Raw genomic sequence first — 144,179 nt, 5'->3', positions numbered from 1 at the left:
GATCTGAATTATGATGTTTCCAGTGGTCACTTTGCCCAGACCAAATCAATAGGAAACACAGGACCTGGGGATGTAGGCGTCGGAGGCCTTACTGTGGTTCACACTGGGAAGGCTTTGGCTACAGACTCAGTGCTGGGTAGGCGCAGCAGGCTCTGAAATCTTCATGTCATCCGGAGTCCAGTGTCAGAAGATGAGGGGCCTGTGGTCCAGAAACACACAGTGCTATCAGCCATCTAGGATTCCAGAGCCCGGTTAAGAATCAAGTCATTTCCCTCATTTTGCCATCTTGTCAGACCTGGGTTTATAGGTCTCCGAGTAGGCTCACGTGTGAATTCTTTCTTGCACACACAGCATGAATTAACCAAGCTGGGGAAACACCAGGTGGAGGAGGCACAGTGTCTATCCCTGGGAGGCTGGACGTTCATGAGACGTCCACGAGCAAACCCTGGGATCCCAACGAACCAGCAGCTGCCGTGTTGAGGCTATGTGGAGTCGGGAGGGAGAAGAAGAGAAGTTGTGTTTAGGAAGGCATTGTTTTCTGACACAGGACGTAGGAGCAAAGGTGGCCAACAGCACCCAGCACGTGTGATGTGCTGCTGTCAGGGCACCCCTACTTGGTACGGAAGGGTGTAACTGTCAGGATGAGGCTGTGTACCCCATGTGCCTTGCTAGGAAGCTGACAATTTTATCGTAGGAGCTGGGGAGTTCCTAAAGTGTTTAGAAGTGGGGAATGATACAACCGACTTTGCAGGTTCTAAAGATGATTCTGGATATGCCTTGCTTTTCTCCCCTTGCTACAACAAGCCCAATTGGTCTAAGTGGAAAAGAAAGAATCCCCATCTCACTTCATTCAGGGACTAAACAGAAAACAACTCTGAAAAGCCGAAGGATAAACAACCCCTGGCTTAATCTCCAGCCGAGCCATCTCCAACACACTCAGTCTGGGAGGATTTGTGGTTACACCGTTGCTTTACTGAGAAATATTTATTACAAGCTACAGAACTATGTGTCAGCCAGCTGTCTCCTTAAATTCAAAAAACTGTTCAGTTGCACTGAAATGGTTAACTTCTGAGGTTGTTTCTGCTTTTCTTTCAACGGCATAGTTTATTGGATCTTTTATTGGGTGTAAGAGACAGTCAGCCCTCCATTGCTATGGTTCCACAATCATGGATTCAACCAACTGCAGATCAAAACTGTCCTAAAAATAAAATTGTGGGACTGGCACTGTGGTGCAGTAGGCTAAGCCTCTGTCTGTGGCACCAGCATCCCACATGGTGCTGGTTCGTGTCCTGGCTGCTCCTATTCTGATCCATCTTCCACTGCTATGGCCTGGAAAAGCAGTGGAAGATGGCCCAAGTCCTCGGGCCCCTGCACCCACATGGGAGACCCAGAAGAGGCTCCTGGCTCCTGGCTTAGGATTGGCCCAACTCCAGCTGTTGTGGCCGTTTGGGGAGTGAACCAGCGGATGGAAGACCTCTCTCTGCCTCTCCCTCTCTCTGTCTGTAGCTCTGCCTCTCAAACAAGTAAATAAATACAATCTGTAAAAGAAATAAAGTTGCATCTGTACTGAAATGCAGAGCCTTTTTTTTTTTCTTGTCATTATCCCCTAAATAATATAACTACTATTGACATAGCGTGTGCATTGCTTGGGTATTATAAGTAATCCAGAGATGATTTAAAGCATATAGGTGGATGTTTAGGCTCTCTGCATATGCTATACCATTTTATATAAGGAAAATGAGCACTCATGGGTTTTGGTTCCTGGAGTGATTGTGTCCTGGGACCTGGCCCCCCACAGGCACGGAGGGACAATGGTACTCATGATCTTAGGGGTCAAGTGGTCCTAAGCCTAAATCCCTGCTCTTCTAAGCAGAAAAGAAAGTTATAGGGCATTGGTCTCTTGTCATTGGTGTCCTGGGAGGATGCAATCCAGTGATGCTTCAAACAATAGGGCGCTTAGTAGGCAGACCAACAGCGTGGGCTTCTACCTCTACATATGCAGACCTAGAAGAGAGAGGTATCCTTTATGAGTGCATAGGTGGAATGCAGGGCACAGAACAACTTCACTGATCCACTTCACCAGTGGACTCGGGTAACAGGCATTCTTGGAAATACTGCTTGGTTAGCAGCCGGGACCAGGGGCCAAAGTTAAGTAAGGACCCGGATTTTGCAACACTTCTCAAGGAAGGCCACTGGGAGTTGAAAGGGAATTCTAAGTGGAAAGAAAGGAAGGGATTAACCCATTAGTTTTTTTTTTTTAAGGAAGGGATTAACCCATTAGGTTTTTCTTTGTTTTACACTAATTAATTTCAGGGGCAGGCATTTGGGTCAGTGGTTAAGATGCCACTCGGGGTGCCTGTACCCCCTACTGGAGTGCTGGGGTTCAAGTGTCGACTCTGCTCTCCAATTCAGCTTCCTACTAATGTCTACCTTGGGAAGCAAATGTTGGTCCCGAGTCCTTGGGTCCCTGCCGTCCACATGGGAGACCTGGATTGAGTTCCTGGCTCCCAGCGTCTGCCTGGTCTTGGGGGGTGATCTATGGGATGCGAGATCTTTGTCTCTGTCTTTCTTTTCTTTTTTAAAGATTTATTTATTTGTCTATTGGCCATTTGGATTTCCTCTTTTGAAAAATGTCTATTGAGGTCCTTGGGCCACCTCTTAAGTGGGTTGTTTGTTTTGTTGTTGTGGAGTTTCTTGATCTCTTTGTAGATTCTGGTTATTAATTCTTCATCAGTTGCATAATTTGCAAACATTTTTTTCCCATTCCGTCGGTTGCCTCTTCACTCTCCTGACTGTTTCTTTTGCAGTACAGAAACTTCTCAATTTGATGCAATCCCAATTGTTAATTTTGGCTTTGACTGCCTGTGCCTCCGGGGTCTTTTCCAAGAAGTCCTTGCCTGTGCCTATATCTTGCAGGGTTTCTCCTATGTTCTCTAATAATATGATAGTGTCGGGTCGTAGATTTAGATCTTTAATCCACGTTGAGTGGATTTCTGTGTAAGGTGTAAGGTAGGAGTCTTGCTTCATGCTTCTGCACGTGGAAATCCAGTTTTCCCAGCACCATTTATTGAATAGACTGTCCTTACTCCAGGGATTGATTTTAGCTCCTTGAGCAAATATAAGTTGACTGTAGATGTTTGAATTGATTTCTGGTGTTTCTATTCTGTTCCATTGGTCTATCCATCTGTTTCTGTACCAGTACCATGCTGTTTTGATTACAACTGCCCTGTAGTATGTCCTGAAATCTGGTATTGTGAAGCCTCCAGCTTTGTTTTTGTTGTACGAGAGTGCTTTAGCTATTCAAGGTCTCCTGTGTATCTGTATGAATTTCAGCATCATTTTCTCCAGATCTGAGAAGAACGTCTTTGGTATTTATTTATTTGAAAGTCAGAGTTACACAGAGAGAGAAGGAGAGGCAGAGAGAGGTAGAGAGAGAGAGGTCTTCCATTTGCTGGTTCACTCCCCAATTGGCCACAACTGCCGGATCTGTGCCGAACCAAAACCAGGAGCCAGGAGCCTCTTCTGGGTCTCTCACACGGGTGCAGGGGCCCAAAGACTTGGGCCATCTTCCACTGCTTTCCCAGGCCATAGCAGAGAGCTGGATTGGAAGTGGAGCAGCTGGGACTCGAATTGGAACCCATAAGGGATGCTGGCACTGCAGGCGGCAGCTTAACTTGCTGCGCCAGAGCGCTGGCCCCTGTCTTTCTCTCTCTCATTTTCTGTGCCTTGAAGTTTAAAGGTAACTAATGATTTCAGCTAGGTAGTTTTACTAATTTGAGGTTGATAGAATAATTTAAACTTTTTTTCAAAAGGGCCTTCTTAGCAGGGAGAACTGTAGCGCCTGGTTTAATAAAGCAAACTAGAAAGTTGGTATTCAAATTTAGCATGTGAATAATTTATCCGAGGTGATTGGAAATCACTTTTTTTCTTAACTGCTTTGAAAATGCCTTCCGTCACTTCTCGGCCTTTTGCCCAAGATCAAGTGTAAAATGCCTTCCAAAGCATTATCTATATTATTAATTTATTCAAGTCACCCTTTCCTCCCTGAACTGTAGACCACGGTATGAGAGCAGCTGCTGCTTAAATGTCCACAGGTCCCCCAGGGAGGTCCACCCTGACGACGCTACAGGAGATTTAGGGCTCAAGGACCCTGGTCACGTCACTGGCAGCCTATTCACCAGACAGAGAAGATAAGACAGATCCCCGATCAGTCGGGAGTCTTGGAAAATACGTCCGGAGGACCTCTTTGTGTCCTCTTGAAATATGGAGTGTTACACATCACACGTGCTGCTGTAGCCTAGGTCCCTGGGCTGAGGTTTTTTTTTTATTTTTATTTATTTTTTTTTTTGCCTGACAAAGAGGTCAGAAAGGAAAAAAAAAATCCTCTGATGAAAAAGGAGTGTGTACACATATAAAGAGAATAACATTTGGGATCCGTGGCCCGCCTTGAGATACAGGATGCGACAGTTGAGTCATTAACGGAAAGTCTGCGTAAGTTCAGGAATTATCACACTTTCCAGAAATGCCGAGGGAAAGCCCCCAGTCCATGTCCCATGCCGGCTCCGTCCTGTGCATTCCGACTGCTTCTCCGAGGCCCTCAAAGGCAGCCCAGCGACACAACTCATACAACGGTCACAGTCACCAACGCGACGCCGGCGCCAGCAAGCTTTAGTTTGTTAGGAAAAAAATAGTACTTTCCATGTATGTTTAAATAGTACAGACACATAATATTAAAAAAACAGAAGCTCAGAGCATGTAATCTGACGCTAAGCCTTTGCAAAATAGGCAGAGATTCAAATATTTTTCTCTGCTAAAAGAGTTTAAAATGCATTTCCAAGGGTGACTTGGCCGGAGAGGCTACCACTTGGGATTGGAGAATCAAGAAGTTTGATTCGAGGATGATCTGTGTTTCTGAGCAGGAACCACAAGAGGCTCCTAGGATTGGCTGAGATCCAAAAGGAAAGTTGGCCCTGCAGTTGAACTTTTGAAACTGTGTGTGTGTGTGTGTGTGTGTGTGTAGCAAGGGATGGTGGTGGCAGGGGGAAGCATTTATTTTTAATTTTTTAAAAATTGATTTGGAAGGCAGAGAGATAGATAGAGACTGCCCATTCATTTGTTCACTGCCCAGTTGCTCCCAACAGCTCCAACCGGGCCAAGTTGAAGTTAGGAGCCGGAAGCTCCACCTGGGCCTTCCACTCAACTCCTTGAGTCATCACCGGCTGCCTCCCCGGACAGGCATGAGCAGCAAGCTAGACTCAAGTTCAAGATGTTGCCAGGACTGCATTCCTTCCGGACGGTCTGGGGGAGAATCAGCGTCTGGGCTCCTTTAGGCTACTGGCAAAATTCAGTTCTGTGTGGTCGGAGGCCTGAGGTCCTCATCTGCTTTCTGTGTGTCAGCTGGAGCTACCCGGAGCTCCCAGACATACATCTGTTCCTGGCACACGGTTCCGCCGGCTCAGAAGCAGACACGGTGCCAGTGTGCTCATACTCCCCGTCTCCTCTGCCTCTGCTCTTAACCACCCCATGATTATCCAGGATAATTTCTCCCCTATTTTAAGCTGGGCTGATTATCAACCTTAATTGACTCACATAATCACAGGTGTAACCCAAGGGAGTGGATGTCATGGGGGGCCACAGTCGTGCCTAGCACCGTGTTCTTGTCATAAGCCAGTGGGAGAGTAGAATTGAGAGCAGTTGCCGACTGAATTTAAACCATGTCTTTCACTGAACATGCGCCAGGGCCCAAATATGACTTAAGTTGGGAAACATAAGGTAAGTTAGAACCCATCAGTTTCTTAACATCTCAGTCTAGTGGAAAAGCTAGGCATCTTTTTTTTTTTTAAGATTTATTTTATTTATTTGAAAGTCAGAGTTACACACAGAGGGAAGGAGAGGCAGAGAGAGAGAGAGAGAGAGAGGTCTTCCATCTGCTGGTTCACTCCCCAACTGGCTGCAACCGCTGGAGCTGTGCCGGTCCGAAACCAGGAGCCAGGAGCTTCTTCTGGGTCTCCCACGCAGGTGCAGGGGCCCAAGCACTTGGGCCATCTTCTACTGCTTTCCCAGGCCATAGCAGAGAGCTGGAATAGAAGTGGAGCAGCCGGGACTCGAACTGGTGCCCATATGGGATGCTGGCACTGCAGGCAGCAGCCTTACCTGCTACACCACAGCACTGGCCCCAGGACAGGCATCTTTTAAAGATAGTTACCATATAGGGAGTTATATGGAATGTTGATAGGCAACATGAACAGTTTTGCAATTTTATTTTGATAGGGTCCTTCACCTCTTGAATTTCACTACTTGGCATATAGTGATAACCATAAAAAAAATTCAAGCAAGGCATGGGCCAAGATTTGCAAGAAATGAGATGAAGTCTAAAGAAAGCCATTCTCAATTGCTCCCCCTTTAATTTTTGTTTGTTGCCATCTACTTGAAATGCAAAGAGAGAGAGAGAGAGAGGGAGAGAGAGAGAGAGAGAGAGAGAGAGGTACTTCATTTGCTGGTTCACTCCCCAAATGCCCTCCACAACTAGGGATGGACCAGGTTGAAGCCAGGAACCCAGAACTCCATCCAGGTCTCCCTTGGCTACGGATAGCAGTGGCCGGTACCTGAGCCATTGTCCACAGCCTTCTGGGGTGCATTAGCAAGAAGTCAAATTGGAAGCAAAGAGTATCCAGGACTTGAACTATCACTTCAACATGAGATGCAGGTGTTCCAAAAGGTGGTTTAACCCACTATGCCACAATGCCTGCCCCTCAACCACATCAGCCCCCAGTCTTGGCAACATTCCAGTCCGGCATTTTGAGGCTCACTGGGTGCATTCCCAGCCCTCATGTAGCCTCCTCCGCTCTCCAGCCTCACTGGTCCCTGCTCCCCTTTTCTCAATGGCACACCTGATAGGAATGAGGATGAGAGGGCATTTGTGTCTTCTTGCAATCTTAGTGTCCACATCCCAGCCCCAACACAGGGTCACAGACAGTGAAGTCATCCAGTAAAAGTGTAGCACATCTTTTTCAAACTGCAGAGAAAATAAGTAGTCCTTGGTTTTAGGGATCTGCAGTGGGTAGACAGGAAATGGCATTTGCTACCCGAGTCTGTTCGTCTTTTTCCAGACAGAGGAGTTAAGTAAGTGTCTATGTGGTAAGGCTGATTTGGGCTTCAGAGGATTAGGGAAGAGAAATGACAGCTGAAGGAAACTCCCCATACTTCAAATGAGAACATAGGTGAATGAATGCTATGCAGAAATGTTAAGTAACATTATTATCCCCAAATCGTGAGTAGTGGGTAAGGCCCTTATCACACACTAGAAAACCAGGCGTGTAAGGCAGCCACGGCCAACATGCGGGTCTAGACTGATCCTGTGTTCATCTCCTTGCCCCGTTCCTCGCTGTCCTTGCTCAGATTTGAGTATTCTGGGGGTAGCCAGAGATTCCCACACTCAGCAAGAGGAGAAATGACAAGACACAAAGGCCTCCCAAAACCTTCAGGTTAGGTGAACAACCAAGTCTTAAGTCAATAGGAATTTGCTGCCAATCATGGAGGGTGGCGCCCGGAGACTCAGTAGCAAATGTATTCCTGTGACCCTGGATTTTATAAAATTGCAACCTCAGCCTTTCCTGCCCGCATCTCAGCAGATCTGCCTGTGTGCGGTGGGCAGAAACATGGCTCCCCAAAGTCGTTCACACCCTCATCTCTAGAACTTGTGCATGTCTTAGGCTACCCAGTAAAGGGGGTAGTAACCTACCGCCCCTCTACCACCCCCAGCACTGGGCTGTCAACTTCTTCATGTGTTCTAGTACGGGGCTCTGCCAGTTACCTGCATTTGCAATCCAGGGCGAGTTTACTAAAGGCAATCTAGTTAGTTTTAGTGTTTTATAGCAAGTAGTGTTTTCATTAATTTCAGGGCAAAAAAATTCTCAAGGGTGGATTAGTTTGGCTCATTCTTCCAGTGCTTCCAGACCCTTCACCTACACTATCCCAAGAAATCCTGGCATCGGTGCGTCCAATAAGGAATTTCTTTTTATTTATTTATTTATTTTTTATTTTTTTACAGGCAGAGTGGACAGTGAGAGAGAGAGAGAGAAAGGTCTTCCTTTGCCGTTGGTTCACCCTCCAATGGCCGCCGCAGCCGGCGCACCGCGCTGATCCGATGGCAGGAGCCAGGTGCTTCTCCTGGTCTCCCATGGGGTGCAGGGCCCAAGCACCTGGGCCATCCTCCACTGCACTCCCTGGCCACAGCAGAGAGCTGGCCTGGAAGAGGTGCAACCGGGAAAGAATCCAGCGCCCCGACCGGGACTGGAACCCCGTGTGCCGGCGCCGCAGGCGGAGGATTAGCCTAGTGAGCCGCGGCGTGGGCCCCAATAAGGAATTTCTAAGCCTAGTGACGTCTCCGATTCTGATCAGCTAAATCGTTACTTCCTTAAGAAGTTCTGGAAGTCTAACTTCAAGAGATAAGGAGAGAATTTCCCAGGGGGTGCAAATCAACCTGACACACTTTACAACGTGGCGGGTGATGAGCTTATACAGCAAAGTTTGGTGAGCTAACAGCATTTTCATATGCTCAGGGCCCAGCAGTAAAGAAATCGCTGTGCACCTTATTAGAGGAACGTTGTGTAAGCTCTGGCATCAGCTATCACATAAGCTGGTATTGCACAATGCGCTTTTTCACTGTTACGTTTGGCTTCATGAGCGACATATCTTTTCGCTCATATCGCATGCCGACGGTTTGGGGGGGCAACTTTTTTTGGAAAAGCGCTACCTTGCAAGCTCACCCTTGAGCTGGCTTGTGAGCAGGGCCAGCAGTTTACAGATGCGGGAACAAGGGCAGAAAGCCCGGCTCACAAAAGGCGCCCCCGCCGGGTGGGGGGGGGGGTCCCGAGCAGCGAGGGAGCCTTGCACCTTTTCCATCACCGCCTGTGCGTCTTGGCAATACAATGTAGTGAATGAGCAGCCATAGAAGGGCAGGCGGGCGGCGCGGCTGGGCGCTTGACATGGCCCTGTGTAGACGTGATGGATGTGACGAAACCCTACCCTTCCCAGGAGGGTCAGGTGGCACTAGCCAGACAAAGAGGTCAAGCAATTTGAAAAGAGCTTTCCTTTCCTTTTCTTTTTCTTTTTTAAAAATATTCCATTTGTGCCAAAAAATTACAGTATCCAGCCGTTCCCCATTAAGTTGGAAGTCCCTACAAAGCAGGAAAAAAAAAAATGAAACCAATGTGAAACCCAGATTGGAAATCTTTTCGGAGCAGAGCCACACGTTACAATGGCGCAAACCTTTCTGTAAAAAAAAAAAAAGTCACTAGGCAAGGCTTCCTCTCCCGAGGCTGAGCATCGCACATCTGCTTTCGGGATTAGAGGGCCACACCACGCAAGCTGTACAAATACAAAGTCTCCCGAAGCTCTCTCGTGCAGGCTGTGGATTGAAAGCAGGGGCCCGGAGGATGCTGCTTCTGCGCCTGCCCAAGCCTCTGGAGAAAAGAAACAGAGCTCTCAGCTCCTGGCCCCTCCAGCCACACAACCTCGAAAATGACCCTTCCGGCTTGTTCACCGCCTCCCTGTCTTTTTTTTTTTTTTTACACCTCTGAGCACTGATTCTAATTGGATCTGGATTTATTTGTGCTTTTGATAAAATACACACCGCGACTCCTTCCTTGCCTTTTCCCAACCCTCCCCCCCCCCCAGCCCAGGCCCCAAGGAGTTCTAGAAATATCTATAAATTTGCTTAATTGCCAGACAGGTTTTCCACTTGTAAGCAACTGGCTTCCCTTCGCCGTAATGTCAGAGCGTGACCTATGACATCAGGGGGCTGGGATCTGATGACTACCAAATGTGAAAGAGGCTTGAGTCACTTAGCTGCACCCGGAGGCCCGGCATTGGATGCCTGGCCCCCGAGCAAATCAGCTTCTGAGGCCGGATCTAGATGCATTGAAATGTGCTTAGAGGCAAAACAGTGGCAGCTGACCCCCCCACCCCACCCCGCTGCACACCAGGCGGCCTGCTGAGTTTCACCTTGTTGCGCGCCCACAAACAGCGGGAACGATTTTGCCCATCTTGTTTGTCAAAGAGAAAGGGACACAGAGAAATGAAAATAGATGGACAATCTAAAAGCAGGAAGTGGCAAACCCAGGATGGCAAACCCAGGCCACTTCCCTCTGAAGCTTTACCTGCCCACAAAGCCTCGTATTTATTTCCAGTGGAAACTTCTAGAAAGATACTTCGGTGTGGTTGCAGAGGCATACTGTTGGGGGAGAAGATGAGGCCATGGGGATGATTCGGGTCACTGACAGGCCCCCACAGCACCCGCAGTCACCGAGTTGTTCATATGGCTATACCCGTATAGTTTGTTTTAAGTAAGCAAGAATTCACGTTGTCACAGGTTTATAGGAAAACATCAGAAACCGCAGAGCAGTTTGATGGGTGGTAGAACCGCCAATCCACCTTGACAACGTAGGGCAGGTGCTCAGAGGAATGAAGACCTTCTTCCAACCTGCTCCCAATCTTCTTTGTCCCAGCAGCTTGGTGGCTCAGTGTTGGGCTTCTCATGTGAGACACTCAATTGTGTACACTGTCACAAACACACAGGGTGGTAACATGCAAAGGCCATGGCTGTGGCATGCACATACCTGGTTTCAACTCGCCATGCCATATTAATGTGCTGTGTGACCTCAGGCTGGCTACCTGACCTCTCTGGGTCCAACTGTGTAGACGCCATGGCTCCAAGCTTTATAGAGACCAGGCAAATAACACAATGTCTGCTTGTACTAGGTGTCTTTACAAAAAACAAAAACAAAAACACACGACTTTTTCTTTTCCCTTCTCTTTTGCTTTTTCAGAGATGTTCTGACACCAAGGGGTACCCCCCTTTCTTGTAAGCTTCCTATTTTTTTAAAATTTTTTGTCAGGCAGAGTGGACAGTGAGAGAGAGAGAGAGAGAGAAAGGTCTTCCTTTTCTGTTGGTTCACCTCACAATGGCCGCTGCGGCCGGCACACCGCGCTGATCCAAAGCCAGGAGCTTCCCCTGGTTTCCTATGCGGGTGCAGGGCCCAAGCGCTTGGGCCATCCTCCACTGCACTCCCTGGCCACAGCAGAGAGCTGGCCTGGAAGAGGGGCAACCGGGACAGAATCCGGCGCCCCGACTGGGACTAGAACCCACTGGGACTAGAACCCAGTGTGCCGGCACTGCAGGAGGAGGATTAGCCTATTGAGCCACGGCGCCAGCCAAGGCTCCCATATTTTAAGAGTGGTTTCCTTCAGTGATTTCACTGAAATTTGAAAGTTTGTATTCCACATGTAAGCTGTGTAGTGCTACACATATGGATCTATGTCTCTAAGCCTCTATTTTCATCTATGAATGAATGCTAATAACTGTGATGAATTTCCTTTCTAAGCAAATAGCCACTTCCTGCCCTCTCTGCAAGTAAGACCAGGATTTGGGGGGGGGGAGGGTCCAGGAAACAGCAGAGACCCCTCAATCTCAGGGAAAATTTAAGTCCAGGTGATCTATCATGCTGAGAATAATCCTCTTGTCTTTTACCAGTGAGTATTCATAGGTGAGAATAATTAATAACTACTTCTAGCCAAAGAAATAGAAGTGGAAGTCTTCAAATGGAGCCACAAGAGGAGAAGGTGTTTCCTTTGAAAACCTGGGTATTTGGGGGTGGGCTTGAAACTAAGGAATTGGCAGCCATCTTGAATCTGTGGGGCATGTGTGATTTGGCAGCCATCTTGAATCTGTGGGGCATGAGTGATTTGGCAGCCATCTTGAGTCTGTGAGGCATGAGCGCACCATGAAAGCCAGGGTGGAACAGTGGAAGGTGGAGACCACTGATGGAACCCAGGTCCTTGACGACCACTGGTTTTTCTGAGTGGATCCTTAGCTGTCCGTCTACATACTTCTTCTGAAGTGCAATCATTAATGCTTGTACGACTGCAGTCAGAAACCCTTTTACCTGCAACCAAGTGTCTTGCTGACTGGTTTTATGATACCTGCTTCTCAAACTGTTGCCCAAATCAGGGATCACAGCTGTGCAGACCTAGCAAGGTAGGGTAGCCACACACCTCCTCTTAATCCGGAGGCTCTGTAGGAAGCTCTGGGGTTCTGACAGAGTCTTCCTTGAAGCGCTTGTTAAAGTTGCTATGCAGGAAATGACAGCATCAACTCATCCCTACCCAGAGTCCTGAAATCCCATCCCAGTGAGATTCCATGACGCCTTATCAATAGAAATTTGATCATAAAATTGATTGATGGATTTAGCTCAGATGAAAACCAGTGGTGGTAGGCAGTTCTCAGACCAAACACTGGGTGATTTGACAGACAATGTTCCAAGCCGGTCTCGTCTCCTCTTGTAACTCTGAGACTATCTGGCTTATCTTTGTGGTCTGAGCTGAATTTCAACTGTGTCAGTGTCACCGATTGTTTGGGTGGACAATTTGAATGGAACAACAGATAGAAATGGAGAACTGCCATTTGGTTGATTATTGGAGAATGACAAGTTGTCTAGAAAGTAGGAAAGACTAAAAATATGAGCTGTGAGTAAAAGTGATTTATTCATGAATCCAACCAATATGTCAGGCATATCAGTCAGCAGTCTGTCATGGTGGGGCTTAGAGGCAACCCCATGGAGAAAGACCCATTAACAAGTGTATGTCAGAAACTATTATAATCAAAAAAAGTAGAATGATAACAATGATGATGAAATCAGTACAAATATTGCTATTACTGCTACTACTGACTACCAGTAACTGAGTAGTCCCCACGCTCCAGGTACTGTCCTAAATATTTTACCTGCACTGTCTCTTTTTTTTTTTTTATTTTATTTTTTTGACAGGCAGAGTGGACAGTGAGAGAGAGGGACAGAGAGAAAGGTCTTCCTTTGCCGTTGGTTCACCCTCCAATGGCCGCCGTGGCCGGTGCGCTGCGGCCGGCGCAGCGCACTGATCCAATGGCAGGAGCCAGGTGCTCCTCCTGGTCTCCCATGGGGTGCAGGGCCCAAGCACTTGGGTCATCCTCCACTGCACTCCCGGGCCACAGCAGAGAGCTGGCCTGGAAGAGGGGCAACCGGGACAGAATCTGGCGCCCTGACCGGGACTAGAACCCGGTGTGCCAGTGCCGCAAGGCGGAGGATTAGCCTAGTGAGCCGTGGCGCCGGCCCTGCACTGTCTCTTTAAAACAATTCCTTGTGGCTAGCCCCACCATGATGCCCATTTCCAAGATGAACACACTGAAACACGAATGTGCACACTCTAGTTTGCAGAGGAGCAAGGATTCGCACCCAGGTCTTCCCTAATTGCAAAGCTCGCTAGCCTAATAAACAGAGCATGGCAGAACTCTGAACAGGGTCAAAGGAAGATTGGCAAGAAGGAAGCAGTCAGTGCTAGCAGCGGTGCTCCGGAGGGGTGGGAATGGCACTGGGAGTGGGGCTGGGAGGAGTGGGGAGAGGTGACCCCTGGGAAGTGCCTTTTCCTGAACAAAAACTTCGTAGCAGCAATCATGCGGTGGGCAGGTCTTCGGCCCACTATGTAAAATGCAGCAGGCTGAGGCAGGGCAGTGGCGTCTGACTTGGCCCAGTGCCCCAGGAACGCTGCAAGTCCCAGTGTAATTGGGACTTCAGGGACCCGGGGAACCAATGAGAGCTATTTGTTTTGCCAACGCACTTGACATCTTATGAATAAAAGGTTTTCAATGACTACAAAATATTGTGATTGTCTGCATTAGACCAGGGAGATATTATATTCAAAGAGAAGGGGAGCGGTATGACTATATTTATTTTGCATACGAAAGTGGCTGTTCATGCCAAAGACAATGCAGGCTAGTAGGAAGCTACTTAGGTAGTGTCTGTACCAGAACAGCAGAACGTGTGACACAGAGATGTAGTGGCTCTAATTCATGCCACCCAGATCCACCCACAACCAAATCTGATCTGTGGGACCTGCCTCATGCAGCCCCGGCCTTGAGCTATGACCTTGGCCCCCGTGCTATAATTTTTAGCAGTCCACTTGCTCCAGGGGATTGTGCCCTCTGATTCCAAAAATCAAGTATTGTAACCTTGCTAAGGTTTGGCCAACAATGAAGATGTAAGATAAGTTAAAATTTAGCTGACTTTTGGATTCCAGTATCAAATTTTGATAGTATTAATTTTAATAATTTGAATAATTACTTGGTAAAGTAATTTTTTTTACTAAATGAGGTCTTGAATTTAAATGCTTTTTTGGTCCTTTAAAAATATATCTGCTTTATTTGAGGATGTGATGAACCAAACTCAAACTGATTTGCAACTGTTAAACTCCTCATAAAATAATTTAAGATCATCTATCTCACAATTGAATGTTTTTATGTTATAAATTGATTTCAGCAAGTTTTATTTTTTTAGAAATTTTTGATTTAATAAATATAAATTTCATAGGAACAGCTTTTGGAATATAGCAGTTCTTCCCCCCTTATCCGTCCTCCCAACCCACTTCTATCCCACCCCCTATTCCTCTCCCATCCCATTCTTCATTTAGATTCATTTATAATTAACTTTATATACAGAAGACCAACTCTATAATAAGTAAAGATTTCAACAGTTTGCACCCACACAGACACACAAAGTATAAAGTACTGTTTGAATACTAGTTTTACCGTTAATTCTCTTCATAAAACTCATTAAGGATAGAGGTCCTACATGGGGAGCAAGTGCACAGTGACTCCTGTTGTTGATTTAACAATTGACACTCTTATTTATGACATCAGTGATCACCCCAGGCTCTTGCCATAAGCTGCCAAGGCTATGGAACCTCTTGAGTCCACAAAGTCTGACATTATTTAGACAGGGCTATAATCAAAGTGGAAGTTCTCTCCTCCCTTCAGAGAAAGGTACCTCCTTCTATGATGGCCCCTTCTTTCCACTGGGGTCTCACAGATCTTTCATTTAGGTCATTTTTTGCCACAGTGTCTTAGATTTCCATGCCTGAAATACTCTCATGGGCTTTTTAGCCAGATCCAAATGCCCTAAGGGCTGATTCTGAGGCCAGAGTGCTGTTTCGGGTGTTTATCATTCCATGAGTCTGCTGTGTGGTCTACAGTAAGTTGTAGAACTGATAGACTCTCATACTGCATTTGGTGTACAAGTACACTGATTAGTTCTTACAATTTAGGTTTTTTTTGAAAATTTGGGAAGCAGAGAGAAAAAAAGCAATCCTGTGTGCTGGTTTACTCTCTAAAGGTTGGGCCAGGCCAATGGCAGGAGACTGTGAGTGACAGGGGCCCAACCACTTGAGTCATCACCTGCTGTCTCTCTGTCTCTCCCTCTCCATTTCTGTAACTCTGCTTCTCAGATAAATGAATAAATCTTCACAAAAAAAAAAAAAAGAAAAGAAAAGAAAAGAAAAACAAACATGCGGTTGAATTGTGTAGATTGGCTCCCTCTGATGATTTTGTTCATTCTTTTGTTTTTCTAATGGAGCATTTAATCCATTTGCATTTATTTATTTTCCTAAGAGCTATCTATAACATTCCTGTATGATACACTTTGCCATCAATATGAACAAAAATACATGGGGCAGGCTGCTCAGAAGCACAAAGAGGTTTATTTAGTTCACAGTTTTGGATGCTGAAAGTCTACACAGCACAGTACAGGCTCTGGAGAGGGCCCCTTGGAGAACAGTAGGAGTCTGTGTGGGGAAAGCATCACATCTGGAAACCGGAAGGTGAGAGAGCCGGGGAATGCCACACTCCAGCTCTTATCACAGTCCGCTCCGGAGAACTAAGCAGGGTCCCACGAGAAATATCTTACCTCTTGTGGAGGGCACACCCAAGTTGACCTAAGGACTTCCCACCAGGCCCTGCCTCTTAAAGGTTCCACCACATTCCAGTCTTGACACCCTGGGACCAAGTTCTCACCGGAGGTGTTTTGGGGGACCATCCATGTCTGAATCGTAACATTACTTTCTGTGTATCTTCTGTTTTTCACTACATTTCCTTCCTTTAGCCTGTCCACTGATTCAAATCCTGATCCCTCCCCAAAGCCAGCGCTATAGTCGATTTTTAAAGGCTTGTCTTTATTTTTAACTTGATGACAATTGCAGTTTTAATTAACTAAAAGATTTTCATCTGGGGAGTGAACCAGAGGATGATTCACTCAAATAGCAGTTAGGTTTACCTAAACATGCACCTGTAGTATTGCCATTATTAAAATTGGAAGGGAGTTCAGCATTGTAGTCTAGTGGGTTAAGTTACCAGCCTGCAACATTGGCATCCCACGTTGGACTTCCAATCCAGCTCCCTGCTAATGTGCCTGAGAAAACAGCAGAGGATGGCCCAGGTGCTTGGGGCCCTGCACCCATGTGGGAGGCCTGAATGATGATCCTGGCTCCTTCGTTGAGGCCATTTGGGGTGTGAATCAGTGGATGGAAGGCCTCTCTCTGTCTCTTCTTCTCTCTCCTCTCTCTGTAAGTCTGACTTTCAAATAAATAAATCTTTTAAAAAAAAAACCTATAAGGAGCACCTGTTTTCAATTCTTTTGGAAATCAACATAGAAGTAGAGTTGCTGGATCATATAGTAATTCTCTATTTACTCCTTTGAGCCACCAAGTTGAACTCCTACCAGCAGTATATGAGAAATCACTCTCTCTCCACCCTCACTAGCACTTGTTAAGAATTCTTTGTGTATTCGGGACACTGGACATTACCAGATACACTCCCTGCAAACATTTTCTCCCATGCTATTGCTTCTCTTTTTACTCTCTGCTTCTTTTTAACATTTTATTTATTGTAGTTTCAGAGAGACCGGGACAGGCAGAGATCTCCTATCTGTTGGTTCATTCCTCAAATACTCATATCAGCCAGCGCTGAGCCAGACCAAAGCCAGGAGCCAGAAAATCAATCCAGATAGCCCATGAGGTTGACAGGGACCTAAATACTTGAGCCATCACCTGCCGCCTCTTTGGGCACACATTAGTAAGAAGCTGGGACTGAGATGTGGAGGCAATGCTGGTATGGATGTAGGCCTCTCTAATGGAGCTTCACCAGTAGGCCAGAAGCCCACCTCTGTTTTTATATTTTTAGTTAGGTCCAGTTCATCTAGCTTTTCCTTGTGCTTTTGGTGTAAAATCTAAGAGCCCATGGGTAAATCCCAGATACCCATGTTTTCATCTAAGAAACAGTCTCCAACAAATACACATACGTGTTCACTGTGGCACCGTTCACAAGAGACAAAGGGCAGAAGCAGCCCAACTGTACATCAATGACAAACGCACGAACAAAACGCGGTGTGTCCACACCATGCAGTGCCACGCAGCCACCAGCATCGTAGGAGATCGATCCTTGCTGCATCGTAGTTGAAACTTGGAATCATGCTAAGTGACGGCAGCCAGATGCAAAAGGTGCAGTGTGACCCCAATTTTGTGAAATGTAGGGAATAAGTCCATTTATAGAGCCAGAAGCCAGACTGGTGGTTCCCAGGGGCTGGGAGAACTGGGGAGAGGACGGATGGCTTGGTGTGCACAGGGTTTCCTCCTGGGGTGATGAATGGGTTTTGGAACTAGTTGAAAGTGATGGCTGCATGCCATTGTGAATTTACTAAATCTCTCCAAATTGTGCACTTTAAAATGATTGCTTTTAAGTCTTATGAATTTCACCTAAAAAAAGATTGTAAAGGCCAAAATAGAATCCTTTCATTTCAACCCTGTAAGATAATAAATATAAATTGCTTTTAACACTTCCCTATCTGAACTCTTTCTTTCTAATTTTCCCTGACTACTTCGGATTTTAAAATACAGATTGTTACTTTTTAATATTATGTCTTCCATTTCAAGATGTATTCTTTTTTTTTTTTTTTTTTTTTTTGACAGACAGAGTGGACAGTGAGAGAGAGAGAGAGACAGAGAGAAAGGTCTTCCTTTGCCGTTGGTTCACCCTCCAATGGCCACTGCGGCCATTGCACTGCAGCTGGCGCACCGCGCTGATCCGATGGCAGGAGCCAGGTGCTTCTTCTCCTGGTCTCCCATGGGGTGCAGGGCCCAAGCATTTGGGCCATCCTCCACTGCCTTCCTGACCACAGCAGAAAGCTGGCCTGGAAGAGGGGCAACCGGGACAGAATCCAGTGCTCTGACCGGGACTAGAACCTGGTGTGCCGGCGCCACAAGGCAGAGGATTAGCCTAGTGAGCCCCAGCGCCAGCCTTCAAGATGTATTCTTGATGTTTGTGTTATTCTTCCTGTCTGCATTAACAACTACACACGCTTGGTGAAGTGTTCTAATTTTGTTTCTCAATCCGAAGAAAACACGATGTCTTCCCTGTTCTGAATGTGTGACGGCATTTCTTTGAGCATCTTTGAAGGAAGGGCATTTGCACAAGATTCTCTCTGAAACCTTCCACTCTTGAGGATGACTTTCTGCTGCTTTCCCTTATGGTTTATTACATTAAGAAAAAAAAGACTCCTAGAACACCCAGAAAGATGGAGTAGATATATTTTTTCCATGCTGCATCTGCCAAAAAAAAAAAAAAAAAAAAGAAAAGAAAAGAAAAAGAAAAGAAAGAAAAGAAACCCACAAAGAAACCAAAAAAAAAAAAAAAACCAAGTGAACCAAATAAAAACCTCAGACACTGAGATCCTATGTATATTTATGTATATATTTATAGATATTTTCAAGGCAGACGTACAAAGAGAGAGAGAGAGAGAGAGAGCGCAAGCTTATCTCATCAGCTGGTCCACTACCTCCTAAATATCTGCAATGGCCAGGACCTGGCTGGGCTAAAGCCAGGAGCCAGGAACTCAATACAAGCCTCCCACATACGTGGCAGGGCCCCAGCTGTTTCCTACATCATCTGCTGCCTCATAGGATATGCATTGGCAATGAGCTGGAGCTGCAACTGGAGCCCAGGCTCTGCTTAGGACACAACTGTCTCAACTGTCGATTAAATGACCAGGGGCAAACACCCACTCTTACAGACATAGATTTTAATGAAATATTTTTTAAAAAATGAAATTGATGCAAAAATGCATGATAGATAAAACATAAAAAATTAAAATGAAGACAGGATAAGTGGAAGATGAGATGAGTGAGACAAGTATAGTATCACGCCCCTCCCTGAATTAGGAATTTTGATATTTTCCCCAGCATGGATTGTAATTCATTGATTTTTCTTTCTTTTTTTTTTTTAAATCTGCTTAAGGGGCTGGTATTGTGATGAGAGTAAGGCTGCTGCCTGCTATGCCGGCTTCCTATATGGGCACCAATTTGTGTCCTGGCTGTTCTCCTTACAAACCAGCTACCTGCTAAGGGTTTGGGCAAAGCAGCAGAAGATGGTCCAAATGTTTGGGCCCCTGCTACCCATGTGGGAGACCAGAAAGAAGATCCTGGCTCCTGGCTTCAGCCTGGCTCAGCCTTGGTCACTGCAGTCATTTGGGGAGTGAACTAGTGGATGAAAGATTCTTTCTCTGTCTTTCTCTCTCTGTGTCTCCACCCCGCCTCCCTCTTTGTAACTCTTTCAAATAAAATGAAATAAATCTTTAAAAGAAATCCACTTACATGTTGCTACCCTTGATTGCTGAATTTTCTGATGTTTTCTCATGTTTTACAGCTAAGAGCCTTATGATTTATTCTTCTTCCTCATGTCCTCTCCACATTTTTGCTCTGATGTGGCAGTGATCAAATCTGGCTTCATTTAGGAATATATATCATTAGATACATTTAATTCAGGACCCTATCCTCCGATCCATTAAGCCAGAAGCTTGGGCATCAGCGTTTTCCTAGGAGACCTTACTGTGCAGCAAGATTGGAAACAGCAGGCAGCGATCAAGAGCATTGGCACGCGGTGAACATTGCTTTGGGATGAGCTGATACACAGGGTCCCAGCCCATAGCATGATCTTTTTTTTTTTTTTAGATTTTATTTATTTATTTGACAGGTAGAATTATAGACAGTGAGAGAGAGACAGAGAGAAAGGTCTTCCTTCCGTTGGTTCAACCCCCAAATGGCCACCACAGCTGGAACTACGCCGATCCGAAGCCAGGAGCCAAGTGCTTCCTCCTGGTCTCTCATGGGGGTGCAGGGGCCCAAGCACTTAGGCCATCCTCCACTGCTCTCCCGGGCCATAGCAGAGAGCTGGAGTGGAAGAGGAGCAACCGGGACTAGAACCCGGCGCCCATATGGGATGCTGGCACTTCAGGTGGCGGATCAACCAAGTGAGCCATGGTGCCGACCCCACCCATAGCATGATATTGAAAATGCAGGGAAAAGGCCCCCTACATCCCAGGTGCAGCACCGGGATCTTAGCCAACAGAAGTGCCTGCTGTTGTGCCAGAGCTGGTGCTGAGGGTGCACAAAGGGGTAAATAGCCTCTCAGACTGAGATTCGTGGAGGAGGATCTTTGGCCAGCCTGATATCCTCTCTGAATTATGAGTGTTTATGCAAGATGTGTCTCAGCATCCATCCTTGGTTAGTTGTCTCTTCTTACAGTCAGTGATCATGTTTATTCAATGAACACAAATACTCTTGGAATTCAGTAAATGTTTGTGATGCCTTTGATTATTTTTCTCTCCCTCTCCTTTGTTTTCTCCTTCTGGTATTATCTGTAGCTCTCTTTTCTACTGGATGTATATGGCTCTTGTCTTCTGATTTCTTGGAGAATGTTCGAATTCTTTTTAATGTAAAAATGTGTGTGCCTGGTTTCACAAATCAAAAGCTACTAGCTTTTGGGAAAAATGACAGTGTCCCATGCACTATCTGGTTTTTAAAGGTCTGTCTATCTATCATCTATCTATTTCTCTCTCTCTCTCTCTCTCTGTCTCAAAGGCAGAATCAGAGAGAGGGAGAGAGAGCGTCCACCTGCTGGTTCACTGGGCCAGGTTGATATCAAAAGCCCGAAACTCCATCCACATCTCTCATGCGGGTGGAGGGAACCCAAGCGCTTGGGCCATCTGCTACTGCTCTCCCAGGTGCATTTAAAGGGAGCTGGATTGGAAGCAGAGCAATGAGGACTCAAACCAGAGGCTTTGGTACGGGATGCTGATTTTGGCTGCAGCTGCTTGACCAGCCACAATGCTGCCTCTGAAACTACCTGCTTTGATTCTTTTCAGAAGCTGCTTTAAACATCATCTTTCCTCTAGTATTCCCTTCATATTTCCAAAGCATGAACGGAGAATTTTTATGGTTTCTGTTCATCTTTGAATTCTAAATACACTCACAGTGTTTAATGTTAACTAAATACAAGTGTTGAATTTCTTGCTGTTAATCTTGGCAATGATTTCTTGGCTAGAGTGCTAAAAACATAGACAACAAAAGGCAAACACAGACAATGGGATTACATCAAGCTAAAGGGTTCTGCCTATCAAAGGAAGCAATCAATAAAATGAAAAGCCAAACTGGATGGAAAATGAAGTTAGAAAGAGAAGTTGCATAGGATGTAGCAATCCCGTTACTGGGTATTTACCAAAAAGATGCAAAGTCATTGTATCACAGAGTTACCTGCTCCATCACGTCTATTGCAGCACTGCGCACAACAGCTAAGAAATGGAATCAGCCAAGATGTACATCATCACAGGGATATAGAAAATGTGGTATATGTGCACAGTGGATTATTATTTAGCTATAAAAAAGAAATCCCATCTTTTTAAAAAATATTTCTATTATTTATTTATTTGAAAGGTAGAGTTAGAGTCGGGGCAAGGCAGAGAGAGAGAGAGCTTCCATCTGCTGGTTCACTCCCCTAAATGGCCACAATGACCAGAGCTGGACCAGATGGAAGTCAGGAGTGAGGAGTCTCCTCCAGGTCTCCCACGTGGGTGCAGAGGCCCAGGGACTTGGGCCATCCTTCACTGCTTTCCCAGGTGCATTAACAGGGAGCTGGATTGGAAGTAGAGCAACTGGGACTCAAACCAGTGCTGATATGGGATGCTGGCATCACAGGCGGTGGGTTACCCCACTATGCCACAATGCCAGCCCCAGTCCTGTCATTTGCAACAAAATGGATGGAACCAGAGAACACTCTGTCGCATGAAATAAGCCAGCCACAGAGAACAAATACTGCATGTTATCCCTCTAACAAGGAAGCTAAAAATACAATCTGAATGCAGTCTAAGGATGGATCTTCAGTGTCTTGGGGGATTCCTATTTATTTATTTATTTATTTATTTGACAGGCAGAGTGGACAGTGAGAGAGAGAGCGACAGAGAGAAAGGTCTTCCTTTTCTGTTGGTTCATCCTCCAATGGCCGCTCCGGTGGTGTGCTGCAGCCGGCGCACCACGCTGATCTGAAGCCAGGAGCCAGGTGCTTCTCCTGATCTCCCATGCAGGTGCAGTGCCCAAGCACCTGGGCCATCCTCCACTGCACTCCCTGGCCACAGCAGAGAGCTGGCCTGTAAGAGGGGCAACCAGGACAGAATCCGGCGCCCCGACCGGGACTAGAACCCGGTGTGCCAGTGCCGCTAGGTGGAGGATTAGCCTAGTGAGCCGTGGTGCCAGCCTTGGGATTTTCCATAAACACTCAGATCATTGTAGGGAATCTGGAGCCTCAGAGAGTCTGCTGGGAATGGGGATGTCCGTAGGAGATCATAGCAGATTGTCTTCGGAGCGGCATCCACCGAGCCATCCTCTGAGAGACCCATTGTTCAGAACAGCCTTTTCTCCAACACGGAACTGGAGCCAGCTGCTGTCTGGGACACACCTTGTATGTCACCTTATGATCTCTGTTTGAAGGCCAAGTGTATGTGAAGAGGGGTGACAGATGCTGAACCTGGGCTACGCACAGGATGGAACTTATTGAATGAATGAAGAGCAGTTGACTTGAAAATTGGACAAATGGATTGAATCTCCTCTCTCTCTCTCTCTCTCTCTCTCTCTTTCTCTCTCCCCCTCTCCCTCCCTCTCTCCCTCTCCTTCTCTCCCTCTCTCTCTTTTTCAATAGATTAAAAAAAAATAAATATTCAGGGCCTTATCCAATCAGTGCCTCTGTGTCTGAGAAGGATACACTTGAGATAGGGCAGCTAACTGAGATTTGAGTAGGATGAAATTTTTACCCAAGTAATTGTGGCATTTAATTGGGATAGCAGAAAAGGGCTCCAAGTAAGGAGGCATTTTAGTCCTGACACATTTTCCTTATAGTAACCAAATGATGCAAAGTGATGATTTTTCCCCCCCTAAAGCTTTTGGTGGTTCCCAAGCTTGGCTGCACTGTAAAATTACCCAGGGGAGAATTTACAAGCCAAAAAAATACCAACACAGATTCTACCCAACAGATTCTAATTTAGTTGGTATGGGGTGTGGCCCGAGCCTTGGGATTTTTGGAAGCATCGGAGGCCACCCCGCAGTGCCAAGTTTGAGAAGTACTGCAAAGCAGCCCCTCCCCCATCCCACTCTGCCGAGGCACCGGCTGGTTGCCTGTTTTACACGCATATGTTTGCTGAACGTAAACACAGCCTGCGCACTGTTGCGCCCAGGAACCCAGGGTGGCATGTGCACAATCTTTGGAAAAGTCAGAATTTGTAAACTGATAACACATAGAATCCCATGGCCTCCATATGGTTCCTGTTACCCTGAGGGGAACTATACACATTTGCCTTGCTCCGGGATGGAAAGATAAATAACAGATGTGGATAATTTTTATCAGACTTGTACTAAACAATAATAGAAAAATAAGAAATGAAAGGAGGAAGCAGGAGACACAAAACTCACGACCATAAAGCTCAAACCAATGGTTATTGTAGGGGCTATCTTTGAGTTTTTAAAGTACAACTGTGTAACAGGTCAGAAATAACTTACAGTTTTGCAGTTCCAGGAACCATCGTCCCCAGAGTGACAAGGAATAACAGTACAATATCGATGCTGAGAGAGCAAGCTGCACCAGTGTTTTGATCGCAGAGATGAGTTCAGAACCACGTGTGATGCTCTATGTGTGGGCACCGTTTTCAGCGCTATGCACCATCGCACGTAATCCACATGGCAATGCTGGGATGAATGCTGGGATTATTCGTGGTTGACGGAGGCAGAAAGGGAGAGCCAGAGAATTTCAGTCATTTGTTCTAGGGTGTTTCTGAGGATGATGTGGTAGATTCACTAACGGAGCCCAAGCAGCCCAGTTTCAGATGTCGGGGCAAAGAGATTCTTGAGGCGTAGGCGACAACCTCTTCACGGAAGGAGGACAGGGTCTTCTGCAGGGGGGATGCTGAGGGCTTGCAGCCGAAGGAACTCAGTGATCACTTCTGAGAGCAGAGAAGTAATAAGAAGATATTAATACCGCTTGTTGATGTGTACTAAGTTCTGCTTTCTTTGTAAAACCATGGAGTTGAGTATTTGCAACAGAGACCATATGGCCCTTGGTAGAAAATACTTGATATCCTTGCGTTAGCTACTTCTTTTATTTTTTTTCTTTCTTGTAAGATTTATGTATTTATTTGGAAGGTAGAGTTACAGAGATAGAAGGAGAGAGATCTTTCACTCCCCAAATGGCCACAATGGCCGAGGCTGGAGCAAGCTGAAGTCAGGAGGCAGGATCTTCATCTGGGTTCCCCATGTGGGTGGCAGGGGCCCAAGGACTTGAGCCGTTGTCTGCTGCTTTCCCAGGCTCATTAGCAGGGAGCTGGACTGAAAGTGGAGCAGCCAGGACTTGAACCAGTGCCCTTATAGGATAGAGTATCACCAGCAGGGGCTAAACCTGCTGTGCCACAGCGCCAGTCCAGCCTTAGATACCTCTTGTGGCTTCCCTTCTTTTTCTGTCTCCAGGAACACTTCCCTGAATTCTGTGCCAATCTTTCCTTTAATAAAAAGAATGATTGGTTTGGTTTTGCTTTTCTGACTTTACCAACAATGAAGTCATAGGGATGGCATCTTTGGCAATTTGTTCTTCTCTCTTAATATTATGTGTGTGAGGGGGCTGCCACTGTGGCTTAATGGGTAAAGCCACTGCCAGCAGAGCTGGCATCCCATATGGGTGCCAGTTGGAGTCCCAGCTGCTCCACTTCCAGTTCAGCTCTCTGCTAAGACCTTGGGCCGCTGTACCCACGTGGGAGACCTAGAGGAAGCTCCTGGCTCCCGGATTCAGATCAGCCCACCTCCGGCCATTGCGACCAATTGGAGAGTGAATCAGGAAATGGAAGACCTCTCTCTCTCTCTCTCTCTGCCTCTGCCCCTCTGTAACTCTGCCTTTTAAATAAATAAATCTTTAAAAAAAATATCATGTGTGTGAGATTCACTCATTTGGTGTGTGTGACTAAACGGCATTAGAGTAAAGCTACCATAAACATTCCAAATATGGCTTCTGGTGCCCATGTATGAGAAACCATTTGGGATAAATACATACTTATTGGATTTGATGGATCGTTGAGTTTAAGTAAACACACACATACCCTTGGTGCGTGCCCTATTGGAGCTATTTTTCAGTGTGGTTGAACCCATTATATCAGCGCACGCCACGTGTGAGAGCTCCTCTTGCTCTTCCTTCTTGTCAACACTTGCCCTTGTCTGAGGTTTCCAGTGTGGACCTATCTAGTGCGCAAATGCTCTCTCATAGTAGATTTTGTGCTTGTTTTCCTTCGTCATGAGATCAGGCACTTCCTGTTTACTTGTGCCCACCCCGTTCTCTATGACGTGCTTGGTTATGTCTTCTCTCAGTTTTTAACTTTTGCCTGTTTTCAGATTGATAAAATTCATTTTATACTCTGGATATCTTTGCCAGTAACGTGCATGGGGGCTGGCGCTGTGGTGTAGCAGGTAAAGCTGCCGCCTGCAGTGCCGGCATCCCATATGGGCGCCGGTTCGAGTCCAGGCTGCTCCACGTTCCATCCGGCTCTCTGCTATGGCCTGGGAAAACAGTGGAAGATGGCCCAAGTCATTGGGCCCCTGCACCTGCATGGGCTCCTGGCTTCAGTTCTGCACAACTCCGATCATTGTGACCAACTGGGGGGTGAATCAGCAGATGGAAGACCCCTCTGTGTGTGTGTGTGTGTGTGTGTGTCTCCTTCTCTCTATCTCTCTGTGTAACTCTGACTTTCAAATAAATTAATTAATTAATAAACCCTTTTAAAAATGTGTGATATGCGTCTTCTTTTTTTGACATTATTTTCATGTTTTATGGCTACTTTTTTGATTAACAGACCTAAAAATAGTACATATAATATATTCATTTTTTTCTATATGGCTTGGAAAATTTACATTTTTTTGAGAAATCGGTTTGTACTCTCTATATTGTCTTCTAAAATGATCACAATTTTGCCTTTCAGAATTAGACTTTGATATATCTTTTGTGTATGTTGTGAGGCTGAATTAATTGAACTTTTTCCATATGAATAGAAATAATGGTATTCACATTACTTATTGAAAAGCCCATCATATCCTTCAGTGAATCGCAATGCTGACTCTGTCATAAATCAAATTTTCATACATGCATTGATCACCCAGTGTCTTAATTATATAATCATGCAGTAATTCTTGGTATCTGGGTAGGTAAGTACTTACTCTCCTCACAGTTTGTCTTTTCATTCAGGGGTATTTTGGATGCCCTTACTTATTTGTACTTCCACAAAATTTTTTTTTTTCTTTTTTTTTGACAGGCAGAGTGGACAGTGAGAGAGAGACAGAGAGAAAGGTCTTCCTTTGCCGTTGGTTCACCCTCCAGTGGCCGCCGTGGCCGGCACGCTGCGGCCGGTGCACTGCGCTGATCTGATGGCGGGAGCCAGGTGCTTCTCCTGGTCTCCCATGGGGTGCAGGGCCCAAGCACCTGGGCCATCCTCCACTGCCTTCCCGGGCCACAGCAGAGAGCTGGCCTGGAAGAGGGGCAACCGGGACAGAATCCGGCGCCCTGACCGGGACTAGAACCCGGTGTGCCGGCGCCGCAAGGCGAAGGATTAGCCTACTGAGCCACGACGCCGGCCCACAAAATTTTTTTAACTTTGTCATGTGCTTAAAAACGGGAGGTTATGCAGCTTTCTAAAGATTTACTTGGGGAGGGAGGGGGGGAGAGAGAGAGAAAGAGAGAGGGGAGAGAGAGAGAGAGATTGATTTTCCACCAGCTGGTTCACTCAGCAAATGGCCACTATGGTCACAGCTTGGCAAGGCTGAAGCCAGGAGCCAGGAGCCAGGAGCCAGGAGCCAGGAGCCAGGAACTCAATCCAGGTCTCCCATGTAGGCCATTTTCCTCTGCTTTCCCCAACGCATTAGCAGGGGGCTGGATCAGAAAGGGAGAAGCCGGGACTCAAACCGGAAGTCATGTGACGTCACAGTTGGCAGTTTAACTCACTGCACCACAGCACCAGCCCCAGGTTATGCATTTTTGGTCCTTAGATCACTTTCGGTAATATTTGCAGTCTTTTCTTGTAGTAAATCTTTTAATCAATCAATAGGATATATTTTTCAAGAATTTATATCTCTTTCAATAACATTCTGTAATTGTAACCAAAGAGGTCTTACATATCTTTTGATCAGATTTATCCATAAGCATTTGATATTTTTGTGCTATTATAAATGAGAGTTTAAAAATATACTTTGCTTCATGTCTATGGGAATATAATAGATTTTTTTCAATATAGTCACATTCAACAACCTAGTTCAATTTTTCTAGCGTGCTGAGAATTTGTCTCTCAATTCTGTTGGATTTTTTAAATGAAATCATCTTGTCTCTCACCAGAGTGAGCTTTGCTTCTTCCTTCACAGTCTTAGAAAGTGTCATTTCTTTTCTTGTTCTTGTGCTCTGTATAAGCCCCAGTATTTGCAGTGTTCTGGTCTTGGTCTTTGATCTTGCTGCCGGCATTCATAATTGAATATGATCCTAAGTGTTCCATGGACACTCCTTATCAGGTCAAGACATTTGCCTCTGTCTCTCGTTTAAGAGATTTTATTGTAAATGGATATTCAACTTTATCACCTCTATTCTATTGCATCTCTAATCAGATAATCATTTTCCATGTATTTTAGTATGAAGATTTATTGTTTTAATATTTTAAAAATAATGCTATTGAGACATAATTTATATACAATAAAACTCTCTTTAAAAATACAGTTTAATGACTTTGGTAAAAGTAGGCAAACGACACAACAGACAGGTTATAGGACTCCTCCATCACCTCCAAACATTTCCCATTTTCCTTTCCAGTAAATGCTCTTGCCCATCTTGGACCAGTTAACCCCTGTTAGGCTCCCAGTTACTGTAACTTTTCCTGTCCTTTGATTTGTTTGCATGTTAAGCCAGCCTTGCATATCTGAGTGAACTTGGTCATGATATCTTTTATAAATATTCTTAGATGTAGTATGGTTGGTCCACAACTTTGCTTTCTTGTGTTGTCTCTGCCTGAGTGGCAGAAGGATTATACAATGGTTAAAAAACAAATTGGGGAAAGTTGCTCTTTTTTTTTTTTACAGACTGGAATAAATTTATGTATTACTGGAATTACTTCTTCCAATATTTGGTTAAATTCACTATAGAATCATTTAATTCTAGACACTGTTGGAGGAAGGTTTTAAAATTCAGATTCAATTTCTTTTAATAGTTCTATTTCTGTAAGGAGAGTTTATTTTTTTTCTAGAAATTTTATTTGCATTTTCAAATTTGTTTCAAAGTTGTTCAACTCATTTTTTGTTATTTAAATGTGTGTCACTTTTCTCTCCTGATATTCCTATGTTGTTGTGTTGTTTAGTTTTTGTTTTTGTTTTTTGACAGGCAGAGTTAGACAGACAGAGAGAGACAGAGAGAAAGGTCTTCCTTCCTTTGATTCACCCCCCCAAATGGCCACTGCAGCCAGCGCGCTGTGCCGATCCGAAGCCAGGAGCCAAGTGCTTCCTCCTGGTCTCCCATGCAGGTGCAGGGCCCAAGGACCTGGGCCATCCTCCACTGCCTCCCTGGGCCACAGCAGAGAGCTGGACTGGAAGAGCAACTGGGACAGAACTGGTGCCCCAACCGGGACTAGAACCCGGGGTGCCGGAGCCGCAGGCAGAGGATTAGCCTAGTGAGCCGCAACGCCAGCCCTCCTATGTGTTTTTGATTCCACTGTGATCAGTGATAGCATGGTTTGCATGATTTGCACCCTGTTAAGCTGAGACTAGTTCCACGGTCTATGATGAAGCCTATCTTGAGCCCTACACAGTTATAAAGAATGTATTTTCTGCTGTGTTGAGTGGAGAAATCTATGAACTAGGTCAAGTTGGTTGGGAATGTTATTCAAGTCTTTTTATATCATTACTGATTTTCTGGCTATTCTTTGGTTAGTGAAACAGAAGAATTGATGTCTCCATATATACTTGTAAATTTCTCCATTTCTATTTGCGATTATTTTTAATGTACACATGATACATCTTTTTCCATTTTTTGTTAAATAATACATTCTTTATATTTATACTAAATGCAAAGGGATTATATTAAGTGCTATATCTTGCATGTAGAAATATAATTGGATTTTGCCTTATTTATCTAATCTGATAATCTTTGCTTTATAATTAGGATATTTACCCCATTTACATTTAGATGTGATTATTAATATGGACTATGTTAAAATCTGCCACCAAGGTATTTCATTTCTATTGGTTCTGCATTTTAAAAATATCTATCTTTTTGGAGTTGCTGTTGTGGCATAGTGGGCTAAGCCTTCGCTTAACACTGGTATCTTATATAAGGGCTGGCTTGAGTCCTGGCTTCTCCACATCTGATCCAGCTCCCTGCTAATGAGCTTGGGAAGCCAGTAGAAGATAGTCCAAGTACTTGGGCCCCTGCCACCAATATGAGCGATCCAGATGGAGTTTGGCTCCTGGCTTGAGTCTGGACCAGCCCCAGCCATTGTGGCCTTTTGGGAATGAACCAGTAGATAGAAGACATCTCTTTCTTTGTGTGTCTCTGCATTTTCCACACTGTCACTCTGTCTTTCAAATAAATCTTTTTTTTAAAGCCTCTCTTTTTCATTCTTTTGTCCTGATGTCTTTTTTCCATTTGAACTTTTGCTAGTCTATTAGCTTTGCTTTGCTAGTTTCTTGGTAGCTTTAGGGTTTGTGACTTACATTTTTACTTAATCATAGTCTACCTTCCAGTGGTATTAAATTACATATAGTACTCATATCAGAACTTTAACGTAGTAGACTTTTGTCCCCACCCCCCCAATACTGCTATTCTTGCAAACATTTTGCTTCTATTCATGTTATAAGTCCTTCATGTTTAAACTGTTGTTTAAACAATGAGATTTAATAATAAGTAACAAGAAAAAAATTATAAATTAATCACATAGTTACAATTCATAGGGATCCTCCTTCCTTTGTGTAGTCCTACATTCTCATCTGTATCCATTTTCCTTCTGCCTACAGGTTCTGCAATGAACTTTTTCATGTGTTGGATATTTGAAAAACCCTTCGTTTTCTTTATTTTTGAAAATATTTTTGTTAAGTATGGAATTCCAAGTTGACTTTTTTCTTTTTTAAAGATGTTGCTCCATTGCCTTCTTGCTATCAATATTTCCAGTAAAAAGATCTTTAAGATTTTTTCTTTTTTGAGTAATTTTATTATAAAATATGTTGGTATCATTTTATTTATGTTTCTTCCCTTCCAGTTGCATTGCGACTCTCAGATCTGTGCATTTTTTTTTTGATGTATTTGGAAACCTTCTTGTCTCTCCCCTTCCATATTCCTTCTTTCGAAGATCTTGATTTTGAGTGCATTGGGCTACTTGATGTATGCCGTGATCTCACCGTTTACTGATGGGATTTGTTGTTTTTGTTACTCTTGCTTTGCTTTGAGTCTTTGTCTTCTGTGTTTTACTTCATGTATGTCCCAAATTCATAGTTTTTGTTATTTTGTTGTGTCCCAAATTCACCATTCTGCCCATTTCCAATGCCTGATTATTCTGTTTTTGCGATATTGAGTCATTTGGTTGCTTGACTTTTCTCCTCATTATGATTTACATTTTCCTGCCTAGTAATTTTTGATTGAATACCAGACACTGTAGATTTTACATGGCTGGCGCTGAGTACTTTTTGCCTTCTTTTATATATGCTTGAGCTATTTTCCAGGATATTGCTGTGTTTCTTGGAGATGTTTTGATCTCTTTTGCTCTTGACTTTAAGATTTTTTTAGGAAGGACCAGAGAGCAGTGTTGTGTGCTAATTATCCTCACTAGCATGATAAGATCCTTCTGAATGCCAATGCTGGATGAATTATGATTATTTTCCCGATTGGTGGTGGAAACAGGCACCATTGTCAGTTTTGTGTGAGCGCCAGGCGGCTATGCCCTCTGAATCTTTTGGGAAGTTCTTTCCCCTCTGTGGGAGGTTTTCTGGCATATATGCACTGACCACTGCTGTGTTGAAGACATGAAAGGAAACCTCTCCAGATCTCTGGATCTGAAATAGAGCAGCTGGGACTCAAACCTGCACCCATATGGGATGCCAGCACTGCAGGCGGCGGCTTTACCCACCACAGTGCTGGCCCTAAGTCCAAAATACTGAAAACTTTTGTTGCATTTAATTTTTTCTGTTCTGGTTGTTTGTCATCTCAGGTGTTTGTTGCAGTTTGATCTTGAATTCACTCTGATACTCCCTCTTGGCTGAGACTGACACTCCATGCCTCCTTCCCCACCTCCTAGAACAAAATAATTTTCTCTCCGAGCACACTGCTCTTGTCTGGCCAACAGACCCTCCTTCAGCCGTGTTGCAGGAGAATCTGCCTGCACACACCTCTTTCCTCGCTCGAGTTCAGCGGGGACCCAGGGACCCGTGTCTGCAGCTCCCACGGCCTTCTGAACACGGGAGCTGCTGAAACATTGGTCCACGTGTGTCTGGGTGTTTCTTCCAAAGCAAGCCCCCTGCTGAGAAATAGAAACTGATTTTTGCTCAGCGCTGATTTTCCCATTCAGCAGCTTCCTTTCTTATACACCCCGGTCTTTAGAGAATGAAGGACAAGTGTCCATCACTCCCTGGCATTGGTACTGTCCATTTCCGTTTATTTTCAGGCGTGTCCATTCCATGTGTGAGTTCCCGCAGCGGGAGGGGCTAACGCCTCATGAGCAGTGGAGTTTGGCAGTTGACGGCAATACAGGTTCATCAGTCTGGTGGCCATGTGCTCCGCGAATGTTGGCAGTGTGACCAAGAAAGCAGAAATGCAAACCCAGGCCCATTACCCCCAAATTGCTGCTTTTTGCAGCACACTGGGGGAATTGCTGAATGTCAGCTGTTCCCCCAAATATTTAGGGAGGGACTGAGGCCAGCAAATTCTCTGGCCAGCTCCAAATCCATCTCCTTGAGTTTCAGAGATGTGGACCCTGATCTAAGGCTTTTCTGTTGCTGTGTGTGTGTGTGTGTGTGTGTGTGCATGCGCGCACGCGTGCACGTGCAAGGTGGGGGAGAGGGAGAGAGAGCGAGAGCAGAGGGGGCCCTCATAAGTACAGGCATGTGTGCAAATCCATCATGTCAAAGGCAGCACTTGCTCTTCAAGCCTCGTTAGAATAACCACATCACACAATGGTTGCTTTTTAAACAAACAGATGAAGCAAACCGGCCGATCAGGCACTTACAGGATGTGCCAGGCCAAATTCAATGCGAGGAGAGGCTCTGGATCGCAGACAAGCGCCCTTCTATGCGAGCTGACTTGGGAGAAGATATCATCTATCCTGTGCACAAGCTGCAAAATTGCATCTCATTCCTGACTCCTGCAAAATAATGGCTTTCTCCTCCCATGGTTTGCAGAACACATGGGGAGGAAATAGGATCTCTGAGCTAACTGGCCCAGAAATTCTAACCAGATGATGGAAAAACGTTTTGTCAAAGTAAGAGTTCCTGGAATTCTTAAGAGCCCCGCATAGCTTAATATACAGCTTTCTCCAGATAGCAGCCAGACTGGGGCAGTAAGATGACCCACAGTTACCCCAGTACCATGTCACCAGCTCTTACATTTCGAGGTACACAGAGTGGATTCCAAAATAAAACATTCCTTCTTAGTCGCCCGCTTCTCTTTTGGAAGAGGACAAAAGATTGCCCCCATCCCTCCAGCAAAGCCGTACATGACACAATTGCATCACGTTTCCAGCTTAAAGAAAACAAAAGAAAAAAACAAGGAAGAAAAAGTGAAAAAGTGTGGTTCAAAGAAGTCTATTAAAGCTACTGTTGATTTGAGGTGTTGGCTGGTCCGCTAGCTCCCTAAGTAACCGACTTCCTGGGTTTGTGCTTAGGATGTTTGCTTCCACACAGGCACTCCATTCAGTCCAGGGAGACACTCAAAGCTCTGAGGCTCACCACAGGTTGATCCTTTTGGTCAAGACCCTGGGGAGGGGAGCAGAGGGCTTTCCCTGAAAAACTTCCTGGGTGTCTCAGGACCAATGCAGGGATGATTTTTCCAGCATCCCAAGGAGCAAAGGCACCTGTTTTCCTACCTTGTATAGTTTACCCAGTTTTACAAATCTTTCTCCTGATCTCCTGAACGTTATGACCTGATGTCCAAACTTCGAGCCAGCTGGAGATGCTGGAGATGGAGCCTGATATTTCATGATGATCTATTCTTCGGCTACAAAGAGCAGTCATTTCACCGTCTTCCCCTAGTGAAAGCAAGAAGGTGATTTTATAATAAGACTAATTTACATTAAAGTGAGAATGACTGATACCATTTTGAGGGGTCTCACTTCAGTAATTTGGTTATATTTTAGGAATATTTATTTGAGTATTTTATTTCTTCTTTTTAAAAAAACATTTGTTTATTTATTTGAAAGTTAGAGTTACACAGAGAAAAGAGAGAGAGAGAGAGAGAGAGAGAGAGAGAGGTCTTCCATCTGATGGATCACTTCCCAGTTGGCTGCAATGGCCAGAGCTGCGCTGATCTGAAACCAGGAGCCAAGAGCCAGGAGCTTCTTCCGGATCTCCCACGAGGGTGCAGGAGTCCAAGGACCTAGGCCATCTTCCACTGCTTTCCCAGGCCATAGCAGAGAGTCGGATTGGAAGTGGAGCAGCCAGGACTCAAACTGGCGCCCATGGGCATATGGGATGCTGGTGCTTCAGGCCAGGGTGTTAACCTACTGCACCACAGCGTTGTGCTTTCTGTCCCTGTATCTCCAGGTTACAATACTATAAAATTTTCCCAAGGGATAAATCCTTTTTGGTATCATTCAAAGGACTTTTGACAGATAAGAAAGCTCTCTCCAAAATCCCCAGAGCATACCTTGTTGGGACTTGGTTACTCCAACAGTTCTCTCCCTATTCCTATATGTAAGCCAGAATCAAGGGACGAAAGCATTCCAGAAGAAAGAATGTCTTCTTTGCATGTAGTGCAGGGGACCAGTAGTGGCAGCTTGCTCTAAAGAATAAAATGAGCAAGTGCATAATAAGTTCCCACAGAATCCGTTCTGTGCTTTGTCAAAGGTTTGCCCAGTTTCTACCCTTTGACGCTGTATCTGTGAAGTGAAGACAGGAGGGGCTTGAGACAGCTGTTAAACCAGGAAGGGACCTTCGGGGCACTCTTGTAGCTCATGTAGAAGTGGATCTGCAGAAGGCAGAGGTCGAGGTCAGGGTAAGATGAGCCCCTGAAACCTGGAAGCAGTGGACAAGATAGCACGGGTTAGGGTTCAACACCAGCCAGATGCATCTAACTTTCTTGCAGGAAAACTCATTTATCTTGACCTAAGGCAGGAAGTGAACAGCCACCAAGATGGAAATGATCTTCCACATTTGAAGAGAGAAAGTCAATGGACTCCAGGTGCCTGGAGCGTAAATATTTCCAGAGCACTCCTGGCAGTTTGATGGAGCTCATGGGTGCAGATGGAACCGCGTTCTTCCTCCGCCTTTCCCTGGATGGCCGGCAAATCCCGGCGCAGGTTGTCATTCTGGTTAGACTCTGATGAGAATCATAGAAGAAGGATTAGAATCAGGGGGAAAGGAGAGCTATCTAGTTTCCAAGAACATTTTAAGCTGGTAGAATGGATGCCTTCAGCAAGGACCACAGATGGGGCGCGAATAGCACACAGCCTCAGAGTTCCCACTAGAAAGGCTAGGGCAGGGAAATCCAGCTCTGAATTTCCAGCCTTGCTTTTGGCTATTTCAAAAGACCTGCATCCGATGTCCCGTCACAACTGATCACACTCACGTTCCCTGCAAAAACCGTTGATGCATCACATACCGTGATCCTGTGCTCCCTGGCTCCCAGGAGAATTCTTCCTTTCAAAGGAAGGAAGTCACTAATGGAAATCTCTTTAGCTTTATGGGATAACAGATAGACTGCAGTTGTTCTTTCTGGAAGAATTTGCTTGAAGTCGTATCACTTAAAGAGTGTCTATAAAGAGCAATTACACATTGCAACTTGAGGTTTTTTTTTTGCAATAAGCTACAAATATGATGAGTTGTCAGTACCGTGCATATGTCCTGTCTTTCTCAGACCTATGAAATCTCCCTCCCAGGCCATCTGGCGTACACATTAAACCTTTAAGTGGATTTGCACTCACCACGCCGGGCCTTCACCCACACTCTTTCACGCCAGGAATTGTATTCTAGCATCGTTTGGCCCACCCCTTCTCCCTCTTCGTTCATATTTCTCGTAGCACCAAGATGCCCCTGAATCAGAAAAACTTCTCTTCCTTGATATTGTTTTTTCTCACTTAGAACCTCTACATATGAAATCAATCAGGCATCCAAATAGCTGTGTGTGTACTTTATCTGCATGGTTACTCGGGGCTCTCGGGTACTGTGTGCACGAATGGTTACGTGTTCACTGTAGAGTTACTCTCTTCTAGACCTTTTGTCAGTGGCATCCACTTTCTATTTCGTGGTGGAAATTAGATTCTTTAGCTGGTAGTTTACAAAATAGCTGTAGAGGAATACGCCCTGAGCTGCAGATAAGATATTGGAGCTCACATATTTATCTACATACACAAAACCCATATATTTAAATAAATACAAACAAATGTACATGGATGTGTAAATATATAGGAATACTCACGTATGCATGTATAAATTATATTCACACACATATATATCTGTTTTAATATCATCCTTTGTTTTTTATTTTGTATGTATTTCAAGATTTTTTGCATAGTGGTCCCTAGATACAATTCATGTTTGGAACGGTTTTGGTTGGGCTGCCTACTCCACCTTTGGCCAAGTGCTACCTGACAATGAAACTTTTAAAGATGCTTTGAGAAATTGCCATCGAATTATAATATGGTCAACTATACTGCTTTTAATAAATAAGAAATAACTTGCAACAGTTCCCCTTTGGCAAGCTCTTCCTTGAATCATTTCAGAGAAGTAAATAAGGAGAACAAAAGGTTTCCCTTGCTAGCTCAGTGCCTTAAAAATGAAGAGGCGGTGATAGTTAGGAGATAAATGGACAGAGCACTTCCCTCTGCTCCGGTTAGGTCTTCACTCACTGTACCACTGGAGTTCTATAGCTGGTATGGAACATCTTCAGTAGCCTCCCCTTAGACCGTGTGGGGGTAAGAAGGATGTGTTGGCTGGCACCGTGGCTTAATAGGCTAATCCTCCACCTGTGGTGCCAGCACACTGGGTTCTAGTCCTGGTCGGGGCGCCAGATTCTGTCCCGGTTGCTCCTCTTCCAGTCCAGCTTTCTGCTGTGGCCCGGGAGTGCAGTGGAGGATGGCCCAAGTCCTTGGGCCCTGCACCCACATGGGAGACCAGGGGAAGCACCTGGCTCCTGGCTTCAGATCAGCACGGTGTGCTGGCCGCAGTGCACTGGGCACTGCCGCCATTGGGGGGTGAACCAATGGAAAAGGAAGACCTTTCTCTCTGTCGCTCTCTCACTGTCCACTCTGCCTGTCAAAAAAAAAAAAAAAAAAAAAAAAAAGGATGTGTTCACACTGGTGACAGCTGCAGTAGAGCCCAGTACCAGAGTAGTGTATGGAAAGGTTGGGTAGAGGCGCAATGCATGCCTGGTCACAGTCCTCTCTTGGCCTGCATGACCCAACACCCAGGTGTGTCTGATTGAAACCAAATGAGTCTCGGTTGTGGGTAAGCAGCCAGCAGGATGCAAAGTTAGAGGGAGGCCAGGAAGGAGGCTCCCAGTTGGCCCTGAGCCCTCCTACAGAGACACGTCTACTGAAGACAGTGAACGTGGCAGTGAGACTTGCGTTTCCTAAGGCAAGCGGATGGTCTAGACCAAGCCAGGCTCCTTTTGCGTGGGAGCCTCTGCTTCCCTCCTTGTGGGATTTGCTACGTTAAGCTGCCCTGGCCCCAGTCTTCCTAACTTCACGAGCAACAAAGACAACAGTCTCCAAAAAGGAGGTTTTTAAGCCAAGATGAAAATCCTAGGATCTGTCTGTGAATTGATGGTTAGTAAAGGGGGCTGAGGACAAGAATGTAGGCAGGTCCTTAGAGGCAAGAGGGGTGATGATTTGGATGGAGGCTTGGTGTCACCACATAAACCTAGATAAAAAGGCCAAGAGGAAACAATGTAAACATGTCAACAGTGTGGTGAGATAATAGCTGATTACATTTTTTTCTCTGTAGCCTAAAATACAGATTTTCCACGATGAGCATGTATCTTTTAAGCCAGAAAAAAAAATAGATAATGCTAAAATATGCACCAAAAAACCCGTATACAGTAAAATACTTTGCAATAAGGATGCACTCATGTATTGGAACTCTAAACAAATCAAGGTTACCAGCAATCACCACAGGTAATTTTATTCCAATTCCAACTGTGAGACCTATTACTATCTCATTTTCAGATGCCCGCAGAATGGAGCCCGGGCCACACTGCGTGCAGGCAGAAGGGAAGACGGCTTTTGTTTGCTCTGGATCAGATGCTTTCTCTCTCTTTGACCAAGATTGCATTTCCAGAATCTCTGCTTCTCCGCTTCTCCTGTCTTTTAGTTTTCCATGGTTGCAATCTCCTGTAATTGCGGGAAAAAAAAAAAAAAGATTTTTCCTGGAGCAGCCTCTCTGAGATTAGTCCACTTGAAGCCAACCTGAGTATCCCCGAGGGGGTGCCGATAATCTTCTCTGCAGGAAAACAAGAATTTCGGATGTTCAGCTCTGCTCTAAGACTCAAAACAGCCGGCAGATGTATGCCTGGGGTTTACAGACGTGGCAGCATTTGAATTCTCTGTCACCAGTACTTAATACCTGTCTAATGCTTTGCATTTTGCTCCCTTATGCCTAAATATTCCTGAGAGTAATTAAAAGTGGTTATGAATCCTGCAGAGCACTTCCAAATACCTAATTCTAATGAGTCAGTCCCTTGCTTGGATAAACAAATACCAAAGGCTTTATTTTTGAAAAGCATCATCTTTACATTGCACGCCCTTGTCCTTGAACTGTATGAATTCACACCATTTTATGACTGTTTATTCCTCAATCCGATGAAGGTGCGTGGTAGCTCGGTGATGACCTATCTATTTAAGAAAAAGAGCTGATTTCCATTTTGTTAACATTTTAACTCTAATCTATGCTTCATGCTAAATATTTAATAAATACGGTCTTTGTTAATGGCCATTTCCTTCCTCCCTCCCTCCCTTCCTTCCTTCCTTCCTTCCTTCCTTCTAAGCCCTCTGAATTACATACAAAAGGAATGAAGAGACAACAATTATTTAAAAGCTTCTGTCTGGGAAAACGTAAGTTCTACTGCGTGAAGATAAATAAATAAGCAAAAAGCAAAACATGTAGTATTTTAGCTTCTATGGAGAGACAGAGAGAGAGGAGAGAGAAAGAAAGAGAGAGAGAAGAGAGAGAGAGGGGAGAGAGAGCAGACTGTAGTTTCAGAGCTGGGTGGTCTGGGCCAGTCTCACTGAGAAGATGACTTTCAGAGACTTGCGGAGCAATGTGGCACAGCCCAGCAAGGGAAGTGACCCTGGAGCCAGGGTCTTGGGGAGGGGGCAGGAAAGGAGACGTTGTTCAAGGAACAGCAGTGTAGCTGAAGGAGAGACAGGGAGGGGGCGTGAGAGGGTGAGGTCAGAGAGATCACGGGGTGGGCAGGTGCAGATGAGGTGGCGTTTCTGGGGACCGTGAGGGAAGCAGGCATTGTTCTAGGACTCTAAAGGCAGAAGTGGCATGACCTGTGTTGAAAGGCTCATTCTGGCTGCCATGCTGGGACCAGGTTGAGATCGGGCACCGGGAGACACAGGAGGCCATGTAGGAAGCCACGGTAGGACTTCTGACTTAAGGTGTTTAGAGAGAAGGTGGTGGGACTTTGGATGGACTCTGAGGCTCCACCCTACAAACATAGTCTGCTGAGGGGTTGGAGGGGGTGTGAGAGGAAGGGCGGGACAAAGAAGAGAGAGCTGGGTTTGTCTTTGGTTCTGGGAGTCAGGAGTGAGTTTCTAGAAGCCAATGATCAGTGTCTTGTGTTCTTTAGACTTCACAGAATGAAGAAACAGAGTAAAAATTATGTTTACACATAAAACAGGTTGAACAGTCTCATTTACCTGTGATAGTGCAGGGAGTTCTGGCTGTGCCACCCCACAGGGCTGCCTCAAGCCTTTGGGGCCAGCCAGCCACGGCTCTGCTTCCTCTGCTGGGTTGGTGCGGGGAGGCAGAGGTTTCTGGGTGCCCACCCGTTCCCCAGCAGGGTCTCAGTGAGGCCTGTGGGTGGCCATGGGGATGGGTGACTTCTTACCTGTTCTGGATATTATTTTATCCCTTGAACTCCTTGTGGATCCAGGTATTTTTCCAACCACACAGGAGACTGAGAAAAGGGTGGAGGTGGAGGGAAGAGTTCAAGTCTCACTCATGGTTGAACAATCTTGCTCTGTGCTATGATGAGGCAGACTTAGTCTACAGGACATAGGAGAGATATTTTTGAATTTTCTTATAGGGGTCAGGTCCAAAACAAAAATGCATAGGTGGCCAGGCAAAGGCAGTGGAGAGTAAGTGATGTTGACCATGACAACCCCAAGTCACGAGGCTGCAGCTACATGGAAATGTAGGTTCAGTAAACAAACGTGTGTGTGAGTCAGTTGCAGTCAAGACCCTGCTCCTTGGCCCCTGGCCTGGGCCATCAGGGCAGTCCCATTCCCTGGGTCCTCTTTTAAAAGCTCCTCAAGGCTCCTTATTCTTCTGACTCTGCCACTGTCCCCTTCTCAGAGCCGTCTCTTGAACCCATTCATGGCTGGCAGTCCCCACATCTCACTTGATAAGACACCTTGATTCTTGCCGTATCCCTCCAGAAGTACTCAACTCCCAGTTCCCATGTCTTGCCAAAAACACTGTCACGCATGCCTAGAAGTGCTTGTTTATCAGAGCCATGCAATTCACACATCGTACACTTCTGCACTTACTTACAAAAGTTTATCGGCGAACATGGCCCACAGTAGGCAGCAAAGGAGTCTGTGGCAGGCCGACACTTGACACCCACGGGATTCTTCATTTTTTGCCAGACAGCTGGGCAGAGGTAGTGTCTTGTTTTTCTTTCTCTCTGCTTTCCTAGCTGTTGGTGGAGCTGAGTTATCTCTCCAGGTGAAGTGGGTCAAACCACTACTTGGGACATCCAGGCGTCATATTGGAGCGCCTGGTTCAAGCCCTGGCCACTCCACGTCTGGTCCAGCTTCCAGCAAACGTGCCTGAGAGTCCGCGGGTGATGGCCAAATGCTTGACTCCTTGCCACCCCTGTAGGAGACCCAGTGGAGCTCTTGGCTCCTGACTTCAGCCTGACCCAGCTCTGGCTTTTATGAGCATTTGTTGAGTGAACCAGTGGTTAGAAGATCCCTCTCTGTCTCTCCCTTTCTGTGACACCATGTCACTCAAATCTATATATTAAAATAGGTCTTTAAAAAAAAAAAAAACAAAGACAATTCTTTGAATACATAGAAGGATATCAAAAGTATTGAGACAAAAGCATCATAAAATTTTGATTGGAAAGTGAGCTTGTGTGTCTTGCAAGAAAAGGGGGGACCTACCAGGGGAGCATTTTTATTCCAATTCTTTTTTTTTTAAGTGCATTTATTTGTTTTAAACTACTGACACCTGTAAGGGTCCAAAGGCAAAGTCCTCGAGTTCGTGGTCCACACAAACACTGTCTCAATCCTGTGGGAAACGCATCTGTATTTTAAGAGCATATGTTGGCTTCTTGCCCAGTGTAAGGGAGTAGCTCAATGGCCTTGGGACGTGGGCTGAGGACAAGGCAGGGAGCGATCCCCTGGGATATGTGTGAGCTTAAGAGCTCTGGCTTCAGTGCTTGCAAGGTCTGGCTGCTCTGCAGTGCACCCCTGCCTCTTTTTTTTTTTTTTTTTTTTTGACAGGCACAGTGGACAGAGAGAGAGACACAGAGAGAAAGGTCTTCCTTTTCTGTTGGTTCACCCTCCAATGGCCGCCGCGGCCAGTGCGCTGCGGCGGGCACACTGCGCTGATCCGATTGCAGGAGCCAGGTACTTCTCCTGGTCTCCCATGCGGGTGCAGGGCCCAAGCACTTGGGCCATCCTCCACTGCACTCCTGGGCCACAGCAGAGAGCTGGCCTGGAAGAGGGGCAACCGGGACAGAATCCAGTGCCCCGACCGGGACTAGAACCCAGGATGCCAGCGCCGCAGGCGGAAAATTAGCCTAGTGAGTTGCAGCACTGGCCACCCCAGGCTCTTAACCTCCTTACTCCACCCAGTAGGAAATCCAACCAAATACAGAAAGGCAGGTAGGTGAGTGACATCCGCAGCGGAACAGAGCATCTGGGCTTGTCAGAAGGAAAGGTGTGGGGAAGCTCCGAGGGTATTGAGGGGATCTACCAACTGCAGACCAGGAGCCAGTGACCGAGGCCTCTGTCCCGTGGTGAACCCCGCAACTTCCTACCATTCTTCCCCCACGGTGTGAGTGCATCCTCCAAGAGGTAGGATCCTTGGTGACTAAGGAAGCCCATTTGTTCCTTCTCATTAACATATTCCCAATTCTTTTGAGGGATCTAAATGCGAGTGAAATTTTCTGTGTTTGCAAAGCCGTTTAAAACCTTCTCTTATGCTGCTGAGTTAAATGTAATCCCCTAATTTATGTTTATTATCTCCTGGAAGGCTGAGTTTAATGGCTCTTTCAGAATGTGGAAAAAGCCTTTAGAAGGATTCTTTTGGAAATTCTTGGGTTAAAGTGGTGTTCTCTTTCTGTGTAGTTCACTATTCCTGGGTGCTTTTTGGAAGTTGACTCAAGTTGCTAAGTCCAGATACACCTCCTTCACCCATTTGCTGTGCCCTCAAGACACCCTCAAGGGTAAAGCCAGTGGATCCTCCCTACCTGCCAGTTTCACCTACCGCCAATGAAAAATATTTGGAGAGAGCGTCAGGCTTCAGCCTCGTGGTTAGGATGTCTCAGTCCCACACCAGAGGACCTAGGTTCAATCCCTGACTCTGCCTCTGGACTCCAGCTTCCTGCTAGTGCACACCCTGGGAGGCAGCAAGTGATGGCCCAAGTAGTTGGGTCCCTGCCACCCACATGGGGGATCTGAATTGAGTTTCCACTTCCTGGCTTCCACCTGGCCCAGTCCCGGCTATTGCATATATTGATTGAGGGAGTGAACCAGCACATGAAAGATTCTCTCTCTCTCTCTCTCTCTCTCTCTCCCCCTCTTTCTCCCTGTCCAATAAAATACAAATAAATTTCAACATAAAAATTTTTCAGAAAAGAAAATCGCAACGGCACAAAACATACACAAACTGTTCTTTCCGGCACACGCTCTGTAAGATTCTCATGCTTCCTAGTTTGGGATTTTGGATGCTCTAGAGATAAAAATGCAGTCTCAAATCCCTTAGAGCAAATGACCCAGATTAGAGGGCAACAGGGGGAGGGAGACAGGAAAGGACAGAAAGAAAGTATGCGGCCTGTCTCTAGTATGTCCGTTTTAAGCCCAAATCATTAATCATTTCTCGAAATGTTCCTTTGGGTGGGTGGGTGGATGCGGGGTATACTTATTCTTTTTTTTTTTTTTTTAAGATTTTATTTGTTTACTTGAAAGTCAGAGCTACAGAGAGGCAGAGGCAGAGGGAGAGGTCTTCTATCTGCTGCAACGGCTGGAGCTGCGCCGATCCAAAACCAGGAGCCAGGAGAGTCTTCTGGGTCTCCCATGTGGTTGCAGGGGTCCAAACACTTGGGCCATCTTCTACTGTTTTCCCAGACCATAGCAAAGAGCTGGATCGGAAATGGAGCAGCCAGGACTCGAACCGGCACCCATATGGGATGCCGGCACTGCAGGTGGCAGCTTTACCTGCTATACCACAGTGCCAGCCCCATTTACTAATTTTTTGAATAATTCTTCCTTTGGTGTCCTTCAAATCCTATTGCTGGCTCATCACTCCCTGGCACAGAGGGAGGCACCGAGTTCCATGCTCTGTGCAGACGACAAAGGCGACGCTGCCACGTACCTGCATGTCAACTCTGCATTTCGCTTCTACCTTCATTCACGGCTCATAACAGCCATAGAAAATGAGCCCGGGGAAGCTCGCTGCACGTTACAATAGCCAGCAGTAAAGCTCAGCATACCGGGAGCAGATGATTCCTCTAACACCAAATTTTATATTTTTAGTTGAGGGCTCCCACAACCCAATGGATTCAGCGGCTGCGCATCCTCCAGGCATTCCCGCAAAGCAACTTGGCGCTGAGCCGCAGCGCGTCGCTGTCTGTTCTTTGCAGCCCGTGCTCCTGGAGGTGTTTTTTTGTTGAACTGCTCCAAGAGAAAACAAAACTCTGCAGGGCTAGCAAACAAAGGCCCCTTGCTGGAGGCTTTGCTGCAAGGCCATTCTAGCGGTGTCTAGTTTCAGGCTAGAACACTGAGATCATAATTTCAGGCCATCAATGGTTCCCCCAGATGTCTCTGGTCAAGTTAATCGCAGTTTGCCTGAAAGCTGAGTTTTCAGGTGATCCATCATGGTGTAATTGTAAATCAAGAGCGCCTTCCTCGCTGAAGGTTGGCAGCTTTGAGCTCAACCTGAGACTGAGGAGACGGCTCGGGGCCTCTCTCGTGCTCAGTTGTTTAACTGAAGCCCGCAAGGACTCTCCCACAAGCGCTGGAGAAAGCTCCATCACGCGGGAGTGGATGGGCGGCTGGGGTGCAGGAGCACCTGGTGTTTTTTGAGGACTAAGTGAGGCCGGGCCTGGCCATGGGACCCCCTGCTGGCTGCAGGTTTTAATCCTGATGTAAGCAAAGAGGTGGTGGGAGCCCAGGTGGACCCTGCAGCCCTGCCCGCTGTGGTCCTGCCCACCTGGCCCCATTGGGCAGCCCAGCCTGTGAGGCCCAAACACTTCTCACTTTCCCTGCTTCTGTGCACCACCCAAATCCCTTTTATTTTATTTTATTTTTTTGTGCACTGCCTTAACCTCTTGTTGCACTTTCCAAACCCCCTTCTGTGCACCACCTCAATACTCCCTTCCAAGTAGCAGAAAACGGCAACTTCCATGACTTTGCAGCTCAGAGCGGGTGCCAGCTAAACGCACCCTGCACGGCTGGCTACAGGCTGCATCCCTCGGACGGTGCGTGTATTCCCTAAGGTCACAAAACCACGTCACTCTCTGCTAGGGAGGAAACGGCAGTGGTCTTCACATCACCGGAGAGTATCGCAGTGAAGACAGTGAACTCTGCGAGCGAAATGATGTTTTCTCTCCATCTTATCCGTGAATACTTGAAACTCTGGAGCTCCCGCGGAACTCCGTGTCAATTCCAAATCCCACCTCGCGCCTCCCTTTTTTCCCCTTCTGTCTGCAGCAGTTTGCCAGTGGAAGTCCCCTCTGCACATGCTCTCCTCCCTGGAAAAGGAAACATTTCTGCTCAGCATCCCACCCACATCCACTCTGTGGAGGGAAGGCAGGCAACACATCTCCTCCTGGCTCTGGCCTTGCCAGGCATCATTAATTGATCGCTGCACACAGACTCACCAGTCAACCACTACAGTCTATGAGATCAGATGTGCCAAATAAAACGGAGTTTTCACCAGATGCCTAGGGAGATGCAAATATCAATGGCACACTTGAGAGTTATCTTTTTAAATGAATGTTCTGGTCACTGCTGTCCCTGGTATAGTTCCTCTTTTCTGAATCTGCTTTTTAAATTTCTTGAGTAGTTGAGTCAAACGACTACAAATGGTCACACTTAAGAGAGTTCAGGGGTGGCGTGGGGACCCAGCTACCCACCCCTGGGTCTCAAGGAACCCCTACTTCTCAGTCCTTGTTCTTTCAGTTAAGCCTCTATTGTTTGGTGACTATTGAAAATATATTCCAATGAGAGAGCATTTTTTATGCACAAAAAAGCAGGGTCTTTCTCCAAACCATACAGGTACTGCTTTGAAATAATGCCTCCCGATTCAGCGCCCTTTTACTGCTCATCAACTCAGAAATCAGGGGCACTTCAACTGAGCATTTTCTTGATGTGATGATTTGGATGCTGGTCCATTGGGAAATGCGGTGGAAAACCGTCTCATCTTGATACTGAGTTGGAGATATCAATAGGTCAGTGTTCTCATAGACAGAGATGTCTTCTGGGATAGTGTGTGTGTGTGCGTGTGTCTGTGTGTGTGCCCGTGGCTCACACAACTGTTGAGAGAGTAGGCAGGGGGGTTGGATGCACTGAGGGGTGAGGGGAGTGGCCTGCTGTCTGTGTGTCCTTCCTGTCACCCTTCCCCCTAATTTCAAAAGAACACTGTTGGAGGCCGAGGGCTAAGGGGAGCTCTATTCCTTATCATCTACCTCTAGCCGGAGTGGAGCAGACACCAAGTTGGCTACTGTCCCTGATTCAGGCTTTCTCTCACAGCATCAACAGAAAGTGAGGAAGTAGCTAAATGCAAGAATGTCTCACATTGAAGCTTGCTAGGGTGTTTTTGTCTCTTCTTCTTGTCTCTGCAAAACAACAGCTACCCTCTCTTAATGCAAACACTTAACAGCCTAGGAGTAGAAAGGGATTCCATCAATCTAACAAAAGCCACCTGTGGAAAACCCACAGCTGACCTCACGCTCAGCACTTTCTTCCTAAGATGAAGGAGACAAGGATCTCTACTCTTTGACACTTCTTTCTTTTTCTTAAAGATTTATTTATTTATTTGAAAGTCAGAGTTACACAGAAAGAGGAGAGGCAGAGAGAGAGAAGTCTTCTGTCTGATGGTCATTCCCCAGATGGCCGCAATGGTGGGAGCTGTGCCCATCCAAAGCCAGGAGCCAGGAGCTTCTTCCAGTTCTCCCACATGGGTGCAGGGGCCCAAGGACTTGGACCATCTTCCACTGCTTTCCCAGACCATAGCAGAAAGCTGGATCGGAAGAGGAGCAGCTGCGACTTGAACTGGCGCCCATTTGGAATGCTGGCACTTCAGGCCAGGGTGTTAACCCACTACGCCACAGCGCCAGCCCCTCTTTGACACTTCTGTTCAAGGTTGTACTGGAAACTCCATCCAGAGTTGGTAGGAAATGAAAAGAAATGAAAGATAGCTATATAGAAATGGAAGACGTAAAACCACATAGAGTCCAAGATTATATAATCTTACATATATAAAATCGTAAGGAGTCCACTGAAACACTACCAGGACCAGTAAAAGTTTTCAACATGGTTGAAGGATAGATCAGTATACAGAAACCAATTTTATTTCTATACAGTAACAAGGAAAATCCAAAAGTGAAATTATGAAAACAATTTTATTTACAATTTTTTTTGAAAAGCAAAATGTGTAGTAAGAAATTGAACCAAGGAGGTGAAAGACTCATACAATAAAAACTACAAAACATCATCAAGATAAATTAAAGAACCTTAAAAAGAGTTCTTGCTGAGGTTTCTTAGGTACGGATGATTGATTGAAACACTGGTCACCCCGTTGAACTCATTTCCCAGCCTCCCTTCCTTCCTCAAAGTCAGTTATCACATAGCATAGAGTCCCAGCCCTCTAGCCATATTAATGGTCTTTCTGTCTGGCCAGCTCCATCCTGAGTCATTCCTTTACCATCAACTGTCTAAGACCTTACCTTGGGCCATCTCCTTAGCATAACCTATCAGGTGTGGTCCAAGGGCCCACGATGAGTAACCAAGACATTTCTATTGCTTAAGAAATTCCAAGGGCTGGAGTTGCTGCTGTGGTACAGTGGGTTAAAGCCATGGTCTGCAGCTCTGGCATTCTATATGGTTGCCAGTTCAAGTCCCTGCTGCTCCACTTCTGATCCAACTCCCTGTTACTGCGCCTCGGAAAGCAGCAGAAGATGGCCCAAGTGCTTGGGCCCCTGCACCCACATGGGGGACCAGGAGGAAGCTCCTGGCTCCTGGCATTGGCCTGGCCCAGCCCCAGCATTTGTAGCCATTTGGGGAGTGAATCAGCAGATGGAAGATCTCTCTCTCTCTCTCTCTCTCTCTCTGTGTGTGTGTGTGTGTAATGCTGCCTTTCAAATAAATAAATAATTCTTCAAAAAATATTTGAAGGGCACAGAGGTTTTCTACAAGGAACTGAGGACACATGAACTCTTTCTCTTTGATTTTTTAATTAAAAAGTCAGCACACACATAAAAATTGTACATATCAATAGGTCATCATGTGAAGATTCTATTCATGTAGCCGTGTGTGTGCTGACTTCTACAACAGTCTGCCTTCAGTAATGGTCATGTGAATGTAAGAGCCGTACCACTGCCTCTGGTCACTTCTCCGACAGGGACACTGGGAGTGGGAATGGTTTTGGGAACTGGATGATGAAGAAGAGGAAGAGGAGGAGGAGGAAGAAGAAGAAGAGGAAGAGCATCAAAATCCTATAGTACATACATTATCTACAGTCACCCTACCATGCACTAGAACCCAGAACATCTTAATGCTATCTAAATATAACCTAGCAATTGTTAATCAACCTTTCCTCATCTCTTTCTCACCCCTTCTTTCTGCAGCCTCTAGTAAACACCCTTATAGTTTTAACTTCCATGAGATCACCTCTTTTTCTGGACCTAAGAAATGGGTATGCTTGATATAGAACACCCCCAAAACTCACTGGAGGAGTTACTGTAGAATCCCCAGAACTGGGTGTGTCTTTCCAGCCTGCAAAAAGCCAATCACTGACACTGGAGAGGTGAATGAAAGGAGGTATTTACTGGAAAATGCAGAGCAAGGAACTGGGCTATTAATTAATTAAGCTGCTGTTTAATTCCCAGGCTCCCTGGGGAGCTGGGTGTAAAGTTGGGATGAGAGGTTCATGTTCAGTTTGTGTCCCAGTTGCTGCTTGGTTTGCCACACTCATGACCTTCCTTCGATTGCTCAGTGATACTGTGTCCTTTGGGGAATTTTGTGATTGCAAAGTGGGCTTCAGTGAGTCTGGGGGCTACGTGCAGGTGGTGGTTACTTTTTACCCTGGACTTGGAGTTCCTGGAAAAGAAACGACTGGAGTCAAAACTGCACATCAAGATGTCAACCGTGGCCAGCGCTGCGGCTCAATAGGCTAATCCTCCGCCTGCGGCGCTGGCACCCTGAGTTCTAGTGCCGGTCGGGGCGCCGGATTCTGTCCCGGTTGCTCCTCTTCCAGTCCAGCTCTCTGCTGTGGCCCAAGTGCTTGGGCCCTGCACCCGCATGGGAGACCAGGAGAAGCACCTGGCTCCTAGCTTCGGATCAGCGCAGTGCACAGGCTACAGCGGCCACTGGGGGGTGAACCAATGGAAAAAGGAAGACCTTTCTCTCTCTCTCTCTCTCTCTCTCTCTCTCTCTGTCCACTCTGCCTGTCCAAAAAAAAAAAAAAAAAAAAAAAGATGTCAACCATTGGAGAAACAGATGACCTCATGAGCCAGCTGATTGAACCCTGGAGGGTCAGCTGCACCACTCCCTCCATTCATTGAGTTAATTTTAGCAAGTGGTTGATTTGTGCTCATAAAAGCAGGGCAAGGGAAATGTCAGCTAAAGAAGAGAGCCTGGGAGACGGGGACAGGGAGATGTCTACAATCTTCCTGCAAAGCATCAGGGGCTTGGTTTCAAAAACCATGGGCTACTTCTCTTCCTGTGCTCTGCTTATGTCACTTAATTCGACGACCTCCATCTTCCTCTACTTTCTTTATTATACAGAAAGGCAAAAAACACATAATATTCAAAACAAGGTTGAAAGAGAAGAACAAAGTTAAATGACCCACCATTCTTATTTTCAAAACTTACCTTAAAACTACGATAATCCAAACAAATGGGATACTGACTTGATAGATGTAGAATAATATTGAAAACCCAGGAATAAAAAATACCTTACATCTATGGTCAATTGATTTTCTGCCAAGATTGTCAAGGTAATTCAGGAGAGATATAATAGCCTTTCAACAAATGATGCTGGGACAACTGAAAAATCCACATGGAAAAGAATGAGGGTGGGCTCCCACTTCATGCCAGGTAAAACTTTAACTAAATCTAAGAAGTAGAATTAAAACATTTAGAAAGAAACATAGGGACCAATTTGTGTGACTTTCCATTAAGCAAGAGTTTCCAAGGTATGACACCAAAAGGAAAAGTTAAAATGAGAACCTGAAGCCAATCAAAAAAAAAATAAAAAACACCACAACACCCCAAAGTTCAAACAAGAGCGTCAAGGAAGTGAAAAGGAAGTGGCAATATACCTGAGCATCATATACCTGATGAGAGAGAAAGAGGCTTGAATGCACAATGCAGAAATAACCCTTGCCATCGGACAATAGAAAGACAAAGAACCCAACTGTAAAATTAACAAAGGCGGGGCAGGCATTGGGTGCAGTAGTTAATTTGCCACTCATGATGTCTGCATCCCAGATTGGAGTGCCTCGGTTTGAATCCTGGCTCTTACACTTCTTTAGTTTTTTTTTTTTTTAAGATTTTATTTATTTATTTGAGAGGTAGAGTTACAGACAGTGAGAGGGAGAGACAGAGAGAAAGGTCTTTCATCTGTTAGTTCACTCCCCAATGGCTGTAATGGTCAGAGCTGTACTGATCTGAAACCAGGAGCCAGGAGCTTCTTCTGGGTCTCCCACGCAGGTGCAGGGGCCCAAGGCCTTGGGCCATCTTCTACTGCTTTCCCAGGCCATAGCAGAGAACTGGATTGGAAGTGGAGCAGCCGAGACGCAAACCGGCACCCATATTGGGATGCTGGCGCTGCAGGCAGAGGATTAGCCTACTGCACCACAGCACCGGCCCCTTCCACTTCTAATCCAGCATTCTGCTAATGGGCCTCCTGGGAGGCAACAGTGATGTCTCAAGTGCCTGGGTCCCTGCACCCATGGGAGAGACCTGGATGGAGCTCCTGGCTCTCCTGCCTTCAACCCAGCCCTGGCTGCTGCAGACATTTGCGAAGTAAACCAACTAACCCAGCTGATGGAAGATAACTCGCTCGCTCGCTCGCTCGCTCGCTTTCTCTCTCACTTTCTCTCTCCCCTCCCCCATCCCAGCCCTCCAAATAAAATAATAAAAAAGTTTAAAAACAAAGAAAAATGCCATAGATATTTCTTCAGAGAATATACACAAAGTGTCGCTCCCCCAATTCGCGGAGGAACGACACTAGACCCTGCGCTGTTCTTTCTGCCCGGCTCTTCCCGGGTTTGCTGCCAGCCCTCACTCACGGAGGAACGACGCTGTCCCGGGTTAGCTGCCGGCCCCTCCACCTCCGTGGAGGGGCGGTTCCCCCTGCCACTTTCCCCGCTTCCGCGGGGGAGCGGCACACCGCCGGCCGGCTCTCTCCGGGGCTGCACAGGTGTTCCTTCAGATGTTCCTGGTGCATGTTGTCTCTCTCCTCCTTTATAGTCCTCTTCCACCAATCCCAACTCTGCTGCCCACACGCCGAGCACGCTGCTCTCCTCCAATCAGGAGCAGGATCAGCTCCTGCAGCTTATCAGTCAAATTGGCAAGAGGCAGCTGCGTAGAAGTTTACTCCTCCCCAGCGCCATATTGTGGGAGAGCAGATGCATAGAATAAGTCTTAATTCCAGTAACTTAGTCTAGTCTCAGTTGCTCCCCACACAAAGAAGATACATAAATAACCACATCCCTCTTTCCACATGTAAGTGACACATCTCACACACACACACACACACACACTACACACGGGTCTGTGGCATTGCCTAGGTGGAGCCTAGAGCCATTCTAGAAGTTCTTGGATCTGTGCTCCCCCACAGCTCGACTCCAGCTGATCAGAACGAGGTCCTGTGACAGAATAAAGAGGAACCGATTGCAACTGTCCTGCTCAGGAGCTGCACACTTGCTTTGGGAGTGGTCCTGTCGCACCCCCCATGCCACACAGCCTGTGCCCTGCTTTGTCTTGTCCTGGGCCCTTCCTTTGCTGCTTCCTTTTTGCTTCTTTCAGGACCTGCCTCCTCTGCCTGCTCTTCCTCTCCCTTCTGCAGGGGCCCCATGGGAGGCCAGCGTGTCTGCCTGTGTGTTCCCATTCCACCTGCCTTCTGGAGAGGACTCTGGGAGCAAGCCAGTAGTTCAGTTCCCTTTCCCCTACAAGTCTGGAACCAGAGTATTTTACAAAATAACGTATCCGTGTTTGTTAAAATTAAATCATTAGGAGTCAGCGCTGTGGGTTAAGACACTGCCTGCCATGCCGACATCCCATATGGGTGCTGGTTCATATCCTGGCTGCTCCACTTCCGATCCAGCTTTCTGCTTTGACTTGGGAAGGCAGTGGAGGATGGCCCACGTTCTTGGGCCACTGCTGCCCATGTGAGGGACCCAAATGAAGCTCCTGGCTTCAGCCTGGCCCAGCTCTGGCTGTTATAGCCATTTGGGGAGTGAACCAGCGGGTGGAAGACCTCTGTCTCTGTCTCTGTCTCTAACTCTCACTTTCAAATAAATAAATAAATCTTTAAAAAATCATTATACATAAACCAAGGGAAAATAGCATAGAAAATACATTTAGCAACATAAAACTCATCAATTTCCATAAATTCTATCAGTAATAACTTTCTGAGACCTTCTTTTGGTTGTTGTTCTTTATTTTTATTTATTTGAAAGACAGGGAGACACAGAGACGAGAAGAAATTCCCAGTCTGCTGGGTCACTCCCCAAAGGCCTGGATCGGGCTGAAATTAAGGATCCAGGAACTCCATCTCCTCGCTGCCCCCCCGCCATGAGTAGCCAGGACCTAACCACTTGAGCCATCACTTGCTGCCGCCCAGGGTGCAGCACTGGGGCTCAAAGCCAGTCCTAAGCAAAGTCAAGCTCTACGCTACACACAGCCCTCTTCCAGGTTCTTTAGAGAGAAGGAGCAGTACACTCTGGATGTCACAGCTTGTTCCAGAGATATATGGCTTGCGCTCGTGGCCGATGGCCTTGTGTGAGCCCCAGAGAAAGGCAACTTTCTCTGTCTAGGAATGGGCGTTCCTTCTAACACTCCAGCACATTCTTCTAAATATTTACAGGAGAAAAGCACTCTCCGGGTGCATTGCCCTTCTAGCCGCAGGAGACAGTGTGGGGAACGAATATAACTCAGCAGGTTGATAGGTTAGGGTGAGGACTTAATACCAAGGGCTGGGGAGAGGCCTGGTGATTTACGGCGTGAGGTGTGATCTACCAGGAAGAAGCCAGACGGGAGTCAGGAGGGCAGTGCGGGCGTGCAGGCCGTGCCCCCAGCCAGCTGCAGTCACTGGGGTCATCCAGACTCTGTGGCTCTGCCGGATTATGCCGGCTAATCCCGGCATCTGTATACTCCTATGATCCGTGGGTATGAGTCCCAGAATGTTAGCTCCGTGACCAGTCCCTGTCACTACGGTGAAGCCAGGGGACAGGGCATCTAGGCAGCTGGACGCTGGGACAAGGACAGGATCTGCATGTCAGCAGAGCGTGCCACGAGGCACTGCTCCTGCGTCTCCCAGGGAAGCAGTGTCCCTGTTTATGTGAGCAAGCAAACATGCCCTGAGGTTGAATTCCAAGGGAAATATTTCCTCAAAATACCGATGTTAGGTCAAAGACTGCATGCATTTGTCGTTTTACCAGATTGTTGTCCAAGTCTCCCCCAAAAGTACCGATTCGAGATGCAAGGCAATCTGGCTTCCCAAGAGCCTTTGGAGCAGCGCTGGGCTTAGGGTCTTGAGCCGTTTCATTGCCACCATGACTGCGTATGGGAAATGGAGCCGTGGACTGACATCCTGTCTTCCTGGAGTAGGTCTCTGGCTTGAAAAGTAGAAATAGATGTCACTCAGTGGGAGAAGGAGCCTCTATTTGATGCTGCAACTTAGAAACACCCCAAACGACTGTCGGGTCCTACAAGTGTGCCCTTTCCTGTCGCGTCCCGGAGACACAGAATTCGATGGGGTTCTGTTCATGTGTAAACAGAAACAAAAGCATCTACCTTTTGCTCATTTACTAAATCTAACCCAAATTCAAAATCTCTGGCAAACTTTTTGGTTTCTTGTGACCATATGATCACTTTTATGAGTTCAATAAAAATCTGCTCTCATAATAGGATGCACCCAAAAACCTTGGCATATCTCAGGCAAAACAGCTTTTGTGACTATACTTCCTATAATAGTTAATCAGGGGCCAGCGCTGTGGCGTAGCAGGTAAAGCCACTACCTGCAGCGCCAGCATCCCATGTGGGTGCCAGTTTGAGACCTGGCTGCTCCATTTCCGATCCAGCTCTCTGCTATGGCCTGGGAAAGCAGTGGAAGATGGCCCAAGTGCTTGGGCCCCTGCACCCACGTGGGAGACCCAGAAGAAACTCCTGGCTCCTGGCTTTGGATGGGTGCAGCTCCGGCTGTTGCAGCCAATAGGGGAGTGAACCAGCGGATAGAAGGCCTCATTCTCTCTCTCTCTCTCTCTCTCTCTCTCCTCCTCTCTCTGTGCAACTCTAACTTTCAAATAAATAAATAAATATTTTTTTAAAAAAATAAGTAAATAGTCAACCTCAAACTGCAGGTTGAGGGTCCCTTGTAAATTTTCATGGATTTTTCTGAGCAAAGCCATAAACTTGGTGGGGTGGGGGAGAGACTCCTAACCAGGCACCTTGGCTTGTCACCACATGGAGGCACAGCACATTGCCAACCAAACTCCAGGCTGTCCCAGAAAACACGACCCCCAAGCCAGTTCTAGAGAAGAAGGGAGGGGCAGGACAGAACAAGCAGGACAAGATTCATGACCTGACTGAGCCTTCCGCATTCAAGAGTTAGACTTCATAACACCGGCATGGGGAGGGGGGAGGACTGGGTCTTGTGCCAACACTCGAACCGTAGAGACTTCAAAAAGAGGAAAGAGCAGAAAATAGTAAAAACAAACAAGGGAGCGCGTGCAAGTCGGCAAACAAACGCATCCCGGCGATGAAAGCCGATGTGAGATGCATTCAACAAAGCCCTTTGAGATCAATTAATGCCTTTGTTTATTTAATCTCCACACGCCATGCCATGTGGCCGGCCCCAGAGTTGCTCTTCTTTTCAACTGAAACAGTGCAAAACACAGCCGGGATCCAAGGAAATCTTGCCAAAATCCCTGGCAATGGCCCACTTTTCCTAAGCCCTGTTTTATTTTTGTCCTCATGGTAACGTTCGCAGCTGTCCCGAGCGTGGCTTCGGGCTGTCGGACTCCCTTGAGAGAATTTATGTGTTTTTCGACTTCTTTTCCTTATTAGGAGGCAGGAATCTGTGACACCTATTAGAACAAGTATGCATAAACGGTAATGGCCACACAATTTATTAGTGGTCTGTTCTTCCTCACATGAGCCCTCAGCCCCCAGCACCACGAGGGCTGGGCTGCGTCGGATTCCGCCTTTGCTTGTTCGGCAGCAGGTGGGCCAAGTGGCCTGAGTCAAGGGGTTGAGAGAAGGCTCTTCTTTTTAGTTTCCTGGGTATTTCGTGCTTGTGTTCATTTTTGAAAGAGAAACAGCCAGATGGCCAGACAGAGATCTTCCATCTTCCAACTCATTCCCCAGAGGCCCACAACAGCCAGTGGTGCACCTTCCCGAAGCTAAAAGTCAGGAACTCAGAACATATCTCCAGTACTTGACTCGCCACCTGCTCTCTCTTAGGGTGCCAGGAGCCGGAGCTGGGACTTGAACCCAGGCCTTTTAATAAGGATGCTGGCTTCCAGGAAAAGCTGATTTTTTTTTCCTACCATGGTCAAACATGCAATAAAGAGCGGAGTCTTAGGATTTGAATGCAAGCGATGGGAGAGATTTGTGAACTTTGGGGTGAAAATGAGAACTACAAGCATTTTCACAGCAGCCTTGCAGGCAGGAGCAACATTCTTGCAGGTTTAGTCTTCTCTTGACAACAGCAGGGCTGGTAGGAGGTGGAGCTTTTGTGGCTTCCAGGCCTGGGCTAGGGGCAGGAGACTGGTTTCCTTGGGGCTTCTGGGGGCTGTGGGATAGGGTGGGCATAGGATTGGAGGACAGGGATGGCTGAGAAGCTGAGGATGGGCTCACCTGGCACCAACCCTCAAAAAGAGTTCTCCAATTCCAGAGGCAGGAAAGGAGCTCCTGATACTAGTTTGTACTAACAAAAGGCTTCTAATAAAAAAAAAAAAAAAAATCCCCCTATCAGACTGGAAGCAGCCAGGCCAGGCTCCACCCCTTCCCGGCAACGAGCTCAGGTTTGGAGTCCAGGCTCCAGAAAGTTGAGAGCACAGTGCCCAGGGCCAAGTTCATTTATTTTCTGTTCAATCGCAAGTACATTTCAAGAAAACAGAATGTGTGTGTTTTTGATGCATTCGGGTTTAGCTCAGCAAAACATCGCGATGGATGCCCACAAATCTGCAGAGCTGGTCACAGAGGGTGGCTCTGAACCCCATGCGAGGGCAAGTTTAGCTTGAAACTCGGGGTCTACAGGTGTGAATGGGCTTGAACTTGGAAAAACCCATCAGCTCTACTGAGAAACGTCAGGACAAGGACGCGCATGCGTTTCCATGTGCAGTTTTCAGGGTGGATGTAGTTACAGGGGCAGCCATGGGCCGGCGTTCTTTCAGGCTTGTGAGCAAGAGCTGTCTGTGAAATAACGCAAGTCATTTCAGGTCTTCTAACCGATAAATGAGTTAAAACGCAAATTCTCATGATCAATTCAGTTTATTCTCATGAGCTCCGAGAGATACAGAGAGAGAGAGAGGGAGAGACAGAGACACAGAGAGAGGTCTTCCATCCCATAGGTCACTCCCCAAATGGCTACAGCGGCTGGAGCTGCACCAATCCAAAACCAGGAGCCAGGAGCTTCTTCCAGGTCTCCCATATGGGTGCAGGGCCCCAAGGATCTGGGCCATCTTCTACTGCTTTCCCAGGCCATAGCAGAGAGCTGGATGAGAAGTGGAGCAGCCGGGACTCGAACCAGCACTCATATGGGATTCCAGCACTGCAGGCGGAGGCTTAGCCCATTACATCACAGCACCGGGCCCTGGAGGCGCAAGCATTTTTGCAACCCATGCATAATTCTTTCAACCCAGGCGTTGCTCAAGAACTTTGCAGCGATCTGTTCTGTCTTCCATAATGGTGTGCAGGCCAACCGAGATGTGCCATGGCGCAGTGCCCTGACAAGCAGAGCTGAGAGACAGAGCATGTCACCCAGGGGGCAGCTCCCAGGGAGCTGTTGGGAAGACAGGGGAGCGGGTTCCTGGTGCCATGCAGCCTTTGGAGGCGACCCTGGGGCCCCGCGGACCAGCGAGCATTTCCCTAGGGCCCGGCTCTCAACGCAGCGAACACGAGCCCCCACCACGTCCAGCCGAGCGACATAAATCTCTCAGTGAGCCCTGTTTGGGTTTCTGACGAAACTACTGGCTTCTTTCCCCAGGTCGCTGGGCTGCGGCACGGGGGCCTCGCCAACGCTGCTAATTAAAGCCGGAGTGATTTATTTCATAACTTCGCTTTCCCCTCAGGAAACATAACTCAACGTCAGGCACGGGGAGCCTACCTTACCCTCGTCCATAAATTACACCCGCCTCATTAATAGTTAATTAGAAAAGCTGAAAACCTCGCGACGGAACTGCCAGGAGGGAGGCAACAGCCCTGCGGGAGCCCTGTCTTCCCTCTGCCTGGGACACTTTGCCTGGAACCTTCTAGAACCTTCTAGAACCTTTATAAAACTAAATGCAACATTTTGGATAACAAAGTTGTAGAGTTCCATTGACTTTCTTATTTTATTTATTTGTTTACTTATTTATTTTTGACAGGCAGAGTTAGCGAGAGAGAGACAGAGAGAAAGGTCTTCCTTCCATTGGTTCACCCCCCAAATGGTTGCCACGGCCAGTGTGCTGCACCGATCAGAAGCCAGGAGCCAGGTGCCCCCTCCTGGTCCCCCATGCGGGTGCAGGGCCCAAGCACCTGGGCCATCCTCCACTGCCTTCCCAGGCCACAGCTGAGAGCCAGACTAGAAGAGGAGCAACCGGAACAGAACCGGTGCCCCAACTGGGACTAGAACCCGGGGTGCCGGTGCCACAGGCGGTTGATTAGCCTAGTGAGCCGCAGCACCAGCCAAGATCCATTGTCTTTCATTGTGCAAAGGAGCTTCAAAAAGTCTGTGAGGAAGGGAATTAAAAACTGATGGTCCAAATTGGTGAAATCCATGAATTTGAGGGATTTCAAAAACTTCTTACACCCAAAGCAGCTTATCGTCTAATCCCATGTTTCTTGAGGTTTTAGAAGCGCTGTCATACGCATTTCTCCAACGATGAACACACCACCAAGGTTTAACTTTTAAGAACAAGACGCTTTCTTTTTTCCCCTTTGAATAAAAGGCAGAGGCCCCACAGCTTATACACCGAGGACTTAGCCCATCCGTATACAAACGGTACCTGGAGGCGCGCCAGCTCCTGCCTGCCGCCCTGGCTCTCTATATATGGGAAGTCACTGGTGCAATGCACACAGCCGGGCACGTGTGCTGAGAAGTCCACGTCTGATGTCCACGTAAGGTACATCGGGTTTTACCCCACTGATAGGCCACCTAACAGAGGTATTCCTTAAACCGATGTTCACGTAGCCCTTGAAGATCTTGTTCAAAGGCAGGTGTTATAGGTCTGGGGCGAGACCCACAAAGTCTGCATTGCAAATGGGGGTCCAGGTGATACAGATGTGGCCTTGCTCTGTGGACTGCGTTCTGAGCAGCAAAGGGTTCAGGGAGCATTGCCCACCCTCCTCAGTTGGCTACTGCAACTCAGAGGACCAGGGTGGGCAGTTATAAAATCCCATTGCAAGGGGCATTATATTCCTCCTCTTAAAAAAAAAATCACCTAGAAGAGGGATTGGAAAACTTTTTCTTCGAAGTGTCACTTAGTAAATATTCTGTTAATATTCCATTGTGACTCAGTGACTACTGTAGTGCAAAGGGAACCTGAAAAAGTAGGCAAACAAATTGGGATGTCTATGTTCAATAAAACTTTACTTATAAAAGCAAGCAGCGGGCTAGACTTGATTCCTGGGCCATCCTTCGCTAACTCTTCTTCTAGAACAATGGCTTCCAAAATTTTGAGGCTGAGCACAGAGTGGTACGCCCCCTCCCCCATGCATGTATGTTTACTTGTACATTCTGTGTGTGTCCTACCCTACTACTAGAAAAGCGAAATACAAAAGAAGGAAAACTGACATCTAAGGATTTCTTTGTTCCTCCAATTGGAGAATCTTTGCAATTCCTTTTGGGTATACACTCACCTTAGAAGCCTTCTACTGATGCATTTTTAAAATTTTTTTTCAACAAAGTTGATCACGTCAGTAAGACTAGACTTTGGGGCTTTGATGGCCCTTGGAGTTTCATGACACAATAATTATAAAATGATGATCTGATGATAAGCAAAGACAGGAGGAGCTCTGCATATGACTGCTTTATGCAGATCAATATGGCGAGGCCATTTCTCTGATCCCTCTGGGGCTCCAGTGGGCAGTCCTAGGTGCCTGGTACTGCACTAAGCACTCAATATGTGCTATTTCATTTAATACTCACACAGCCCTCTGGTGGAAGGGTGAATGGTATTTGTATCATGCTGAAGAGAGTACTTAGACTCTGTAACTTTGCCTCAAATAAATAAATAAAAACTTTAAAAGATATATTTATTTATTTGAAAGAGTTATAAAAAGAGGCAGATAGAAAGAGAGAGAGACAGAGACAGAGATCTTCCATCCACCGGTTTACTTTCCAAATGACCACAATGGCCAGGGCTAGCGAAGGCTGAAACCAGGAGCCAGGAGCTCCATCCAGGTCCCCGACATGGGTGTGGGGGCCCAAGCACTTGGACCATCTTCCACTGCTTTCCCAAGTGCATTAGCAGGGAGCTGGATCAGAAGCAGAGCAGCCGGGACTCCAACAGGCATCCATATGGTAACTTAACAAATCCATATGGCAACTTAACCCACTGAGCCACAGCGCCGGCCCCAAAGCCTTTATTCTGCCATTTATTTCTTCATTAAGTAGTGCCCATTTTCCAAAAGTTTAATATGTATTCATTATATCTATAACAGCATACAATGTATGCTGTAAGAATAGTATACAACAGTATATATTCATTTACATACTGATGGAAAACCCCTTGAGTTGTAGTGAGTGGGTTTTCTTTCCTACACGCCACAGACTCCTTCATTCTGCCAGAGAGGTGGCTCACTGGAGAGAGTAGCTGTTGTGGGTTTGTGTGCTGGCAGTAACTGCTGCCTGTTCTCAACAATATCATTGATTTCTCCCAAGAGATTGCTCGCCAGCCACTAAACTCACTGTGAATTCATGCTCATCTAAATAGTTATGTAATGAGAAGCGATTTATGATCAAACTCAATCCGAGATGACCAAGTGGGACACATGTCTAAGACTGCTTCTGTGCAAGGTGGGGTGGATCTGTGAGGTTAATTGCTGCAGTGCCGGCAGCCCACATGGGCGCTGGTTTGAGTCCCGGCGGCTCCACTTCCCATCCAGCTCTCTGCTATGGCCTGGGAAAGCAGTGGAAGATGGCCCAAGTCCTTGGTCCCTTGCATCCACATGGGAGACCTGAAGGAAGCTCCTGGCTCCTGGCTTCGGATCAGTGCACCCCTGGCCATTGCAGCCAATTGGGGAGTGAACCAGTGGATGGAAGACCCCCCCACCCCTCTCTCTCTCTCTCTCTCTCTCTCTCTCTCTCTCTTTCTCTGGCTCTACTTCTCTCTGTAACTCTGACTTTCAGATAAATAAATCTTTTTTTTTTTAAATAAAGAGTAGAAACAGAGAAAAACAGAGAAGTTTAAGGCAAGATATAGTATGGCTAGGACCCGTGTGGATGAAGGTAGAGGAGAAATGCCCGGATCTGGGATATGATTTGAAGGCAGACCTAGAGGATTTGCTTACGGATTGGTGCAGATGGGTTCCTGACCAAAGCATGAGTTCTCTCTCTCTCTCTTTCTCAGGCCCCTTGGCCCTTCTGCCTTCCACCATGGACGACACAACAAGAGGGCCCTCACTGGGTGGCAGTATCTTGCTACTGGACTTCCCAGTCTCTAGAATTATGAGAAATAAATTTGCATTATGTATAAACCTGTCTATGATAGTCTGGTATAACACCACAAAGCACGTGAAGACAGGTGACAAGAAGGACTCCAATTTTTTTTGGGAGGGGGGGCAGGAGATTTTGGAAGGGATGGTGGTGCTGCCATTGAGTGGGATCTGAAAGCCAAAGGTTGGAGTTAGGTCTGTTTGTTTCTTACTTGTTTAGGGAGTGAGAAAGAAATGAAGAGACTAGTGTAAAAATCTGGATAGATAATGATAACGGAATCAGAAAAGATGTTTCCGGTTGGCCAGGAACTGGTAGGACTTACAGGCGCATAGGATGTTGGGGGAAAAGTCGTGGGCGTGAGAAATCGAGAACACCACTGGGTGGATGTGCAGTCACAGCACGACTTGTGGCTTTGCGAGCACCCTGGCTTATCCTGGTGGGAAAACTCTAGATGATCTGGTTTTCAATGGAAAGCCTCCCCTTACGCTCAAGGGAGGGATTTTTGACGGACTGCAGAAATGTAGGGAAATCTCATCAACAATGAGGGAGGGATGCGACAGTCTGAGAATTTAGGTTCTGAAAATGAAAAGAAAGGATAGAAGACTGAGGGCAGGGGCAGGAGGACTGCTGACGAGGCCACAGCACCAAGTGTCCTCCTGATTGTCCCCTGTGGTAAAGACCGCATACAGGGGCTGTCTACCCACCCACGTCCTAGACTTTCTGTGCCTTGCTCCCCATCCCCCCTTTTAAAAGGAGAGAGTATTGATATTCTGTTTTTAAAAGACTTATTTGGGACCAGCACTGTGGCGAAGCAGGTAAAGCCTCCACCCACAGTGCTAGTATCCTATTTGGGTGCCAGTTCAAGTCCTGACTGCTCCACTTCCGTTCCATCTCTCTGCTATGGCCTGGGAAAGCAGTGGAAGATGGCCCAAGCACCCAAGACCTTGAGGGGTAGTGTAAGGTCACCTCCAGTCTTGGGCAGGGAGAAAGAGAGAGAGAGAGAGAGAGAGAGACAGAGGAGAGAAGAGGAGGGAGGGAGAGAAAGAGAGAGAGAGAGAGAGAGAAGAAATCGTGCTGACTTTGCTGTCTTGCCTAGGGTTAACCTTTAAGCTGGGATGACAGGTGACATTATTTTGTGGGTGCTTCTCAAACTGTTCTTTGAAGTCCCCAAGACCCACCAATTTAGAATCTTGTGGAGCAGGCCAGGGAATGATGCTGCTGAGGTCCCAGATGCCAGGGAGGGTGTCAGATCTTCATTCCAGGCACGTGGAGGCTCTGGGCTTGTAGATGATGCCACAAAAATCCAGTGAGTACTGAAAAATCATCTGGAACCCTTGTTAGATACCTGTATCCAAGCCAATTCCCTAGAAGTTCTGATTCAGCGACACCTGGGTAGTTAGCAAATCATCCCAGGTGACTCCCTCAGCCCTGCAGGAATGACAAACACTGCTTAAGTCAAAGGTTGTTTTTTATTTTATTTTATTTTATTTTTGTCTTGGATGTGAAAATCTAGGAGCAGATCAGAAGCAAAGGGCAAACAAACCCCCAGCTGAAGAAGCAAAGGAATTCCCAAAGTCTTCCAGATGTTTCCCCAGTTGTAAAGTGAATCCTGGTGTCAACAGCTGCCTCGCTTTCCTTTAAACTTCTGCCCTACGCATTCAAATGCAAAAGAGATAGCACTTACCACTTAGATTATCCAACGCAGGGGAGGCAGAGGGAGGAAAGTAAGTAGCAAGTTCTAAAAGCAACTCATTTAAGAGTAATGAGATAATAACATCTAGGGGCCAGAGCCGTGGTGTAGTGGGCAAAACCCCTGCCTGCAGTGCTGGCATGCCATGTGGGCGCTGGTTCGAGTCCTGACTGCTCCACTTCTGATCCAGCTCTCTTGCTATAGCCTGGGAAAGCAATAAAAGGTGGTCCAAGTCCTTGGGCCCCTGCACCTGCGAGGGAGACCGGGAAGAAGCTCGTGGCTCCTGGCTTCAGATTGCTGCAGCTCCAGTTGTTACAGCCAATTGGAGAGTGAACCAGTAGGTGGAAGGCTTCTCTCTCTCTGTCTCTCCTTCTCTCTCTGTGTAACTCTGACTTTCAAATAAATAAATAAATCTTTAAAAAAAAAAAAAGAAAGAAAGAAAATACGGGGCCTGCGCTGTGGCTCACCTGGTTAATCCTCTGCCTGTGGTGCTGGCATCCCATATGGGCGCCAGTTCTAGTCCTGGTTACTCCTCTTCCAGTCCAGCTCTCTGCTGTGTCCCGGGAGTGCAGTGGAGGATGGCCCACGTGCTTGGGCCCTGCACCCACGTGGGAGACCAGGAGAAGCACCTGACTCCTGGCTTCGGATTGGTGCAGGGCCAGCTGTAGCATCCATTTGGGGAGTGAACCAACGGAAGGAAGACCTTTCTCTCTGTCTCTCTCACTGTCTATAACTCTACCTGCTAAATAATAATAAAAAAGATAATACATCTAAGCATAGAGTTCCTTCCTCATCTCCTTTGCCCAAATACTTTTGCAGCTTTCTTCAAGAGTTACAGATCTTTTCACTAATATACAATTCACTGCCCAAGACCATTAAACAAAGGGATCTATTAAGCCTTCTCAAACGTAGAGTATTTTGCTCCAACATTCCTTGTCCCCCATGAAATACACATTGGAACATTAATTAAAATATCCATCTCTTACCAAAATATTCCGTTCCTGGCTCAGATATCAAAGCTCCACAAGTGAATTGGAACGGCCAGGGAGGTAGAACCCATTGATCCTGCATCCTCTTGGTTCCTATGCAGAGCAAGCAGGGAATCTCTGCTGGCAGGAAATGTTTCCAAAAGTGTCTTGTAATTGCTGTTTCAGTAGAGAGCTCAGCTGCAGAGCCCGGGTGAAAAGTCTGGAGAGCAGCAGCTGAGAGAGGACAGCCAGGGCCGCCTTGCTGGCAGCGTCAGTGAAGCAGATAGCCACGCATGGTAAAGCACTCTGCATAATGTTAACACGTGAGACCCGAGGTGGATTTGTAAGCTGGTAGCTACCTGATATCTGGTTCACTCCCCAAATAGTGTCTTTTCTAACGTGTGTTTTCCCCTTAATTGCCGCTTTAACCACCAGGCATTGGATGGTTCTAAATATGAATAAGCAAGGAAGGAAAACATGGGTATTTGGCAAATTATGCCCCCAGCCTGCCTGTCTGCGGCATTGGCAGCAGCCACAGTGCAGAGTGTGCTCCTGATTGTCCCTGTGTTAAAGACCGCATAACCCACCCACGTCCTAGACTTTCTGTGCCTTGCTCCCCATCCCCCCTTTTAAAAGGAGAGAGTATTGATATTCTGTTTTTAAAAGATTTATTTGGGGCCGGCGCTGTGGCGTAGCGGGTAAAGCCTCCACCCGCAGTGCCGGTATCCCATGTGGGCGCCAGTTCGAGTCCTGGCTGCTCCACTTCCGATCCAGATCTCTGCTGTGGCCTGGGAAAGCAGTAGAAGGTGGCCCAAGTCCTTGGGCCCCTGCATCCATGTGGGAGACCTGGAAGAAGCTCCTGGCTCCTGGCTTTGGATGGGTGCAGCTCCAGCCATTGCGGCCACCTGGGGAGTGAACCATTGGATGGAAGACCTTTCTCTCTCTGCCTCTCCTCTCTCTGTGTAACTCTGACTTTCAAAGGCAGCAGGAGCTGATCCGAGTACTCTGGTCTCTGCCATCCACGTGGGAGACCAGGGTGGAGCTCCTGGTTCCTGTCTTCAGTTGGCTGTATTTCACAGCTTCCCTGACATGCGGAGTTTCTGTTCCAACCATGAATAGTAAAAGGAAGTCTAGAACAGGGCAGGGAGAGAATTCGGAGCCGTTCACCCCGCCTTGGAGAAAGCAGAGAGGGTGTCACCAAGGCTCTTAAGCATAGAACATATGCAAAGAAGTATTCCAGCTTTGGGAAACTGCCTGTCCTAAAATGTGTGTGTGTGTGATTGTGCGTGTTCAATTTGGATTCTTCAAGCAATCAAGTTTCTGTTCATGTGTGATGTGATTGATTCATGTAGTCGCTGTTTTAGAATATCAAAATAGAGGCAGGAGTCAGACTGCCAGTTAAGATGCCTGCATTGCACATCTGAGCACCTGGGTTTAATTTCCAGCTCCTGACTTCGGCTTCCTGCTAACGCAGACCCTGGGAGGCAATGGCCGTGATGGCTCCAGTCTCTGCCACCCACATGGGAGAACTGGGTTGAGCTCAGGGCCTCCAGGCTTTGGCCTGGCCCAGCCCCAATTCTTGGGGGGCATTTGGGGAGTGAACCAGCAATTAGAAATACACGCTCTCTCTCAAATAAATCAGAAAAAAAATTTCAGAATATAAACATTGTGGTTGGCAGGGGCATGGCGGACTGTATGTATCCGTGTTTCTCTACTGACAACAAAACAGCATCGTCAAAATTTGGCTGATGTAGCATGAGCCACAGCAACCCTTGAACACATGTTCAAGGGTGATTTAACTATTAATTGAATGTCAAGCAGTAAAATCTTGTTTGTGTCAGTGATGGAAATGGCCAAGACTCAGTCTCACAAGGTCGACCATACTTATTCATGTGGAGTAAGTCAATGCCATTTTTATGTGAGCTGGTCTCTGAACCTCCCTATACCTCTCCCTTGAGTTAACTCAAGTGAGCAGTGACTCACCAAACCATCAAAGGGAGTCATAAACTTTCAACCATGAGCCATTCATTAAGGTTACTCTGTATCAACTTCAAACTGATTTTTTAAATCTTAGTTGACTGTTTGGCATTCAAGCCTAAAGCAAAGACATCATCATGTCTCTTAAAATAGATTCTGAAATCAGACCTGGCTTAATTTCAACCTAAGTTTGGAAAATCGAGGAGACTGGAACTAAGGGAAACGTGCTAGTTGTTAGTTGTTTGTGGATCTGAGAATGAAAAAGTTAACAGTTTTGAGTTTATTCGAGACTACTCCAAATTGGCTTATTTATACCTTAAATTCCTACAAAGTCGCTGTGAAACCCATTCTTAGTCCCAAACTCTCCCCTTTGCTGCTGTTCCCAATTTTGCAGGATTGTCCTGTAGCGTCTGGATGAGATGTCGTTTATGGAAGTGCTTTGGGTATTGCTTGATACAAAATAGCAACTTTAATACAGATTCATATCATTAAATGTGAAGACCAGTCTTGAAGCTTTTCCTAGAACCCTTCAGTGGGACCTCAGCATCTGTATATCAAATCATTCCCATTTTACGGATGGCAACACGCAGTCTCAGGTTCAAGGTCATTCCCGATTATCACGGCAGTTATCACAGAAGATCCTGGTGCCAAATTGTACTAGCTCCTTGCTTGTTTTTTGACATTCAGAAACCCTAAACTGCACTTTCTGTAACATCTGCTAGCTCTCTGTCTTTCCTTTTTAACTTGAGTGCCCCAGAGGGAAGGGGCCATGTCTGTCTTGTTCATGTCTCCACTCTCAAAACTGGGTCAGGGTTTGGAACACACAAGGCTCTTGGTCTCCCTCCAATAAAATACTCTTTTACATCAGTTTGCCCATACCCAAATATGCTAGATTTTCTACTATCCAAAAGTTTAACAGTCAGCCAATGCGTGTTTATACCGTGATACCTGTTACCAGGCTGTAGCTCAAACAAAAAGCAGTAGGACCAAGGGTTTGGAGGGGTTGGTTGGTTTTCCACAGATGTGAATCAGTGTGTGTGTGCACACTGAGAAGTCACCATGGTTCTGGGAGCTTGAGCTGCATCTCCAGGCAGGCTTGGAGAAAGAGTTCTGAAAACCTTGCTTCAATTCCACCTGCCTGAAGTTTGCAGCAATGGCCCCCGCCACCCCCTTTTGACCTTTGGGGTGCCTGCTCTAGCTTGGAGGCAGGGTACTCAACCAGGAGCAAGGGCCTTCTGTGGTCCTGGGGGAGCGATCCCAAGGCAGCTGTTCATTTAGAGACTGCCTCACGCTAGCAACGAAGGAAAACAAGCCCTGAGCCATTCCCTTTCCATTTGGAATGCCTTGGATCCTTTTATTTTCAATGAGATTCCTCGATCCTTGGCAGGGATGAATTTAGCTACAAATCACTTCAGGATTCTTTTCTATCTCGGTTTTATTTTTTGAATCTGTCCTTCCAAGGATCAGAAAATAAGAAACAGAGAGCGAGGGAAAGAGAAAGAGAGCGAGAGAGGTCTTCCGTCTGCTGGTTCACTCCCCAAATGGCCTCAATGGCCTGAACTGTGCTGATCCGTACCCAGGAGCCAGGAGCTTCTTCCAGGTCTCCCACATGGGTGCAGGGGCCCAAGAATTTGGGCCATCCTCCACTGCTTTCCTAGGACGTAGCAGGGAGCTGGGGCAGCTGGGACTTGAACCGCTGCCCATATGGGATGCCGGCATTGCAGATGGAGGCTTTACCTGCTACGCCACAGCACCAGCCCCATGGTGTATTTATTTTTAACCACCTGGACAAGGGGATCTACTCTCCCAAAATATACACGCACAAATGTGCCATGAGCCATACATAGCAGGAAAACCTCCCCAGTGGATCTGTGACTGAATGCAAGGGTCCCCCCTGCTGGACTGGGAACAGGATAACCATGTCACACTTCCCCCGCGCCAGGGACCCTGTTAAGCCTCTCCCAGCACCGCTGCACAAGTCCTTCCATGTTTTCCACTTTCAAGATCTCAGTTTTGCATCTGAGAAACTGAGGCAAGAGAGAGACAAGAGCATCCCCAAGGTGACCCCGGGCACAAGGGGCAGGGCAGGAGCTGGGTGTGCTGGGAGCTTTGGAACATATTTCACGAGGAGTCTCTGCGCCACTGTCTCTCTCTTTTTTTTTTTAAAGATTTATTTATTTACTTGAAAGTCAGAGTTACACAGAGAGAAAAGGAGAGGCAGAGAGAGAGAGAGAGAGAGGTCTTCCATCTGCTGGTTCACTCTCCAGTTGGCTGCAATGACTGGAGCTGCGCCGATCTGAAGCCAGGAGCCAGGAGCTTCTTCAGGTATCCCATGTGGGTGCAGGGAACCAAAGACTCGGGTTATCTTCTTCTGTTTTCCTTGGCCACAGCAGAGAGCTGGATCGGAAGTGGAGCAGCTGGGACTTGCACCAGCACCCATATGGGATGCTGGCACTGCAGGTGATGGCTTTACCCACTACGACACAGCACCGGCCCCTCCACTGTCTATTTAAGTGTGCATTTCTCAAAAAGCAGGACATGGAAGAGACAATCCCATGACTAATTACACTCTCCATCATCCTTATCACCCTCATCTTCATCATCACAGTCATCATCATCTTCACTACCATCATAATTTTTGATAATGGCTGACATCTTGAAGCACTTGACTCTTGTTGGTTGCTACCACCCCCTACAAAGGGGTCTTGTCTGTCCTGGTTCACCAAAGGGGTAAAACGTATAGGACAAAACTGCTGGGATGACCGCAAAAGCACCTTGGCAGAGAAGCGGAGCCATCACAGTAGAAGCTGGCTGCATTCACTGGCGGAACAGAAAAGCCTTACATTTGGGCTCAGAGAATCTGTGTGCGCATCCCAGCCCTATATGTTGGGAAAGGCCCTTAACGCCTCCAGACCTCGGTTTTCTTATATGTGACATGGGGCAATGATACTTATTCTTTCATTTAAATATTTATATATTTATTTGAGAGGTAGAGTTACAGAGAGAGAGAGAGAGAGGGAGGGAGAGGTCTTCAATCTGCTGGTTCACTCCCCAAGTGGCTGTAACAACGGGAGCTGGGCCAATCCAAAGCCATGGGTCAGGAGCTTCTTCCTGACCTCTCCACGTGAAGTCCTTGGGCTAAGTTCTGCTGCTTTCCCAGGCACAATAGTAGAGAGCTGGAGCAGGAGTCGAGCAGCTGGGACTCAAACCAGTGCCCATATGGGATGCTAGCACTGCAAGCAGAGGCTTAGCCTACCATATCACAGTGCTGGCCCCTACTTATTCTGTCTTACTTTTTCCCTGTTCTTGGGAGGGTAAAGAGATTGTGGCAGCAGTAAACACCAAAGCCTAGATCAACCCATTCATTCATCAAGTACTGTGAGGTCTGTGCTCTGCCACAGGCCCCATGCTAGGTCCTGGAGCTACACAGTCTGAACTCTAGGGGGAGGGAAGGACATTGTGGATCAAAACTCAGCTCGACTTGTTGGATGGCTAACGCCAACTTTGTTGGATTTCTTTTCAGGACTCAGCAAATCGAGGGGGTCTTCAAGTATTCACGGAAAATATTTATTAAGAGAAAGCATGCATAGATTTCAAAAAATGTTTACACAAGAACAAGCTTGTGTTTTGATTTGATTTTTTTTTGACAGGCAGAGTGGACAGAGAGAGAGAGAGACAGAGAGAAAGGTCTTCCTTTTCCGTTAGTTCACCCTCCAATGGCCACTGCAGCCGGCACATCACGCTGATCCGAAGCCAGGAGCCAGGTGCTTCTCCTGGTCTCCCATGGGGTGCAGGGCCCAAGCACTTGGGCCATCCTCCACTGCACTCCCTGGCTACAGCAGAGAGCTGGCCTGGAAGAGGGGCAACTGGGACAGAATCTGGTGCCCTGACCAAGACTAGAACCTGGTGTGCCAGCACCGCAGGCAGAGAATTAGCTTATTGAGCCGCGGTACCAGCTTGATTTGATTTTTCACAAGGTGTTTGTTTTTTTTTTTTTTTTTGAAGAGATGGAATATCTGGGGAAACTCTGAAACTCTCGCCTTATCTTTGACCACAGCTCACATGCAGCAACTAAAACGAACACCGTAGATGGGGCAGATGAAAGGGAACTGCGATGTCAAGAGGGTGGCAGTTCCTGGGACAACCACACTGGTGTTCAGCGTGGAGCAGAGGAGAGCCCCTGCCACATGAGCTAGGTCCTCCGTGGCTGGCACCAACCCTGTCTCTCCATTCCCTGTGTATCCAGGGTCCATGTCCTGGATCCCCATGGTCCATGCACCGAGTACTCGGGATCCTTGCCCTTTGTCCCCAAGTCTGTGCCTGGCCAATGAATAGCCTGCCAGGTGGTAGAGGGGGTGCACAATCTCAGGGGCCCTCTGCATGCCCTCTGCCAGCCCCAGCCCTCCTTGAACCCCACCATTCTCTCCCTTTCTGATGCACCACTTTTCACGCCCACAGTGAATTTTCTTGTTTCAGTAGTGTCACTGGAGGGAGGGAAACACACTCCAGGAAAGTAACCCTTGCAATAAGCATGGCTGTTGGCTCCCTTAATCAGGGACAGTGGCAGCTTCAGGGGCTGTAGTCAGAGCATTGCAGAGTCTCCCCCAGCCCTGGAAGGACTGAGCGCAGGTGTCAGAGTTCTGATGCTGCCATCTTGAATTCCCAATGGTCTAACGGTTGACTCTATATTTGGTTAGCGAAGTAGAAGGGGCGTCGGAGCATGTGTTGGGGTCTGGGGCTCGGAGGCCTGGCTCACACACGGTTCTGCTCCCCAGGGACATGCTTTTAAAATTCCCCCCACCCTGCACCCTCTAGAGTTCTGGGCCCTGATTGGCCTTTTCCTCCCTGCTGCCACCCAGCAACTGCTTTTGGCAGGATCCCAGGCACAGGCGTGGGATCGATCAAGCTGTCTCAGGGCAGCAACACCACTGTGTGGTTGGTGGGCACTGTGCCGCTTGCCCATGCTGACTGGGGATGCAGAAGTGGCAAGACTTTTGGGGTCATCCATCTGCCTTGTGCCAGAGCAGTGGGCCCAGGAGAAAGGGAAAGAGAGGACCCGGCAGTCAATGTAGCAGCACAGCTTTGAAGGCTGTAGGAGTCTCCACTGACCTCAAAGGCAAGGTCATTACACTGGCAGAGGAGAGAGAAAGAGAGTGTTCCCAGCCACTGGCTCACTCCCCCAGAGACTCACAACAGCCAGGACCCGGCCACGCTGAAGCTGGGAATCAGGAACTCAATCCAGGTCTCTCACCTGGATGGCAGGAGCCTACGACTTGAGTCCTCATTCACACCTCTCTGGATTTCCATTAGCAGGAAGCTGGAGTCAGGAACCAGAGGAACCAGAGGTGGATACCACACCCTGGCACTCCCATGTGGGACATGGACATTGTAACTGCTAGCCCAACACCTGCCCCAATCTAATTTTTAAATATGTTTCCTGGAACCCTGTTTCATTTTTTATTTGGAAGGGAAAGAGGGGTAGAGAGACAGAGACAGAAACAGGAAGAGATCTCCTATTGCTGGTTCACCCCCCTAATGCTCTTGGCAGACAGAACAGGACAACTCTGAAGCCAGGAGCCAGGAACTCCATCTGAGTCTCCCATGCACACAGTAGGGACACACGTACATCATTGGCTGTTACCCAGGGTGTGCATCAGCAGGAAGCTGGATTGGAAGCCAAGAGTTGAACCAAATACTCCATTATGGAATGTGGGCATCCCAAGTGGCAACTTCTAAGCCTCTGCGCCAAGTGCCTGCCCCACATCTGTTTTTTTTTTTTTAACAGAAACCCCTAATTCCATTTTACAATGGGCCTCACATATTATAGAACCATCCCTGATGGGGAGGCTCAAGATTTCTTGAATTATAAGCACTTGACTCTCATTTTTAAACTGGCAAACAGTGTGTATTTATAAGGCAAGCTACAATGTTTGATATATGGATGCACTACAGCATGATTAATACAATCTAATTAATGTATCTGTCACGTCACATACAAAGGTACTTGTAAACTTCAAAAAGTTTACCGAGGGGCCAGCGCTATGGCATAGCAGGTAAAGCCTCCACCTGCAGTGCCGGCATCCCATATGGGTGCCAGTTCAAGTCCCAGCTGTGCTACTTCCGATCCAGCTCTCTGCTACTGCCTGGGAAAGTAGTAGAAGATGGCCCAAGTGCTTGGGCCCCTGCACCCACATGGGAGACCTGGAAGAAGCTCCTGGCTCTTGGCTTTCAATGGGCTCAGCTCTGGCCATTGCAGCCAACTGGGGAATGAACTAGCAGATGGAGGACCTCTCTCTCTCTCTCTCTCTGCCTCTCCTTCTCTCTCTGTGTAACTCTTTCAAATAAATAAATAAATCTTAAAAAGTTTATGGAGAACAAAATTTAAGAGTAAATTTATTTTTACTCTAAAATGCTGAAATCGTTGCAAAGGTTTTTTTTTTTCATAATACACATTTTCGTCAACTCTCTAAAGATCCCTTGCATGCAAGGATTTCAGAAAATGTTGACAAATAATTAAAGTTGTCATTTAATTCCATTTTCCATGAACTTTCTGAAGTCTCGTCACACTTCCGTTGTTATAGTGGGAGCATTTTGAAATACATAGTACATTGTCATTGTCAATCTTTTTTTTTAAGGCATGCATCGATTTAAAGCAACGCCAGAGAAACAGAATGCTGATGAGAAGCACCTGTCTCCCTGGGGAACCGGCAAGGGAAACAAGAGGGAAGTGCATGCCGTTCTCCAGCCAGGAGCAAGGCCACTGCTTTCCCCAGGTCTGGCAGATCCTCCTTGTTGTTTGCTTGCACTTTCGGTGGTAGACAGGGATCAGCTTTGTTTCACAGCAGAGGGAACACAGAGCCTGCAAAGCTAACTGGTTCACCCAAGACGCCGGCTGAGCTGGTGGCTGCTGCGCATCCGGCTGCAAGCTTTGGTTGAAGGATGCTAATGCCCAGGCCGCCCGTGTTTCTCACTCCTTGGAAAAAAAGGAGAAACCTGCTCTAGACCCCCGGTTCTGCCTAAACTCATCTTTATTATAGTGTCACTTAAATATGCCAGAATCTAAACTCTGCAGGCTCCCTGGGCTTATGCAAAAAATCAAAATAAAGTCTCACATTAAATGCAAATGAAAGCACAAAATTCATTGCATTCAGATTCATGATAAGGAAATGGGTGACAATTTGCTCACATTAAGTCCAGTGAATGCAACTAATTTGAGTGTAACTGCTATTGTGCACAACTGTGGAAAACATGCTTTTACGGCTTGTCCTCTATTAAATAATTCTGAACTTTGACTCTGCTTCTGGGTCTCAGAGGAACTTCTAAGCCCAAGAATGGATAGCATACAATGATGTCACTAATGTCAAGGTACTTTCTAGCATTTTATTATTGTTATGATATTTCCAGTTCAAGATGATCAGAACTCGTGCTTAACAAAGATTGCCACTTCTGATGGTGAATTGCCGGGTCGCTGTATGAAGCTGTGCTGCTCACTTGGAGATAAATCTGATCGTGGCTCTCCCACACGGGTGCAGGGGCCAGAGGACTTGGGCCATCTTCTACTGCTTTCCCAGGCCTTAGAGAGAGCTGGATCAGAAATGGAGCAGCCGGGACTCAAACCGGTGCCCATATGGGATGCCGGCACCGCAGGCGGCGGCTTTACCTGCTACGCCCAGTATTTCAATATTTTAACACGAAGGTGTGGCTGCCCAGATACAGCCAATGTCAGCTCTGCCTCTTACATAAACTGGTCCTGCCCTGGCCAGCGCAGCGGCTCAGTAGGCTAATCCTCTGCCTTGTGGAGCCGGCACACCGGGTTCTAGTCCCAGTTGGGGCGCCGGATTCTGTCCCTGTTGCCTCCCTTCCAGGCCAGCTCTCTGCTGTGGCCAGGGAGTGCAGTGGAGGATGGCCCAAGTGCTTGGGCCCTGCACCCCATGGGAGACTAGGATAAGTACCTGGCTCCTGCCATGGGATAGGCGCGGTGCGCTAGCCACAGCCCGCCCGCCGGCTGCAGCAGCCATTGGAGAATGAACCAACAGCAAAAGGAAGACCTTTCTCTCTGTCTCTCTCTCTCACTGTCCACTCTGCCTGTCAAAAAATAAAAAAAAAAAAGAAAAGAAAAGAAAAGAAAAGAAAAGAAACTGGTCCTGCCCTGAGTCACAACCTTTCCAATCACTGCTCAGGGGAGAATGGACATAAACACGTGTGAGACTAGTGTGCTGTGAGCATGTTGGCTGTCACGCTGGGGGCCACATGAGACCCTCGACCCAAATCAAGCGATCAAGAAATTTCAGCCCTCCTTCACTATCCACGGGGGACTGTTCCAGGACCCACTGGGAAACCATTATGCCAGTGCTTGACTCCCTTGTGTAAAGTGGTATAGTATCTGCATAGAACCCATGGACATTCTCCCCGTATGTGTGTATAGAGGGGTCCTTTGACAATTCACTGACAACGGGATTACAATGGGATTATTTTAATGTGAAAGGTGTGTTTATGAAAAAAGTTTGAAAAGATTTTTTTTGCAAGTCATGAAAATGAGAGATCTTGTAAAACTTCCTGAAAAATGTATTGTGGAGAAACGGGGTTCTCTCTGTAACCCTCACTTTCAAACTACATCAGTCTTAAGCACAAAAATCAGAAAGCCTCAAGATGTGACTCCAACAGCAGAGAGCATCCTCCTGAGACACTCCCTGAGTTTCTTCCTCATCCAGTCTCCCTGGGCTGGCCCTGCCTCTCCCCAGCAGGCTGCCCACCTCCCCTGAGACTCCCCTGCCCTGGGATCTTCGTCGTATGGCAGGAGGAGGAAGCTCCTCCTCCTCTTCCTTCCTTTTCTCCTTCTTTTTTTCATTACTTTGGCTTAGAATTTGTTTGTTCACTTACTTATTTACTTACAAAGGCAGAGGGAGAGAGACAGAGATGGACAGATACATAGATCTTCCATTCACTAGTTGGGTTAAGTGCCAGGGCTGAGCCAGGCTCTGAAGCCAGGAGCTTGTAACCCAATTCCAGTCTCAGACATGGGACCCAAGTGCTTGAGGCACCCCCTGCTGCTTCCCAGGGTTTGATTTCCAAGGCTGCCCTGTGGGAAGGGGTTGAGATTTTTAGCAAGGCACTTTGGAAGACACAGTCAGCTCTGCTGTGTGCAGGTGCCACCTGCCATGGGTCGAAAGAATTTGTGAAAAAAATCTCATCTGTACTGAACAAGTACATACTTCTTTTGCTTTTCATAGTTCCTAAACAATACACTCTAATAACACTTTGCATAGCAATTCTATTGTGTTATTAGGTATTATAAGCAATCAGGAGCTGATTTTTTTTAAAAAGATATATTTTATTTATTTGAAAGAATTACAGAAAGAGGTAGAGACAGAGAGAGAAGTCTTCCATCTTCTGGTTCACTCCCCCAGATGGCCGCACAGTTGAGCTGATCCAAAGCCAAGAGCCAGGAGCTTCCTCCAGGTCTCCCATGTGGGTGCAGGAGCCCAAGGACTTGGGCCATCTTCCACTGCTTTCCCAGGCCACAGCAGAGAGCTGGATTGGAAGTGGAGCAGCCAGGACTTGAACCAGCGTCCATATGAGATGCGGGCACTGCAGGACAAGGCTTTAATCTGTTGCGCCATAGTGCCAGCCCCTCTGGAGCTAATTTAAGTATATGGGAGAATGTACATGGGTTCTATGCAAATATTACACCACTTTATACAAGGGATTCAAGCACCTGTGGATAATGGTAACACAGTGGGTCCTGGACCAGTCCCCTGTGGATAGTGAAAGACAGCTGAAATTTCTTGATCACTTGATTTTGGTAGAGGGTCTCATGTGGCCCCCAGTGTGACAACCAACATGTACATGTGATTCCAGTGTGGTGCACACAGGGCTACATGCTGTGCTTGGCTGTTTGCTCTCTGGCTGTTGACGGCTCTGTGGACCCTCCTGCCTTGCCTGCAGATAAAGGAGATGAGGATTAGGGAATCCCAGAGCAGGCTCAATATCCTAACTAGCAATCTAAACCAGCCAGGAAAGTCAGAGAAGGAACTGATTCTCTCTCTCTTTCTCTCTGACTGTAGAATGCACAGAAGCCCCGTGAGCATAAGTAGTATTTTGGGTAAAAGAAAGGAGAGATAAACCCAGGTAAATACTCAGACTAAGGACAAGAGATGCACATATTTAGCATAAACTTAGATTTTAGTGTCTTCAAGCATACAACTGCTCACTATGCTTGCATCACAGGGATCCCCTCAAGGGGTCCCCGAGGGAATTACAATGATTAAAATAATGCAGAAGAGCAAACTCTTCTAAGGGGTGGTGGCTCAGCTCACATGAAACAGTCTTTAAAGAAAGGAGAAATCTGCTATATAGGGGATTTTGTAACACTGACTTACTTATGGAGAATCATAGACACACACACACTCACACACAGAGAGAGAGAGAGAGAGAGTGAGCGAGAGAGAGAGAGAGAGAGGAAATATTCTGTTTGCTTGTTCACTCCCCAAATCCCAAATGTCTGCAATAGTCGAGGCTGGGCCAAGACAAAGCTAGGAACTAAGAGTTCAGTTCAGTTCAGGTCCCCACACAGGTGACAGGGACCCAAGTACTCCAGCCATCACCTCCTGTCTCCCAGAATGCCCGTTAGTAAGAGCTGGGATTGAGTATTGAACTAGAACTTGAACCCAGATACTCTGATATGGGATACAAGTGTTGCAACTAGCATCTTGTCCACTAGGCTAACCACCCACCCCTGTTACAGGGTGTTTGTTTGAAGGCAGAAAGCTTAGGGTATTGTGTGTTTAAGCAGACTCACTTTAAATAAAACCATCAGACACTGTAGCAGTGGAATTCCCAGTCCCGACAAGGGAGTGACTTTTATGCCTGCTCTGTTGGAGCAAGGGACGCCCGGAGCCTCCTGCAAAGTTTCTCCCCGAGACAGTGATCGACGAGAGATTATTTGGTGACTAAATAGAAAAGACAGACATAAAATCACCCACCAACTTTCCAGAACAGTCTGCAGCTGAGATTCACGGCGAAACTGAAGCAAAGCCCAAACAGCGCTCGTCTCCTGTATGAACCCAAATGACTTCCTGGCTTCCCGAAATGAGGCCTCCGACATTTTTTCCTGGCAGTCCTGCTGAGAAGAAGAGATAAATTGGAATTCCTGAGATGATCTGGGATGCTTATCAGCAGAAACAGCTTCGAGGGAAAGGCCTGCTCTCTGTCTCCCAGATGGGAAGAAGCCATTGACAGGAAGACCTTTGATAAGAAGGCAGCAGGTAGGGCTCATCTGTTCTTCACAGAAAGAAGTTTATCTGCAAAATAACCAAGAGTCCTTAAACACCGCCCCCTGATCCCTCACCCCAGCCAGCCCTTGCTCCTTCTGCCTCATTTGTGGCCGTGGCGGTGGCTCTGGTGGTTGGTGGTGGCCGTGGTGGCGGTGGCCATGGTTACTTTCTTCTAAACCTTGTCCCTCTTATGGCTCTCACAAACACCAGGATTCTTCTCGGCGGCCAAGGGGAGGCAGCCTCAGCGTGACTGCTCAGGGGCTAAGAGGATGCTCCATAGTGATGGCAGTGTCTGTTCCGCTTTCTGGACTGCGGGGTGCCTGTCCCCCACTGCCTGCTCTGACCACCCCCGGGGCTCCCGTTGGCAATGCCCCACATAGACTATGTGCACTTTCTGGTTCTTCCCCAGGGTCAAATTCAATCTCCAAAGGCAAACACTCATTGCACTTCCTCAATACTAACACTCTTGCATGTTTTCCTGCTGCAAGATCTCAAGGTTTTATTAGTCCGGAGGGGACCAGAAAAGGCACAGAAAGGCCCCGCCTTGCGTGGCAGCACCAACTTCAAAACCCGTGAGCTAAAAGCAAGAAAAGCCCCAAACATCAAATGGAGACTTGCAAAGAGGATTTTGACTTAGGAAGAGTTTTGAATGTGCATTCCTGCGGGAATTCTGATAGCAAGGTGAACACAGTTTGCGTAGGGAAGACTCTGCTAAAGGTGATTTTGAGATGATTTTGCCTATTTTCAGTGGCAATGTTCGGAGGCTATTAGGGAAAATACGGAACTAGTCTGTACCACTCTCCCATTTAAACCTATTCACGTGCCCCTGTGGCACTACTCCCATCCACCAGAGTCCTACTAATAGAAAAGCACAGAAACGGGGACTGGTGCTCTGGCTTAGTAGGCTAAGCCTCCACTTGTGGCGCCCGTATCCCATATGGGTGCAGGTTCGAGTCCCAGCTGCTCCACTTCCGATCCAGCATCCCTGCTGATGACCTGGGAAAGCAGTGGAAGATGGTCCAAGTGCCTAGGCCCCTGCACCCACACAGGAGACCCGGAAGAAGCTCCTGGCTTCAGATCCGCTCAGCTCTGGCCATTGTGGCCATTTGGGGAGTGAACCATAGGATGGAAGACCTCTCTTTGTCTCCGCCCCCCCACCCCACTCTGTAACTCTGCCTGGCAAATAAATAAATATATTTTTTTTTAAAGAAAAGAACAGAAACCTAACCTAAAAAGGCTTAGGTAGGGGCCAGCTTCGTGTGGCTGTGGGCCAAGCCACCACTGGCAATGCTAGCATTCCATGTCAGAGTGCTGGTTGCCACTTGGGGAAGCAGTGGAAGCTGGCTGTTGGTGCTTGGGTCCCTGCCACCTGTGTGGGAGACACGGATGGAGTTCCAGTCTCCTGGTTTCTACCCAGCCCAGTCCTAGCTGTTGCAGCCGTTTGTGCAGTGATCCAGTGGATGGAAGATTTCTCTCTCTGTCTGCCTTTCAAATAAATAAATATTTTTTAAAAGAATCTCTCTCTGTTTCTCTATTTCTCCCTTTCTCTCTGTTTCTTTACCTTTCAAATGAAAAAAAAAATCCATTTTTTTTAAAGAAAATGTTTGGGTAAAAAGTAAGCTTCCTGTCCCCTGATCTTATCTCTACACACTATAAACATCTACTGAAACGTCACATCGTATGTCACAAGCGGGTACAATTACTAGATGTCAACTAAAATGGAAAGTATATTTTATTTATTTATTTTAAAGGTTTATTTATTTATTTGAAAAGAACAGTTATGAAAGAGAGATCTTCCATCTGCTGGTTCACTCCCCAAATGGCCACAACAGCTGGAGCTGGGCCAATCCAAAGCCAGGAGCCAGGAGCTTCTTCCAGGTCTCCTACATGGGTGCAGAGGCCCAAGGATTTGGGTCATCAGCAGGGAGCTGGATGGGAAATGGAGCAGCAGGGACTCAAGCTGGCACCCATATAGGATGCCAGCACCACTATGCCATAGCGCTGGTCCCCAAAAATATATTTTTTAAAAAAGAGGCTGATTGGCTCACATAGCTGCAAATTCTAGGATAGATCCAGGATGTTAAATGCGTCCCTTGATCCTCAACGCTTCCCATGTTGTTTTATTTCCCAGGTCAATTCTTCCCATGCAGCATCGCTCAGTGCAATGGGCTCCCGGAAGGATTTCTCTTTCCTCCTGCATTGCATCCCCCAGGGCCTTTGCATCCACTTCCGGTCATGTGACCAGTTCTAGCCAATAGACTAGCCCATCTACTCCAGACTGGAACAATTGCCAGTGTACTTCCTCTTCAGTCAGTCACTGGCTGGGCACTGAGAATTTTTTTTTTTTTTTTTTTTTTTGACAGGCAGAGTGGACAGTGAGAGAGAGAGACAGAGAGAAAGATCTTCCTTTGCCATTGGTTCACCCTCCAATGGCCGCCACGGCCGGCGTGCTGCGGCCGGCGCACCACGCTGATCCGAAGTCAGGAGCCAGGTGCTTCTCCTGGTCTCCCATGGGGTGCAGGGCCCAAGCACTTGGGCCATCCTTCACTCTCTTCCCCGGGCCACAGCAGAGAGCTGGCCTGGAAGAGGGGCAACCGGGACAGAGTCCGGCACCCCAACCGGGACTAGAACCCGGTGTGCTGGCACCGCAAGGCAGAGGATTAGCCTAGTGAGCGCAGCGCCGGCCCGGGCACTGAGAATTTAGCATTAAAAGGTTAACCAAGGCTCTAAGGGACTCTGAGGACCCGGGGTGTGGCAGAGCCAGTCGACAAAGTGAGCCCAAGTCCCCTAGTTAGGAACCCCTGGGTGAGCAATGGGTTTGTTTCTTGAGAAAGAAACCCGCTGCTGGGATTCAGGGGATGTTTGCTCCAGCAGCTGACGGTACTCGCCCCGTGTTTCCGTCGTGTTCCCGAGTCCATTACTGCTGTCAGTCAAGAGGGGTTTGCTAAGTAGCTAAATGTGAGTAGTCCCCGGCCCAGCCTTGAAGCTCCAAGTGCAATAGAGCCCTCTCCGGAAGCACAAAGCGTCAGACCGAGCAGCAGCTTCCCACAGGAAAATCAGGAGGCGGCTGCCAGAGAGAAGGGGAGCGCTTGATGGACAGACAGACAGACTAGTCAGTAAAAGCAGACACCCACCGCAGACCAGCTCGCTCTCTACGAACTTGAGGCTCCCTTTGTGCACAGCGTGGCTTCCCCGGCCCTTTCAATTCCTGTCAACCTGTCTTCCTGTTCACCTTCTTCTGCAAAATTTCTACATACATTTTTAAAAAATATCTATTTATTTATTTGAGAGGTAGAGTTACACAGAGAGAGAAGGAGAGACAGAGAGAGAGAGAGAGAGATCTTCCATCTGCTGATTCACTCCCCAAATGGCCACAATGGCTGCAGCTGTGCCAGTCTGAAGCCAGAAGCCAGGAGCTTCTTCCAGGTCTCCCACATGGCAGGAGGTCAAGTGCTTGGACCATCCTCTACTGCTTTCCCAGGCCACAGCAGGGAGCTGGATCGGAAATGGAGCAGCCGGGACTCGAACCAGTGCCCATATAGGATGCCAGCACAGCAGACAGTGACTTAGCTTACTATGCCATAGGGCCAGCCCCTACCATGTACTCTCAAAGCAACAACATGTAGCTACTCCCTTCTTCACGCCCAAGGTGCGTTCAGTACTCTCCTTTTTCTCTCATGGGGCCCTGAGATTTCTTCCTTTTGGCTTATCGCATTAGTTATAAATTATTTCACTGTAAAACACTAAAAGCACAGATAAACCTAGTCCTTTTGTCTCCAAAGAGCAAAGAAAGGAAAACAGTCCAGGTACCCCAAAGGCGGCCAGATCTACTTTTCAGAGGGAAGTCCATAGGATGTCTCCATCCATGTTCCTGGTCCTGTCAGTAAGGAGAAATCTAGAATCAAAAATGGACAGTTGCATGGTGGCTTCTGAAATCATTGGTCTACTTTACACATCTTCTTGTGTTAATAAATCCAAGAGTGACATTTGGGGTAGGAGAACGCTCTTATGATCTATTTCATATGGGAGTTATTTTAAGAACTTAGCTATAACAAAAACTCACCTGCTCCATTCGTGAGTCTATCAAGGAAAAAGCAAGATGGTAAAATGATGTGGGAGTGAAAACCACATTGTGGGAGTAGAATTTCTTTTTCACTTTTACTTTTCTTCCTCCTTTCCCTTGCTGGGGACCCAAAGAGACTCAGAGCCAACATATGGCTGATAGGAGGCCAAAGCTCTAAGAAATGGCATAGATTGTGTTGTGATCCTCTGCTCCGTCTCTCTGCACATAATGTCCTCATTGTCTCACTGAAACCAAAACTTCCCACCTCCCTATTAAAAAAAAAAAATAAAAAGCCCTAACCAGGAGATTTCTGGAGCCTCCATTGATAACACACAATGGCCTGTTTTTACAGGATGCTCCAGGGCCCTGGAGTAAGTCACTGTTAGCCACTGTGATGAAAGGGTAAGAGATGAGAGAGGGAGCTGATGGCTCATCAGCCAGATCCTGCCCTGAAAGGGAGCTCTGGGCACAGTCAGGAATTCGTAGCAAACAGGCATCTGAGAGAAGCCAGATTTATGCCTAAGGACAAGAATGAAGGGAATAGTCCCTAGCATCCTTTAGTTTAGGAGAGAAGGGGACAGGAAAGCAGAGGGAGGAAGCATGGAGGGGCAGGACTGTGACCAGAGCCAGTGCCCAACGTTGAGCTGGCCCCTTCCTCATCCGGGTCTTTCCGAGAGCACCCCTCCCAATCGTTGGCCACAGCGCCAGCTGTTTTTCTTGTTGCCGCAAGGTGAAAACTCCCATGGAGCTGTGTAAGCCTGCAGGGGTTCATCCACTGTGCATGCCCTCGCTCAAATCTCTGGACCCTGTGCAGGTGGCCCCTGCCATGGCACTAGGGAGTCTGAAGATGTGAGTTAGGGTCTCCACTCTAAAGGCCTGAGGGTCCTTCTAGATCATCCCGATGCAGCCAAGGAGAACACGTCCCAGCAGTGGTCAGAGAGAGAGGTCAGAGAAAAAGAACACTCGAAGGTCAGAGACTCGTGATGTCACTAATCTAGAAGACAGAGGAGAGGGCTACAAGCCAAGGAGTGTTGGCAGCCACCTGAGCAGTGCACTGAGACGTGAGGAAGCGGCATCCTGCAGCACCTTGATCTCAGCCTTCCAGACCCTGGAACCGAAAGAGCATGCTGATGTAAGTTTAAGGCACCCAGTGGATGGTGATTTAATATGGCAGTCCTAGGACACTAGTGCATTTAGGATTATTAGCTAAGCCATGCAAATAAAAAGCCTAAGTAGAAATGGTAACACAGATTGAAAATCCCTTACCCCAAAGTGCTTTGGACCAGAAGGAAGTATATTGGATTTCAGATTTCTTTTTCAAATTTTGGAGTATTTGCAGATGTATAAAATTACTTCTGACTGTGTAAAAGATATCTCTCAGACAAAAACTAATTTCATGTTCCGATTTATTGCCATCTCCAAAATATTTCATTATGATTCTGGAAATAGCATTTTTGGGAGGGAAGCCTACCTTTTGATGGCAACCATCACATGAGGTCGGGTGTTGAATTCTCTACTTACGTCATTGTGTGGGTGCTCCAAATGTTTGGATGTTAGAACATTTCAGATTTAGGACTAGTATGGATTTTGAAGTATTTCGGATCTGGGGGTTTGGGAGGACCAACCTGTATAGTCTTTCATTTATTAGTGCTATTACTTTGCCCGGTAGCATTCCCATGTAGGATTTTGGTTTTGCTATTTGCATGTGAGGCCCTAACCTGACTTCAAGTTCATGACTGAGTGGTGAGATCCTTGAGGATTCTGCCATCTCCTGGTGCCCCCAACCCTGTGGGGCTAGGCACCAAATAAGTGCCCACGAGGGAATAAATTCAATCAACGAGGGGCTCCTCAAGAACTCAGAAACGTAGGATCACTATCTTAGATCAAAAGCTTGACCCTGTGGGACCCCAGCCAAGCCTTTTCATGGTAGTTGACCGAATTCTCAGTGGAGACCTAACCCAGTCTTGTAGCTTACAAGTCATCTGCGACACTCAGTGGACCCTCCACAAATGTTTTCTAACTAATACAGAGAATATGCAAATGTCATAGAGTCAGTCTAGAGACCAAAGTCAAGCTGATGCTGCCAGAGAACAGGACCAAGTTTCCTAGGTGACGGGGCTGTGGATTTACCCATCCTGCCTCCGAGGGGAGCCTGCTGGGTCAGGTTCCCACCATCCTCCATGCAAACCTGAGTCCCCTGGCACTGTGACCTGGAGAAGACTTCTGATCTTTGCATTGCCATCTTGTGCACTTCTGGAAAATTCCAGAAAGTTCCTAGAAATTTCCAGAAAGTCTCTAGAAATAAGGGTTTTCAACAGAAGCTTCCCGAAGTCGTTTTCTGGCTAGCTTGGGCTCATCTCCTTCTGTCACAACCACTTCTCTCCCAATCAGCATCAACCATCTGCCCTCAAGGCTGAAGGGCCAAAACAAATAGGATTAGCAGCTGCTGTCCCCAGAGTGTGGGCAGCCTCCTGGGTGTTGGAGGAGCAGCCTGGCGGTTTCTAAACTGTCTGCCAGCCAAGGGCAGCCGGCGCTAGTCACTGGCCCAAACTCCATCCTCAAGGGAATTTGCAGAAACTGCACAATGAGAGAGGGAACCATATACAACTAGGTGGGAAATACACTTCCATGGGCAACTGTGCCCCCTACCCCAGTGCCCCAGTACAGAGAGCCATTAGAGAAGACTGTTGATTCTGGGTTTGGTAATTCCTCATTTATCACTGTGTAGTCTCATTCCATCCAAATAGGGCCGGGAGTCAAATGCCCAAGTCCCTTGTCTCTCTCATGGATGAAATTAATCATTTACTCAAATGAGATTTTCTGTACTTTCTTGGCGCGGCCACTCCTGCCCAGGCTCCTACTGCCCCAGACCAGAGAATGGCTCTGTTGTTCTCCCTTCTCGAAGCCCAAACAGTGACTCTGCTCCCCCCGGCCCCAGTAGCAGCCTCAATACTGTCTGCATTTGTAGGTCAGAAAGTCTATTCGTTCTTTTGATAGGACCGCTTCCTCTTATGCTGCGCCATTTAATGTTTCTAGTCCGTCTGTCTTGTCAGCAGTGCCATTCATGGGAACTGGGTTATCCTCCATTCTGTTCTACATGTGAGTGTCTTCCGTTGAGTAGAGAAAGCAGCAGTTTCTGCCATCTCAAGCCCAGGCACACTAGTAGAGAGCCCATTTGATTTTTAGTGGCTCCAGCTTTTGAGCTGAAGTTGAAAGCACTTTAGAAAGTAATTAGGGGACCAGTGCTGTGGCGTAGCTGGTAAAGCCAGCACCTGCTATGCTGGCATCCCATATGGGCACTGGTTCGAGTCCCGGTTGCTCTACTTCTGATCCTGCTCTCTGCTATGGTCTGGGAAAGCAGTGGAAGATGGTCCAAGTCCTTGGGTCCCTAAACCCATGTGGGAGACTTGGAAGAAGCTCCTGGATCTTGGCTTTGGATCAGCGCATCTCTGGCCGCTGCTGCCAACTGGGGAGTGAACCAGCAGATTGAAGACCTCTCTCTCTCTCTCTCTCTCTCTCTCTCTCTCCCCCCTCTCTGTGTAACTCTAACTTTCAAATAAATTAATTAATTTAAAAAAAGAAAGTAATTGGTCCCTGAATGTCCATTTTCATGAGCAAATCAAGAATTCTTCCAAAATCAAAAGCTTGCCTGTGACCGAGCAGGATTTGCAATCAAATCTCCAATGGTTCACTCGAAGCTCTTCACACTATTCCAAGCCATTCCCTGAAGGCTCTTAGCCATTCTGTATCTGTTTGACAGGAACCCCATGCCCTCTACTCCTCCTGGAAAATTTCAGAGGAGAGTCCTGAGATCATCCATCATGTGCCGCAGGACAGCTCACACCCATCTCAGAGGTGGGAGGCATATTTTTCTCTAAGCATCTACCCTACAGAGTTCTGCAGACTATGGGTGGGGCAAGCTATGAGCAAGTGTGACGTGCTCTTCTCTGGGGTGAATGCAGAATTCAAATAGCTTAAGACAGCAGTTCCTGGCAAGTTACGAGGGAACTACAAAAATGTTCATGGAAAATGAAATTAGAAAATAAGTTAATATTGGTGCAAAAATATCGAAGTAGCTGCATGTAAGACGTCTTCAAAATGGTTAGGAAAAAACTGTGCATGATTTTTTAAAATGTTTTCACCAAAATAAACTCATCTTTTCATTCGATTCCCATGACTTGACGAAGTCGCCTCTTACAAAATCCCCTTTTACCCTCCAAATAGTTATGATGAGGATGGAATACCAATGTGATATTTGATAGCACACACAAACTTTTCACCCATAAAAATCCATGTGGTCAATAAGTAATCTTTATTTTACTTGCCTCTTTGCAAATTTTTTTCTTGAAAACGTGGAGAAAAAAATTGCTCTCTATCTTGTAGTACAACATAAATTATCTGAGAAGAATTTGCTAATCCTTCTATTTTGACCAAATGATTCCTGCAGATGGCCGTGGAACCAAGACCCAGATCCAAGACAGACTATGCCAAATGAAGAAATGGAAATAAATTTGAAAGGTGGAAACTTTGGATGGAAACTTTTTTCCCCTTGCTTTCCCACTTAGGGTCTTCTCTGAAGTGTGAGATGGCTCCCCGATGCCACAGTGGGAGAGTCCATTTTCAAATGGAAAGTTTTGTTCTAAGTGCCAAGAGCCGCTTAGCCCTAGAATAACCTTTTGTTTTTCCTTTCTGACTTCTGCCTCTCCTTGCCTGCACTGTTTTCTCATAGTTTTATTTTGGTTTAGGTTTTCTATAGGTTTCTGTGGGCGTGTTAAGGAAAGGGAGATCTTTGGCTTTGTAAAATTTGATCAGAATATGGTCCAAAACCAGACTTAAAAAAAAAAAAAAAAAAAAAAAAAAAAAACTGGGAACCTAGTGAAGAAAGCAGGCTACATGGTATGGCCTCACCTTCCTGTCACTGTCTTTCTTGATCCAATCCAAGTTTGATTTTCAGTAGATGTTTTTTTTTTTGCTATTGTTTTCCGAGCTCAGCCTTTACCTGTGAGTTGTCATGGTTGTGTAGATACATTTTGTTTGGCTCTTTGGTGTGTTTTATGGGATAAACACTGCAGGCAGGTATCATACGTGCGCTCGATTTCAGATTAGCTGGCCTCAAGCACAGTGACGTTTCTGGGTAAGTATGAGAGAACCAGAAAGCCTTCAGTCTTATCTTCAGCCTTGTCCAACCCATACGATTGATGCACTGAGAACAAAACCCACGCCCTCTCACTCCCTGGATTCTCAGGCGTGAAGTTCTCTCTTGCTCTCTGATAGGCCGCAAGTTGTAACTTCTCGTGAGACATTTACCTGGATTTCACGGTGGCTTCCAAGTAGACCTCCAGTGGCCACGGGTGAGAGAGGCTCACGGACCAGATTCACATCCCGAGTCACGTGGTTTATTAAATCAATGTAGAACCTAGAGCCGGAAGCCAGGGGAAAGAGTTTGGAAAAGAAGTTAACCCAATGGCATTAAAGGTGTCCCAGAACTTTGTATCATGCACCGTTGACTCATCCCAACTCCCTCTTCCTCTCTGCTGCCTGAGTCTTCTCACAGCCAGGCCTGCTCTTTGGACAAGGGTTCATACTTCAGCAAAAGGGCCAGTGCCTGTGTGGACCTACAACCTACACACACACTCCCTCTTTTGGAGAGATGCAAACTACAGCTTGCCAGCTAGCCTGAGAAATATCTGTGGATTTTTATCTGACTTTCTTAGTGATGGTACGTTTCAGGCCAAATTAAACATCCCTCATGATTGGCTATTGTAAGACTTCGTGAATATTGAGTACCTTGTACGCCTCATGAGTGTTTATTTGATGTGTTGTAGTTATTTAGTCTCAAATATATCATGATCTGTTGCCCTATATATGTCAAGAGAGGAGAACTGATGGGATTCATGGATGGATGGATGGGTAGAGACAGACAGAGATATACAATATGTGAAAGAGCTCTTGGGGGAATTAGTTCATGAAATTATGGAGCCTGAGAAGTCCCACATTAGACCGTCTGCAAACTGGAGGTCCTGGGATACTGGTCGAGTGGCTCCGTCCAAATCTGAAAGGCTGAGAACCAGGGAAGCCAGCAATGTAGCTTTCAGTCCAAGGCTGGAAGCATGAGAACCCAGGGGGAGAAGAGGCTGCTGATGTGAAGCCCCCACATTTGAAAGCCAGAAAGCCTAGAGTTTTGACGTTCAAGGGCATCCCAGCTCCAGGAGAACGTGGAGAGAGAAGTTGGGCCTTTCCCCTACCTTTCTTGTTCTGTCAATGTCCCCTGTAGACTGGATGGCATCCACCTACAGGGAGGGCAGATCTTCCTCCCTCAGTCCCCCAGACTCAAATCCAGTCCCTTCTGGAAACATCCTCATACAGACACTCAGAAATAATAGCTTACAAGTTCCTGGGTATTTCCTTTTTCTAATTCAAATGAAAATTAAAGATTCTGTTTATTTATGTGAGAAATACTTATAGATAGAGAGCAACAGAGACAGGGAGAGAAGTCTTCCATCTACTGGTTCACTCCCCAGTTGGCCACAATGGCCAGAGCTGCACCGATCTGAAGCCAGGAGCCAGGAGCTTCTTCCGGGTCTCCCACATGAGTGCAGGGGCCCAAGGACTTGGGGCATCTTCCACTGCTTTCCCAGGTCATAGCAGAGAGCTGGATTGAAAGTGCAGTAGTCAGGACTAGAACTCAGTGCCCATTTGGGATGCCAGCACGTTAGGCAGAGGCTTAGCCCATTATACTACAGCACAGGCCCCATTTCCTTTTTTATGAAACATTTATTTATTTGAAAGGCAGAGGAGAGAGAGAGAGAGAGAGAGAGAGAGAGAGAGAGAGATGTTCATCTGCTGGCTCACTCCACAAATAGCCGTGATAGTCGGGGCTATGCCAAGCAGAAGCCAGGAACCTGGAACCTCTTCTGGGTCTCCCACGTGGGTGCAGGGGCCCAAGCACTTGGGTCACCCTCTGCTGCTTTCCCAGGCACATTAGCAAGGAGCTGGATCAGAAGTGGAGCATGGCCGGCACCATGGCTCAATAGGCTAATCCTCTGCCTTGTGGCGCCGGCACACCGGGTTCTAGTCCCGGTTGGGGCGCCGGATTCTGTCTGTCCCGGTTGCCCCCTCTTCTAGACCAGCTCTCTGCTGTGGCCAGGGAGTGCAGTGGAGGATGGCCCACGTGCTTGGGCCCTGCACCCGCATGGGAGACCAGGAGAAGCACCTGGCTCCTGGCTTCAGATCAGCGTGATGCGCCGGCTACGGCGGCCACTGGAGGGTGAACCAACGGCAAAAGGAAGACCTTTCTTTTTTTCTGTCTCTCTCTCTCTCACTGTCCACTCTGCCTGTCAAAAGTAAAAAATAAAAAAAATAAAAAGAAGTGGAGCAGCCAGGACTGGAACTGACACCTACACAGGATGCCATCATTGCAGGTAGCTGCTCTACCCACTATGCCAAAATGCTGGCCCTGTGGATATTTCTTAATTAGCCAAATTGACACCTAAAATTAACCATTGCAACCCCCCTCCCCTTCTGTCTTTCTTTAGCACTGATGAATTCATTTCACACTGCCCATGGCTAGCATGTCTCCCAGTTACTCACTTCTCTGTACCTAACAAATCATGCATTCCGTATATTTCTCATAAGCTACTTGCCTGTGTGTCTTATATGACTCGCACCTGCCTCATTCTAATGTCTTCTATAGCCTGGTCAAATATCTTAAATCATACAACAAATGCAACACAGACAACATTCACAACTGGTTGTGTGGTATAGTAGAACAAAATAGAACTAGTAGACGTCAACAAAAACTCTTGCTTTTTATTGGGAAATATTTCTTTTAATTAACACCTCTCTGATGTCCACACCAACAGAACCCTCAAAATTTTTTTAAATTATCATTTCAATCGATAGCACTATGTATCATCTAGTTCCTGAAGTCCAAAACCAAGGGAACAAATTGAGTTCTCTTGCCCTCAACTCCGCCTACTCTATCCCTGCCCCCAATAGGCCCTAATGAACTGGCCTCCTACACTCATTCTTCTCCCACCCACTTCTCTCCATCTGTGAAATGGTCACTCTGCCTAAGGCGGGTCTCTGGTCTTAACCATGCATGCCTACCAAGCAGTATCTCAGTGCTTTCTCTGTCTCTCTGCAGCTCAATTTTTTCCATACAGCAAGCACAGGGGTCCTTTAAATCAGTGTGAATGCCCCCCAGCTGCTTCCAGGCCAATGTCAATCAAAATATGCTCAGGGAGGGAGGAAATAACCCAAATGTCTATCCATGAGAAACAGACAAGCAAAATGTGGCCTAGCCATGCAACAGAATATTATAGTCACATTAAAAAGGAAGTTCTGTTGTATGCGAGAGTATGGGTGAATCTGGACATGGAGCTACATGGAAGAAGCCAGCCACAAAGGACCGTATAGTGTATGATTCCATATATATAGCAAATGTCCACAATAGCACATCTACAAAAACAGAAAGTAGCTTCATGCTTATATAGAGCTAGGGAGGGCTGGTTGGCAGGATGGAAGTAACAGCTAACGAGTACAGGTTTCTCCTGTAGTGATGAAAATACGGAATGATTGATTATGGCGATGACTGCGTGTGTCTGCCAATACTTGCAAACCAAGAATAACTTCTCCCCTTCAAATGGGTGGATTGTGTGGCTTGCGAATTGTTTCTCGGTAACGCTGTTCTGTTTTTGTTTTTGTAGAGTAGCCAGTTGGCAGGCTTCTGAATCCTACGTGAGCTTGGAGTCATTTTCATTCTTAGGCTCCACCCTTGACATACTAAAGAGTCTCTGGGGGTGGGTCCAGTAAGCTGCACTTTAACAAGCACTGAAGTTGGTGAGACACAAAAATAAATTATAATTCAGATGCCTACAATGCTTGCCTCTGAAATCTTTGTATGTTTGACTCCTTTGTACCATTCAATTTCATCTTAAATATTTCCTCCCAGAAGCTGTCCTGGACCATTCTACCTAAATTCGCTTACCATTCACTGGGTCCCATCACCATTACATCTATTTCACCACACTTATAATAATTTGGTACTTTCAATCTTATTTGCTGGTAGGCTGTCTACCTGCCCCCTGGAGCGTCAACAGACCCTTCCATAAAGTAGGCACTCAATAAATGTTGAGTTAATGAAGTAATGAAGAAGAGGCATGGACCCTGAGCTCACGCCCTGAAACACCTACCCTGCCACTCACTAAACCCTGGGACTCTGCTCAGCCTGTGTATCTTGCCAAGGGACTGGCTTGCTAACCGTCCCACACCAATTAGCACCATCGCCTTGCAATGCACAAGACCACCCTAAGCTAAGGACAGCAGAGGGAGACAGGCAAAACGTAGGAGGAAGCAATTTTTCTTCTCTACCAGATCCAAAATTCCTCAAGAATGGCCCCAATGCCTGCTACAAATTAGAGGCCAAAAAAATGTTTGCTTAACTCTTGAACTAAATGCTTAGGAGGTAAAAAGGAATTTGTTCTGGCTCTCTAAGAAACCAGACCCCTGAGAGATGCCCCCTCTACTCCCGCAAGTCCTTTGAGACCCACCTGGACATTCAATTCTTTGGCCTTCCCTGTCATTTCTGTTAAATGAGATATCTGTGTTTGAAATGAACACCATTGTTTAGCCATCATTGGTGGAAGCCAGTCACTGTGCATGCATTCCACCCGTAATAAGAAATAAATCCCTTAAACCTGTAATTTGCCCCTGCTGGTTTAGAATTTTGAAGTCCAAGAATGCACTTACCATTGAGGAAGTTAGTTCTGGGACTGGCTGGCTCTGCAGCTATGTATGTAGCCATTGTTCATGGCTGAGGGACGGCGGGGGCGGGGTGGGGTTGGGGGGGACTCGGTGCTCCGTTCGCATAATGAACCTTATGTTTCTAAACACAGGTGCGTTTGGATGTAGACATCTGTGCCATTATGGGTGGTGGGGGGAGCACACAATGGCAGCTCTGAAATGGGCCCCTCTGAAATGTGAGATGGTGTTATGGTAGCGGCTCTTATCAGCGATGTCATTTCTTTGATGCTACAGCACGGCCGAGATGCTGGTGATGAAGCTATTTATCATCCCATCACGTTTTCAACGGATTGGATGCTCTCTACCGGTGTTTTCAACATGTTGCCTCCCACTGGCGGGGGCTGGGCAGGGGGTGGGGGAAGGCTCTTGCCTGAATTCATTCATTGTCATTCTATTGAAAAGGGTTGTCCCAGGACCCCTGTCCCATCCCCCTTATCATTTCAGATTGCTTTGTATGCCAACTTCGCATTTCATCCCTGCTATTTGATGTGTAAAAATGAAAGCTCCTGGGAAATCCTCCCTGCCCACTGCCCGATGGATGGCTCCGATAAGGTCCTGGGAAATCATCAAAAATGTGCAAGACAAACAAAGGGCCTATCAGATGCCCCACGGACTGCATAGACATGAGTTCCTTATCTTGGTTACAGGAGTCCCCGCTTAATTCAGGTATCTACAGGGATGGATTCAGGAGGGTTCAAGTGTTACAGAAATTGCTATTCTTGTCTTTTCACAGGCACAGAGGTCCTGGAAATTTAGATTTTAGGTTTTTTTATAGTTAGGCATATGGTACACTATAATTTGTGCTTCTCCTCTAAGAATGAATTTTTCAAAACAATCATGACAAAAGTGCACTGCTGTCCCTAAGTAGCCAAGGGGAACTGGTTCCAGGACCCCTGGAGATACAAAAATCCTTGACTGTTCAAGATCTTTGTATAAAATGGTGTTGAACCTACACATATCTGTCCATATACTTTAAGTCATGTCTAGTTTACTTATGATATAATGTGTTGTTGATAATAATGTGCTATATTGTGTAGTTTACAGAATAACAAAGGCAAAATCAGCCTGCACTGCTCAGTTCAGGTGCCATTTTTGCCCGGCACAGTCATTTTAATCTACAGTTGGGGGGCTGATGCTGTGGCTCAGAGGGTTAATGCCCTGGCTGAAGTGCTGGCATCCCATATGGGCAACAGTTCAAGACCTGACTGTTCCACTTCCTATCCTGCTCTCTGCTGTGGCCTGGGAGAGCAGTGGAGGATGGCCCAAGTCCTTGGGCCCCTGCACCACATGGGAGACCCAAAAGTAGCTTCTGGCTCCTGGCTTTGGATGGGTGCAGCTCCGGATGGAAGATCTCTCTCTCTCTCTCTCTCTCTCTCTGCCTCTCCCCTCTCTCTGTGTAACACTGACTTTCAAATAAATAAATAAATCTTTTAAAAAAATCTATGGTTGGTGGAATCCCCAGATGTGGACCCTTGATACAGATGGCTAACTATACCTCAGTGTCAACAAACAATTTTATTTTATTATTATTATTTTTTTTGACAGGCAGAGTGGACAGTGAGAGAGAGAGACAGAGAGAAAGGTCTTCCTTTGCCGTTGGTTCACCCTCCAATGGCTGCCGCGGCCGGCGTGCTGCGGCCGGCGCACCGCACTGATCCGATGGCAGGAGCCAGGAGCCAGGTGCTTTTCCTGGTCTCCCATGGGGTGCAGGGCCCAAGCACCTGGGCCATCCTCCACTGCACTCCCTGGCCACAGCAGAGAGCTGGCCTGGATGAGGGGCAACCGGGACAGAATCCGGCGCCCCAACCGGGACTAGAACCCGGTGTGCCGGCGCCGCTAGGCAGAGGATTAGCCTAGTGAGCCGCGGCGCCGGCCAACAATTTTAGTTTATATTTTTTCATGTTGATTAATCGAGGTATGAATGATGTATAAAAGTCTATCCAGACCGGTGCACGGCTCAATAGGCTAATCCTCTGCCTGCGGGTTCTAGTCCCGGATGGGGTGCCGGATTCTGTCCCGGTTGCCCCTCTTCCAGGCCAGCTCTCTGCTGTGGCCCGGGAGGGCAGTGGAGGATGGCCCAAGTGCTTGGGCCCTGCACCCTATGGGAGACCAGGAGAAGCACCTGGCTCCTGCCATCAGATCGGCGCGATGCGCCGGCCGCAGCACACCAGCCACGGCGGCCTTTGGAGGGTGAACCAACGGCAAAGGAAGACCTTTCTCTCTGTCTCTCTCTCACTGTCCACTCTGCCTGTCAAAAAAAAAAAAGTCTATCCAGGGCCTGCAATGGGTTAAGCTGCTGCTTGCAGTGCTGGCAAGTGGCATAGTGGGGTGAGCTACGGCTTAACACAGGCCTGCCATGGCTGCCTGTTAACAGAGATCACACTTGAGAAGAAAAAACTGGATGCTAAATGGGAAGGAACAAGAGTGAACTGAAATCCATGAGGACAAACTCCAGCTCTCTGGTGCTAGACAGGGGAACATAGGTAGATAGACAGTTGAGAGATAATAGATATATGGATGGGTGGATAGATATATGGACAGACAGACAGATGTACATGGATGGATGGATAGATAGATGTACATGGATGGATGGATGGATGGGCAGAAAGAGAGATTTTCTCCCTCTCCCCACCTCCAACCTCAATGATGTTGGTGACTTACAGTAAGAACCTACCAGCTTTGGCCACCAAACTGCAGGTGCACACAGCAAAGTAGACAGAGGAGATGGGGAGGAACTAAGCCATCTGAGGCTCACCTGCTGCCCCTGCTGCCAACAGGAGCCATAGATCAATACTCACATCCAGTGGCACCCAGTGCCCAACATGGACCCTGAGGGGTGCGATGGTCTTGGATTGTTTCACTGTCACCTTCCACAATTTGTGCAAATTTCTTTTACAGCCGATCCTGACCCACAACCAAATGGTAAAGGGAGCTATGGAAAACCGGATCCAGCTCAACTAACTAAAAAGCCACTGCCGCCTGCTGCAACCTGCTCATGTATTCATGGATTTTTTTAATGACAAATAGAGAATAACTTAAGTGTACAAGAGAATATGTGTCTAGAAATCTCTCCTTGGTGTTCTCTATGGAATTACTGATTTTCTGACACCTTGAGGACTCGGTAGCCCTGCATTGTTGCATGTTTCTTGGGAGGAATTCTAACCATGGATTTGTCAGCATGTCCCTTAGATACAAGATGGAGAGTCAGGCTGTTCATCATGCTTGGAGCAAAAACAGGTCCTGTGGTATTCTGTAGGTCAGGCCGAGGAGGACCAGACAGAATGCAGGAGCCATTCAGTGTTACTGTTTGTAGATTACGCGCTTACATATTTATGGAGGTACTTCAAAAAATTTGTGGAAAAATTTTGGTACAAAAGTGTCCTGCATCGTCTTTTCAGGTTCTTCATGAATTCTCTGAGGCTCCCTTGTATGTAGCCACGCACGTGTCATCCACCTCATCTCTCTCTCTGTCTCTCTCTGTCTCTCTGTCTGTCTCTCTCTCTCTCTCTCTCTCCACCTATTTACCCAAAACCACACAGTGCTCATAGACCTAGGAAAACAAATTTTGACGCACACAGCCAGATATCTAAAGATGGAGAGCTGAGAGACTGAGACATTGGTTTTGTCACTTCTGACCAATTATTTCAGCTACTAAATACCTGTCACTTACCTGAAAAGCAAAAAGAATCGATGGTTATGTAAGCTGTTGCTTCACTTGTAGAGAAGAAACACAGAGACTAGAAAACAGACAAAAACACTGAACTATACATGTGTATCAGGAATTTGTTAAACTCTCAGACTCTCAGCTTCTGACTTTCTGAGCATTTCTTAGATTCGCCAGTCTTGTCACTTATTTTCCCTCTTAAAGCCAACCACAACAAGGCTCCTTTTCTTTGCCCTTTCCATGGAAAAAATAACAAAGTTAAAGTGTAGACAAACAAATGCGCAAAGGAAAATAGCTCCTTAGAGATGTTGACTTAGCACACTGAGATTATGAATTGAACCTTCCCATCTTTACCCCTCCCCAGATGGAAAAGGTGAGACAAATGGCTTCCCTGACACTCACTAAACCACAGAGAAATTATTTTTGCATAGAAAGAGCCATGATTTTGGACGCAGATGAGTTGAGTCCAACACACTTTTCCATTTGTGACCTCTTAAGCATTACAGAGTGTGTGTTTCTCCTTTTGCAAAAAAAAAAAAAAAATGGATATCCACCTCATAATTTCTTGATGAAATCATAGAACTACTAGTATTGCAAGCAAGACTCTAAGTGAGATCCATTATTTTTAAATGTAAGAGGATTCAGTTTTGGTAGGCAATAGACGTTTTCAAAGAGTATATTTCTTAGGCTAACATCAACTGTTTATTGTACTTAATTGAATAGACTGATCTTGAAAAGTATTTATGTCAAGAAATAAATGTGATAGAGTTTTGAAATGGGCAAAAAGATTACTGGATGTCCTGTTTCAAGTACTCTTCTAGGATATTGGTCTCTGAGCTACTTTACAATTCGTAAGTGATTCTTCTCTAAACACACAAATGCAGTCTCACTGCTCATAGAGGTTATGTTCTCTAAAGTTCTATAAGGTTCCATGAATACTGAATGAACGCATCATGAGCCACTGCTTTAGGGAAGATCCAGGGTTGGTTTCCTTGAAGCCTTTGGTATCACATGGTCACCAATCAATGAACGCATAGCCTTGATTTATGTGTGTCTATTCAAAGGTGTCTTATTTAATGTGCCTTATTGATTCATTAACATTGAACTCATGGTCAACTGCTCTACAAAAGTGCAGTTTTCTCTATAAGACACCTCACGCCTTTCTTGTCCTGAGAACGTTAGACAGCACTCCAGGACTATGCTCTAGATATTTTAAATTGCCAAAACACTAACAAAAAGCAGAAAAATGTGGCGCTGAGCAGGTTACAAAAGGGCCACTGGTTTACAGCATGAGAGCTGAGACGTGAAGGCAGAGTGCCGCATTGTCACTTCAACTGGGAGTATACGTGGCACCAAGATACACCTGTTCTTCACCCACTCTGCACCTGTGCAGAGCAAGAATGTCTACTATGTCCCCAGAAGGATGGATCTGGGGGTGACAAATAACTATGGTCAAATTCACAATTTCACGAGTACTGAATCAGTAAATAATGAGAATCAGCAGTACAAGAGGATGTCATAAAGACCATGGAAAATGAAATTAGAAGATAAGCTTATTGTGGTGCAAAAAAAAAAAAGTTGAGATTCATGCATAGTTTTTCATGATAGGCATTTTCTGTGACTTTTTTTATGAAGACCCCTTGTATGCATGGATTTCAAAAAGTTTTGCATCAAAATGAACTTGCCTTTTCATTCCATTTCCATGAACTTTCTGAAGTTTCCTCACATTGTGTTCAGTGGAAACAAATGATTTCTCTCCCCACCTGCACACCACAGAAGATTTCTTTGCCACCACAGCAGAAGCCATTTGTGCAACTAGAAAGCAACATATTTTGGTCATTCCTGACCCTTATAAAAGCTATGTGTTCAGTCTGGATTTTCCTGTGAACATTTTTCTGGTTCCCTCCCTAATTAATAGAAAGACAAGATCTTAGCCATGTTTTCATTTTATATTTAGATAAAAGTCACATTTTAATCTTTTTTTTTTTGACAGGTGGAGTGGACAGTGAGAGAAAGAGACAGAGAGAAAGGTCTTCCTTTTGCCGTTGGTTCACCCTCCAATGGCCACCGCGGCCAGCGTACCGCACTGATCCAAAGCCAGGAGCCAGGTGCTTCTCCTGGTCTCCCATGGGGTGCAGGGCCCAAGCAATTGGGCCATCCTCCACTGCACTCCCGGGCCACAGCAGAGAGCTGGCCTGGAAGAGGGGCAACTGGGACAGAATCCAGCGCCCCGACCGGGACTAGAACCCAGTGTGCCGGTGCCACAAGGTGGAGGATTAGCCTAGTGAGCCGCGACACCGGCCAATCTTTTTTTTTTTTTTTTTAAAGATCATTCCTTAAAATTGGAAAGTTGCAGGTTGAATCATTATCTTCCACTTGGCATTTGGGGGTGCAATTTTGTGTGGCTCCAGGAGAGCATCTTTTAGAAAAGATTCCAGAACATGGCTTTCAGTGACTCCTCACTCCTTTTAAGGAGCCTTGCAGTTGCCATCTCACGGGTCTGATATACGAGAAAAATCTTCAAAAATGAAAAGCCTGCTGCAAATGTCCTATTTCCTTAACTTTGGCCTAAAGGTTTCTCCATACCTAGTAAGCTGTAACCTTGCTTAGTGTGAAGCAGACCCCAAGCTACCCTTACAACAGAAAGCCAGGTCTCAGCCCATCACAGCAGCCTAGCATGTGTCAACCCACAAGCAGCCAACTGTTCAAGCCAGGATCCGATAGGCAGAAGTCAAGAGTGGAGCCATCTCTGTGGCTCCCCTCTGCCTTTGCTGTCCATAAATATTACCCAGCTGCATGGCAGCCCCTAAATCACTCTAAATGTCTCTCGGCTCTGGGGGTGGCCCAACTCACAAATCAACGCTCAGGTGCACAAACCAGTTCGATGTCCTGTGCCTCTTGCTTTATTTTAGGATTTTTAATATCTCATCTATGCAATGGATTACTGTTTTCCCCATTTATGACTGAGAAAATTCACTTTCCAGATTCTGCGACCTGCTCAAAACACATAGAACATTAGTTTGTTGTCAGGAGTTCAGACGGGGCTGGCACTGTGGTGCAGTTGGTAAAGCTGCTGCCTGCAGTGCCGGCATCCCATATGGGCGCCAGTTCGAGTCTTGGCTGCTCTACTTCTGATCCAGCTCCCCGCAGTGGCCTGGGAAAGCAGTAGAAGATGGCCCAAGTCTTGGGCTCCTGCACCTGCATGGGAAGACCCAGAAGAAGCTCTTGGCTCTGGCTTCAGATTGGCACAGGTCCGGCCATTGCAGTCATCTGGAGAGTGAGCCAGTGGATGGAAGACCTCTCTTTCTCTCTCTCTCTCTCTCTCTCTCTCTCCCCCTTTCAAATAAATAAATAAATCTTTTAAAAAATGAGCTGGCTCTGGAAGCAGAAGAGTTACTATGAAAGGGAACTGCTAGGCCAACGCTGTGACTCACTAGGCTAATCCTCTGCCTTGCGACGCCGGCACACCAGGTTCTAGTCCCGGTTGGGGCGCCGGATTCTGTCCTGGTGGCCCCTCTTCCAGGCCAGCTCTCTGCTGTGGCCCGGGAGTGCAGTGGAGGATGGCCCAATTGCTTGGGCCCTGCGCCCCATGGGAGACCAGGAAAAGCACCTGGCTCCTGGCTCCTGCCATCAGATCAGCGCGGTGTGCCGGCCGCAGTGCGCCAGCCGCGGCGGCCATTGGAGGGTGAACCAACAGCAAAGGAAGACCTTTATCTCTGTCTCTCTCTCTCACTGTCCACTCTGCCTGTCAAAAAAAAAAAAAAAAAAAAAAAGAAAGAAAGGGAACTGCTTTCTGGCAATGGATGGAAATTTTAGGTTCCAAGCACTAAGGTTGATCTTGAGAAAGGAACAAGAAAACTAGAACATGACAAGTGAAACACAACTCATGTTCTGCTTTCAGTTCTTCCAATGTCTAGAGGGAAGTGAGTGTAGGAAAACACTTTGCTTTGTTTTCTGGATTTAGTAGTTGAAAAAAATGGAGTTTTAAGGGTGAGAATTTAACCTAGTTATTAAGATGTCAATATCAGCCCAGTGCTGCGGCTAGTAGGCTAAGCCTCCTCCTGCAGCATCAGCATCCCACATGAGCACTGGATCAAATCCCGGCTGCTCCACTTCTAATCTAGCTCTCTACTGTGGCCTGGGAAAGCAGTGGAAGATGGCCCAAGTGCTTGGGCCCCTGCACCCGTGTGGGAGACAGGGAAGAAGCTCCTGGCTCCTGACTTCGGGTCGGCTCAGCTCCAGCCGTTGTGGCCATTTGGGGAATAAACCAGTGGATGGAAGAACTTTCTCTCTGTCTCTCCTTCTATCTGTCTGTAGCTCTACCTCTCAAATAAATAAATAAATAAAATCTTTTTTGTTTTTTTTTTTTTGACAGGCAGAGTGGACAGTGAGAGAGAGAGATAGAGATAAAGGTCTTTCTTTGCCGTTGGTTCACCCTCCAATGGCCACCACGGCTGGCGCACTGCGGCCGGCGCACCGCGCTGATCCGAAGCCAGGAGCCAGGTGCTTCTCCTGGTCTCCCATGGGGTGCAGGGCCCAAGCACTTGGGCCATCCTCCACTGCACTCCCTGGCCATGGCAGAGAGCTGGCCTGGAAGAGGGGCAACCGGGACAGAATCCGGCGCCCCGACCGGGACTAGAACCCGGTGTGCCAGCGCCACTAGGCGGAGGATTAGCCTATTGAGCCGCAGCGCCGGCCCAAATAAATAAAACTTAAAGAGAAGACACTAATATTCCATATCTGAGTGTCCAACCTCCAATCCCCCACATCTGCTGGGAGGCACCAGTGACAGATCAGGTAGTTAGATCTTTATCACCCACATGGGAGACCTGAATGAAGTTCTCAGCTACTGGTTTCCATGCTGGCCCAGCTTTTGCCATTCCACAATTGCATTTTGTGAATGAACCAGAGATTGCAAGCTCTCTCTGCCTATCTGTTTCTACCTCTCTTTCTTTCAGATAAATAAATCAAGATTTAAAAAATGGTTGCTATAGAGGCTGGCATCTGGTGCAATGGTAACGTACCATTTGGGACATGCACATTCCCATAATAGAGTGCATAGGTTTGAGTCCTGTCTCAGCTTCCAGTTCCAGCTTCCTGCTGATGTGTACTCTGCGAGGCAGCAGCTGATGGGTTAAGTACGTGGGTCTGTGCCATCCACATGGAAACCTGCACTGAATTCTCAGCTTCTGGCTTTAACATGGTCCAGTCCCGGCTATTGTGGGTAACTGGGGAATAAACCAGATGAGGAAAGACCTGTGTGTGTGTGTGTGTGTGTGTGTGTGTCTGTCTTTCAATTAGACAAAAAGAATTTTTATAATGATTGCTTTAGTCAGGTAGGAATTTCAAAAACTTAATCTTTCCAAGGAAGTCCCAATTTTCCCCCTTTTAGGTTAAATATTCGAATTAAACTGGCCATAGATTAACAAGCAGAAAAGCATATAGATTTATTTACATGCCAGTGTGCAAGGGAGCCATGCAAAACACGTAACTCCAAGAAGGGCCAGAAGGTTGAAGCTTAATACCCTTTTCATAGGGAGAGGGAGGTTGGGGCTTAAGACACTTTTGAGGGGGAGTAAATTGTGGGGTGGGGGGATGAGTCCAGAGAATGGACAATGGCCTTGGACAAAGTTCCTCTGGGCACTGAGTGTGGTTTGGATGGCTTTGATTTTCAGTCTTGTCCTCCAGGATATGAGTTTTCTCTTCCTTGGTTAATGAAATTTCAATGAAATTGGAAGGCAGTTGTGCCCCTCCTGGGTCATTCTGTCTCGGGTTTGATAAGGGAAATTCAGAGAAAGCCCTTCTTTGCATTTGCTGCTTCTGGGTTCTGTCAGCATGAAGTTCAAAGTGGAGTATTAGGGGGTATTCTTTGCTGAGCTTCAATGTCTTTTAAACTTTGAAATATACATGTAGGGGCTGGGGCTGTGGCATAGCAGGTAAAGCCACCACCCACAGCACCGGCATCCCACATGAGCGCCGGATCAAGTCCCGACTGCTCCACTTCCGATTCAGCTCTCTGCTATGGCCTGGGAAAGCAGTGAAAGATGGCCCAAGTCCTTGGGCCTCTGCACCCACATGGGAGACCCAAAAGTAGCTCCTGGCTCCTGACTTTGGATCGGCACAGCTCAGGCCATTGCAGCCACCTAGGGAGTAAACCAGCAGGTGGAAGACCTCTCTCTCTCTCTCTGCTCTGCCTCTCTGTGTAACTCTGACTTTCAAATAAATAAACACATCTTTAAAAAATATATACATGTGACTTTCTCCCTCTCTAACTTTACAGTAGAAACTTTCTTCTTGTCTTATACAATATGATAAATAAGAAAAGTTAGATTTATGGATCCTCACTAAATAAAAATATAAAATTTGCATTGTTAACTTGCAAACACACACATATGTATTCATTTGTGAACATTGGTGATAAGGCCAGCACCATTCCTTAGTTTTGAGGACACTTGGGAGTTCTGCATTATCTTTCTTTTCAATTTTATTTATTTGAGAAGCAGACAGATCAAGGAAAAGACACAGACAGATAAAGAGAGCTCTCATTTGCTGGTTCACTCCCTAAATGCCTGTAATGGCTGGTGCTGGGCCAGGGCCAAAGCTGGAGCCAGAAACGCAATTCAGATTTTCCGTGCAGGTTGTAGGAGCCCAAGTACTTGAGCCATCACCCATGCCTTCCAGAACCTGCATGAGCAGGAAGTCGGATTGGGAGCTGGAGGCACCCGAAGCAGCATGCAGCCGTCATAACTGACGTATTCACCTGTAGGCTAAAGCCTGTCCCTGCATTGTCTGTCATGTCTGCACATGAACCACGGTCATAATATTTTAATATTTATATTTTTATTAATTATTATTTTATTTTATTATTATTTTTATTAATATTAGGTTATGATTATTAATTTATTAATATTAATATATTTAATATTTATAATTTCCAGGGTGCTTTTATAGAGTAAGATCTCAAATCAAAATCAATGAAATAATGAGATCAGAATCCCTTCGTATTTTTTCTAAAATTCATGGTTCTCCTATATCTTCAAAGCATTTAGCTTCATTTTTTATTAGAGAAAAATCTCTCAATTCATTACTCCTTGCATTTAATTAAAGTAGATAATTATAACTAAGAACAATGGACAGGCAGGTTTGCAAACAAATTTAACTGCCTCCACGGAAGCACCCAACTTGGCCAACATTAACGGGACGCGGGTTACAGTTACTAGGCTCGGAAAGAGAGTTGAAAGCTGGGAGTTCATGGTGAGCAAGAGTGCCCTGGAAAGACACAGCAAGAGTTTATGTGTGTTTGAGTGATTGTACAGCATATGGGGTGCACTGGAGATGAAGGGGGTGCACACTACAAACAAATCTAATCCCCGCCGGGGATGTGCATAGGAAAAGCCATTCAACCTCTTGCTGGCTCAGTTTTGTTATCTATGAAAAGTCAAGTGTAAACTAGAATAAAACCATGTGAGCTAATTTCACCTCAAAAGTCAATAGCTTCTTTCACTGTTCTCTTTTCCTTTGTAGAATGACTCAAATTATAATCAATAAGAATTGATCAGATATAAAGCAGCAATGATAGTGTTGCAATTAAGCCAACACTTTTTAATTCATTTCCTAGCTCTGGGTTGGGGGGGTGGAACCATTGCCCAAGGCCTTTGAGTGCTTATCAGTGGCTTAGCATCAATGGACAGTGTGTCAATGGACAGTGCATCAATGGACAGTGCGTCAATGGACAGTGCGTCAATGTCTGGGCCATGAGGCTACAGAAAGAAAGCCTGCAGGGACTCCTGATGGCTCAGCCTCACTCCTGGCCCCCACTGCTAATCCTGCAGAAGAGGAACAAGCATTGAGCAGCGATTCTAGGAGGAGGCATTTTCACATTTGCTCTGAGCTGGGCAGGTGGGGGCCCTTCCTTGGAGCTTGGAGAATGGAAGTCTAGGGGGTGCTCCAGCCTTCTTCCTTGGGCAAAGTCCTCGTCCCTCACCCCCATCACAATGCCCCTTGGTCATACGGTACATGGGTTGAAGTGGATTCTGAATCTCTGGCCAAGCTTTCTAAAAAGATATTTATGCTTCCTGTTCTTAATTGTAAAATCGGTTGAGTGTGACTTCTTACATACCTTTCCTTTTACAAAACCAAATCAAACCATAAAAAAATGGAATTTCATTCCTTTTATATCCCCACGTGGTGATTGTGGTTTCTCTTATACAAGGACAGGTGCCCTTATTGGAAAACTATCCCAATTCCTGTTTAAAGAAAAAAAATATGAGAATGTCCCAAGCATCACAGCCTGAAGTATCAATGAAAGTAGATAAGAGGGCAAACTACAGATGGAGCTTTAAATTTTCTAGCATCCATATTATGAAACAGAAAAAAGAAACAGGTGAAATTAATTTAGTCATTTGTTTTATGCTTAACCCAACATATCCAAAAACATTCCCATTTCAACATGTAATAAATATTAAAAACTATTGACATATTTTCCTTTTTTTATATTAGGTCTTTGCAATCCAGTGTGTATAAGAATAAATCTTGTTGAGCAGTGGCTGGCTTTAGTCCTGCCACTTATTCCTGCCTCAGGAGAGCTTCAACTTGCAGAGAGCCCGGACAGTGAATTGAAACAAAACTATCTCATCTTATTAATTCCAGCTTCAACTTCTTGAAAAAATCTATTTATTGAAGTGTGAATTATCACCAGACATTATCTAAAAGTGAAAACTTTGATGCTGTCTTTTAATTTTTTGGAAATTTTAATTTATTTATCTGAGATGTGGAGAGAAAAAGAGAGAGATGAGAGAGAGAGAGGGAGAGGGAGAGATCCTATCTCTTGGTTCACTCACCAAAACACACAATAACAGCTGGGGTTGGACCAGGCCAAAGCCAGGAGCCCAGAACTCAATGCAGGTCTCCAATATGTTGGAGGAACCAAACTATTCGAACCATCACTGCTGCCCTCCGAGGTCTGCATTAGCAGGAACCAGGAGTCAGGAGCTGGAACTGGAAACTGAACCCAGGCAAATAACGTGAGACACAAACACCTTGACTGCCATTTTAACCACTAGGCCAAACTGCAGCCCCGAATGCCATCCCTTTCAGTGTCCCCAAACATGCACAGAGCACTCGATAATTTTATAGCACTGCTGCCCATTGATACAAGCCCAGCTAGTAGGCAGAACTTCCAAGGTCAACAAATGACACTCGCTTCTTACCCATGGATGATGGTGACAGCAACCCCCAATAGCTTTTCTCAACTTCATTGTCGCTGATTCCCTGATTACTGGTGGAACTTCCTCTCTTGGCAAACTCTAGGTGGATCCCATAAATCTAGTACCTGTACATGTCCACCCATTATGACATCATATCTTTGTTATAGGGTTTTCACAAGCTGAAAAACACACACACACACACACACACACAATTTCACCCTGATTCAATATGTTGCTTCTTCCACGAGCCTAGGATTTCAGAACAGAGAACATTCCTCACTGTTCAGTGTCTGTCTGAGCCCAAGCAGCAAGGCCTGGAGAACTCTTGGTGCCACAAGCCTCATCATTGGAGAAAGGAAGTTGTGCCCTGTTCATTTACCTTCTACCCTTACATGTCAAATACTTTCCTTAAAACATTTATTTATTTATTCGAAAGGCAGAACAGCCGAAAGAGCAACTGAGAGACCCTCTGTCTGCTAGTTCATGCCCGAAACACCCACATTTGCCAGGGCTGGGCCAGGCCAAAGCCTGAAACAAGGAAGCCCATTTATATCCATTCATGTAAATGTGGTAGGGACTCAAGTACTTAAGCCATTATTTGCTGCCTCCCGGGCATTAACAGGAAGATGGATTGGAAGCAGATGCCAGGGCCTGGACCAGGCGCTCTCACCTGGGATACTGGCACCCAAATAGCAGCTTCTCTATTTTTCTGTTTTAGAGAAGTTTATGCTTAGATGTGCACCTGCTTTTTTTTTTTCATTTTTCTTTCCTTCTTTTTTTCTCTAAAGATTTATTTAATTTGAAAAGCAAGTCACAGAGAGAGAGAGAGAGAGAGAGGAAGAGACACAGAGAGAGACATCTTCCATCTATTGGCTCACTCCCCAAATGGCCCCAATGGCTGAGGCTGGACCAGGCCAAAACCAGGAGCCAGGAGCTTTGTCCAGGTCTCCTATAGAGGCGCAGGGGCCCAAGCACTTGGACCATCATCTGCTGCTTTCTCAAACCATTAGCAGAGAGCTGGATCAGAAGTGAAGCAGCCGGGACTTGAACCAGTGGCCATATGGGATGTCTACGCTGCAGACAGCAGTTTAACCTGTTGCACCATAGAACCAGCCCTGTGCACTTTCTTAAAAGCATCTTCCAGGTCCCTGCCACCAATTAGGGACACCCAGATGGAGTTCTGGGCTCCAGGCTTTGGCCTGGTCCATCCCCATATGTTGCAGGCATTTGGAGAACTAACCAGCAGATGGAACTTCTCCCTCCCTCCCTCCCTCCCTCTGTGGCTCCTTGCTCCTTTTCACCAGCCTTACTCACTTTACCTTTCTTTTTTTATTATTTGACAGGTAGAGTTATAGACAGTGAGAGAGAGAGAGAGAGACAGAGAGAAAAGTCTTCCTTCCATTGATTCACCCTACAAATGGCCACCACAGCTGGAGCTGCGCTGATCCAAAGCCAGGAGCCAGGTGCTTCCTCCTGGTCTCCCACGTGAATGCAGGGCCCAAGCACGTGGGCCATCCTCCACTGCACTCCCGGGCCACAGCAGAGAGCTAGACTGGAAGAGGAGCAACCAGGACTAGAACCCAGCGCCCATATGGGATGCCGGCACTGCAGGCAGAGGATTAACCAAGTGAGTCACGGCACAGGCCCCTACTTTACCTTTCAAATAAAGCAAATTTTTTTAAAAAGAGCATTTTCTAGCCACTTGTGCATATTAATTTTTAAAACAATGAAAGAAGAAAAGAGAGAGAAAGAGGAAGGAAGGAAGAGCGGGAGGGAGGAAGGGAGGAAAGAGCTACACTGCTATCTTCGCAGAATACAAGACAGGGTACAGATTTTGAAGCCCAGCAAATCTGGGTGGAAATCCCAGCTCTGTTGTGGTGTAGTTGGGACCTTGACCACACATCCTAATTCCTCAGAGTCCTGGTTCTTTCAGTTATAGAACTGGGGGGTGGGGGAGAAGAGAGAGAGAGAAAGAGGACAGGAAGAATAGATCATTGCTGGGGGGAGGGGCTTAGCAACAGCGTAAGGAAGTAGCTAGTAGGATTCCTGTCATAAATATTCAAAAAGTGGTTATTGTCACTCTCATCACAAGTGAGTACCAGTTGATCTACCTTCCCTGAAGTGACCATATCTTGTTTTGCAGGTTCACCAGGGCTTTGTGTCTCTCACGTGACCTTCTTGGCCACACCGATTGCAATGCTGGTGTGCACGACACTGGCCACGTGCCAGCTGGGTGACAGTAGATTCCTCCCCCTGCCCTGGCCAGCCCTTGTCGCTTGCTTGTTTTTTTGTACAGTAGCTCAATGGCTGTTTATTGTCCCCAGCAAGTCCCTCACTTTTCCCAGGGTGAGCAGCAAGAAGTGGGTGATGAGCGTGCAAGCCGCAACCCCGCGAGTTCATTTGGAGACGCATGGAGCCACATGTGAGGACGAGGAAGAGGGGAGGCGGAGATGGAAGGGAGGCGGTAGATGGAGAAGAAGCCAGCCGTCCTCAGATTGCAATCAGCCAGGCCAGTGCGCGGAGTCTGAACTGGTCCATCCGGGGGCAGGAGGAGATCCTGCCCACAGTTCCACCAGGGCGAGCACAGCACAGGTGAGCACAAAGTGGCTCTCCCCAGATGCAGAAGCCGATCTGCGTGGAGCAGAGGCACAGCCGAAGGCGCTTCCCACGGACCCTTGCTTCATCCGTATCCAGCACCGACCTGTGTGAAGGGGATGGGCAAGGAGGAGTACAGGAGAGGCCCCAGGGACAAACAGATGCCACCTCCACAGCCTGGAGGGCATGCAAGCAAACCTGGCCCACCGTATGCACACGCGAGGTTTGGGTGCCGAGGCTGGTCTGGAACATTCTGTCAAGCGGGCCAACCTCTCAACTCGCTCCGTCCCGGTCTCGGGTCACTCTGTGTGCAGCACGCCTTGTTATTGGCTGAACTCTCCAGAATGGCTGAGAGCAGACTCCACGGGGGAAGAGATAGGGTGCTATGTGAATGTTTTCCACATTACTTGTATCTGAGTAACCAAAATGCACTATCAGTAGGTGATCTCCTCCCTAAAGGTATTTCATTGTTTTCTAGGTCTTTAGATAACAATCAGAATTTTTTTTAAATGTGGGGGCTGGCATTTGGCCTAGTGGTTAAGACACTACTGGTTAATGGGGCTGGCGCTGTGGTGTAGTGGGTAAAGACATCACCTGCAGTGCCGGCAACCCAGATGAGCGCTGGTTCAAGTCCCAGATGCTCCACTTCCAATCCAGCTCTCTGCTGTGGCCTGGGAAAGCAGTGGAAGATGACCCAAGTCCTTGTGTCCCTGCAGCCACATGGGAGATCTGGAAGAAGCTCCTGGCTCCTGGTTTCAGATTGGCACAGCTCCAGCCATTGCGGCCATGTAGGGAGTGAACCAGCAGATGGAAGATCTCTCTCTCTCTCTCTCTCCTCTTCCTTCTCCTCCTCTTCCCCTTCCTCTTTTATGTGTGTAACTCTGACTTTGAAATAAACAAATATTAAAAAAAAATAAAGACACTAGTTAAGACGCTGGTGAGGATTCCCCGCATCTCATCTCAGAGAACTTGGGTTCCATCTCTCGCTCGGGGCCATGATTCCAGCTTCCTGCTGAGGCAAATCCTAGGAGGCCACAGTGATGGTTAAGGAAGTGGGTTCCTGCCACCCACATGGGGGACCTGGGTTGAGTTCCTGGCCCCTGGCTCTGGTCATCACAAACATTTTAGGGAGTGAACCAACAAAGGAGAGTTAGTTGTCTCAATTCCTTTTTTTTTTTAAGCACATATTTAAGACACAGTAGTACTGGAAGCCAGGAAATCAAGTGTGTGGATATTAAATTAACTACTTGTGGGTACAGACATTGAAAAACAGTGTTAGTCTCACAGCTGAACCACCTGTCTCATTCCTACAGGGAACAAGAGAGCAGCAGAGAGAGCTGGGAACAGCAGAAGCTCCAGTTACGGTCACACGTGGCAAAAGGAACGTATTTTAGGATGGACAACAAATTTCCAGTTTTACGCACATCTTCTCATGACTTCCCATTTCAGCAACAGTGGGAAACTTTTCAAGCTCTTATGTGGGATCTTTGGCCAGAAATAAACTTTCTGTTCACAAGTGAATTTTCTATTTCCAGACCTGAGGCTTTATAGGTCAAGTCATAGGATAACGCGTCTGTGGATTCGGAAATGTACGGGAATCTGTGTGGCTTCAAAACATGCACACACACACAATAAAGAAATTAACATTTCTGCTTCATGATGGGACATCAAACGAAAGGCCAAAAACGTTTTGAGTGATGGATTCACAGCAGGGGCTGGGGTTGGGGTTGGGGGATGAAGAGGGAAGATCTAAAACACAACAAAGAAAAAAAAATCCTGCACATGTTCTCATTTTGCAAAGTGCTGAAATTCCCCCAAAGGTTGAATTCTGGTGTGTGTGTGTGTGTGTGTACGCGTGTGCGTGCGCACGCATGCGCATCTGATAGGATTCAAGAATTCCACCCTGAAAGCCAGGTTAACAGCACCTCCCCCAAGGGTATGCACCAGTTTGGGGAGCAGTTCTGCCATCATTAATAAGACCTGCACTCGGCAGGGTTCACCTGAACAGCAGTGAGCCACCTGCACTGGCCCCTGTCCAAATACCCCATCAGTTCGCCTGTGCGAGTTCTTGTCTCTTCACGGTCATATTGGCTTTCTGCACACACGAGACAGGAAGTGCAAACCAGAAAAGAAAGGATCCCTTGTGAAATGAGCTAAGATTTTCCTTTACTTTAACTTTAGAGGGAAGCCAGAGCCCCAGGACCCACAGCCCAGTGGAGCCAGAGAGCTTGCCCTTGTTCCCAAAGGCGGATGACAGAACTTCTAATTTCCCCTCTCAGAGGGGAGGCTGATTTTAAATTGTATGTATCTCAAGTCTCCTAGGACATATTTCTCTCCCTGGAACATATTTGAGGGCTCCCATGGGTCCTCCGGGACCACAAGGACTTTGCCAGAAATGGTTGCTCTCCGGATTGAAGCCAAAAGGCACAGTTTCCTAAATCTGTAGCAGCTTCCGAGGGTGGGAGCTAGGGACAGGACAATCTGAGAGTGCAGGGCTACCAGGAACCTGGGAGACAGGGGGACTTGGACTCGGTGTATGTGATGTGACAGGCATGCTTGCCTGGGGTGGGATTAGAACCTCAAGTGCTGGATTTCTGGAAGCAAGCTCTCTATTCAGCCTCTCTTATTCCAAGGGGAGCAGAGTGTTTGAAAGTAGACACATAGACACACTTGACTGCTTCATTGGAATATATTCTTCTCTTCCCAAAGCGCTGTCATTTGGATTTGACTTGGACAATTACAGAGAAGTTTCTAGGGGCCAGCGCTGTGGCACAGTAGGTTAATCCTCTGCTTGCGCCACCGACATCCCATATGGGCACTGGTTCTAGTCCTGGCTGCTCCTCTTCTGATCCAGCTCTCTGCTGTGGCTTGGGAAAGCAGTAGAAGATGGCCCGAGTGCTTAGGCCCCTGCACCCACCTGGGAGACCTGAAAGAAGCTCCTAGCTCCTGCCTTTGGATCACCACATCTCCGGCCACTGCGGCCATCTGGGGGAGTGAACAGTGGATGGAAGACCTCTCTCCTCTCTCTCTCTCTCTCTCTCTGGAACTCTATCTCTCAAATAAATAAATAAATTCTTTAAAAAAAAAAAAGAAGAAGTTTCAAAGGGTGCCATGTGGAAATGTCTTGGAAGATTCCTTCCACTGCCCGAAGCCTGTCTGTCACTGGGACAGAAACCGCCGTGCGCGGTGGGCAGGGCTCCCGGTGTGCACAGGGGCGTTGCGAGTGCAGAGAGGAGAGGGGAAGAGCAGGCAGTGCTGTGGCCTCAGTAACACGTGGCTTTAGGCAGCACTGCCGCTTTGCTTTGATCACCTCCCCTCCTCCAATCACTCGCTTTTGGCTTTCTTTTCATCTGCAATTATGCACAATTTAGTCTGCAAGAAAAAAAAAATATTGGGACTACGGTGAGCCTGCATCGTATAAATACCCCAGCTCCCTCATCTCTCAGCTTCCCTCAGGGGAAGCTGCTTAATTCCGTGCTGTTTACAGTTCGCTGTCCTACGTCGAAGTCCTGCTCCCTTCTGCTGTATCATGGTCTCACCTCTCAAATCAGCTGCGCAGACAGGAATCTTCAGCTCAGGACAGCTTCCGGAGAGACCCACGAAAACACCTGTCCTCTGAGCCCTTGCATGAGTTGTGATCGATGCAACTCATCAGGTAAGGGCTACGCCATCCGGGTCCCCTTGCGTGAGACCAGCAGAGATGGTTCTCTGTTGTCTTTAAAAATTGGAGTCACGTGGCTTTGCTGAGTGCAAGCTGACCCTGCTTTTATGGTTATATAACTACATATGCACATACAATTAATTTAAAAATGCTACCTGATATGACCCTGTCTCTCCATTGTGAGCTATTGAGTGCTGGGGGCTGTGATCTGTTGATGGGTTCAGCTGAGTTCACCTCTGTGCGTGTTCTATGCAAAGCAAAGTGCACATTGCATGATACGAGCAGTCCTGGCTCGCAGTAGATTTATTAACCTGAGAAGCCACGGCCGAAAACCTCGCAGCAGGCTTAATGCTGCTCGGATCTGGGGCCACACCCTCAATGGCCTATAGGGACCAAGCAACTCCTACAAATGTGGGAAGTGGGGTGGGTGGAGATGCCACTGAAAGTGGAACCCCCGACCCAAGTCACAAGGATAGCCACCCCCTGGGGTCTACCAGCTGACACCAGCAAGGATGGGGGCCACTGGTGGCTAACCCCTCCCGATTGCAGGAGAGATGTGAGGTTGTTCTGCTTTTCATTCTGGGGAATTAACAGTGTTGGAAAAGAAAACCTGCTTTAGTTTTTGGATTCAACCTGCAGCCTGACAGTTTGTTATCTTTGATTTAGGTTGTCCGTGCTGAATAAATCGTTTTAAAAACTATGCTTTGCTTTAGTTATAAATATTTACTGAACTCTACATTGGTTAAGATGAGATTCATCTTCTAGTAATATAAACCCAAAATGATAGTGGTTTAAAAATGATAAAAGTGTGATTTTTTTTTTTTTTTGACAGGCAGAGTGGACAGTGAGAGAGAGACAGAGAGAAAGGTCTTCCTTTGCCGTTGGTTCACCCTCCAATGGCCACCGCGGCCGGCACACCGCACTGATCCAATGGCGGGTGCCAGGTGCTTCTCCTGGTCTCCCATGGGGTGCAGGGCCCAAGCACTTGGGGCATCCTCCACTGCACTCCCTGGCCACAGCAGAGAGCTGGCCTGGAAGAGGGGCAACCGGGACAGAATCCGGCACCCCGACCGGGACTAGAACCCCGGTGTGCTGGCGCCACAGGCGGAGGATTAGCCTATTGAGTCATGGCGCTGGTCTAAAAGTGTGATATTAAAAATGTCTGGGGGGAAAGGGGGATGCCAATGGGTTAAGCCACTGCTTGTGATGCTGGCTGCTCCACTTCCAATCCAGCTCCCTGCTAATGCACCTGGGAAAGCAGTAGACAGGGGCTTGGGCCCCTGTCACCCATGTGGGAGGCACGGACAGAGTTCTAGACTCCTGGCTTTGGCCTGGGCCAGACGTAGCTGCTGTGCCCATTTGGGGAGTGAGCCAGCAGATAGAATATCTCTCTCTCTCTCTCTCTGCTTTCAAGTAAAATAAATAAATCTTTTAAAAATGATAAAAATTAAAAAACAAAAATCTGGGGTACGTGAGCGTAGCCACCGTCGTATTCTCTGTACCTCTGATCCAGTATCCTAGCATATGGCTTAGGTCCTCAAGGCTGAGTCATGATCACAGAATGACTGCTGGCACACCAACCATCACATGCAGATTCTGAGCAGAAGGACAAAGGGAGAGGGAGAAGGATGCCCAGCCTCCCAGCTGAGTTTGTTCCTTTTGAAGAATTTTTCTGGAAGTCCTATCCAGAAACACTCACCTGTGCATTGGCTGCCTTTATCTACAAAGGAGGCCACCTTCACCCACAGTGGGTTTTCTGTCTGTTATTGTAAGTCAAATTGAGCTATAACTGTATTTCCTGGCACGGTTTTGCCTTGTTTCCATGTTAAGGTATTGCTACTCAGATTAAATCAAGTGGGTTGCTCACTCTTTTAAATCTAAACTCTTGTATGAGATGGGAAATGTTTGTTCCTTAAAGTTTCAAAAATCTTGCCCATAAAACTATCTTGGCCTCTCACTTTGGAAGGGTAGTATTTTGATTCCTAATTCAACATCTTGCGTTGAATCAAGTGGTTAACTTTAAATGCTCATTTGCAAAAAGGCACTTTGCATTTAAGGATACAAATTTGCCTCTAGGTGTGATTTTGGCCGCATTCCACAAGTCTTGATAAATGTAATTTACAATTTCACTCACGATTCTCATTGTGATTCCTTTCTTTCACTTATGCAGTACACTGAGTAGCACTTCCTCTCCCTGCCAAGTATCCGTGTCCTAATTCTTGGAAGCTGTGACTGTTGCCTTAGATGGCAAGAACATCTTTGCAGCTATGATTAAGTGAAAGATCTTGAGATGGAGAGGTTATCCTGAGTGATCTGAGTGTGCCCTGAGTGCAATCACATAGGCCCCTCTAAAACAGAAGTGGAGGGGCCGGCGCTGTGGCGTAGCAGGTAAAGCCACTGCCTGCAGTGCTGCCATCCCATATGGGTGCTGGTTCTAGTCCCGGCTGCTCCACTTCCAATCCAGCTCTCTGCTATGGCCTGGGAAAGCAGTGGAGGTTCTTGGGCCCCTGCACCTGCACCTGCATGGGAGACCTGGAAGAAGCTCCTGGCTCCTGATTTTGGATAGGTGCAGCTCTGGTCATTGCAGCCAATCTGGGGAGTGAACCAGTGGATGGAAGACCTCTCTCTCTCTCTCTCTCTCTCTCTCTCTCTCTGCCTCTCCTTCTCTCTCTGTACAGCTTTGACTTTCAAATAAATAAATAAATCTTTAAAAAAACAGGAATAGAAAGAGATTTCACAATAACAGAAAAGGAGGAAGAGATAAGAAGGATGCGGTAGTCACAAGTCAAGCAGTGTGCAGAGCTATCAGGAGCTGTGAGATGCAGAGAATAACTCCCCGCTAGGGTCTTCAGGGGGAGCAGAGCCCAGTGACACTGGATGCAGACCTCTTGTCTCATGGACTGCAGAGAAAGCATTTCTGCAGTTTTACCCCACCAAATTGGTGGTAATTTTTTACAGCCAAAAGCACCGATTTTTAATTCTTTGGAACTCAATTATCACTTTCCTAATTTGTTTGTCATTTTTTTGCCCTACTTTTTGGTTGATTAGAAAACTATTATTCATAAAGTATTGCTTCTTTGAAATTTGTAGACTGCTCCTTTGTGACTTATACGTAGAACACTGTTATAAAAATTTTCTGAGTACTTGAAAATAATATACGTTCTTCATTTGAGGATCATCTTGATATTTATTAGAACTAAGTTTCCTTTTGGCTGGCTCTGCGGCTCACTTGGCTAATGCCTCCCCCCCCAGCCTGTGGCGCCAGCACCCCGGGTTCTAGTCCTGGTTGGGGCGCCGGATTCTGTCCCAGTTGCTCCTCTTCCAGTCCAGCTCTCTGCTGTGGCCTGCGAGTGCAGTGGAGGATGGCCCAAGTGCTTGGGCCCTGCACCCGCATGGGAGACCAGGAGAAGCACCTGGCTCCTGGCTTCGGATCGGTGCAGTGCACTCTTTCTGTAACTCTGCTTTTCAAATAAATAAATAAATTTTTCTAAAAAAAAAAGTGTGACTGCCCATCTCTGCTTCTTTCCCACCTGACTGAGTGAAGTTTTGAAAGACTGCAGGTGCTTTGAACAATTTGAGTATGAGGACCAAGATGTTCTCGGTATAACTACCACCTGCCCACTAATTTATTCCTAGCCTTTCACTCCTTTGGCTTTTTCCAAAAGAAAAATATGTGCAACCGCCTCTATTGCAAGTCCTTAATAAATATAGATTTCCTGGAGTTTCTGCAAATCTGTGACTTCTGTCATCTCATTGGTTGTTTTTCCGCTCAGTGTTTCAAGGTCCAGGAATCCAGGGGGAGAGGGGCCACCTAACCTTGAACGTGAAGGCTTATTCGGCTTCACCCTTCTTTTGGAAAATCAAATGTTTCATTTCAGCACTGCTTTTAAGACTCGTGATCAATGACTGTTTTGGGAAATGCACAATGAGATTTGGGAATTGTATTTTTAAAAAATGCACTGGAGTTATTCACTGGTGGAAAGTTCCACAACAAATCAGCAGGTAGCTGTCGGCTTTTGAAACGCGGTCTCCTTGGGACCCTTCTCCCATCTTGGAGTGAGTGAGTCTGCACATGGCAAGGTGCGCCCGCATACCCACCCGAGCTTGGCTGACAATGGTGAGGTTGCACTGTGCCTGTGTGCACGGCTAACCTGTCAGAGGCACTAGGCAGATTCTGCAGGATGAGCTCCAGGCTGTAGTGGGCAGCAGCAAAGAGATTCCTGAAACGGAGCCAGATGGAAAACACAGTGACAGCTCTGGACTCCTTCCAGGACCCAGCAAAGAAGCACTGCAGATACAGTCGCTTCTTCGCAGAGTCTTTAGGAAAGCAAGAAAAAAAAGTTACTAACATCCCTACAATCTTTCCACAGCCAGAAGTAAACAGGCTTAGCCAGGAGCCTATATTTCCTATGAACTCTGTCACGGGGCATTTTTAGGAGGTGAGAATGGTGGCCTGGGTGGAGTAAAGTAAAACCCAGGACGAGAAACAAGGAGGCCTGCCTTGCAGTCCTGACCTGACCACGTGCTGCCGGCCCCCTCACTGCTCCTCGCAGCCTTAATTCCTCCTCCAGAGGAGGAGCAGGGAGGGGGAGGAAACCCACTTCTTAGGGTCACCGTGAGGACAAAAGGCGATGGGTGGAGATAGAATTCCTAAAGGTTGCATCTGCCCTATGTATGTAAAACAGCATTCAGAAGGGTCCCCAAGGGCATGCCTTTGACAGTGACATGTGGTTGTTCAGTTACACAATTTTCTACGAAGTAGCCCTAGGGTGCCCTAAGTGTCCTAAGTCTTTTTTCCCCTCTTTTGAAGGAAATCGGTTAATGGGAACAGTCTTCACCTTATAACGTAGTAAAAGATCTGTATAAGCCATGGCCCCCTCCATGTGCAATGACTAGAAATTGTTAGGGGAACCCATGGGATCTCAGGGGGTCACACCCCAGAACTGGAGTTTTCAGAACACTCTGCTCATGTACCCTCCCAAAGTTCCCTTGTTAGGGAAGGCTGCAAGCCAGCCAGCGCCTCCCCGCTCTCTTCCCCACCCAATGTGTTCTTGGAAAAACCTGTCATGGAATGGAGCAAGGGAGCCCAACAGATGTTCCCATAGAAATCAGGCATGATTATGGGTTTCTGTTGTCGGCCAAGGACTTGCCACTAAAATGACCATTGATACGCTGTAGAGACAAAGACATCACAGCTGCAAATCACTGTCCTTGTCTAAACGAGGGATCTTATACTCCAAACGGTCAATGGCTCAAAGTAGGACAGACCTCAGAAGTGTCTCAGGCCAACATCTTATTTCAGAAAAGGAAGCGGAGGCCCTTGGTGTTGCCTCTGGTCACACGGCAGGGTTACCCAGGGCTCCTGATCCACTATATCCCTGCCCCACCCAGTCTACTCTTACTTTGTGAATGAGAGTCTATAGGGAGGTGATGCCAGCCCTTTGGATATTCAAAGAGGTCACAGTTCCGTAAAAGTATATATTTGTTAATAGGTGAGAAAACTATAACTCAGAGACTTAAAAACTTTAAAGTTGCATGGCTTGGAACCATCTGGAATTCATGAATGTGCATTATAGTCCCTAGAGCAACCATCACCTGCTTATACAGCCTGGAACTACTCCCCTAATGCTGACCCTTGATTTCTGAGAGTGATCTGTGGAAAGACGCTATCAGCGTTGCCTGGGAGCTTGGTAGAACTGTTGACACACGAGCTCACACCCCTGACCTGACGCCTTGGAATATGCATTTAGCAATTCCTTCTAAAGCATTCCTATTTTTTTTTTCATCTATAAAAAGAGACCAGAGAATAAGATATTCTAGACCTTCCCTATGGCTCTAAACTGTTCTGAATTCTTCTCTCCCTGCCTCCGTTCTCCAAGACAGAAGGGGGATGATGATATGAAGACTCTCAGAAGTGAACTAAACATGTTAGAGAGGCAGGCCTGAGCCAGCAGTGGGGAAGGAAGGAAGCTTGGGCTGTTGGGCCCAGCCGGGGGCCTTTCTCCCCCCTGCATGCACTCTGAGATGCTCCTAGTTCGTGGCAGCTGTATGTGTGATTTTTGGATCCAGAGACTGGTGGGCTTTGTCTACACAGTGCACAACTCTTGACCAGGGGTCGCGACATGGGTACCTTGCTCATTTCTGCCACCAGCACTTGGACACCATGCAGGGGAAGGTGGGGAAAGCTTCAGTGATTGGCCCAGTCACTCAGTGTCTTGCACTGCTACTGTCAGTCTGCAAAATCAGTCATTAAGAATTACTGGATTGCCCAGTAGGTCTGTGATTCATTGCTGTGTCTTTGCTAGAAGATACTTTGTTACTAGGCCAGCAGGTTGCTGCTGAAGAGAAGAACAAAGGTGCTCTTGCTAAGGTCTTGGTATCACGAGAGACAGGGTTTCAGGGCCAGCACTGTGGCATACCGAGTAAGGCTGCCGCCTGCAGTGCCAGCATCCCATATGGGCACCAGTTCAAGACCCAGCTGCTCCACTTCCGATGTAGCTCTCTGCTGTGGTCTGGGAAAGCAGTGGAAGATGGCCCAATCCTTGGGCCCCTGCACCTACATGGGAGACCCGGAGGAATCTCCTGGCTCCTGGCTTTGGATCGGTGCAGCTCCGGCCATTGCAGCCATCTGAGGAGTCAACTAGTGGATGGAAGACCTTTCTCTCTCTCTCTCTCTCTGCCTCTGCCCCTCTGTAACTCTGCCTTTCAAGCAAATAAATAAATCTTTAAGAAAGGAAGAAGACTAAGCAGGATTTTGCAGGCAGAGTCCTGAGACACATTTCTTCTGGGTGGGTGGATCCCTCATTGACTACTACATACTCAGTGACTCCCTCTTGCTAAGTTAATGCATGTGCTTCCTGACACTGTATTTTCCCCCAGTCTGCTTACTGATTTCTACTCCCTTTCGTGACTAGGGAAGCACACACCTGAGAGATCCATCTGTTGACTCCATGCCACGTGCAAAGCGTGTGTCTGTGTCTGAGCAAAGTAGCCAGACACGTACATTTCTCCTTTAAGAACTTCTGCTGATTTCTCTTGGATTTAGCCCTGCTTCCCTGAGGATCCGGCATGTCAGTGTTCCTGGCTACAGAACATAAAATCCCGTTTCTGGTCATGGCCCTGAACCTTTGCACACAGAGCAAGGTGGAGGTTTTCATGCGGGTACAATCAGTCCCTTTCCAGCATCATCCACAAGACAGCCTTTCAAAGCTGACATTGAAAGTGACATGGGCCTCCGCGGAGCTTTCGTTTGCCAAATATTTGAAAATCATTTTCCTTCCACAAAAGCCTTAAAAGTGTCAGCATCATGAGGACCTCTGTCCATGGGGCCGCTCCCTTCCATAGGATCATGGTTATAATTTACTGCACAGGATCCACCAGGCCATGGGTGCAAGGGAGGGTTGTGAATGTTTATGGCCCTCGAGGCAGAAGCTGTCTGCAAATATCTGGGGGAAGCAAGGGCCCTTTCGCCTCCCTCAATGGCACTGAAACATTTCGGAAAGATATTTTTTATTTTAAATCAGTGAGCTCAATGAGTAAACACAGAGTCGGCACAGCCAAAGTTCTTCCAAAGGAAGCAGAGATGGAATAAAGAAAGAAAGGGCTTTAGTGTAACAAGGTCTTGTGTGCACTTTCTATCTCCTTTTTTAAAAGATTCATTTATTTATTTGAAAGGCAAAGTTACAGAGACAGAAAGATGGAGAGAGACACACAGAGAGAGACTTCCACCCACTGGTTCACTTCCCAATGGCCTCAATGGTTGGAGCTAAGTTGACCTGAATCTGGGAACCAGGAGCTTCTTCCGGGTCTCCCACGTGGGTGCGGGAATCCAAGCTCTTGGGCCATCTTCTGATGCTTTCCCAGGCACATTAGCAGAGAGCTGGATTGGAAGTGGAGCAGCCGGGATTCAAACCAGCATCCATATGGGATGGTGGCACTGCAGGTGGTGGTTTAACTGGTTGCACCACAGTGCCAGTCCCTATCTCCTTCTCTTGAGGATCAAGTTATGGGGAAAACAGGCATTCATATACCCAGCAAGAATCAACTCTGAGGGCCAGCATTGTGGTGTAGTGGGCTAAGCCACTGCCTGCAGTGCTGGCATTCCATATGGGTACTGGTTCAAGACCCATCTGCTCCATTTCTGATCCAGCTCTCTGCTATGGCCTGGGAAAGCCTGCATCCTCATGGGAGACCTGGAAGAAGCTCTTTGCTCCTGGCTTCGGATCAGCATAGCTCCAGCCATTGCAGCCAATTGAGGGAGTGAACCAGCAGAAGACCTCTCTCTCTCTCTCCCTCTCTCTCTCTCTCTCTCAATCTCTGCCTCTCCTTCTCTCTCTGTGTAACTCTGACTTTCAAGTAAACAAATAAATCTTTTTTTTTTTTTAAATCAACTCTGTATTAATCATAGTTCCTTGGCCTGAAAACAGGTCTATGGATGCAGGCAGTGATGTAGACATCATTTTCCCACACAGGTAACCTGTGAAGGAGGTAACAGGCCATCTTTGGTTCCTGTATTTGGTCAAAACATCAAGAAGATCTAACTCTGCTGCCAGGCTCTCATGAATCATCAAGAGAGAGGCAGGATTTGTTTTGATTCATAAATAGGTCAAAGACTCATCTGATCAGGTTCAGAGGAAGTCAAGACAGAATCATGGGCAAGAGGCATATCCAAGTTCTCCCCCCAAAATATATCACCCAGTATTGGACTAGCTCAATATTCAAATGCAGGCAGAGGAAAAAAACCACACTATTTTTCCTCCAAAAGGGAGAATTTAACCCAGATCTGAAATGCATCATGGAAGTCTTTTCATGAAAACAGACTTGAAGTGCATATTCAGCAGAAGAACTCCCTCCCTCCCCATAACCACACTCTGCAGCTTCCGAGCAGGATGTGAGGAGAATTCCCTAGTCCTACTGGACCATGTCTCACTTAAAAGTCACTTTCCCAGCATGTATGTCTGACCCCAAAAACAAGAAACCTAGAAATCATCCTCAAGAATGAAAAGCCTTGATGGCACCTTGCACCACATTGTTGGACAAGTCAGTGAGCACTCCAGCTATCATCCCCATTGGGGGGTTTTTGCTTTTATATGGAATGAGTTGAACAGCAATAGGAAAAAAAAGAATTTGCTTTTAATTCCAGGAAACTTGGCAGATAAGGATGATGGAAAACTTGAAAGATTTCCAAAAATAGATGGACATTTATATAAAATGTGGCCTTTCGCTGCATTTCATTCTTCTCCAACTTTGTTTATGCTGTCCTCTTCCTTGAGATTTTCACACACAGGGCAAACATTCATAAAAAGCTTAAGTCCCAAAGGATTCCAAGCAGCTCTAAGATATCAACCAGGCAGCTTCACTCCTGAAAATCTAAATAAACTCATTCATTTTCAGGCCAATGAAATGACAATGGCATAAAATAACTGTCTTGCTCTTTGTGCTGTATGGACAAACACAGAAGCTTATGTGCACACTCTCTCTCTCTCTCTCTCTCTCACACACACACACACACACACACACAGAGAGAGAGAGAGAGAGAGAGAGACATGCACATCATCAACTTCAGCCAACACTGACAACTCTACAACAAAATGTAAGAGCTTACTGAATGTCTTGGAAGATCATCAGCTTTACTTGGAACTGGGAGAGAAAGAAAAATTACAGTCAACCTTTAAATGCCAACACCAGTAACAAGAAGAGATGTTGTGACCAAGCTTAGGCGCCTTCCTCCAAAGGCCATCCATACCCCTCTGTGTCTGTCTCCCTTCATGTGAGAAATACGTGTTCCTCGTGGGAAACTCCCCATAGCATTCTTAAACTTCACATTGATTTTATTTTGCTTCCCAAGCGAGGATTTGCACGTACTCCAGTGTATGATTCTCACAGTGCCACTTGGTAAATTTTACCTCTGAATGCACACCCTTGTTTCTGCCATACAGATGAAGATAGAGAACCTTCCAGCAAATGCTCTTTGGCTCTTCTTCCCTATGAATTTGAAGCAGAGGAAAGATATTAGCTAATCCATGATGAAGGCTTCACTGTGGCCGTGGTGTTGAGAATCGATTGCAGGAAGCAAGTGGAGAAGAAGCCAGCACAGTCAGGAGACCATTGCCATCATCACTTGAACGAAAGCACAGATTCGGATGAGCCTACAAAGCAGAGGACCTAGGAAGAAATGATTGGATTCCACGTACAATCTGCAAGTAAGACTTCCCCAGATGGACGTGTCCGTGGTTGGGGTGCGTGAGAGAAAAAGAAATCAAGAGAGTTCCTGGGATGATTACATGATGTTTGCCTCCATCTGTCTCATCCTCACCCTGCACTTGAGGGGCTGGAACTCTAGAAGCATTTCCAAGATTCCTTTGCCACCAGGGCTCCAAATTCAGATTCTGCCAATGGGAGCCTCAAGGGACATGAGAAAGTAGAAGGAAGGTTGACACTACTCTTCCACTTCCAGTAGTGGTGGCAGCAGCAGAAGACTGTAGACAACCCTGGGGGTTGCTTTATAGCAGCCCAGGGGGCGGGGGCAGTTGGACAGGATTCCACAGAGCTGGCCTGGCTCCCTGCAGGCCTACTCCCTTCCCCTACTCTTTCTTCAACTACTCCGGCAATTCTTGGGATGCTGGTGTTACACCCAAGAAAGAAAAAGGAAGAAGCAGTGCAATGTAACCAGTTCTCGCCTCCAAAGACCACTGCTGTCTACATTTCCACCTATTACAGGTATGTCAAAGGCCCCAGGATTCCAGCCCTTACCACTGGCCTTCTCATCACATCAGATTCCGTACGTCCCTAATGTAACCACATCTGATGGTCCCTAATGTAACCAAATCTTGTCATGCCTCTGATGGTCTACAGGCACCTGTACTGCTGTGTGTGGGAGTTTATGGACTCAGGAGTGAAGCTTTCAACAAACTCTGACTCAGGAAACCCCTGATGTACCTTAAGAGGGAGTAAGCTTCAATGATTCACAGCCGCTTGGTTTGCCTCTGCCTGTAACAATAGCTAACGTGGAGTGTGGGAATGTAGTGTACTTCTGCATTATTAGTCAAGACTGTATTACCAGGTATACTTCTTGATTTTGAACATGATTGATAGCCACACATGAACCTGTCTTGTGTGAACCTGATTCAACGTGCACACCCACCGTGTGAGACAGGGTCAATCCCAGAACCCAATAGAAGCTTTTGAAGTTGACAATTCAGATGGCTTCCTGGTTGAAATCCTCACTTTGACTGTCTGGATAAACTTTGACTTTGATTCTCCAACCAGAAATTCAAGGTCATCAGCACATTCCTCTAGAATCCAACTTCTCAGAACCACCTTTTGCCTACAGTTGATTCCCATTATTCAGTGATTTCTGTACTTGTATTTGCCAATTTCCTTGCTTGCTTTGAAACCCCATGATCTGTATTTACAATGCATTCACAGCCATTGGTGGACATGTGTAAGTAGCAAAAACTCAAGTGTTTGCTGTACACTCTCCCAACCATGGCCAAAGAGGACAATGACCCACCTCCCTGCACCAGCTCTCTTTCTGTCAGCAAGTGGTCTCTTTGTAGCCTACGTAGCATTCTGTGGTGTTCTCCTGAAGTCCACAATTCTTCATCTATCTGCCTTTGAGTTACAGAATGAATTATGGAATTTGAACACATCTGAAGCTGACCTCTTGATTGTCAACCTAACCTTGCCTTTTTCTCCACCTTCCCCACCCCAGTAAAGGTGACTCCTCCTTTCCCGTTGGTCAAATCCAAAGACTTGAAGTCTTCCTCTTTTGACTCCTCTTTCTCTCACATCCCTCTTCCAATAGATATATCACCAACTGCTCTGCTGTTAGAATGTATCCAGAAGCGAGACACTTCTCAATATCTTCTTATACCTCCATAACTGATTGCCAGACCATTGATTCTGTGTGTGTGTGTGTGTGTGTGTGTGTGTGTGTACTATTGATCCTATTGGTGTGTGTGAACCATTGATTCTGTTTGTGTGAATCATTGAATTTTTTGGTGTGTGTGAACATTGATTCTGTTGGTGTGTGTGAACATTGATTCTATTGGTGCATGTAAACATGGATTCTATTGGTATGTGTGAACCACTGATTCTATTGGTGTGTGTGAACATTAATTCTGTTGGTGTGTGTGGACCATTGATTCTATTGGTGTGTGTGAACCATTGATTCTTTTGGTGCATGTGAACCATGGATTCAATTTGTGTGTGTGAACATTGATGCTATTGGTGTGTGTGTGTGTGTGTGTGTGTTTAAGCCCTTTTTCTGCTGCTAAAGAACACAATGTCACAGTCTGAGTGAGTGAAAGAAAAGAGGTTTATTTTGGCTGGCAGTGCCAGAGAGCTCGGGTCATGGGGCTGCGTCTGGTGATGACCTCCTTGCTGGCAGAGGCCAGAGGCAGTGCCAGGCACCACATGGCAAGAGACAGAGAACATGCAAGAGTGCATGTGCCCATCTGCTTGCTCTGTCTCTCTTCTCATAAAGCCACCAGGATCCAGGCATAGGAGCCACACCTTATGGCCTTATCTAATAGACAGAGCAATCTCCATCCTCTTGCACCTCCCAATGGGGATTCAAGTTCAACCTGCAAAGGCTTGGAGGTCACTCACATCCATACCGTGGCAGTGGCTTTGTGTTTTTTTTTTTTTTTTTTTTTTGACAGGCAGAGTGGACAGTGAGAGAGAGAGACAGAAAGGTCTTCCTTTTGCCATTGGTTCACCCTCCAATGGCCGCCGCCGCGCTGCGGCCGGCACACCGCGCTGATCCGATGGCAGGAGCCAGGAGCCAGGTGCTTTTCCTGGTCTCCCATGGGGTACAGGGCCCAAGCACTTGGGCCATCCTCCACTGCACTCCCTGGCCACAGCAGAGGGCTGGCCTGGAAGAGGGGCAACCGGGACAGAATCCGGCGCCCCGACCGGGACTAGAACCCGGTGTGCCGGCGCCGCAAGGCGGAGGATTAGCCTAGTGAGCCGCGGCGCCGGCCATGGCAGTGGCTTTGTTTTGTGCTAACACAGTAATGAAAGTGCTTGAGAGAGAGAGAGAGAGAGAGAGAGAGAGAGACCCCATTTACTGATTCATTCCCCAAATGCCCACAATGACTGGGGTGGGCCAGGCCCAAAGATAGAACGAGAAACTAAATCCAGGTTTCCACATTTGGGGTAGAAATACAGTTACTTGAGCCATCACTGCTGCCTCCCAGGATCTGCGTCAACAGAAAGTTGGAACTAGAAGCCAGAACTGGGAGTTGAACCCAGGCATTCAAAAGTTGGATGCTGGGGTCTTAATCACTAAGCTAAATGCCCTCTTCCCCAGAGTCTTTTAAGATCTAAATTGGACCTATTTTTCCTTTGTCCAAAATCTGCCTATGGCATCCATCTCTCAGAATAAAATCCAAAGCTCTCAATGTAACATAAAACTCTGCTACTCGTTCAGCTCATCCCCCTATGACCTGACCTGTCATTCAGCCAGCTCCAACCACTCAGGCAATCACCTGAGGACATTTGCGTTTACTTCCCCCAAATATCATCCATCTGTCTTCCTTCAGGGCTTTGCTAAAGCACCGGATATCACACCACAAATACAAGATAAGTATGTGAGGTAATGGATACATTAGTGAGTTCCACTTAGCCGTTTCCCAGTGGATACATATATTGAAACGTTGTGTTGCAGACTATAAATACATACAATGTTATCAATTGTGAATTTGACAGTCCTTCAAAAAGGTGATGAAAAGTATAATTAAAAGATAAGCTTATTTTCCCTGTCTGAGCCCAGCAAGGCAGAGACATCTTGGTGGGACACAGGACGGGGGCTCTCAAAGTGCACAGAAAGGTCTGCTGGGTCAAAACAGCTGGAAGACACTTGATTCACAAATTTCTCAGACCCCGGCTTCATGAATCAAGTCAGTATGCTCTTCTGATACTGTCCAAAGCAGAAGCAGAAAAGCTTTCCTCCATGGACCGTGGGGAATGCTGAGGCTCCTAAACAGGTCCCTGGGGCAGGGGGCTCGGTTAGTCCCCCCTGGTTAGTGGGACATCTCAAAGAAATGAATTCATCCAAGGGGTCAGGGGAGCAGTGCACACTCAGGAACTATAGTATCTTTCTCCCACTGTGTCCCAGCTAAGGCTGCAAACCTCTACTTGCAAACCCCCGGTGAGCCCTTCCCCACATGCAATGTTTGCTATCTGCACCCTTCTAAGGGCACAGGTCACGTTTTCTGGTCTGTGATCCCCAAAACATTACCCAAACTACGTCTCAGGGTAAGATCTTACATGGAAGCATCGAATGAGATGAGTTACCTGCAGTGTGTACCGGGTTTCTCAACTTTACAAAGCTGGGAAGACAGCACTGTGACCTGCATTTAGAAGGTGAGCTCAAGGAAGGGGCTGCGCCTTGGCCACCTGATATGGTGCAGAACCAGTGGTCTGCATGGCCGTTGAAGGCATCCAATTTCCTTCCAGGCACAAACTCTATCCATTAGCTCCATGTGCTAATGGACAACGTGTGGTTGTCCCTAAATTTTCACGAATCACAAGGTGCTGGGGAGTTGATAGGCTTAGCAGAAACACTTGGAGTGTCTGCAACTCAAAGCATTGCTCCAGTAATAACTCTGTAACTCTGAAGAATTGTCTGTCATACCGATTGGAGCATGGAGCAAGCCAGAGGCAAGTGAGCCAGCTGGCGCAGTCTGCATTCAGGATGTCAAGGGCCACGTGGCAGGATGAACCTCTGTGGAGCAAACTTAGCTGTCTGGTGGTTCCCTGTGACGTGGGAAAGATTTATAGCTGTGCTCCAGGAAGCCTGTGCCAGTGGGAACCGTCTCAACTCTTCCAGGCAGAGGTGGGTGATGCTACTCTGGCTTGGCAAGACCTTGATTTTACTAAGTGGTTAATATGAAATAATGCCCACCAGATATCTGCTAGGGAGTGTAACGTCAAACCAACGAGTGCCCAATATTTACTCACAAGTCCAACAGAAAGAAACAGTATTCAAATATGTCCGAAGGATTAGCATTAATTTGTTCTTCCACGTTTTCTAAACTTTTGCCTCAAGGAAGATAAAAAGGAGCCAATTACACAGTGTTCATTTTGTTGGATTCGTACCGAGTTGTTTCTTATGAGTTCTTCTTATGAAATGATGCTTGGGGGCTTTTAAGAGCCTAAATAAAAGGTCATGATTAGAAGACGCCTTGTGAAATCCACTGTGCAATGAAAGAGCGCTGTGGATGGGACAGTGATCATTTTGTCACACTTATGAGGACTCCAGGAAGAATTAACGGTCTCGCTTTAGTAACAAGATGAATGGGAGCTGTTCTCAGTAATGCATTTGTTGTCTTCTGGCCCAAAAACAATGACAATTGTGTAAACAACCAGGTTAAGGTTATTTCTTCAACTTGACCAAAACACATTTCAATGAACACACAACATGTTCTCTAAACCACATTTCTTCCTCCATTGTATTCTTTCTCTAATGCAGATCTTAGGCACGTTGTTACAATCAACTAACTCCATCCTGGAATTAGGTGGACTATAAATTAATAAACAACTTCTTAACATCTAAAACCTGGGGGATGTCAAGTTTGGAATATCCTTGAGTGCTCCATTCCCAAAATTGCATGGGTACTATAGAAAGTGTGGCAGGAGCAATGCTTCTTCTTGAATCTTAGGAGAAAGGAGGAGAGAGAGAGAGAGAGAGAGGGAGAGAGAGAGAGAGAGAGACGATTTCACTCTGCTACATTGAAAAACGCATCCCGCTTCATGCCCCTGGCTCCCAGCTCTCTTTTCTTGAAATTTGAAATTTCTGGTGTCTGAATTCACTCCGATAATGTTGATAACTTGCTGCCAGATTCTACATCCAAAAAATTCTGCCTTTTAAGATGCCCGTAGATGTTCTGACAGAGGGCCAGGCTCACGGCAGAGCATAATTCCTTGGCTCCATTCCGTCTTGCATGGTGCTCTTTCTCTGGTCCGTTTGTTCTTGTGTCACCCCAGTTATATTTGCAGCTGTGTCTTTCACATTCGTGTTGTTGGAAGCTACTTGCTCATTTTCTGAGCTATGTGGAGTATAAATTAGTAAATCATTTCTTGGTCTGGAAGTTTGGTGCCCCTTAAAGTTGGAGAATGCCTCTGAGGTCACTGGCCTTCGAGGAAGCCATCTGATGTCAGTGCAGATGTGGGAGGCAGAACACAGGAGCTCCCCATGGGGCAGGGAGAAGATCCAAGTGAGTCCAAGGTCCTCAAAGGCGTCCTTATAAAAGTGAGGAAGGAAGGTCAGAGTCAGAGGAGGGGATCTGGTGATTGAAGGGAGGGAATCAATGAGAGACTTGGAGATGCTTCATTGCTGTCTTCCAGGAGGGAGGGAGGTGCCACGAAGCCAAGGAATGCAAGTGGCCATGACAAGCTGGGAAAAGGCAAGGAAATCAGAGCCGTCAGAGGAGACACAGTCCTCCTGAGACCGTTGCTTGAGCCCGCGGAGGCGCCTGACCTGCCTAGAGACCACACATGTGTGTTGGATGAAGCCTAGCATCAGTGGTCTTTTGTGTCAGTAGGCACAGGAAGCAGTGACAGCATTCCTTGCAAATACTCCAGATCACTGCCGTGTCACCATTGTGCTTGTAGGTCTTCTGTCTTTCTTTCTCTCTTACTCTTGGTTGTTGTTGTCCTATAGATGTCGATATCACTAATTTCCTAGCCCTGGATCTGCTCCTGGCGCATGCACTAGACACCTTCCCCATCTCCAGGACTGTTCAGGTTTAAGCCTCATGAATCCCTTCAGACATTGATATTTTACACCTGTTCCACTTTGCAACTTTGCTCAGAAAGGACACCCCATTTTACCGCTCCTTTCTTCAGCTTGTCTCACAAGTGCTAATGGTTTCACCTACCTGTGGTCACTGCCACTGAGCCGCCCACCCACCTGCACACTGTGGGCCTCAGCGCCAGTAACAAACCTTTATGCAATAAGGGAAACATTCTCCAAGCGTGTCCAATATGATAACCCCTAATCAGTCTGTGGCCACAGAGCACTCAGAATGTGGCTGGTGTAACCAAGGGATGAAATATTCAGTGTCGCCTTATTATGATTAAAGTTTAATTAAAGTTCATTTTCTTTTTTTAAAAAGATTCATTTATTTATTTGAAAGTCAGAGTTACACAGAGAGAGGAGAGGGAGAGAGAGAGCGAGAGAGAGAGAGAGGTCTTCCATCTGATGGTTCACTCCCCAGATGGCCGCAACAGCTGGAGCTGTGCCGATCCGAAGCCAGGAGCCAGGAGCTTCTTCCAGGTCTCCCAAGCGGGTACAGGGGCTCAGGGACTTGGGCCGTCTTCCACTGCATTAAAGTTCATTTTCAATAGCTGCGCTTGCCCAGCAATAAACCACATTGGACAGCACTAGATTTCCATTAAATGCATATTGATGATTAATTGAAGCAGTTATCAGGCACCTGCAGTTATAAAACTCAAATCAGTCAACTCTTCATTAACTATTACTTAAAGGAAAGACCATCACAATGACAAAAAAGTACCTAAAAACCAGAGACATTTCTTCCTAAAATAAGCACCGACTGCATGCGAGAACAATCTGCACTTAAACAAAATCCCCCAAACTATTAAATCCTTGTGCGTGGTGCCGTTACCTCCAGGAACTCATAAAAGGAAATGTCCTTAATTAAAAAGAGTGATTTTTTTGGGGTGGCTCTAGGGACGCGTAAATGTCTGGGATATAAATAAGCCACGTTTGTGGCTGGATCCGAAGGCATGGCCTTGGCTCACTGGCCCATCCCCAGCACCGCCAAGGTTACACCGACGGTTGATTAGGGGAAAACCCAGTCCTTTACTGGAAAACCTTAAGAAAAGGGCTGCTCTGCCCTGGCGCTTTGGCTGATAGCCGTGTCCCCATGCTGTTTCTGTGATTAATTTCCCCTGACATAGCTGTGGGGGTAAAAGCCCACGTGGAAAGCAGCAGGCAGGCGGAACGGGAGGCCCCCACTGGCAGCACGAACCGGAGGAAGACAGCAGGCACTCTTCCAAGGGGAACACTTAGCCTGGACTTCGGGCTCCACAGCACAAGGGGAGCTGAGTGACACCAAATAGGAGCTGATGTTGAGTCCGGTGACAAAAACCAGATGGTTCAGTGGAGAATGCCGTTCCAGCTTCCCGCCACTCTCCTTGCTTCGGCAGGATTTGAACCCACCCACCCCTCGCCCCTGCAAAAAGAGACATCCAGATGTTAAAGGTATAGAGCTTGCATTTGCTGTCTCTGATTTCTATGTGAGTAACCACATAGTTAGGGCTGCAAATGCATTCAGAACCAGGAAGAGTGAAGTCACACGAACCACAAGGGGCAGCCTGCAATCAGGGGTGATGCTGGTCCTACCCACACAGCGGCCAGCACTCCTGCGAGGCAAGTTTCCAGATCACCTCAAGAGAAGCAATGGGCCCCTCACCAAATGTCCCTCAGCTGGGCACTCCCTTAAATGGCTAAAGGACTCAGTAGTGTCCTGCTTGCTTTTGCTTAAATAAATAGATAATACTCTCCTCCTCTGTCTCTACCATCTGTCTTTCCATAAATAAAAGAGAGCTAAAAAAATTTTTTTTTTTAAGGAGCTGGAGTTGTGGCACAGCAGACTAAGCTGCTGCTTGTAACACCTGCATACTGTGTGGGCTCAGGTTCGAGTCCTGCCATCTCCACTTCCTATCCAGCTCCCTGCTGGTTCTCCTGAGAAAGCAGCAGACTATGACCCGAGTTCTCAGGCTCCTGTCATCCACATGAGGGACCCCAGATGGAGTCCTGGGCTCCTGGCCTGCACCTGGACTAGCCCCAGCCTTTGCAGCTCAATTGAGGAGCAAACCAGAAGATAGGAGATTCATTCTCTCTCCCTCTCTCTCTCTCTACCTGTGTATGTCCGTATGTCACTCTTTCTCTCTCCCTCTCCCTCTCTGTCACTCTGCCTTTCAAATAAATAAATAAGTCATTCAAAAATGTACAAAGAGACAAAAATGAACTTTCAGATATAAACAGATTTAGCTGAAATATAACAGCACTTCAAAAAAGTTTATGAAAAACTGGAATTAAAGGATCTTTATTTGGAGGGCCAGTGCTGGGCATAGTAGGTAAAGTTATCACCTGTGGCACTGGCATCCCATATGGTTCGTGTCTTGGCTGCTCCACTTCTTATCCACCTCCTTGCTAATGTGCTTGGGAAAGCAGCAGAAGATGGTCCAGGTATTTGAGTCCATGCACCCATGTGGGAGACCCAGTACGAGCTCCAGGCTCCTGATTTCAGTCTGCCCAGTTCTGGTGGTTTTGGCCATTTGGAGAGTGAACCAATAGATGGAAAATTCTCTCTCTGTAACTCTGCCTTTCAATTAAATAAGTAAATCTTTTTTTTACAAAGCCTTTATTTTGGTTCAAAATAATTGTTATATACATTTTCATGGAGTTTTTGAAAAACTCTCACAAGCATAGGCTTCAAAATTTCTTGCACTAAGTCAAACTTATCATTTAATTCCATTTTCTATTAACTTTCGAAGCACCCTCATCTCTCTACCTGGAGTCCAGTTGTTCAGATAATAGGGTACAGCTGATCCATGATGAGGTTCCCAAATCCCCCTGCACCTGGCTTTTGCACCATTGGAAGGGCTTCTCAGGGTTTCACAGCATTGCCTGGCTTTGCACACACGTCAGTGACTCTATTGCATGTCAAATATTGGGAAATGACAGCCCATTCAAGCAAGAGTTTAATGCTGTGTGAAGATTAATTCTGTAGCTTTGCCCTCAAAAGGAGAGGGAAATAGGACAAATATCCTTTTGCTTTTCCCTCCTAGCAATATCTCCTTTCCTGTACTTTCTTGGTCCTCAGTCCTCCAGAAGCGACCCCCTCACTTATGCACTCTGCTTGCAATGGTAAACACCACCAAACTGAGTGTAGCTCAAATGGAAGGCTTTCCCCTGGGAAATTTCAGGGATCGTAAGTTGTATTAGGTCTCTGAGTTCAAAGTCCTGCAAAAATTCCTATATTTAAGATAAAAATATTTGCCATGTATATAATACAATACACTTTTTCAAAAATAATTTACATTTCCTTAGAGTATAATTGCTTGCTTTTTCAAACTTGAAGCCAGTCCAAAAGATTCCTGCATTCTGTACCTTGCAAGCTGGAATCTACTTACTCAAAATTTCCCAATCCTCCAGAAAAAGAAAAAATGGGACCCATGGAAAGCAAGATAAATCAAGTGCCGTGGATCTGAGAAGCTGTGGATGGTGGAGCAGGATGGGGGTCTGGTGGCTGCCACATTGCACACAGAAGCTCTGTTTCAAACCTGTGAGGAGCAGGTGCCCAATTAGGTCTCCTCGGGACTCTGGAAAATCAATGCTGCCTACACTCTCCTCCACTCAGCACACACACCTATGACACATCAGAAGTGTTAGGAAAAATGCAGGCTAGTGGAGAAAGAGAGAAATCTAACTGAGAAAAGAGACCAAGAGTCTGTCACCAGGCAAGATGGAAAAAATTCAAATGTTCTTATTTTTAACAAAAAAAATGATTTCTTGTTCAGATTATCCACTTTGGCTTTTTAACAGCAGCCAGGAAAATGAAGCTATTGGTGCATTTGAATTTTCCTCTATGCTGTCCTTTCAACTTAATTACTGCTCAGACATCTGTAATGGAACTGAGCAAGGGGCTTAGGGCAGGGTTTCCAGCTTGGATCTTTGTCAGTCTGTCCTGGATGCATGATGAAACCTGGACGTGTGACTGTGGCCCTCACAGACGTTTGCTGTCTAATCCAAGACAGGGCCCCCCCAGAGTCTGTATTAGTGCTGGATGAAAAGAATCAGGGCTGTAAAGGATGTGACACCGAGGCTGTGCATGGCAGAGTCCAGGCTTAACTATCATCCACTCAGTCTTTCCCAGCTCCACCTGCAGACCACGACACCTTAACTGAAGCCACTTCATCTTGGAGTTTAGGATTTCATTTGTGGGGGAAAAAAAAGTATTTGGATTTGAGAAGAAACGGCATGAGCTACATACTGTCACATCAAGGCTCCATGCTCCCATCACTGATCTTCCATCGGGAGAAAAAGCAGATTGAGGTATTTTGAAGGAGCTTGAGATTCTTCCAAAGGCCTTGGAAAGGTGACAATACTGAAAAGCCTTCTACACACACACACACACACACACACGTGGAATGTATTCCACCAGTTTGGAACTGTAAGGGGCTGACTCTCAGAACCTGGGGAAGAGGTGAGAGCAGGTGTCCTCAGCTCAGATGGGCTGGAGCTGCAGAACTGTGTGGTTTAACAATGAAGCCGGGGCCGGCACTGCGGCTCAACAGGCTAATCCTCATCCTTGCAGCGCCAGCACACCGGGTTCTAGTCCCGGTCGGGGCGCTGGATTCTGTCCCGGTTGCCCCTCTTCCAGTCCAGATCTCTGCTGTGGCCAGGGAGTGCAGTGGAGGATGGCCCAAGTGCTTGGGCCCTGTACCCCATGGGAGACCAGGAGAAGCACCTGGCTCCTGCCATCGGATCAGCGCGGTGCGCCGGCCGCGGCAGCCATTGGAGGGTGAACCAACGGCAAAGGAAGACCTTTCTCTCTGTCTCTCTCTCTCACTGTCCACTCTGCCTGTCAAAAATTTTTAAAAAAAAATGAAGCCGGGTCTTTGGTCAGTGGACGCTCCTATAACACGAAAAAAGGAGACTGCAGGGAACGACTCAACGCAAACTTCATCCTGATCTGGCTCTACAGTGATCTGTCTCTGGAGCCTTCTAGTACAATTAAAGTTCTTTTTAAACAGAGAGGCGTTTCCCCAAGGGTCACTGATAGACACGAGGTCATTGGAGCTTTCTCCCTGCTCCCGGGCCCTTTATTCCACAGTCGTGCAGACTTCCACAACCGAGCAGAAATTGACAAATCCCTTCCCACCCCCGAGCACTGTGGCTTGGCTTGGTCTTCCAGCCACACTGGAGCAGGTGGCGAAGGCTGCGCCAGGGACCTGAGCTCAGCCGTGGCGCCCAGGTCTCCGTTAGGATCCCTTACAGCTCGGTTTGGAGAAAAGCAACCAACGGGGTTCAGAAGGAGCGCCTCTCGCCTCTGCTCGTGTAACTCCTCCCGGTTCTGAGAAGAGCCAGGAGGAGCCTCGCCAGGCTCCAAGTTGTCACGCTATCAAACCCCGTGGGTCACCTGCTTCCAACAACGCTGCCAGTGCACAGGGCGTCTCCGCGACCCACACACCGCCCAGATCACGCCTCCTGGGTCAGCTGTTTGAGGTGCCCAGGTGGGGCGTGTGGGGAGTGCACCCTCAGTTGTCCCAGTGCACTCTCCCGCAGCCCTGAGCTGTTTCTCACTCGCGCCACGTTGTCTGGCTGTCGTGGCCAGGCACCGCCGTGTGTGCAGAGTTTCCGTCACACTGTTGGCTTCGGTGCTAGACATTGCCTCAGCCCGGAGGTGTGGGCGCTGTAAATTAGCATCTGAAACAACGCAGCTGGAGGCCTGCTCAGCCAGGGACCCTGTCACTGTGACCTCAGTCTTCACTCTGGGAGTTGCTGCACGGTGAATTTCACTCCGTGCTGGGGAACAAGCGTGGGTGTGCTCTAGATTAGCCTCGGAAAGGGACCTGGTCCGTCATTTTGAGTTTCCCCAGAAGCAGAAGCCATGACAACGGATTGCAGAGCAAGTCATCTATTTGGGAGGGGGTGAGGTGATCCCCAGGAAATAGGAGGAGGGGAGTGGGGAGAGAGACAGGGAAGGACATAGCTCGGCAGAGAGTGTGTTATCAGGCAAGTCTCCACTGTGGTCACCTGCCGCATGTCTAAGCTCCCTGGGGAACCCGGGGAGCCAGGTAGCATTAGCCCAAGTGACCTGCAAGGGAGCTGGGGTGTTTATCCACCAGTCCCCTTCGGTTATAAGCTGAGGGATGCTTCCAGGAGCCGGCAGCTCCCCAGCACCTCTGGCCTGCTGTGCCTGCTTTAGAGGTCAGATAAAGCCCCCAGGCACAGAAACACAGGTACTGAGGGAGGGAGGGAATCTAGCTAGTGCATAAAAATGGCAAGACCCCGGAGGGACAGAGCTGAGTGCCAGCGATGAACTCCCCAGCCCAGAAACCAGAGCAAATGCCAGGGAAGCCCTGTTCATCTCACAACTAGCAGGGGTCTGCAAGAAGATGTGGGCCAACCCTGCCCCCTCCTCCAGGTAGACTTCCTGGAGCTTTTAGCCAGCTTCCCTCTAAGCCTTGAGGGGTGTCCCAGCTGCCTGTCCCGAGGAGAGACAGTTCCAGCTGCTACTCCACCTGGTACTGTCTAAATCTTCACGTTTCATACTAACAGCCATTCAATACTGAGCCTCTGCAAGGCGGCGGGGCGGGGGGAGTGCACTAGGGAGAACTGAGAGGCCCAGGCAACAGCCCGCGGGGGCATTCACAGTTGCCCATGGGTCCCCTTGCACCAGAAATACACATTGCAACAAAGGAGGGAGTCTCTCCACAGGGAGGGGCAGGTCACAGCCCACAGGTCACCAAGCAGGAGCAGGGACCAGTGAGTCCTACTCAGCCTGAGCGTGGCAAGGTGACCCACCTTCAGAGCCCCACTTGCTTCACAAGCTCTATGGGCCAAGAGAAATCCCCACGCCCTCCAAATGGGTGCTTATTTGTGCTTGAAAGCAGAACCTTATGTATAAGGGGGTTAAGAGAAATGATGTGCTCTGGTTTTATAAAGCATCGACTTTTTTTTTTTTTAAAGATGTATTTATTTATTTATTTATTTGAAAGGCAGAGTTACAGAGAGGCAGAGGCAGAGAGGGGTTTGGGGAGAGAGAGAGGTCTTCCATCTGCTGGTTCACTCCCCAGATGGCCTCAACGGCCAGAGCTGTGCCAATCCGAAGTCAGGCACCAGGAGCTTCTTCCAGGTCTCCCAGGCAGGTGCAGGGGCCCAAGGACTCAGGTCATCTTCCACTGCTTTCCCAGGCCATAGCAGAGAGCTGGATCAGAAGTAGAGCAGCTGGGGCTAGAACTGGTGCCCACATGGGAGGCTGGCACTGCAGGCAGCAACTTTTACCCACTACACCACAGCGCTGGCCCAAGCACAGACATTTTTAAAGGTGAATATCAGTCTGTTCCCTTTTCTCCTTTCAACCCTCTGCCAATTCCTGACCCCACTGACTGCAAATGAGCTCGTGCTAAAATATAACGTCCACCTCCTCCCGCACATATTTCAAGAGGTATTAGGTGCAAACAGACATACAGAAATGACCACCAGTCAGATCATGTGAAATCAGACCTTATAAAGAAAACTTGAAGTCAAACGTTCCTTGGTCTGGTAGCCTGTAATTAAATAGCACCCATCGCTGTAGTTATAGCCGGCGATGCCCCCAGGGGACATGGAAATGAACAGAAATCCACAGGCTGGTCACCATAGTAGCCACCAAAGGGAAGTGAGTCTAACGAATGTGTTACCCAAACACAGGAGTGACTGTAGCTTATATTTGCATAAATGTATCTATGCAAGTGTCGGTGTTACTTACACTGGATCTTTAGAAGAATGAACAGAAAGAATCCGTATGCTGCTCCCGAAAGTAAGCAGTTTATACTCAACAGCTTTGCAGCGTTTTTGAAAGCAAGCAAGAAAAAGCAGCCGAGATCCTATCCCGTGGAAAAGTCACACGCAGCCTGTTCGTGGACCAGATGTATCTTGTGAGCGTGTTTGCCTGGCTCTTGCCAGGTTCATCACCTGCAGAGAGTTTTAAAGCTGCAGGCGCTGCCATCCTCTAGAAAACAAGGGTAGCACCAGTTAACTGGATGTATGTTCTCAAAGTCTCCTGGAATACCACAATGTCAAGCAAAACAAAAGCCATGCATCACGTGGTAATGTTCAACTGGCCCCAGCAGCTGCTCTCCGCTTCGGGCAGGCACGCAGGTCAGGTCACGGTAGGACACTGAGGAGGGTCAGTTATCGCCCAGCATTTTAGTTCTTTTGGCTTCTTTTACTCTCCCTGCCTGCCTCCTAGAGATCTGCATGACAATCAGAAAAGAATCAAGTGGCACAGCAGGTAAAGCCGACACCTGCAGTACCGGCATCCCATGTGGGCACGGTTCAAGTCCTGGCTACTCCATTTCTGATCCAGCTCTCTTGCTATGGCCTGGGAAAGCAGTAGAAGATGGCCCAGACAGCACAAGCTGTTTGCAAACTGGGAGAACAGAGATTGGCTTGGTCTTTCCCCAGAAATGAGAGTTGCTAGGTCCCCGGCAGAATAAGAAGTCTCTATGACTAAGAATTCATCCAATAGAGCCAGCAGTTTCTCCTGCGTCTGCGGGGTTGACCGTGACAGTGACGTTCAACCTGCTTTCCTGCTCTTGAGCTGGTGCTCTAACCACTGCACATGCTTCCAGGAGCCCTTCATTGAGGGGCTTCACCCTGCAGCCCTTTGTTTTTTTAAGATTTATTTATTTATTTGAGAAGCAAGGTTATAGACAAAGACGGGTGGGGAGAGAGAAAGAGAGACACTGGTTCACTCCCCAAACAGCTACAATAGTTGGAGCTGGGTCGATCTGAAGCCAGGAGCCAAGAGTTTCTTCTGAGTCTCCCTTGTGGGTGCAGGGGCCCAAGGACTTGAGCCATCTTCTACTGCTTTCCCAGGCCATAGCAGAGAGCTGGATGGGAAATAGAGCAGCTGGGACTCGAACCAGCACCCATATGGGATGCGGGTGCTGCAGGTGGAGGCTTATCCCACTATGCCATAGCGCAGGCCCTGATCTTGCATCCTTGAAGTCATCTGAGATGACACAGACACAGACCAGCACCAAGGGTGGGACGCTTGGCAGGGAGGTGTAGATGACCTTGTGGCGCTACACGAGGCAAGCTGAAGGGTCTCAACAGGCCAGCCCCCAAGTAACTGGAGACGGACTCCCTGACGGTGTCAAAAATGCTAGGATTTGACAGTGTTTGGGGCATCAGGCTAAAGATGGGGAAGCAACAGTCAGCAATTAGCAGTCACTGCCCTGCCTCGGGGAGCTTAGGGTCTGGAAGCGAAAGCAGGGAGATTCCACAAGAACAAATTCTCACGGTGCTCTGAGCGTGGAACAGGGAGTCCAGCCTCAATTTTCAGGTTCTGTTTGCCCTGGAGTCATAGCAGCAGCCTTGAGAACATTTGAGAACCTGGAAATAAAGGTGGTGTAGTTGCACTTCACGGAAAGCATCCGAGCTGAGGTGCAGAGGAGAAGGAAACGGGAAGAACAGAACAGGCACGAGAGAGATGGGAATGCAATCAAGAGCTGCGCCATGACTGCAGCTCAAGTCCAGGAAAGCGAGGAGAGACGGGGGTTGGGCCAGAAGCAATATTTGAAGAAGTCATGTCCAAGGCTATTGCAAAATGAAAGACTTCAACTCACAGATTCTGCATGCTCAGAAAATCCATGAAACAGTAAATACATTGTAATACACATGTGCAATGCATTCTATGCATCAATTTTTTTTTAAAAAAAAAAGGACTTCTAATATATGCAACAGCATCAGAAAGTATCTAAAGCATTGTGACAAATGAAAGAAGATTGTCACAAAAGATCACACACTGTGTCATGTGGCTTAGAACTCAGGCAGCAGTTTAAATCCCAAAGCCTCAATGCAATGCTACTAAGAGGATGAAAACAACCCAGCTGTGATGCTCAGGAAGTGGTTGGGTTGGGCTGGTCGTGACTGAGCCCTGGTGGCTTTTAAAGAAGCCACATGGACACAGACACACATGGCTCAGACACATACACACTTCAATCAGGCTCTACCAGCACAAATCCTGGGGCAGCATGGGCAGGACCAAATGTGCCAGCCGATCTTGGACTGTGAACCTCCACAACCAGGAGATGAATTAAACCTCTTTTCTTTGTATTCTTACGTTGTCTCAGGCATGTTTCACAGGAATGAAAAATCGGCTAATAGACGGTGTGATGTCATTTATATGACAATCTGAGAAAGGCAAGCGCATAGTGGTAGAAACACAGGTTAGCAATCATGGAGCCATGGGGCAGGTAAGCGCTGACTGCAAATGGATGGACGGAAAATCTCTGGGTGATGGATGCTTGGGTGTTATTAATAGTATGATACAAATACTCTTCAAAACCATTTCACCAGCAGGATAGAGATTGTGTAATATCAATAAAAGCAAAGTCGAGAAGAAAACATCCGTAATCCAACCATCAAAGCCACTGATTCATTTTTGTCTGCTTTTAATTTTGTTGTTTATCCTTTTCTTTAACTGCAAAGTCTTCTACAAAGAGACTATAATTACAACAGCTGGGGAAAAGATTATTTTTTAAAACAGCTACTATGATTCATACTGATCCTAAAACAAAGTTATTACCTAATAAGAGTATAATTTCTTTTTCTAATTTTAAATGTGTTTCTTTGCTAAAAGTGTTTTTATTATTTTTAAACTTTCATATTATTAATTCTTCACACACACACACACACACACACACACACCCCTACACCTCACATTTGAAAATGTGTTCATAGAAATCACTGCTCATGGCTTTGCAGAATTCTTAGCTAAATTATTTACTTACTCTTACTCGTCCCAGGTAAAGTGGATTTCCAAAATGACACTTGTGCCGCTGACTCAAGTCTATTTGCATGATTTTCCGAACTGAAGGTACCAAGGTGCATGGCAGAACTGAGAGCAGCCGACCAGACCTGCCAGCTCTTTGTACCCACTCCCTCCCGACAGCACGAGACTACAACAAGGGCTGTGGTCTCATGTTTACTCTGGCAGGGTGAGGACCTTGTGACCAGGCAAAGCCGTGTATGACAGACTAACCACTCGGCAAAGGCCTCTCCGGTGCACTCCTGACACGTCGCTGGCCAATATACAAACACACACACTCACACTCGCAGACCCTGTCGCGCTCTCTTCACCGTATCAACCTGCAGCGTCTTAGCGAAGTTAAAGGAAAAAAAAAAAAAAAAAAACTGGAACCAACAAGTATCCACACAGCCCTACTGTGTTTTCCCTCTCTCCTGTCTGTCTCCCCATCTTGCCCCCTCTCATCTTATACAATCAGTTTCATCAGCGGTTATCACCCCGAAAACCGCTCATGGCTTTTTCTTTCTTCTGTTGACCCTGGGGCTGATTCAACTAGATCTTATAGATTTAATGGCTACGTACAAGTCCACAATATGAAGGCTCCCCTACTGACAGGTACTTAACTTATTCACCATCACTCATGAAGCCACCATGCACAGAACCCTAGCCGGCCACTCACCGCATTGAGTGCCATCACACTGAGAACCAGGCCACTTGGTGTGCAGGGCAGGGGTGGGGGTGGGGATGATGGGGGATGTCAGGGTTCCGGGCGGGGGTGGGGGGAGAGCAGACAAATCAACAGAAGGGACAGTTCTCTCTCACCACCACTGCTCCACTCTCAACCCCTTCAAATGCTAAAGTCAGGCTCATTTCCAGGTTCAAGTGCAAAATTTCCTTATCCCTCTGCGCCTACCCCCCCCCCCCGCTCCCGCCCCAGGGAAAACCCATCTGAACAAACATTCCCTCCACATCAACCCTGGCTGGGGAGGACGCCAGGCTACACCTGCAGGAGAGGAGGCGTCTGGCTCACCCCACTGAGGGGGTGCCAGGGGGTGGGCAGTGGAGCAAGGCTGCCTGGCCGCTGAGCACAATCCAGGCCCTGTTCCCGGCTCCACGGGGCCTGTTTGGGAATAATGAAGTCAGGGCAGCTGGCCCAGCGCCCAGCCCCGCCAGCGGGGATGCCCCCTGGTGAGAGGCAGACGTGGCTGGGGGGAAATGTGAAACGCGCTGGGAAGAGCCTGATGCGGAGCTGGGGAGCAGATTGACACCCCAGGACAGGCTATGCAGGGACTCAAGCCATTACCCGCCCGGAATGCGCGCCGTGTCCTGCGCAGTTCCACCCCATAAACCCTTCCAGGGCAGGTGGGCAGCGGGGGACACCCGGGGCGCCGGCCGCTGGCTCTGCGCCCTCGGAAGAAGCGACGTCAATGCTGTGTCCCCGCAGAGGCAACCCCAGGCCTGGGGCTTTGCAATGTTTCCGGAGCCCCGCCTGGGATCCAGAAAGCTGGCGGGAGGGGGCGGACAGGGACCGCAGCCTAACCCACCCCCCAGGAGGGGCCTTCCCATCCCGCGCTGAGCCCCCACCTCCACCCCTGGAGCAGCCAGCGGCCCTGCAGATTCTGAGCTGGCTCTGGAGCTGGTGGTCTCACCTGGGGGAGCCCTAGGTGGTGTGGCTTAGTGCCAGTTTCCAACCCAGACCCTAGACCTATGCTTTGCGTGATCCCTTGGGGAGGGTCTGCCTGGTGCCAGATGTGGAAGCCGGGGAGGGCAGCCCGCAGCAGCTAAGCTGGGGGTTGGGGAGGCAGCGCTGTGGGGAAGCCCTTGGAGGCACTGCTGCTCCAGGATAGGATGCTAGTTGTCGCAAGCAGCAGCTTAACCCACTGCATCCCAACATGGGCACCTCCAGCCACAACCAGGGACTCAAGCCTCTGAGAAGCAGGTGCACGCTCTCAGCTTGTCTCTGCCCTAAGGGCCAGGGCATTCTTGGAATATCCACTTGCCATATCAGAGTGCCAGGGTTTGATCCTGGCGCTGCTCCTGGTAGTGCTGATGGCTTAGGAAGTAGCTGGGTCTTGCTATCCCTTTGGGTAACCCGGATCAGGTCCCCAGCTGCCAATACCAGCCTGACCCAAGAGGTTGTTGTGGACATCTGGGGGGAATGGGGATATTGGACAAGTGAATCAGTAAATGAGGGCACTCTCTCTTGCTCTAGCTCTCTCTCTCTCTCTTCTCTTTTTCTCCCTCTCAAATCAATAAAATAAGTAAGTGCAATTGTTTAAAAGACATTTTACCAACAAATAGCCTGTGTTCTAAAACTGAGCGTGGCTACCACAGGAGGCTTTGAGGATGCGGTGAGGCTGCTAGGGCTGCTAGGGCTCGTGGCCCTCCTTTCCCCTGAATTCCTAGGTGGAAGCCCAGTCCTCCGGGGGATGGCCTGGAGTCTTTGGAGGGGCATTCAATTGGGAGGGAATTCCTGCTCTTACAGAGAGGCCCCACAGAGCTGCCTTGCCCCTCCCTCCACTTGAGGATGACCCAAGCCATGGGAGAACTGAGCAGTGGACTCGCCCTTGACCTTGACCCTGCTGGCACCTTGATCTTGCATTTCCCAGGCCCCAGAACTGTGAGACGCAAGCTGCTGCCGTGTCTAAGCCATGCAGTCCATGGAGCTGTGTTCCTCGCCCTCACCATGGGCACCCCCTCCCTCCTTTCTTTCTTCTTTCTTTTTACATTTTTGAGGTGACAAATGTGTAACTGGCATTATAGCCAGGGGCCGAGCGTTCCACAAAATAAAGAGTTCAACAAGCTAAAGACCCTTGTCCAGTGGAAATCGAGGCAAGGGCTACAAGCAGCAGTCAGATGCAAAGTTGGCCGTTTCACTCATTGACAGTAAATTTTTAAACAATCCCTGGTCATTAAAACCATAGTAGTATATCATTCTTAAATGTTGGTTTGACAGAGTTATGAAAGAAGGTTTGACAAGACTATATTTCTTTTTTTTAAAGATTTATTTTTATTTGTTTGAAAGGCAGAATTACACAGAGAAAGAGAGGCAGAGAGAGAGAGAGAGGTCTTCCATCTACTGGTTCACTCCCCAGTTGGCCGCAATAGCCACAGCTGCGCCAATCTGAAACCAGGATCCAGGAGCTTCTTCTGGGTCTCCCATGTGGGTACAGGGCCCCAAGGACTTGGACCATCTTCCAGTAGTTTCCCAGGCTATAGCAGAGAGCTGGATCAGAAGTGGAGCAGGACTTGAACCAGTGCCCAAATGGGATGCCGACACTGCAGGCGGTGGCTTTACCTGCTACACCACAGTGCCGGCCCCAAGACGATATTTCAAGGTGTCCATCATCATCAGATGAATGGATAAGGAAAATGTGGTATCTATATATACCCATATACACACACAATGGAATATACACACAAACACACAGTGGACTACTATTCAGCTATGAAAAGAATGATACCCCTTCCTCCTTCCTGAACACACAGCTTTGTTGCCTGTCGTCCCCTCTGTGCCTTTAGCACCTTGGTGGTTTCGTAAGAAAAGGTGGAAGAGGAAAGAAACCCGCAGAGCAGCCACACCCCAGGCCTCGCCCTCTGCTGTCAGCCGCTGGCCCGGAGGGGGGGTGGGGAGGAGAGTGGGGATGCTGCTCAAGAGAGCACCCTGCAGCTGGTGAGCAGAGCTGGAAAGGGTCAGCAGGGTGGGGCTACCACCATGGCCTTCTCTCTCACCCGACTAGGACAGTGCTGCTTCCCGTGTCCACGTGGAGGGCCGGCGGCCAGCGGCCAGCAGCCAGGGGAGGATTGCTGCGTGGACAACATCAGAAAGAAGAAAATAGAAATTCCTGAAACAGGGAATGTGATGTCGGCATGCACTATGGGGGCACTGCTTCAGTTCCCACCTGCTTCATTTCTGATCCCGCTCCCTGCTAATGTACCTGGGAAGACAGTGCATGATGGCCCAAGCGTGTGGGTCCCTCTGTGCATGTGGGAGACCCAGAAGGGATTCCTGGCTTCCAGCTTCAGCCTGGCTCAGATCTGGCTGATGCAGCTATCTGGGGTGTGAACCAGCAAGTGGAAGATCTCTCTCTCTCTCTCTCTCTCGCTCTCTCTCTCCCTCTATCTCTCTTCCTCTCCCTCTCCCTCTCCTTTCCTTCTCCCTCTCTCTCTCCCTAAAACAGCAAATAGAAATTCCTGGGAGATGGTAGACAAGGGCATACCTAGAAAATACTCATCACACATCCCTTTTGGGAACCATTCTTCTCTCTTATATGAAGGATCTTCAAAACCAAGTCCCTAACTAAATTGTTTTTTTAAAAAACGTAAAAATATGCAATGTTTATGTGCTCCAAGAAGGGTTTCTGAGGAAGAATGGAACCAGAACAGTAAACACAGATTTGCAGCAGCATGCAGAGCGACAAGCCTGGAGTAGCTCCACACTGCGCATAATTGGTGTTTGAAACACACTAAACGCTCAATATGAAAAGCAATCACTCAATCACACATGAAGAGGGAGCCTTACAATCACGTGTGGGCTGTCACTTGGATGCTCACATAATCAACCCTCCATGCAGGGGAAGCACGGGAGCAGACAGGACCGCCTACGACAGCTCATCCGCTGACTGTGAGTTTGATCTGTTTTCAACGTCATTTACAGTGGTTAGCCGTGGACCACTGGGAAGGCAGGGATGAGAACCGAGTGCCAGGAGTGCTGTTGTGTCTTCACACATTCGGCTCTGTGGCCCAGATGCAAGATGGCACATTCTCTCATTCTCCTCCCAGGCGACGGACCAAACGCTGAGGACCACAGAAAGCCAATAGCAACACGTGGAGGAAACCCCACGCTCCGTGCCACTGCTTCCTGCCATTTGCTTCCCCAAGGGCAGAAATTCATCATCCTGCATTCTCAAATTTCATTTCTGAGTTCATGACATCATGATGACATGATTGCTGGTCCCATGCAATAGTAGATCCCTCCTTTGCACAACACCCACCCGGCCTTCAAGACAAATTCATTGCCCAAGCTAGCATCTGTTGTCATTCTGATGAGACATCCAGTTCCTTGAAGACTAAACACATTCCAGCTTCACTTACCTTCTTGCTGATCTGAGCATGGTGCATGCTCTGAGCTCAAATACGAATTCTCTAAAAAGATTGAATCACCCAACTTCTGTGTGCATCTGAATCCTACTTAAGCAAAATGTTCCCTGTGAATTTCTGAGCTATGGTGCTAGGGTTTGGATACTAGTGTCAATGTTCCCCAAAGGCCCATGTGTTAAAGGTTTGGTTGGTCCCCGAAGTCTTATTTTCATGGTGCTAAGAGTATGGAAATAATTCAATTATGGTGCCTGAAGGGTGGGACCTTTGGAGAGTGTATTGGATTAGTTTGCTAGAGTAGTGCCCTGGGGAGTCAGTCACGGCCATTTTATAAGAACAGACATAGACACACATGTTCCCCCATGCCATCTTCAGACTCTGCCAGTCAGAACATCACCACCAGATCCCAAACCAGTAGAGCCAACTGATCTTGGCCTGTGAACCTCCAAAACCATGAACTGAAACAAACCTCCTTCCTCCATAGGTAACCTCCCTTAGGTATTTCATTGTAGAACAGAAAAAGTAATACATACAGTGATTCAGCTCAGGAGTGGGAAGGCAGAGGTGGAGGCAGGAAGGGACAAGAGTACATAGGGCCCCCTGAGCTTTGCCCCGGAGAGCTCTGCCTGCGGGAGATAGCCTTGTGTCAGGTGGTTTTGGAATCTGGGGACTAAAAGAGTAGGTTCAGCAGCCATTAGTCATGTGCCATGCCCAGCACTGCTAAGCGTGCACATAGATGCACCAAGCAGATTCAACATGTCTATCTCTGGTCCAAGATACACTCCCCCAACTTCTTAGACCTCACGAACATCACATTGAGTTCTTCAGGAAGCAGCATTTAGAAAAGCAAGAATTGTCATCTGTCCTTCTATCTTCAAGACAATGCCCCAAGATCTTTAAAAAAAAATCTGATCTCTTAGAGATTTACAGTAGAATAGTGGTTACAAGAGGCAGGGGAAAGCAAGAGGCAGGGGGTTGTGAGAGGGTGATCATCTGGTGCAAAGCTTCAGTTAAATAGGATAAATGAGTTCTGGGCTTCTTCTGCATGGTAGAATGAATGTACTTAGCAAAAATGCACCAGTTTGGGGCTGGCAGAATGGTACAGTGAGCTAAGCTGCCACCTCAATGCCAGCATCCCAAATCAGAGCACTAATTCAGTCCAGGATACTCTGTTTCTGATCCAGCCCCCTGCTTCTGTTACTGGGAAGGCAGTGGAGGGTGGCCGAAGGCTTGGGCCCCTGCACCCACGTGGGAGAAACGGAAGAAGCTCCTGCCTCCCAGCTTTGGCCTGGACCAGCCCCAGCCATGATGGCTATTTGGGGAATGAATCAGCAAATGGAAGATTTCCCTTTCTGTCTCTCTGTCTCTGTCTCTGTCTCTCTCTCTCCCCCCCCTCTCTTCTCTCCCCCCCATCTCTGTCTCTCTCTCCCTCCTTCAAATGAATCAGTAAATCTTTAAAAATATTTTAAAACATATTGTGTCTTTCAAAAGGACTAAGAGAGGATTTTGAGTGTTCTCACTACAAAGAAATGATAACAGTTTAACATGATTGATATGCTAATCATCCTGACTGAATCCCCACAGGAAGTATACATGAATTGACACATCACACTGTACCCCACAAATATGTACAATCATTATGCGTGAATCAACAATTCAAATATTAAAATTGAAAATGAAGGCACTCATTGTTCCAGGGATCCCTAGGGAGCCCACTCAAGGGGTTGGAAAGAGAAGTGGCTTGGCTTAATCTGGTAAATTAGAATACGTAACATTCTACCTGAACTAGAGCTGCAATTGCTAAAAAAAAAAAAAAAAAAAAAAAAAATTGCACAACAGTTCTCTGTTTTATCAAATAAAAATGCATGTTCGATGCCTCCTATAGGATGAGTGAGAACACAAACTGCTGTTTTCTCTTCTTGAATAGTGTGTGTGTGTGTGTGTGTGTGTGTGCAGGTGGGTGAGGTAAGGGCACGTACGCATTCAGATCATCACAGTCCAAGGCAGAGCAGGGGAAGTCCTTCTAATTCTCACAATCTAAAGCCTTCCCCAGTCACTGTAAGAAGCGAATATCAAAGCCATTGTCTTTTGTTGTCTGGCAACTAACCTTTGGTCTCTGCCGCATAATACTGGGTTTCACGAAGTTCCCAGTGTGCAAAAGGGCAGCAGAAACAGTAGGACGCTCTGTCTGGCTTCTAGCTCCTTCAGACAAGACCCAGTGGTTTTTGCCTTATTTAGAAATAGACTTGTTTTATTATGACACTGACCGTTTGTTAGCATAGAGGGAGAGACACAGAGGCTCACCATGTTTGAGTCCCTTATCTCTCATTGTTTATGTTCTTAAAATAATTTAATTAACTTAATAAACAAAAGCATTTTAAATTCATAAACAAAGAGAGCTCAGAAAAATCAAATGTTCCCAAAGGCAAAAAGAATAAAACAGTCAGATCATCCCAAATCCCATTCTCAGCCTCTGT

At 47.1% G+C, this 144,179-nt stretch overlaps 1 long non-coding RNA gene across 3 annotated transcripts; it reads right to left on the bottom strand.

Moving 5' to 3' along the window:
* Positions 1-61,641: 61,641 nt before the first annotated feature.
* Positions 61,642-102,871, bottom strand: LOC103348503 (uncharacterized). 3 transcript variants are annotated; one of them, XR_007920004.2, is made up of 4 exons: positions 102,790-102,871; positions 85,420-85,528; positions 75,759-75,898; positions 61,642-61,791 (listed from the first exon to the last, which is right to left on the bottom strand). It is a non-coding gene; the product is annotated as an uncharacterized lncRNA (long non-coding RNA). The 3 variants fall into 3 exon arrangements; XR_007920007.2 differs by having other exon boundaries at positions 75,759-75,895; XR_007920008.2 differs by lacking the exon at positions 61,642-61,791 and adding an exon at positions 74,174-74,715.
* Between the last annotated feature and the right edge of the window lie 41,308 nt (positions 102,872-144,179).

The sequence above is a fragment of the Oryctolagus cuniculus genome, chromosome 1, assembly GCF_964237555.1.
Source record: "Oryctolagus cuniculus chromosome 1, mOryCun1.1, whole genome shotgun sequence".
NCBI classification, from domain to species: Eukaryota; Metazoa; Chordata; class Mammalia; order Lagomorpha; family Leporidae; genus Oryctolagus; species Oryctolagus cuniculus.
The sequence above is the reverse complement of the archived record's forward strand: the minus strand, read 5'-3'. Positions and strand labels throughout refer to the sequence as shown.